At 46.0% G+C, this 144,179-nt stretch overlaps 6 protein-coding genes, 2 long non-coding RNA genes and 1 pseudogene across 14 annotated transcripts; 4 read left to right on the top strand and 5 right to left on the bottom strand.

Annotated features, from left to right (window-relative positions):
- Positions 1–753: 753 nt before the first annotated feature.
- LOC138801634 (zinc-binding protein A33-like) lies at positions 754–9,364 on the bottom strand. Its single transcript, XM_069984670.1, has 6 exons — positions 8,828–9,364; positions 8,113–8,208; positions 6,481–6,714; positions 6,137–6,159; positions 5,928–6,058; positions 754–1,495 (listed from the first exon to the last, which is right to left on the bottom strand). Exons 1-6 carry the CDS (start codon positions 9,176–9,178, stop codon positions 951–953), a joined length of 1,380 nt encoding a protein of 459 aa, XP_069840771.1. The 5' UTR covers positions 9,179–9,364; the 3' UTR covers positions 754–950.
- An 11,117-nt stretch (positions 9,365–20,481) lies between these two features.
- On the top strand, positions 20,482–30,665 carry MAPK7 (mitogen-activated protein kinase 7). 2 transcript variants are annotated; one of them, XM_069984669.1, is made up of 7 exons: positions 20,482–20,602; positions 20,800–21,016; positions 22,187–22,352; positions 22,698–23,884; positions 26,837–27,780; positions 27,957–28,084; positions 28,346–30,665. In XM_069984669.1, exons 2-7 carry the CDS (start codon positions 20,806–20,808, stop codon positions 28,497–28,499), a joined length of 2,790 nt encoding a protein of 929 aa, XP_069840770.1. In that variant the 5' UTR covers positions 20,482–20,602; positions 20,800–20,805; the 3' UTR covers positions 28,500–30,665. The 2 variants fall into 2 exon arrangements, with proteins under 2 accessions (XP_069840770.1, XP_069840769.1); XM_069984668.1 differs by lacking the exon at positions 20,482–20,602 and adding an exon at positions 20,610–20,687.
- Positions 30,666–31,435: 770 nt separating this feature from the next.
- Positions 31,436–35,949, top strand: LOC138800571 (vitamin K epoxide reductase complex subunit 1-like protein 1). The gene is made up of 3 exons (XM_069982340.1): positions 31,436–31,673; positions 34,617–34,726; positions 35,220–35,949. Exons 1-3 carry the CDS (start codon positions 31,486–31,488, stop codon positions 35,453–35,455), a joined length of 534 nt encoding a protein of 177 aa, XP_069838441.1. The 5' UTR covers positions 31,436–31,485; the 3' UTR covers positions 35,456–35,949.
- Positions 35,950–42,001: 6,052 nt separating this feature from the next.
- Positions 42,002–47,311, bottom strand: LOC138800570 (up-regulator of cell proliferation-like). The gene is made up of 2 exons (XM_069982339.1): positions 47,088–47,311; positions 42,002–46,814 (listed from the first exon to the last, which is right to left on the bottom strand). The coding sequence occupies exons 1-2, from the start codon at positions 47,296–47,298 to the stop codon at positions 42,112–42,114; spliced, it is 4,914 nt and encodes a 1,637-aa protein (XP_069838440.1). The 5' UTR covers positions 47,299–47,311; the 3' UTR covers positions 42,002–42,111.
- Positions 47,312–49,467: 2,156 nt separating this feature from the next.
- LOC138800569 (uncharacterized) lies at positions 49,468–50,743 on the top strand. Its single transcript, XR_011364481.1, has 2 exons — positions 49,468–50,007; positions 50,617–50,743. It is a non-coding gene; the product is annotated as an uncharacterized lncRNA (long non-coding RNA).
- A 24,626-nt stretch (positions 50,744–75,369) lies between these two features.
- On the bottom strand, positions 75,370–79,080 carry LOC138800568 (uncharacterized). Its single transcript, XR_011364480.1, has 4 exons — positions 76,715–79,080; positions 76,527–76,601; positions 76,170–76,217; positions 75,370–76,035 (listed from the first exon to the last, which is right to left on the bottom strand). It is a non-coding gene; the product is annotated as an uncharacterized lncRNA (long non-coding RNA).
- Positions 79,081–84,989: 5,909 nt separating this feature from the next.
- LOC138801632 (interferon-induced very large GTPase 1-like) lies at positions 84,990–102,530 on the top strand. Of its 3 annotated transcripts, none has more exons than XM_069984665.1 (13): positions 84,990–85,680; positions 86,793–86,876; positions 87,407–87,607; positions 88,327–88,416; positions 89,699–89,797; positions 92,086–92,220; positions 92,355–92,489; positions 93,178–93,312; positions 93,443–93,580; positions 94,042–94,158; positions 95,826–95,978; positions 96,813–96,860; positions 97,395–102,530. In XM_069984665.1, the coding sequence occupies exons 2-13, from the start codon at positions 86,813–86,815 to the stop codon at positions 101,870–101,872; spliced, it is 5,793 nt and encodes a 1,930-aa protein (XP_069840766.1). In that variant the 5' UTR covers positions 84,990–85,680; positions 86,793–86,812; the 3' UTR covers positions 101,873–102,530. The 3 variants fall into 3 exon arrangements, with proteins under 3 accessions (XP_069840766.1, XP_069840765.1, XP_069840768.1); XM_069984664.1 differs by having other exon boundaries at positions 94,039–94,158; XM_069984667.1 differs by lacking the exon at positions 93,178–93,312 and having other exon boundaries at positions 94,039–94,158.
- A 3,122-nt stretch (positions 102,531–105,652) lies between these two features.
- Positions 105,653–119,470, bottom strand: LOC138801875 (up-regulator of cell proliferation-like; annotated as a pseudogene).
- Positions 119,471–125,070: 5,600 nt separating this feature from the next.
- On the bottom strand, positions 125,071–140,041 carry LOC138801630 (up-regulator of cell proliferation-like). Of its 4 annotated transcripts, none has more exons than XM_069984662.1 (5): positions 139,642–140,041; positions 136,080–136,145; positions 134,806–134,908; positions 131,074–131,138; positions 125,071–130,511 (listed from the first exon to the last, which is right to left on the bottom strand). In XM_069984662.1, exons 4-5 carry the CDS (start codon positions 131,087–131,089, stop codon positions 125,824–125,826), a joined length of 4,704 nt encoding a protein of 1,567 aa, XP_069840763.1. In that variant the 5' UTR covers positions 131,090–131,138; positions 134,806–134,908; positions 136,080–136,145; positions 139,642–140,041; the 3' UTR covers positions 125,071–125,823. The 4 variants fall into 4 exon arrangements, with proteins under 4 accessions (XP_069840763.1, XP_069840762.1, XP_069840761.1 ...); XM_069984661.1 differs by lacking the exon at positions 139,642–140,041 and adding an exon at positions 136,921–136,982 and having other exon boundaries at positions 136,080–136,180; XM_069984660.1 differs by lacking the exon at positions 139,642–140,041 and adding an exon at positions 136,686–136,758 and having other exon boundaries at positions 136,080–136,180.
- Positions 140,042–144,179: the final 4,138 nt, after the last annotated feature.

The following is a 144,179-nucleotide window of genomic DNA, read 5'->3' as shown; positions in this document are numbered from 1 at the left end:
GTGCATCTATTTACATGCACACAAATTCTCACTACATACTGTGCATTCATACACTGGTATACTCACTACATTTATAGACATAGACACATGGATCCTCACTACATCCTGAGCATTCATACACTGGCATATTCACTAGATCTATATAAGTAGACACATGGATGCTCGCTACACAAAAACATTGGAAAACTGCCAGTTTGTATACTCATAAACACAGATGCTCAATGCGCACATATAGGCATGCTGACTATAAGTATGCAAACATATAAATGTTCCTTACTGCCAAATGTTTAGGTTTGTCTGAACCCCAGCGCTCGGCATTTGACTCCTGGTGGTTGGAGAGGTTGGGTAAAGCCATAGGTCATGGTCTGTATCCATGTTTTCCAGGTCTCCCTGGGGCGGCATTTAAGTTCTCCAGCCACCAGGAGTCAAAAGCTACAGTAAGAGCTTGTGCGCATTGACTATTTCGAGTGTGATTCCACATAGACTCCAACTGAATCCTACCTTGAAATCTTCATGAAGTCCAAGCCCCACTGAATAAGAAAATCTAAATAATTTTTTTACAATTTTTTTTGCATTTGAAATCTGCTCCAAGAATACACCGGAGTTCAAGGTGGATTTAGCGAGAATTTTCCCAATGGAATTTAATAGAGACAAAATCTCTGAAGTTCTTGTGGGTTCTTCTGCAGAAACTAATTTTTTTCCTTCCCCAACCATGACCTGCATCACATGCTGCCCATTAAAGAGATGTAATACTGTTGGTAATCGGAAAACATTTATTGGGATCGGTAAGGTAATGACATGGAGTAGATTTTTCTCCTCTGTACATTTACTATGCAGTAACTGAACATGGAATAAAGGGTACAACCTGGCGTTCATGTGCCAACACCCCCCCCGACGCCATCTAAGACATGGAAAAATAGTGGTCCACCAGCTGCGGGCTCTGCCGTGCTTCACGGTACATGGTGAAGGACCTTCAGCGGCCCTCCATTCTTTCCCGAGTCGTTGAGGCAGGGGCAGAAGTAAGGGTAGATGTTCTCAGAGAAGGAGGTCACAAAAGTGTAGATGTGAGACATATCATCAGCGTTGTAGAAGGAGAGCTGGCCACCTTCATAGTCGAGGTAAATCCCCACCCGCTGCGGTTTGTTCCTTAAGGTGAGTGTCCGATAAGGGACATCCAGGGCTTTGAACTCATGGCCGTTCCTCAGCCACAGTATCCAAAAGCCGTTTTCCGGGGACAGGGTGATCCCGCCCCTGCGGTTCACAGACTCTTTGGCCACACCCAGATTCCATTTTGTTTTGTTGCCGACGTCAATTACCCAGTAATGGCGGCCAGAACTAAAGCCCTCAGTGCCCAGGACACAGCAGCAATAGTCGAAGCGGCGAGGGTTTTCAGGCAAAGGTTGTTTGGTGTCGCTGTATCGGACGCTGGTCAGGTCTTCGGAGAGTACCAGATTGAGGTGCGCCGTGCTGGGGTCCATGATGATGTTTGGTAAGGCTGGAAAATATTAATGAGAGTTCAGTGCTGAAAGATGGAGGATTAGAGAGACAGGACTCATCGGGGGGTCTGCAATCATTTATTTCTAATGGGTGTGGCATGCTGCTTAGCAACAGAAGGTGTGGCCTGCTGAAGACAACCCCTGAGCTCCCACTTCTACTGCAGACCAAGAACTGTCCCTCACATACGGGCAGGGGTCGGTCCTCCGAGAAAGATGGCGGCCAGGACACTGTGGAGGAGGGGGCTCAGGATGAGGACAACAGAGCCCTGAGGATGAGGACAGCAGAGCCCTGAGGATGAGGACAGCAGAGCCCTGAGGATGAGGACAGGAGAGCCCTGAGGATGAGGACAGGAGAGCCCTGAGGATGAGGACAGAAGAGCCCTGAGGATGAGGACAGGAAAGCCCTGAGGATGAGGACAACAGAGCCCTGAGGACAGGAGAGCCCTGAGGATGAGGACAGCAGAGCCCTGAGGATGAGGACAACAGAGCCCTAAGCATGAGGACAACAGAGCCCTGAGGATGAGGACAACAGAGCCCTGAGGATGAGGACAGCAGAGCCCTGAGGATGAGGACAACAGAGCCCCGAGGATGAGGACAGGAGAGCACAACAGAGCCCTGAGGATGAGGACAGCAGAGCCCTGAGGATGAGGACAACAGAGCCCCGAGGATGAGGACAGGAGAGCACAACAGAGCCCTGAGGATGAGGACAGCAGAGCTCCAAGGATGAGGACAGCAGAGCCCTGAGGATGAGGACCGCAGAGCTCCAAGGATGAGGACAGCAGAGCCCTGAGGATGAGGACAAAAGAGCCCTGAGGATGAGGACAGCAGAGCCCCGAGGATGAGGACAGGAGAGCCCTGAGGATGAGGACAGGAGAGCCCTAAGGATGAGGACAGCAGAGCCCTAAGGATGAGGACAGCAGAGCCCTGAGGACAGGAGAGCCCTGAGGATGAGGACAGGAGAGCCCTGAGGATGAGGACAGGAGAGCCCTGAGGATGAGGACAGGAGAGCCCTGAGGATGAGGACAGGAGAGCCCTGAGGATGAGGACAGGAGAGCCCTGAGGATGAGGACAGCAGAGCCCTGAGGATGAGGACAGGAGAGCCCTGAGGATGAGGACAGCAGAGCCCTAAGGATGAGGACAGCAGAGCCCTGAGGACAGGAGAGCCCTGAGGATGAGGACAGGAGAGCCCTGAGGATGAGGACAGGAGAGCCCTGAGGATGAGGACAGGAGAGCCCTGAGGATGAGGACAGCAGAGCCCTGAGGATGAGGACAGGAGAGCCCTGAGGATGAGGACAGCAGAGCCCTGAGGATGAGGACAGCAGAGCCCTGAGGACAGGAGAGCCCTGAGGATGAGGACAGGAGAGCCCTGAGGATGACAGGAGAGCCCTGAGGATGAGGACAGCAGAAACCTGAGGAGGAGGAGGACAGGAGAGCCCTAAGGATGAGGACAACAGAGTATATACTATGCTGGGTGTGAGGGGACCCACATCTATATGTCTGTGGGCCCCTACATATATACATTATACTATATAGGTGGTATAAGGAGGGAAGTTGGTGCAGGAGTATTACCATATTACTTCAGAGATGGACCACAAAAATAGTGGATGGTCTAAAGCATAAAACCTTCAGGAAATAAGGAAAGATATGATGGAAACCTTTATATATGTTACAGGAGGAAGAAGGGAAAGGAGGGACATGATGGAGACCTTTATATATGTTACAGGAGGAAGAAGGGAAAGGAGGGACATGATGGAGACCTTTATATATGTTACAGGAGGAAGAAGGGAAAGGAGGGACATGATGGAGACCTTTATATATGTTACAGGAGGAAGAAGGGAAATGAGGGACATGATGGAAACCTTTATATATGTTACAGGAGGAAGAAGGGAAATGAGGGACATGATGGAAACCTTTATATATGTTACAGGAGGAAGAAGGGAAAGGGGGGACATGATGGAAACCTTTATATATGTTACAGGAGGAAGAAGGGAAAGGAGGGACATAATGGAAACCTTTATATATGTTACAGGAGGAAGAAGGGAAAGGGAGGACATGATGGAAACCTTTATATATGTTACAGGAGGAAGAAGGGAAAGGGAGGACATGATGGAAACCTTTATATATGTTACAGGAGGAAGAGGGGTAAGGAGGGACATGATGGAAACCTTTATATATGTTACAGGAGGAAGAAGGGAAAGGGACATGATGGAAACCTTTATATATGTTACAGGAGGAAGAAGGGAAAGGGAGGACATGATGGAAACCTTTATATATGTTACAGGAGGAAGAGGGGTAAGGAAGGACATGATGGAAACCTTTATATATGTTACAGGAGGAAGAAGGGAAAGGAGGGACATGATGGAAACCTTTATATATGTTACAGGAGGAAGAAGGGAATGGAGGGACATGATGGAAAACTTTATATATGTTACAGGGGGAAGAAGGGAAAGGAGGGACATGATGGAAACCTTTATATATGTTACAGGAGGAAGAGGGGTAAGGAGGGACATAATGGAAAACTTTATATATGTTACAGGAGGAAGAAGGGAAAGGGGGGACATGATGGAAACCTTTATATATGTTACAGGAGGAAGAAGGGAAAGGGAGGACATGATGGAAACCTTTATATATGTTAAAGAAGGAAGAAGGGAAAGGGAGGACATGATGGAAACCTTTATATATGTTAAAGAAGGAAGAGGGGAAAGGAGGGACATGATGGGAACCTTTATATATGTTACAGGAGGAAGAAGGGAAAGGGGGGGCATGATGGAAACCTTTATATATGTTACAGGAGGAAAAAGGGAAAGGGGGGGCATGATGGAAACCTTTATATATGTTAAAGAAGGAAGAAGGGAAAGGGGGGACATGATGGTGTTTTTAACCCTTTAAGGACGTGGCCCATTTTCGTTTTTACGTTTTCGGTTTTTCCTCCTTGTGTTTAAAATGTCATAGCACTTGCATTTTTCCACCTAGAAACCCACATGACCCCTTATTTTTTGCGTCACTAATTGTACTTTGCAATTACAGGCTGAATTTTTGCATAAAGTACACTGCGAAACCAGAAAAAAATTCAAAGTGTGGTGAAATTGAAAAAAAAAACGCATTTCTTTTATTTGGGGGAAATGTGTTTTTACGCCATTCGCCCTGGGGTAAAACTGACTTGTTATGCATGTTCCTCAAGTTGTTACGATTAAAACGATATATAACATGTATAACTTATATTGTATCTGATGGCCTGTAAAAAATTCGTTGTTAACCAATATACGTTCCTTAAAATCGCTCCATTCCCAGGCTTATAGCGCTTTTATCCTTTGGTCTATGGGGCTGTGCGAGGTGTAATTTTTTGCGCCATGATGTGATCTTTCTATCGGTACCTTGATTGCCCATATACGTCTTTTTGATCGCTTTTTATTACATTTTTTCTGGATTTGATGCGACCAAAAATGCGCAATTTTGCACTTTGGGATTTTTTTGCGCTGACGCCGTTTACCGTACGAGATCAGGAATGTGATTAATTAATAGTTCGGGCGATTACGCACGCGGCGATACCAAACATGTTTGTTTATTTGTTTATTTGTTTACTTTTATTTAAAACCTGGGAAAAGGGGGGTGATTCAGACTTTTATTAGGGGAGGGGGCTTTTTACTATAAACAACACTTTATTTTTATTTTTTACACATATACTAGAAGCCCCCTGGGGGACTTCTAGTATATACACTTGGATCTCTCATTGAGATCTCTGCAGCATAGATATGCTGCAGAGATCCATGAGATCGGCACTCGTTTGCTTTCGGCTGCTGCAGCCGAAAACGAACGAGTGCCGAGCCGAGGACGGCGCCATCTTGGACGCGTCCCCGGCCGGCATCAGTAACGGAGATCGCTCCTCCGGGACAAGGTCCCGGAGGAGCGATCTCCCCCACTAGACCCCAGGGAAACGTTGCCTCCGGTAATCGGAGGCAGCTGTCAACTTTGACAGCTGCCTCCGATTAGCTAATTAGCGGGCACGGCGATCAGACCGTGCCCGCTAATAGCGGCGGTCCCGGGCTACACGCGGCACCCGGGATCGCGGCACTTCAAAGCGGGGCCGCCGCGCGGCCCCGCTTTGAAGTGCAAGTGCGGACATATGATGTACCGGTACGTCATATGTCCTTAAGAGGTTAATAAGAGAAAACTGAACACAGGAACAGGAGGAGACAATATGACATTACTTGGGGGAAACATTAGAAACAACACAAGACAATACTACTATACTGAAAGAGTAGTAGATGATAAGAACAAACTTCCAGCTGATGTGGTTGGTAAATGTACAATAACTGAAAGTAAACCTGCCGGGTATATACATATATCTATCCTAGGATAATAAGGAAGGAAATAATATAACGGCTGACTAGGTGGAGCAGGGGGGGCTTTCTATGTTACACGTCTCCTCACCTGGACTGATATAAGACTTCATATCCTTCCAGGCCGTGTACTGGATCAGATCCTTCACTCCTCCGTAGCCAAAGTCTCTGGGAGTCACCACGTTCTGTGCCGGAAAACCGTCTCTGTATCCCCCGTAACATCTGATAACAGAGAGTGAGGTCAGACGGGGGCAGAGAAGAGGCGGCAGGGGACAGGGACAACACACGGAAGATACTCACATGTCCATACACGACTTTATATCCTGCAAGAGAAGGAGAGACGTGAGACCGCGGCAGATCCATGACCCTCAGTCCTGCACACCACTACACGCTACTACAGCATGCTGGGACTTGTAGTTCTGCAAGAGCCGGACAGTCAAAGTCTTTCTGGACCAGGTCACAGCTGAACATCTGGCTACTGATACACTGTAACAAATCCTCAGGACAGGGAAGTGCACTGCTGCTCAGCGTTAATAGCAGAAGACTGGCAAGGGTTCCAGCCATTGTGATTGGCCGCCAGCCAACAAAGCAGGACATGGTGCCCACTAGTGGATGCAGGGGGCAGTGCTGTGGGGGGCACTCACCGTGAGAAAGGTGACGGGGTCCTGTTCGTACAGCCGCGGCTGGGTGCTGCTGATGGTCTGCAGGATGCCCTGGCAGTTCTGCTTGATCTTGTTGAGACTTTCCTCCATCTCGGCCAGGATGACATCTCCCTCCTGCTGCAGCTCCCGCAGGAGACGCTCCTCCCGCTCCCGCAGGTACTGGTGCAGCTTCTCAAACTCCAGGCTGACATGGTGCTTGGTGCTCAGGAGGTTCCCCTGTCACAACAATCATCAGTCACATTACATTCAGGCTCTCTCTGCCCTGGAAAGCTGGGTGACAACCAACATAATAGTTCTACCTCTGCCTGGGACATCTGGGTGACAACTGATATGGCTGCATAGTTCTACCTCTGCCTGGGACATCTGGGTGACAACCAACATGGCTGCTTAGTTCTACCTCCAGTTGGAACAGCTGCGTGACAACCAACATGGCTGCATAGTTCTACCTCCAGTTGGGACAGCTGGGTGACAACCAACATGGCTGCTTAGCTCTACCTCCACCTGGGACATCTGGGTGACAACCAATATGGCTGTGTAGTTGTAGTTGTACCTCTGCCTGGGACAGCTGGGTGACAACCAATATGGCTGCATAGTTCTACCTCCAGTTGGGACAGCTGGGTGACAACCAACATGGCTGCTTAGCTCTACCTCCGCCTGGGACATCTGGGTGACAACCAATATGGCTGTGTAGTTGTAGTTGTACCTCTGCCTGGGACAGCTGGGTGACAACCAACATGGCTGCATAGTTCTACCTCCAGTTGGGACAGCTGGGTGACAACCAACATGGCTGCTTAGCTCTACCTCCACCTGGGACATCTGGGTGACAACCAATATGGCTGTGTAGTTGTAGTTGTACCTCTGCCTGGGACAGCTGGGTGACAACCAATATGGCTGCATAGTTCTACCTCCAGTTGGGACAGCTGCGTGACAACCAACATGGCTGCTTAGTTCTCTGTTGCTGGGAAGAGTGAACCCCTCTAAGCTGGCCTCTGCTGTAGGAGTAGTGATGGATGGTAGGCACATGTCAGGACTGATGAGTCCCTAAGGCACCACATTACAGGGCCAGCATATAATACAGTACATAGCAGTATATGGGCATTATGGGGGAGATTAGCAACCAATCAGATTCCACTTTACATTCCTCACAGACTCTTTGGAAAATGAAAGGTGGAATCTGATTGGTTGCTAGCGGCGACTGAGCCAGTTTCACTTTACACCATGTTTGATAAATCTCCCCCGATGTGTCCAGATAATACAGATCTATGTGGGCAGGACACTACAATTTGAGAGACAAAGAATTGGACATACTGGGATGTAACCGCACCCAATCCTTTGTTGTCAGAGGGGTATGGGGGGGGCACCGCATAACATGGCATCTATAAGGAGGGGTCAGTGGACGCTGGGGAGGCCACGTTCCATCTTCTGATGCAGCACCCAGAGTGCACCCACCAGTATAACTTCCCCCCACCCCCGTGAGTGGGTCCTTCCCTTCCTGCGGATCTGGGGGGCGCCAGGCAGAAACCAACCATACAGACAAGGTGGAGCCTACACAAGCCATGGCCTGCCGCTCCATCACAACACCCCAGTGCGGAGAGGGTGCCCTGTCAATCTTACTCTGTGCTGGGCGATCATCTGCTCCTGGGCGCACTGCATCTGCTGCAGCTCCTTCAGGCGAGCCTCCAGCGGAGCCATGGCCGACATCAGCTCATCCTGGAGGAAGGAGAAGAGACATTAGGGGTGCAAAACTAGCAACCGGGGGCCATCCTGTATACTGGGCACCATACCGTATACTGGGCACCATCCTGTATACTGGACACCATCCTGTATACTGGACACCATCCTGTATACTAGGCACCATCCTGTATACTGGACACCATCCTGTATACTGGACACCATCCTGTATACTAGGCACCATCCTGTATACTAGGCACCATCCTGTATACTGGACACCATCCTGTATACTGGAAACCATCCTGTATACTAGGCACCATCCTGTATACTGGGCACCATCCTGTATATTGGACACCATCCTGTATATACCGGGCACCGCCCGGTATACCGGACACCTTCCTGTATACTGGACACCATCCTGTATACTGGGCACCATCCTGTATACTGGGCACCATCCTGTATACTGGACACAGTCATGTATACTGGATACCATCCTGTATACTGGACACCATCATGTATACTGGACACCGTCCTGTATACTGGACACCATCCTGATTGTATGATGGGCATCAACCTGACTATGGCTGATGAGGCCCTCCATTATAAATGCCAACCCCCAGGATGTGCCCACCTCTCCATCTGCAGGGAGTGCGCTCACCTTGTAGCCCCCCACGGCCTCCTGTATGGGGATGAGAGAGTGAGGTGGTTGTGGTTCTGTGGCACCCCGGCAGCGCTGGCACAGGAGTCTTCCGTCCTGTGTGGAGTACAGGTGCATCTTCTCTCCATGCTCCGCACACAGACCCCTCTGCACACCGTCTGGGGTCTGCACCTGAGCAGGGCGGCATTTGGGACAGGTTGGATAGGCCTCTTGGCCCCTCCATGCACGCTCCAGGCATCCTCGGCAGAGGCAATGCCCACAAGACATGGTGACGGGTTCCCTTGGTACATCGCGGCACATGGCGCAGCTCAAAGATGGCAGTAGGGGCAATGGGGTAGGAGTGGTGGCCATGGCTGCACTACAGTCCCTATGGATGTGTATCCCTCCTGAATACTTATTACCTCTGACCCCACAATCCTTAGATGCTTTCCTGGATGTCTCTCTCCCTCTGACCCCACAATCCTCAGATGGTCCCCTGGCCGTCTCTCCCTCTGACCCCACAATCCTCAGATGCTCCCCTGGCCGTCTCTCCCCCTGACCCCACAATCCTCAGATGCTCCCCCTGGCCGTCTCTCTCTCTCTGACCCCACAATCCTCAGATGCTCCCCTGGCCGTCTCTCTCTCTGACCCCACAATCCTCAGATGCTCCCCCTGGCCGTCTCTCTCTCTGACCCCACAATCCTCAGATGCTCCCCCTGGCCGTCTCTCCCTCTGACCCCACAATCCTCAGATGCTCCCTCTGACCCCAAAGCCCTCAGATGCTCCCCCTGGCCCTGGCCGTCTCTCCCTCTGACCCCTATTCTCTTCCTGGGTGTCCCTTTCGCCCCTATTTCCTCCCTGCCTCATGCGTCTGAGCTGCGGGAGGGAGGAGGAGGAAGGGGGGGAAGAGGAGGGAGCAAGAGGGGGGCCTATAGAAAAACAGGGGGAATGAGGGAGGGGGAGGTGAGGGCGGGTGTGAGAGAGGGAGGGGGAGATGGAAACAAAGCAGAGGTGGGGGCAAAGCACAGAGCAGCACCAACGCTGACACTAGAGTGCAAGCTCCTCAGGCTTCAGCAGCCTCTCCCCCTGAACAGACTCACTGTTATGTGCTACACTGTGGAAGTTGTGCTGCTACATTGTGTCATTCAGTCACCAGCAGCTCCAGGGGTTAATGCTGGAGGAAGGAGGAGGAGAGAGGAGGGGAGCTGCAGCGTACAGCAAGGGGGAGGGGAGCGAGCGGGGGATTTCATGAAAGGATGATTGGAGCAGAGCTGCTGGAAGGATCACAGAGATGAGGAGGAGGGGAGGTGGGGAAGAGAAGGGGCAGGAGGAGGGGAGAGCAGGGCCAGGAGGAGGGAAGAGAAGGGGCAGGAGGAGTGAAGGGTGGGGAGAGCAGGGGCAAGATGAGGGTGGGGAGAGCAGGGCCAGGAGGACTGAAGAGAAGGGGCAGGAGGAGTGAAGGGTGGGGTGAGCAGGGGCAAGATGAGGGTGGGGAGAGAAGGGGCAAGAGGAGGGGAGGGTGGGGAGAGAAGGGGCAAGAGGAGGGAAGAGAAGGGGCAGGAGGAGTGGAGGGTGAGGAGAGTGGGGGCAAGAGGATGGTGGGGAGAGCAGGGCCAGAAGGAGGGAAGAGAAGGGGCAGGAGGAGTGAAGGGTGGGGAGAGTGGGGGCAAGAGGAGTGAATGGTGGGGAGAGCAGGGCCAGAAGGAAGGAAGAGAAGGGTGGGGAGAGCAGGGGCAAGAGGAGGGAATGGTGGGGAGAGTGGGGGCAAGAGGAGTGAATTATGGGGAGAGTGGTGGCAAGAGGAGGGGAGAGTGGAAGGGTGGGAAAAGAAGGGGCAGGAGGGTGGGGAGAACAGGGCCAGGAGGAGGGAAGAGAAGGGGCAGGAGGAGTGAAGGGTGGAGCACAACAGGGGCAAGAGGAAGGTGGTAGAGAAGGGGCAAGAGGAGGGAAGGATGGGGAGAGCAGGGGCAAGAGGATGGGAGAGAAGGGGCAAGAGGAGGGGAAGGTGTGGAGAGAAGGGGCAAGAGGAGTGAAGGGTGGGGAGAGTGGGTGCAAGAGGAGGGGAGGGTGGAAAGAGCAGGGGCAAGAGGAGGGAAGGGTGGAAAAAGAAGGGGCAAGAGGGTGGGAAGAGCAGGGCCAGGAGGAGGGAAGAGAAGAGGCAGGAGGAGGGAAGGGTGGGGGACAACAGGGGCAAGAGGAAGGTGGAGAGAGAAGGGGCAAGAGGAGGGAAGGGTGGGGAGAGTGGGGGCAAGAGGTGGGGAGAGCAGGGGCAAGAGGAGGGAATAGAAGAGGCAGGAGGAGTGAAGGGTGTGGAGAGCAGGGCAAGGAGGAGGAGAGGGGAGGGAGAAAAGGGCCAGGAGGAGGGTAGGTTGGGGAGAGCAGGGGCATTTAAGTGATAATTGGCTTGTGTAAACACAGCGAACGATCAAACCACAAGCGAGAAATCATTCATTGTGATCTTTCAGCATGTTCTCAAATCGTCGTTGGTCATTTGCTAAAAATTCGCAGATTGCTTCGTGTAAACAGTCTTTCAACGATTCACCCTACAGTTCTTGCCAAAAGTATTGGCACCCCTGCAATTCTGTTAAATAATACTCAATTTCTTCCAGAAAATCATTGCAATCACAAATGCTTTGGTATTAATCTCTTCATTTACTTTGTCTTCAATGGAAAACCCCAAAAAGAATTGCAAAAAGCCAAATTGGATATAATTCCACACCAAACATAAAAAAGGGGGTGGACAAAAGTATTGGCACCCTTAGAAAAATCATGTGAAGCTTCTCTAATTTGTGTAATTAACAGCACCTGTTACTTACCTGTGGCACACAACAGGTGGTGGCAATAACTAAAGGCCCTATTCCACGGAACGATTATCGTCAGCCGACATCGTTCATGTTGGCTGATCGTTGCAAAACAAGCAATTGATATTGCAGCGATCTGCTGCCATCGCTCCGTTGAATAGGAGCATCGGCAGCAGGCACTGCTATATCCTATGGGCTGCCCGGACGATCAGCGATTACCCGGGCAGCCCCCCTCGCAGCTCCCCGCCGCCCCCTCCCGCACTCACCCGCCGCCGCGTTGAATAGCGGCGGCAGCGAGCGGGGAACGAGGAGCAAACAAGCGCTGAGAGCGCTCGTTTGCTCCTCTTAACGACCAGTGTAATAGGCCCTTAAATCACACTTGCAGCCAGTTGAAATGGAGTAAAGTTGCCTCCACCTCTGTCCTGTGTTTTTGTGTGACCACAATGAGCATGGACAAAAGAAAGAAGACAAAAGAACTGTCTGAGGACTTGAGAAGCAAAATTGTGAGGAAGCATGAGCAATCTCAAGGCTACAAGTCCATCTCCAAAGTCCTGAATGTTCCTGTGTCTACTGTACGCAGTGTCATCAAGAAGTGTTAAGCCCATGGCACAGGGGCTAACCTCCCGAGATGTGGGCACTGGGGCTAACCTCCCTAGATGTGGGCACTGGGGCTAACCTCCCTAAATGTGGACCGAAAAGAAAAACTGACGAGAGATTTCAACGAAAGATTGTGCGGATAGTGGCTCCAACCTCGACTAACATCCAAACAAGTTCTAGCTGCCCTGCAGTCCAAGGGTACGACAGGGTCAACCTGTACTATCCGTCGGCACCTGAATGAAAAGGGACTCTATGGTAGGATACCCAGGAAGACCCCACTTCTGACCCAGAGACAGAAAAAAGGCTGGAGTTTGCCAAAACTTACCTGAGAAAGTAGAGCTTTTTGGGAAAAGGCATCAGGGTTTACAGGGAAAGAAAGAGGCCTTCAAAGAAAAGAACACGGTCCCTACAGTCAAACATGGTGGAGGTTCCCTGATGTTTTGTGGTTGCTTTGCTGCCTCTAGCACTGGACTGCTTGACCGTGTGCATGGCACAGTCTGAAGTCTGAAGACTACCAACAAATTTTACAATATAATATAGGGCCCAGTGTGAGAAAGCTGGGTCGCCCTCAAAGGTCAGGAGTCTTTCAGCAGGACAATGACCCAAAACACACTTCAAAAAGCACTAGAAAATGGTTTGGGAGAAAGCACTAGAGATTTCTAAAGTGGCAGCAATGAGTCCAGACCTGAATCCTATAGAACACCTGTGAAGAGATCTCATAATGGCCGTTTTGAGAAGGCGCCCTTCAAATCTCAGGGACCTGGAGCAATTTGCCAAAGAAGAATGGTCTAAAATCCCAGCAGAGCATTGTAAGAAACTCACTGATGGTTACCGGAAGCGGTTGTTCGCAGTTATTTTGTCGAAAGGTTGTGCTACCAAGTATTAGGCTAAGGGTGCAGCCCATTTTTGGAGAGTGTTGTGTAAAATGATCAATGATTGTACTTTTTTTTCCATTTTCTTTTGTGTTTTTTCATTGCAAGCAAAATAAATGAAGATATTATTACCAAAGCATTTGTGATTTCAATCATCTTCTGGAAGAAATTGAGAATTATCTGACAGAATTGCAGGGGTGCCGATAGTTTTGGCCAGCATTGTATGTGTGAGATAGGCTTAAGCAATCTTAAAATGATCGCAATAATGATTTTTCCAAACGATATATTGTTCTGTCTAAATCGTTAATCGTTCGATTGGGTAAATTATCGCTCCGTGTAAACGCGGCAATACTTTAAGGTATTGAACCGCATTAAAGTAAATGGTAAACTTAAGAATTTTCCAGGTGCCTCTTGCTTGGCAGAGGGGAGAGTGTCTAGTTCACCTGAAATTGATGGAAACAGAAAGGGAACAGCAGCGGAAGCACGAATGGATGCATCAAAGACTCCCAGGTCACTGAATTACGCCACTTTTACAGACTGACAATAATGTACAACCAACCCAAGAGAAAGTCCAATTTAAACTGGAAAAATGTTAGAAAACTCTATTCTTTACATTTACTTGTAGAGAAACCAAAAATGAAAAGACAAAAAAAAACCTGCTACACCACTTAAAAGCTGGCTCATCTCTCACCTTAGGGTCCTATTACAGAGAGTAATAATCTGATGAAACAGAACGTGTAACAAAGATAACGATCAGCCGAAGAACCAATCATCAGCTGATCATTGACTTTTAGAAAGTTTAAAAATGAACATCCGCTGGCCGAGCATCAGTACATGTAATTATGATGCGCAGCCAATTACAGTGTAGAAAAATAAACAAACATTATACAGTACTCAAAAGTTCCCATCCCCAGTTCTTAATCCCATGTATTGCCCCCTCTAACATCAATGACAGCTTGGAGTCTTTTGTGGTAGTTGTGGATGAGGCTCTTTATGTTCTCAGATGGTAAAGCCGCCCATTCTTCTTGGCACAAAGCCTCCAGTTCCTGTAAATTCCTGGGCTGTCTTGTATGAACTGTGCGCGTGAGATCTCCCAGAGTGGCTCAATGATACTGAGGTCAGGAGACTGCAATGGCCACTCCAGAACCTTTTCTTTGTTCTGCTGTAGCCAACGACAGGTCAACTTGGCCTTGTCTTTTGGATCATTGTCATGTTGAAATGTCCAAGTACGTTCCCATACGCAGCTTCTGGGCTGATGAGTGCACATTTGCCTCCAGTGTTTGCTGATAGCGGGCTGCATTCTTCTTTCCTTCAACTTAAACCAAATTTCCTTTTGTCAAACATCCTCAACACATCAACGATCCATCTCTGTGCTTTATAGTAGGAATTGTGTTCCTTCCATCATAGGCCTTGTTGGCAAAACGTTAAGTTTTGGTCCCAATGACTTTGTTCCAGAAGTTTTAAGGCTTGTCTCTGTTCTGTTTGGGTATTGTAGGTGTGATACTTTGTGGCATTTGTGCAGTAATGACTTTCTTCTGCCACGACTCCGCCATGAAGCCCATTTTTCTTTAAAGGGAACCAATCAGCCCAATTGGGCTGATATGGCTTCCAGGAGCGCTGTATAAAGCTCCTGCAGCGGCCGTGGCACTTATCGGCCACCACTGCTGCAGGAGCTTTATACCGGAGAAAAACGAGTTTAATCCCTTCGGAGGGGATGATTGACAGGCAGAGAGGCCAGCAATGAACCTCTCTGCCTGTTAATCATCCCCTCCGAGCGCGCTGACAGGCAGAGAGCGGTTACGAGCCTGTGGCGTGCTCAAGTGATTAAACTTGTTTTTCTCCAGTATAATGCTCCTGCAGAAGCAGGGACCAGTACATGCCGCGGCTGCTGCAGGAGCTTTATACAGCACTCCAGGGAACCATATCAGTCCAATAGGGCTTATTGGATCCCTTTAAGTGCCTCCTTATTGTGCATCTTGAAGCAGCCGCACCACTAGTCTTCAGAGTTCTGGATTTCAGCTGATGTTATTTGTAGGTTTTTCTTTGCACCTCAAACAATTTTCCTGGCAGCTGTGGGTGAAATTTTTGTTGGCCTCTACCTGACTGTGGTTTGTACAGAGCCCCAGATTTTCCATTTGTTACAGTTTGAACACTGCTGACTGGCATTATCAATTCCTTTGATATCTTTTTGTATCCTTTTCCTGTTTTATACAGTTCAGCTGAATCCGTTGACAATTCTTTTGCTTTCCCCATGACTCACCAGAAACATCAGTGGCCGGATGAAAGATGCGAGAGTCTGTCTGGATCCCAGAAACTCACTCAGCTTTTATGCGCACACGGATTACGAGCAAACAGGTCAGAGATGAACATGTCACCTTTAGTAGTCACTCCAACCCATTTGTATCAACATGTTATTAGGCCAAAATCACCAGGGTATGTGAAGTTTTGATCAGGGTCATTATGGTTGTCATTATGATTTAATAGAGAACACACAGCAGTGTAACAATAAATGGCTTCACCCGACCACTAACCATGAGTGGGGAAAACGTTTCTGTGTTATCTGTGTCATATTCTCTGAAAAAAGGACAAGAAAGCAAAAATTCTGCCAGAGTACAGTATGTAAATATTTAAGCAAAACTATACTTACCTGTCCACACTCCCCGGTGTCCTGCTGCCCTTTCCCTGCTCACCGCAGCTGAAGCTGTCCCTGAAGTGGCAGGCCGTGGTGCTGTCCAATCTGGGTAAGCAGTTCAGCACTCACTTACACCAAATGTCGGGCCCTGTAATATGGCCCTGAGTTCCTGTTATTTATGACAATCATAGACACCATAGCGACCAAAGGCGAGGGGGGAAACTAAGTTACACCTACCAGTAGCTGACACTGCATGTGTGGGACATGGTCAGACCTACTCTGTTTAGGCTCATAAAGCCAATGCACCAAAAAGGCAATTCCATACACCCTTTATTACACATAAAGAAGGGCTGCATGGACACCCTATAACAAAATCATGGGCAACAGCCTGGAGGTGACCTAATTTATAAGTGTGGGTAAGAGTCTGTTGGTGACCTTCTAAAAAAAAAGTCTGGTGTGACCCTCTTTCTAATTGTGGTCAATGCTGAGGTGGTGACCCTCTGAAAAATTGTGGGTAGGAGCCTGGTGTGACCCTGTGAAAAAATTGTTCTTTAAATTGAAACTGAATTTTAGGTAATAGACTTGTGAGTGTGAGCCTGGTGTGACCTCCCTAAAAATTGTAAGCAAGAGCCTGGTGTGACCCTCCTTATTGGTTGCGGAGCACGACCTTCATTCCTCCTAGACGGGTGCTTAGACGTACTGGCGCATGCAGGTGGTGGTCAGGCTAGTTGTGGCAGATCCCTGCTGATCTTGACACAGGATATGTTGCAGAGGACAATTTATCATCTGCACTTTCCTAAAAAAGATGCCAAACCAACAAAGACTTCCCCTGCATCTGCGAGGGGGTGCTCCAGGGAACAGTAATGAGATCACTTGGTATAGCCCCATTTTCCCTCTGGCCACCCCACTTCCTCTTTCAGCCTGTGGTGGTGCTGCTGATCCCTGCCCTCTGAACCGGTGTCCTGTCGGATCGCCAGCTATGCAGGTTGGGTCAGTCACCTCACCGTCCACCGTCTTGTCAAAATCCTCGATGTGGTCTTCCTCCTGACTTGCTGTCCAATGAACCTCAGTCACCAATAACCCTGTCTCATCATCATACATCTCTTCAGGCAGTTACTTGTCGGTCCCCAGCATCATCACCTGTGTGGGTCGAATCTGGGCATCAGGCGCACAAACTCCCCAGGTGCCTCCTGTGCATTACTTGTGAGTCAGGGGAGGGACCTGAGGGCAGTTCTAACCCTCATCCTGCCCCTCTTATAACTATTACCCCTCACCCTGCCCCTCTTATAACTATTACCCCTCACCCTGCCCCTCCTATAACTATTACCCCACACCCTGCCCCTCCTATAACTATTACCCCTCACCCTGCCCCTCCTATAACTATTACCCCTCATCCTGCTCCTCCTATAACTATTACCCCTCACCCTGCCCCTCCTATAACTATTACCCCTCACCCTGCCCCTCCTATAACTATTACCCCTCACCCTGCCCCTCCTATAACTATTACCCCACACCCTGCCCCTCCTATAACTATTACCCCTCACCCTGCCCCTCCTATAACTATTACCCCTCATCCTGCTCCTCCTATAACTATTACCCCTCATCCTGCCCCGCCTATAACTATTACCCCTCATCCTACCCCTCCTATAACTATAACCCCTCATCCTGCCCCGCCTATAACTATTACCCCTCATCCTGCCCTTACTATAACTATTACCCCTTATCCTGCTCCTCCTATAATTATTACCCCTTATCCTGCCCCACTCCTATAACTATCACCCCTCATGCCCCTGTCCTATGACTATTACCCCTCTATGACTATTACCCGTCATGCCCCTCTCCTATGACTATTACCCCTCATGCACCTCTCCTATGACTATTACCCCTCATGCCCCTCTCCTATGACTATTACCCCTCTATGACTATCGCCCCTCATGCCCCACTCCTATGACTATTACCCCTCATGCCCCTCCTATAACTATTACCCCTCATGCCCCACTCCTATGACTATTACCCCTCATGCCCCTCTCCTATGACTATTACCCCTCATGCCCCTCTCCTATGACTATTACCCCTCATGCCCCTCTCCTATGACTATTACCCCTCATGCCCCTCTCCTATGACTATTACCCATCATGCCCCTCTCCTATGACTATTACCCCTCATGCCCCTCCTATAACTATTACCCCTCATGCCCCTCTCCTATGACTATTACCCCTCTATGACTATTACCCTTCATGCCCCTCTCCCATAACTATCACCCCTCATGCCCCTGTCCTATGACTATTACCCCTCTATGACTATTACCCGTCATGCCCCTCTCCTATGACTATTACCCCTCATGCACCTCTCCTATGACTATTACCCCTCATGCCCCTCTCCTATGACTATTACCCCTCTATGACTATCGCCCCTCATGCCCCACTCCTATGACTATTACCCCTCATGCCCCTCCTATAACTATTACCCCTCATGCCCCACTCCTATGACTATTACCCCTCATGCCCCTCTCCTATGACTATTACCCCTCATGCCCCTCTCCTATGACTATTACCCCTCATGCCCCTCTCCTATGACTATTACCCCTCATGCCCCTCTCCTATGACTATTACCCATCATGCCCCTCTCCTATGACTATTACCCCTCATGCCCCTCCTATAACTATTACCCCTCATGCCCCTCTCCTATGACTATTACGCCTCATGCCCCTCTCCTATAACTATTACCCCTCATGCCCCTCTCCTATGACTATTACCCCTCATGCCCCTCTCCTATGACTATTACCCCTCATGCCCCTCTCCTATGACTATTACCCCTCATGCCCCTCTCCTATGACTATTACCCCTCATGCCCCTCTCCTATGACTATTACCCCTCATGCCCCTCCTATAACTATTACCCCTCATGCCCCTCTCCTATGACTATTACCCCTCATGCCCCTCTCCTATGACTATTACGCCTCATGCCCCTCTCCTATAACTATTACCCCTCATGCCCCTCTCCTATGACTATTACCCCTCATGCCCCTCTCCTATGACTATTACCCCTCATGCCCCTCTCCTATGACTATTACCCCTCATGCCCCTCTCCTATGACTATTACCCCTCATGCCCCTCTCCTATAACTATTACCCCTCATGCCCCTCTCCTATGACTATTACCCCTCATGCCCCTCTCCTATGACTATTACCCCTCATGCCCCTCTCCTATGACTATTACCCCTCATGCCCCTCTCCTATAACTATTACCCCTCATGCCCCTCTCCTATGACTATTACCCCTCATGCCCCTCTCCTATGACTATTACCCCTCATGCCCCTCTCCTATAACTATTACCCCTCATGCCCCACTCCTATGACTATTACCCCTCATGCCCCTCTTCTATGACTATTACCCCTCATGCCCCTCTCCTATAACTATTACACCTCATGCCCCTCTCCTATAACTATTACCCATCATGCCCCTCTCCTATGACTATTACCCCTCTTGCCCCTCCTATAACTATTACCCCTCATGCCCCACTCCTATGACTATTACCCCTCATGCCCCTCTTCTATGACTATTACCCCTCATGCCCCTCTCCTATAACTATTACACCTCATGCCCCTCTCCTATGACTATTACCCCTCTTGCCCCTCCTATGACTATTACCCCTCTATGACTATTACCCCTCATGCCCCTCTCCTATGACTATTACGCCTCATGCCCCTCTCCTATAACTATTACCCCTCATGCCCCTCTCCTATGACTATTACCCCTCATGCCCCTCTCCTATGACTATTACCCCTCATGCCCCTCTCCTATGACTATTACCCCTCATGCCCCTCTCCTATGACTATTACCCCTCATGCCCCTCTCCTATAACTATTACCCCTCATGCCCCTCTCCTATGACTATTACCCCTCATGCCCCTCTCCTATGACTATTACCCCTCATGCCCCTCTCCTATGACTATTACCCCTCATGCCCCTCTCCTATAACTATTACCCCTCATGCCCCTCTCCTATGACTATTACCCCTCATGCCCCTCTCCTATGACTATTACCCCTCATGCCCCTCTCCTATAACTATTACCCCTCATGCCCCACTCCTATGACTATTACCCCTCATGCCCCTCTTCTATGACTATTACCCCTCATGCCCCTCTCCTATAACTATTACACCTCATGCCCCTCTCCTATAACTATTACCCATCATGCCCCTCTCCTATGACTATTACCCCTCTTGCCCCTCCTATAACTATTACCCCTCATGCCCCACTCCTATGACTATTACCCCTCATGCCCCTCTTCTATGACTATTACCCCTCATGCCCCTCTCCTATAACTATTACCCCTCATGCCCCTCTCCTATGACTATTACCCCTCATGCCCCACTCCTATGACTATTACCCCTCATGCCCCTGTCCTATGACTATTACCCCTCTATGACTATTACCCCTCATGCCCCTCTCCTATGACTATTACCCCTCATGCCCCTCTCCTATGACTATTACCCCTCATGCCCCTCCTATGACTATTACCCCTCATGCCCCTCTCCTATGACTATTACCCCTCTTGCCCCTTCTCCTATGACTGGTAACCCCCGTCTCCCCCCTCCTATGACAGACGGTGTATCGGCCCGGCACTGGCTCCGCCCACTCCTCCCGGGTTCAGAGATTCTCGGCGGCAGTCACCTGATCGCTCTCGCGGCAGCTCGGTTGCTAGGCAGCGGGACACGCCCATGTAGCGCCTTTCCACGCTCTCAGTGGCTTGGAAGCTGTCACTCAAGAGAGGCCCCGCCCCCCCAGCCTTGGATTGGTGGAGCGGATTTGCTCCCCGGGGTGACTGGTCCTGTCTGGCCACGCCCTCAGGTCGCCGCTGAACTTCCGGGGACCTGTCTGCTGCTCGGCTGCCGGGTAACTTCTTCTTAAAGGAGCCGCAGCGCTCAGGACTTCCGGGTGTGGAGGGCGCAGGGGCGGCGGAGGACGGGAGGGGACGGGGGTATGTTTACCAGCTCGGCTCTGCTGGGAGGGGCCCTGACTGCCACTATAAAGTCACACTGTGTTATAATCTACAATGTGACGTCACTGTATGATATCACTGACTCTTACAGAGCACCATGGAGGGTAAGAAGCCTGAGGATGGGGATGGTGACGCCTCCAGGCTGCCGGCCGCCCGCTGCGCCTCCTCCACCACAGCCAAGAACCTCGCCATCCTCAAGGAGCGATCCTTCGACATCAACTTCGACGTCGGTGACGAGTACGAGATCATCGAGACCATTGGCACGGGCGCCTACGGAGTGGTGTCCTCCGCCCGGAGAAAGGGCACCGGTAAGGACTACAACTCCCAGCAGCTCCCAACACTGTAACTCCCAATCCTGACCCCCAGCAAGGGGGGTGATGTCATCCGGCAGATTGTGATGTCATCAGCCCGTACTGACCCCTGGTGTGTATACGGAGGTATGTCTGTGGGGGAATTGTGATGTCATCAGCCCGTACTGACCCCCGGTGTGTATACGGAGGTATGTCTGTGGGGGAATTGTGATGTCATCAAGCAGATTGTGATGTCATCATCCCATACTGACCCCCGGTGTGTATACGGAGGTATGTCTGTGGGGGAATTGTGATGTCATCAGCCCGTACTGACCCCCGGTGTGTATACGGAGGTAAGGCGAGGGACCTTGATGTCATCAGGCAGATTGTGATGTCATCAGCCTGTACTGACCCCCAGCAGGTATGAGGAAGTAGGGTGGGGGATTGTGATGTCATCAGGCAGATTGTGATGTCATCAGCCCTCACTGACCCCCAGGATGTATGAGGGAGGGGGCTTATGTCATCAGGCAGATTGTGATGTCATCAGCCCATACCGACCCCCCCAGCATGTATACAGAGGTATGGCAGGGGAATGTGATGTCATCAGGCAGATTGTGATGTCATCAGCCTGTACTGACCCCCGGTGTGTATGAGGAGGTAAGGCAAGGGACTGTGATGTCATCAGCCCATACTGACCCCCAGCAGGTATAAGGAGGAGGGGGGTGATGTCATCAGGCAGATTGTGATGTCATGAGCTCGTACTGGCCCCCAGCAGGTATGAGGAAGTAAGGCAGGGGATTGTGATGTCAGCCTCTACTGACCCCCGGTGTGTATACGGAGGTATGTCTGTGGGGGAATGTGATGTCATCAGGCAGATTGTGATGTCATCAGCTCGTACTTACTCCCCACGTGTATACGGAGGTGAGGAAATTGTGATGTCATCAGCCCTCACTGACCCCCAGCAGGTATGAGGAAGTAGGGCGGGGGATTGTGATGTCATCAGGCAGATTGTGATGTCACCAGCCCTCACTGACCCCCAGCAGGTATGGAGGGGGGGGGGGTGATGTCATCAGGCAGAATATGATGTCATCAGCCCGTACTGACCCCAACGTGTACACAGAGGTATGGGGGGGTGATTGTGATGTCATCAGCCCATACTCACCCTCAGCGCTGTTCTCCGCCCCTCAGGTCAGAAAGTCGCCATCAAGAAGATCCCCAACGCTTTTGACGTGGTGACGAACGCCAAGCGCACCCTGCGGGAGCTGAAGATCCTGAAACACTTCAAACACGACAACATCATCGCCATCAAAGACATCCTGAGGCCCGCCGTGCCCTACAGCGACTTCAGATCTGTGTAAGAGCAGCACAGAGGATTTCAGGAGGGGAGAGGGCAGATCAGGTGGTGCCCACAGCAGCACAGAGCATGTCAGGACTGTCAGGCTCTTATAAGACGTCACAGGCTGCACAGCAGCACAGAGCATGTCAGGAGAGGAGTGTGCTCATCCTGTGAGAGGTCACAGGTTAGGGATTAGGGTCTCCACAGCAGCACAGAGTATTTCAGGAGAGGAGTGTGCTGAACCTGTGAGAGGTCACAGGCTAGGGATTAAGGTCTCCACAGCAGCACAGAGTATTTTAGCAGCCCTTCCTCCTATTGTCTGGGTGCCTGCCCCTGTAACATGGTCGCCTCTGTGCTCCACAGGTACGTGGTGCTGGACCTCATGGAGAGCGACCTCCACCAGATCATCCACTCCTCGCAGCCGCTGACCTTGGAGCACGCCCGCTACTTCCTGTACCAGCTGCTGCGGGGGCTGAAGTACATCCACTCCGCCAACGTCCTGCATCGGGACCTGAAGCCGAGTAACCTCCTCATTAACGAGAACTGTGAGCTGAAGATCGGTGACTTTGGGATGGCGCGAGGGCTGTGCACCAAGCCCGACGAGTACAAGTACTTCATGACGGAGTATGTGGCCACCCGCTGGTACCGCGCCCCGGAGCTGATGCTGTCTCTGCACGAGTACACCCAGGCCATAGACATGTGGTCTGTCGGCTGCATATTCGCCGAAATGCTGGGGCGCAAACAGCTGTTCCCCGGGAAGAACTACATCCACCAGCTGCAGCTGATCATGACGGTGCTGGGGACGCCCTCCAGCCAGGTCATCCGAGCCATCGGGGCTGAGCGGGTTCGGGCCTACATCCAGAGCCTGCCCTCCCGCCAGCCCGTGCCCTGGTCAGACCTCTACCCTCATGGAGACCGCAAAGCCCTCGACCTCCTATCCAAAATGTTGCGGTTTGACCCGCGGGAACGGATCTCGGTGCGGGAAGCTCTGCGCCACCCTTTCCTCTCCAAATACCACGACCCGGACGATGAGCCGGAATGTGTGCCCGCCTTTGACTTCGGCTTTGATAAGAAGATCCTGACCAAAGAGCAGATTAAGGAGGCCATCGTGGCCGAGATTGACAGCTTCCACCGCAGACGGGAGGGCATCCGGCGGCAGATCAGCTTCAAACCCGCCCTAAAGCCCGCGGTGGAGGGGCCGGGGCCAGACGCCATGCTGAGAGAAGACAACTTCCACTCACCACCGCTTCCTCCACCCTCCGAGGGACTGGATGTGGACATGCCCAGTGCCAACTCCGCCAGAGAGAGGGCAGATTTTCCTATGGAGTCGCCAAAAGTTCCCGACAAACCGGAGACCATCGACCTGACGTCTCCTGTGGAGAGCGAAGACTCAGCACCGCAGGCGGTGAAAGAGGAGGCAAAGGAAGAGGCGCCAGTCATCAAAACTGATCCAGAGCCAGTGCCAAAGAGAGAGGGCGCCATATCTGACGATACTAAGGCGGCACTGAAGGCTGCACTACTGAAATCAGCCCTGAGGAATAAGTCCAAAGGTGAGATCCCATCACTTACCATACACAGGACTACCCCACACATAGGGGGCAGTATTATAGTAGTGATATTCTCATATATAGGAGCAGTATTATAGTAGTTTTATTCTCTTATATAGGAGCAGTATTATAGTAGTATATCCCTGTATATAGGAGCAGTATTATAGTAGTTATATTCTTGTATATAGGAGCAGTATTATAGTAGTTATATTCCTGTATATAGGAGCAGTATTATAGTAGTGATATTCTCATATATAGGAGCAGTATTATAGTAGTTTTATTCTCTTATATAGGAGCAGTATTATAGTAGTATATCCCTGTATATAGGAGCAGTATTATAGTAGTTATATTCTTGTATATAGGAGCAGTATTATAGTAGTTATATTCCTGTATATAGGAGCAGTATTATAGTAGTTATATTCCTGTATATAGGAGCAGTATTATAGTAGTGATATTCTCATATATAGGAGCAGTATTATATTAGTTTTATTCTCTTATATAGGAGCAGTATTATAGTAGTATATCCCTGTATATAGGAGCAGTATTATAGTAGTTATATTCCTGTATATAGGAGCAGTATTATAGTAGTATATCCCTGTATATAGGAGCAGTATTATAGTAGTTATATTCCTGTATATAGGAGCAGTATTATAGTAGTATATTCCTGTATATAGGAGCAGTATTAGGCTGGGTTCACACTACGTATATTTCAGTCAGTATTGTGGTCCTCATATTGCAACCAAAACCAGGAGTGGATTAAAAACACAGAAAGGCTCTGTTCACACAATGTTGAAATTAAGTGGATGGCCGCCATATAATGGCAAATATTTGCTGTTATTTTAAAACAACGGCTGTTATATTGAAATAATGGCCGTTATTTACTGTTATATGGCGGCCATCCACTCAATTTCAACATTGTGTGAACAGATCCTTTCTGTGTTTTTAATCCACTCCTGGTTTTGGTTGCAATATGAGGACCACAATACTGACTGAAATATACGTAGTGTGAACCCAGCCTTATAGTAGTTATATTCCTGTATATAGGGAGCAGCATTATAGTAGTTATATCCCTGTATATAGGAGCAGTATTATAGTAGTTATATTCCTTTATATAGGGGGCAGTATTATAGTAGTTATATCCCTGTATATAGGGGTCAGTATTATAGTAGTTATATCCCTGTATATAGGAGCAGTATTATAGTAGTTATATTCCTGTATATAGGAGCAGTATTATAGTAGTTATATTCCTGTATATAGGAGCAGTATTATAGTTGTTATATTCCTGTATATAGGAGCAGTATTATAGTAGTTATATTCCTGTATATAGGAGCAGTATTATAGTAGTTATATTCCTGTATATAGGGGCAGTATTATAGTAGTTATATTCTTGTATATAGGAGCAGTATTATAGTAGTTATATTCCTGTATATAGGAGCAGTATTATAGTAGTATATTCCTGTATATAGGAGCAGTATTATAGTAGTTATGCTTCAGGAAGATACAGGTGCCGGCACTGTCTGAATACTGCTCAATCAGTAGCTGTGCGCTGGAGTCGGATTAAGGGCTAATAAACTGCACTGGTAAGTAGCCGCGGTGCTCGAACAGAGACAAGGGCAGTACGGTGTATAAAATAGAAAATAAGTCCAAGCACTCACCGGATGAAGTGATCTCTTTGTGCGTTTATTCAAGACATCACAGGGAGGGAGCGGTGGCAAGGGTGCTGGAGCGTGTAGCAGACACGCTCCCTCCCTGTGATGTCTTGAATAAACGCACAAAGAGATCCCTTCATCCGGTGAGTGCTTGGACTTATTTTCTATTTTATACATTATAGTAGTTATATTCCTGTATATAGGGGGCAGTATTATAGTAGTTATATTCCTGTATATAGGAGCAGTATTATAGTAGTTATATTCCTGTATATAGGAGCAGTATTATAGTAGTTATATTCTTGTATATAGGAGCAGCATTATAGTAGTTATATTCTTGTATATAGGAGCAGTATTATAGTAGTTATATTCCTGTATATAGGGGGCAGTATTATAGTAGTTATATTCCTGTATATAGGGGGCAGTATTATAGTAGTTATATAGTAGTAGGCATACTCTCGGCTAGAAGAAAGGCCCCTAGTGGCCAGAAACGGCCGTCGCCATCTGAGTCACGCCGCGCACCCTCTCCCTCCCTGCTAATATCGCAAGATGGAATAAAGATACAAGCTGTTATACCTCTGATACCGGTGAGTGCTGGACTTTCTATCTACCTACATGCATTGTTTGATCTGCTCCATTCCTGCCCGTGCACCACCCGCATAGCTGTTTATTCCATGGAGATAGCCCCCTCCACCTACACCTGTATTCCATAATAACCAAGGTCCGGCTAGTCTACTACCCGGTTGTGCTGAGGACTCTCGCTCCACACATTTTATTATAGTAGTTATATTCCTGTATATAGGGGGCAGTATTATAGTAGTTATATTCCTGTATATAGGGGGCAGTATTATAGTAGTTATATTCCTGTATATAGGGGGCAGTATTATAGTAGTTATATTCCTCTATATAGGAGCAGTATTATATTAGTTATATTCTCGTATATAGGAGCAGTATTATAGTAGTTATATTCCTGTATATAGGAGCAGTATTATATTAGTTATGTTCTCGTATATAGGAGCAGTATTATAGTAGGTATATTCCTGTATATAGGAGCAGTATTATATTAGTTATATTCTCGTATATAGGAGCAGTATTATAGTAGTTATTTTCCTGTATATAGGAGTAGTATTATAGTAGTTATATTCCTGTATATAGGAGCAGTATTATAGTAGTTATATTCCTGTATATAGGAGCAGTATTATAGTAGACATGTGCACAGAGGTCTGTTGTGTGCTGTAGGATTCTGTAGGTTCTCTATTTCACATCAGTATTGTTATATATCCAGCTGCGTCTTCTTTCTTTTGTATAGATGCGCCATGTTCGATACCCGAGACTCCCGAAGTGAAGAAACCGATCACCGCCCAGGAACGTCAGCGGGAGCGGGAAGAGAAGAGGAGGAGGCGTCAGGAGCGTGCACGGGAGAAGGAGAAGAAGCAGAAGGAGAAGGAACGTCGTGACATAAAGAAAGCAGATGGAGGATTTGAGGGACTGGTTCTGAGTGAGAACGATAAGAACCTTCTGGAACGCTGGACCCGAATGATTGACCAAAACCATTTACAAGCCCCGCCTCCTACTTGCCAGAGTGTCCCGGCACCTAAACCAGCGTTGATGTGCCCAGATATCCGCCCTGTTGCCCAACCCCTTCCACCACAGACAGTATTTGCTGTGACCAATCCTAATGCTGTCCCTGAGGTCAGGACCCAGCAGAACGGCTCAGTCCCCACCCCGGCTATGGCTCCAAACGTCCAGTTCATGCCCCGCTGCCTAAACCCGTGTCCTGTATCCAACCTGCTCCACTATGTGCCTCCAGCCTCCACCGCCTTCCAGATCGGCCCAGTAGTGCTGGCGCCTCATGTCAAGCCTGGGACTCCTCCCGTCGCTGCGCAGGTTCCTCCAGAAGTGAAGTTTATTGGTGGAGGACCAGTCTGCTTCCCTGCTCCAGTGCGGCTCAACCCTGTGTGGAACAGAGGAGGACCTGAAGATGTCTGGCCAGCCTCCGACACCGGAGACGGGAAGAGCAGCTCTGTCACCGTGGATCCTGCATTGTTCCTGCGCAACCCTGCCGAGCTGGAGCACCCCCAACAGCAAGTTACTGGAGTGTCCTACCCTGGAGTTGTAGCAGATTGTCACATCTCTGAGGATAACAAGTCCCAGGACCTGCTGTCTCTTCCAGCCACCACCTTTAGCACAGCGGAGGCTGGATCGGTTACGCCAGATATCAACCTGGTGACGCAACAGCTGTCAAGGTCTCAGGTGAGATTGGAACTGGCCATCTCTGCTATAAGGGTTGTGCCGTGTGCCACCCCCACTCTGCCCCTCTTAACAATCCATGGGCCACCTAGTATAGTATTGGAATAACATAACAAAGCAGGTCTGCTGATCTTCCCCCACTGATTTCCATAAATATTACCTGTGTCTTCTGTTTTCAGGTGGAGGATGTGTTGCCCCCCGTCTTCTCTGTCACCCCCAAAGGAAGTGGTGCCGGATACGGGGTGGGCTTTGACTTAGAGGAATTTTTGAACCAGTCCTTTGAGATGACGGCAGAGAACCGAGAAAGGTTAGTGGATGGAAAAAAAGCTGAGCGCAGAGGGATCACGTTATGTGTCTGAGGATCAGGGCTTCGCTTTATGTGATATTGAACGTGCAGACTCCAGTTGGTCTAACATCCCGGGGCTTTTATTGTTGGTTGAGGGTCCGCACATGGACTTTTGTTGAGCTGGTGTTAGTGTTTGGTAGACCAATGATCCTCAGGACCTTGGATGGTATTCAGCTTTTATAGGACGTTTTGCCCTTTTAACGCTGGTGTTTTCCCTTCCAGTCTGGTGGACTCCACACCACTATCAGCCTCGCTTTTGGCCGACTGGTTGGACGTCCATCGTATGAACCCTGCAGACATGGCTTCACTCCAGGAGGATCTACAGCTGGGATCTCCCATGAGCTTGTCCGATATCCCCGACCTCCACGATGGTTGAGGGCTCAAAGGAGGGTGGATAATGGTGGGATGTTTTATTCACCAGGATATTATGACAAAGGGCTGTATTTATATACCGAGGTACCCTGCATGAGCGTATGCTGTGTCCGTAATGGGTCCTGGAGGAGGAGCGGTGAGCGTGCCCTGGACCATACTGGAGGTCAAGGGAAGAGACCATGTGCCAGGCCACTTAGTGATGATGATGGGATTGTGGTTGGTTCTTCTTCAGTGTTGTACATTTTTCACAGCCACCGACCTACACCAGTGACTGTGCCGTACATTATCTACAGCCACCAACCTACACCAGGGACTGTGCCATACATTATCCACAGCTACCGACCTACACCAGGGACTGTGCCATACATTATCTACAGCTACTGACCTACACCGGGGACTGTGCGGTACATTACCCACAGCTACACCGGGGACTGTGCCATACATTATCCACAGCCACCGACCTACACCGGGGATTGTGCCATACATTATCCACAGCCACCGACCTACACCGGGGACTGTACCATACATTATCCACAGCTACCCACAGCTATACCAGGGACTGTGCAGTACATTACCCACAGCTACACCGGGGACTGTGCCTTACATTAGCCACAGCCACCGACCTACACCAGGGACTGTGCCATACATTATCCACAGCTACCGACCTACATCGGGGACTGTGCCTTACATTAGCCACAGCTACCGACCTACACCAGGGACTGTGCCATACATTATCCACACCTACCAACCTACATCGGGGACTATGCCATACATTATCCACAGCTACCACCCTACACCGGGGATTGTGCCACACATTATCCACAGCTACATCGGGGACTGTGCCGTACATTATCCACAGCCACCGACCTACACCAGGGACTGTGCCATACATTATCCACAGCCACCGACCTACACCGGGGACTGTGCCATACATTTTCCACAGCCACCGACCTACACCGGGGATTGTGCCGTACATTATCCACAGCTACACCGGGGACTGCTCTACATTATCCACAGACACCGACCTACACCAGGCACTGTACTGTACATTATCCTGAGCTACATCGGGAACTGTGCCGTACATTATCCACTGCTACCGACCTACATCGGGGATTGTGCCATACATTATCCACAGCTACACCGGGGTCTGTGTTGTACATTACCCACAGCTACCCCGGGGACTGTGCCATACATTATCCACAGCTACCGACCTACATCGGGGATTGTGCCATACATTATCCACAGCTACCCACCTACCCCGGGGACTGTGCCATACATTATCCACAGCTACCCACCTACCCCGGGGACTGTGCCATACATTATCCACAGCTACCGACCTACATCGGGGATTGTGCCATACATTATCCACAGCTACCGACCTACCCCGGGGACTGTGCCATACATTATCCACAGCTACCGACCTACATCGGGGATTGTGCCATACATTATCCACAGCTACCGACCTGCACCGGGGATTGTGCCGTACATTATCCACAACTACACCGGGGACTGTGCCGTACATTATCCATAACTACACCGGGGACTGTGCCGTACATTATCCACAGCCACAACCTTCACCAGGCACTGTGCTGTACATTATCCTGAGCTACATCGGGGACTGTGCCGTACATTATCCTGAGCTACATCGGGGACTGTGCCGTACATTATCCTGAGATATATCGGGGACTGTGCTGTACAATATTCTGAGCTACATCGGGGACTGTGCCGTACATTATCCTGAGCTACATCGGGGACTGTGCTGTACATTATCCTGAGCTACATCGGGGACTGTGCCGTACATTATCCTGAGCTACATCGGGGACTGTGCTGTACATTATCCACAACTACACCGGGGACTGTGCCATACATTATCCACAACTACATCGGGGACTGTGCCGTACATTATCCTGAGCTACATCGCGGACTGTGCCGTACATTATCCTGAGCTACATCGGGGATTATGCTGTACGCACACTGAGCTCTGCCTTATCTGCGGCTTCCGCCTCGTAGCAGGTAGTGGAGCCGCCTGCCCTGTTGCTGGTCTCTTGCACTTTTTTTTACCCGCCATCTTGCCCATGTTGCCGATGCTGCAGACCTGATAATAACAGCTGCTCCTGTTCCTGATTTGTTACGATTTTTCATGAATTGTTAATAAAGTTTTATTTATTTACCGGGGTCTGATTAATACGTGGGCCATGCTACCTATATGATGTTGGCTCCAGGCTCAGTGATGGAGTGCCCAAGCATACACCAATGCCCATGTTATAAGCTACCATCACCTTGTGGGGCGACAAGAGCTACCATCGCACTGTGGTGGGAACAGCGGGGCCAGTAATAATGTGGGGATTCAGAGACTATGGGGGGGGGTCGCCTTAAGATGGATGGGTTCTGTGCAGAAAGGGAGGCATCAGTCCCAGGGAAAACGAAGAAAAGACCAATAGAAGAGGCCTCCTGTGGTCACTGAATGTAACTGCACTTTAGTCACTAGCAAGACGATTAGATGCTTCTTGTTGTCCCTAGCAACCAATCACAGCTCAGCTTTCAGTTTACCAGAATAAAATGAGAAATGAAAGCTGAGCTGTGATTGGTTGCTGTGGGAGGTGCGACTGGTTGCTAGGGACACCAATGCGAGTTTTCACAGGAGGCTCCACATGAAGGAACTCCAGGGCTGCGGGGTCCCCATATATCCCCGGTCGGCGGGGGACACTGCCGGTTGTAGAGATGACGGGCTCAGGATCTCACCCCCCGCCGTGTCTCCCAGGGTGCAGTGCGGTCGGTAGTGTAAGGGGCGGCGCTAGGACCCGGCCCCTCGGATACACTGTATCTCCCACACATCACGCTTTGTATCGCTTTCTCCTAGCGCCACGTTCTGAACCACACTTCCCGGCATCCCCCGCGCCGCAGGTCCCGCCCCTTCCGGCGCCGTGCTCCAGTCAGCGTGGTGAGCGGCGGTGAGTGGCACTTGTGGACACGTCAGCTGTACAGAGAGGATGGCGGCGGCTGTGATTGCGGCGGTGCCGGGCTGGGAGCGGGTGCTGAGGCTGCTGGTCTGCGCCCTGGGCATTGCCCTGTCTGTCTATGCCTACCATGTGGAGACCTCCCGGGAGAACGACGCCTCCTACCGGGCGCTGTGCGACATCAACCCGTCCATCAGCTGCTCCAAGGTGTTCACGTCCAGGTGAGAGAGGAGGGGGGCAAATACTTATATATTATACCCTGTGTGTGTATGAGGAGGGGGCACATACTTATATATTATACCCCCTGTGTATGTATGAGGAGGGGGGCACATACTTATATATTATACCCCCTGTGTGTGTGTGTATGAGGAGGGGGGCACATACTTATATATTATACCCTGTGTGTGTATGAGGAGGGGGGCACATACTTATATATTATACCCTGTGTATGAGGAGGGGGGCACATACTTATATATTATACCCTGTGTATGAGGAGGGGGCACATACTTATATATTATACCCCCCTGTGTGTGTATGAGGAGGGGGGCACATACTTATATATTATACCCTGTGTGTGTATGAGGAGGGGGCACATACTTATATATTATACCCTGTGTGTGTATGAGGAGGGGGCACATACTTATATATTATACCCCCTGTGTATGTATGAGGAGGGGGGCACATACTTATATATTATACCCCCTGTGTGTGTGTGTATGAGGAGGGGGGCACATACTTATATATTATACCCTGTGTATGAGGAGGGGGCACATACTTATATATTATACCCCCCTGTGTGTGTATGAGGAGGGGGGCACATACTTATATATTATACCCTGTGTGTGTATGAGGAGGGGGCACATACTTATATATTATACCCTGTGTGTGTATGAGGAGGGGGCACATACTTATATATTATACCCTGTGTGTGTATGAGGAGGGGGCACATACTTATATATTATACCCCCTGTGTATGAGGAGGGGGCACATACTTATATATTATACCCTGTGTATGAGGAGGGGGGCACTTACTTATATATTATACCCTGTGTGTGTATGAGGAGGGGGGCAAATACTTATATATTATACCCTGTGTATGAGGAGGGGGGCACATACTTATATATTATACCCTGTGTGTGTATGAGGAGGGGGCACATACTTATATATTATACCCTGTGTGTGTATGAGGAGGGGGGCACATACTTATATATTATACCCTGTGTGTGTATGAGGAGGGGGGCACATACTTATATATTATACCCTGTGTGTGTATGAGGAGGGGGCACATACTTATATATTATACCCCCTGTGTATGAGGAGGGGGCACATACTTATATATTATACCCCCTGTGTATGAGGAGGGGGCACATACTTATATATTATACCCTGTGTATGAGGAGGGGGGCACATACTTATATATTATATCCTGTGTGTGTATGAGGAGGGGGGCACATACTTATATATTATACCCTGTGTATGAGGAGGGGGGCACATACTTATATATTATACCCTGTGTGTGTATGAGGAGGAGGGGGGCACATACTTATATATTATACCCTGTGTGTGTATGAGGAGGGGGCACATACTTATATATTATACCCTGTGTGTGTGTATGAGGAGGGGGCAAATACTTATATATTATACCCTGTGTGTATGTATGAGGAGGGGGGCACATACTTATATATTATACCCCCTGTGTATGTATGAGGAGGGGGGCACATACTTATATATTATACCCTGTGTGTGTATGAGGAGGGGGGCACATACTTATATATATTATACCCCCTGTGTATGTATGAGGAGGGGGGCACATACTTATATATTATACCCTGTGTGTGTATGAGGAGGGGGGCACATACTTATATATTATACCCTGTGTATGTATGAGGAGGGGGGCACATACTTATATATTATACCCTGTGTGTGTGTGTATGAGGAGGGGGGCAAATACTTATATATTATACCCTGTGTGTGTATGTATGAGGAGGGGGGCACATACTTATATATTATACCCCCCTGTGTGTGTATGAGGAGGGGGCAAATACTTATATATTATACCCTGTGTATGTATGAGGAGGGGGGCAAATACTTAAATATTATACCCTGTGTGTGTATGAGGAGGGGGCACTTACTTATATATTATACCCCCTGTGTATGTATGAGGAGGGGGGCACATACTTATATATTATACCCTGTGTATGAGGAGGGGGGCACATACTTATATATTATACCCTGTGTATGAGGAGGGGGGCAAATACTTATATATTATACCCCCTGTGTGTGTATGAGGAGGGGCACATACTTATATATTATACCCTGTGTATGAGGAGGGGGGCACATACTTATATATTATACCCCCTGTGTGTGTATGAGGAGGGGGGCACATACTTATATATTATACCCTGTGTGTGTATGAGAAGGGGGGCAAATACTTATATATTATACCCTGTGTGTGTATGAGGAGGGGGGCACATACTTATATATTATACCCCCCTGTGTGTGTATGAGGAGGGGGGCACATACTTATATATTATACCCTGTGTGTGTATGAGGAGGGGGCACATACTTATATATTATACCCTGTGTATGTATGAGGAGGGGGCACATACTTATATATTATACCCCCCTGTGTGTGTGTGAGGAGGGGGGCACATAATTATATATTATACCCTGTGTATGTATGAGGAGGGGGCAAATACTTATATATTATACCCCCCTGTGTGTGTATGAGGAGGGGGGCACATACTTATATATTATACCCCCCTGTGTGTGTATGAGGAGGGGGCACATACTTATATATTATACCCCCCTGTGTGTGTATGAGGAGGGGGCACATACTTATATATTATACCCCCCTGTGTGTGTATGAGGAGGGGGCACATACTTATATATTATACCCTGTGTGTGTGTATGACGAGGGGGGCACATACTTATATATTATACCCTGTGTGTGTATGAGGAGGGGGCACATACTTATATATTATACCCTGTGTGTGTGTGTGTGTATGAGGAGGGGGGCACATACTTATATATTATATGTGCCCCATGATTCTATTTGTAGGGACACTCTTCTTCATTACCCCTCCCCCACTCTCTCTCTAATGCGTGATTGGGTCTCCTCGGCCTTCCCACTCTGATCATTGACCCCTCTCTCTCTGTTCCAGATGGGGCCGTGGATTTGGACTGGTGGAGAACATCCTCGGAGCGAAGAGTCTGCTGAATCAGCCCAACAGCGTGTTTGGGGTTCTGTTCTATGCACTGCAGATAGTGCTGGGTACGTAATGACTGATAGCAGAGACGGTGGTCACTCCTCCCCTGGGTGGTTGTACTCTGCAGTTAGTGCTGGGTACGTGATGACTGATAGCAGAGACTGTGGTCACTCTTCCCCTGGGTGGTTGTACTCTGCAGTTAGTGCTGGGTACATAATGACTGATAGCAGAGCCTGTGGTCACTCCTCCCCTGGGTGGTCCTCCTATACAGACTGCTGGGTACATGATGACTGGTAGCAGAGACTGTGGTCACTCTTCCCCTGGGTGGTTGTCCTCTGCAGTTAGTGCTGGGTACATAATGACTGGTCACCCCTCCTCTAGGTTGTCGTCATGTCCAGATAGTGCTGGATGATCGTCCTGGGCAGATGCTCTGTTTACTTGAAGGGACTGTCTGAAATTCGGAGGGGAACAGCGCCCCCCTGGCCATCATGGCATCTGGTATTGCACCTCGGTTCCTGGTGTCCCTTCCTTCACCATCCTCTCTCCTCTTCTTTTTAGGGTTTGTGGGATTGGTGGCGGCAGCGGTCACACTGTTGGCGACCTCGCTGTTGTCCATCGCCGGCTCCCTCTACCTGGCGTACATCCTCTTCTACATCCTGGAGGACTTCTGCGTCATCTGCATCACCACCTACGTCCTGAATTTCATCCTTCTCCTGCTCAACGTCAAGCGGCTGCGATGGCTGACGGCGAGCCCCTCGAAGAAGAGGAGGAAGAACAAGAAGAAGAAGAACTGATCACCAGGTGCCCATCGACATTTCCTGCGTTATATCACCGATAGGACACGGACCACGAGCGCTGCGACAACGCCGCACTCAGGGCGCCACACGGCAGTGTTACCTTTTTTACTTTATGATGAGGGTTTTTTATGATTTTAGCGAATTGGCGCCATTTTAAGCTCAGTTGTTACAGATCATGTGACTTTGATCGAGTATTGGGCGGGGAAGGGTGCCAAAAGAAAAAGCTGTGAAGTCCGTGAGCGAGGGATCGTGTGTGCCAAACCTCGACCAGAGGAAGTTCTCAGGGAATTAAACGCAAGTAGAATTATCGCAATATTTCCAACGAGAAATGGCGGCGAGAGTCACATGTCCAATCACATGACCAACGCTACAGGACGCGGCCATAAGAACAAGAGAAGACGATCGCTCCATCCCCCGGTGATCGCCATCTCCGGCTCCTCCATCATTCCAATTCCTATGGGATTTTATAATAAAGGGAATGTTTTTCAATAGTCCTGGATGCTGTCGTCTCCTTGGTGGTGGGGAGCCCGGGAAAGCTGGGTGACAACCCGTATGATTATAGCTATAGCCTCCATGGGGGTTGTCAGCAGTTCTACTTGTCCGGTGAGAGTTGTAGTTGGGCTCATATTGGTTGTCGCCTTCCTGGAAGCAGAAATAGTCCTGACCTGTACATGTAGGGCGGTAATAAAGAATAGCAGTATGGGAGGTAAATCTGAGGGCCCCCTCTAAATGTGTTGTCACTGGGGTGGGACTGAGCAAAGGTGAGCAGAGACAGGGAAAGGAGTGCAGAGTATTTAAGGAGGTAAGGTTGCTGATCCTGTTGGACATTGCAGATAGTGAGGAGCAGGGTCACAGCAGCACAGAGTGTTTCAAAAGAGGAATGCGCCAAAGTCCTCTATCCACATGCGCGGTAGATGTGGGTGAGTGTGCTTGTGTTCTGTACAGGGGGGGGGGGTAAGCTGTTAGTAGACTCTTTCGGCTGTTGGTTGACGCTTTTGGTCCCTTCCAGACTCCTCTGGCAGCAGCTTTTCAAATATTAAAATCTACCATACCCGATCCCTCACTGGCTGCCAGATCTGCCGTAGGATGGTTGGACATAGTCTAAATAGGTCTGAGAAACCTCCAGCCAATGTGGATGGCCATCTTTATAGTGGGGTGGAGCAGCGTCCCCAGCAGCACAGAGGGTTTCAGGACTGTCTGAAATCCTGAGGGACAAGGTTAATGTCTTCCTTAAAGGGAATCAACAGATTAGACAAATCTCTCCTGCTGATAGCTCCTTAGTGGACACAGGGCGCCGAGAAGGAAGGTATTTTTCTTAGTCATCCTCACCGCCGTCCCCATGCTGTTAGTTGTGCCCAGTAAGTTCTTAGGCTTAAGAGGAGGATGGGTAAGCGGTTAGGAGCACTGGGGGCGTGGCTACCACCTCTCCATTGAAAATCTTTAGAGAGGAGGAGCTAGCTGGGCGTCATAGCCCTGCCCACCATGCGGCATTCCGTGGGTAGCCACGCCCCCAGTGCTCCTAAAGGCTTACAGGGCACAACTAACAGCGCTGAGGATGACTGTAGCAGACAGGCTTTCATCCACAGTGCCCTTTGCCCACTAGGGAGCTGTCTGTAGGATATATTTGTCTAACCCGCTGATAGTTCCCCTTTAAGGCCGCCCATTAGCATGTGCAGTGTTCGGCCGTATGTTGCTGGAGTCACAACAGTTGTTTGGAGAACTCTCATGTCAGTCTGTGGCAAAAACCAGAAGTGGATCCAACAGGGAAGAGAAGTACACGTCCTCCCTTTATATTTGCCGTCCCTTTTGAATCCACTTCTGGCTTTGGCACAAAAACTGCCGGGTGTGACCCCAGTGTAATGGCCTCCGGCACCTCGGATATCGCTGGTTAGTGGTGACTTATTGTCTCCTGAGCAGTACCAGGGTCCCATGAGGAGGCAGCCAATTCCTCGCCCTCCAGCTCCTTATCCTTTATCTGTGTAGGGGTCAGGAACCTAGAGACTGACGGGATCTATGAAGTGAGGTCGGGTCTGTGGGTCACAGGTGGTCTCCCCCCCCCGGATTCAGCTACCAACCTGATCTTATTGATAGGGAGTCGGGCAAGAAATAAACGTTGTATGAAGGTCGTTCTTAATATAGAAGGGCAGATAGGATAAATCAGATTATACTTCACACCGACACGTGCACGGATTGCTCTGTCACAGCTTAATTCTCTGAGAACAAAAGGGTCAGGCAAATGAAATCCAACAAGTAGTGTTGCGTGGATTTGCTTAAATAGTTTGAATTTGGGAACGGTCTTAGAACGCTCGGCATTTGTCTCCCCGCGGCTGGAGAAGTTGGATACCGCCCTAGGGAGTCCTGGAAGTCATGGATACTGATTTAGGACCAGTTTGGCAAGTCCCCGCAACACTACCAACAAGCGGATCCTTCTCTGCCCTAAATCTGCTGGGAGTGGCAGGAGGTGAGCCCACTGAATCCCGGCTGGGTCGACATGTTTCATATATGGGCAACTTTTATAACTGAACGTCATGAGTTTTAGGGAGACTCCAGATACCCCAAATCAGCCTTGGATTTTGCTGACTTGGTCAGTTCTGTGAATTTCTGCTAGATCCATTTCTACCTAATTATTAGGGGTGTAATATAACTTTTTAAGGGGTACTCCAGCAAAAATCTTTTTCTTTCAAATCAATTGGTTTCAGAAAGTTTATATAGATTTGTAATTTCTATTTAAAAAGCTCCAGTCTTCCTATACTTATCAGCTGCTGTATGTCCTGCAGGAAGTGGTGTATTTTCTACAGTCTTCCAGTACTTATCAGCTGCTGTATGTCCTGTAGGAAGTGGTGTATTCTCTCCAGTCTGAAACAGTGCTCTCTGCTGCCACCTCTGTCCATGTCAGGAACTGTCCAGAGTAGTAGCAAATACCCATAGGAAACCTTTCCTGCTCTGGACAGTTCCTGACATGAACAGAGGTGGCAGCAAAGAGCACTGTGTCAGACTGGAGAGAATACACCACTGCAGGACATACAGCAGCTGATAAGTACTGGAAGACTGGAGATTTATAAATAGAAGTAAATTACAAATCTATATAACGTTTTGAAACCAGTTGATTTGAATTTAAAAGATTTTTGCTGGACCACCCCTTTTAACAAAGCATTATAGAGCCCAGGGTCACTGTTCTCACCAACCTCTGCGAAATTCTTCTCCCGTTTCAGGATTACCAATCCTTCTCTTAGTAGATGATTATCATCAAGGGTTTTTTTTTTTTACCATTTGTAGCATTAGAAAAAACAAAAAACATTGCAATCTTAAAAGTGGATTTATCTGTATTTGAGGAAATGCACAAAATAACTGAGAAGAAATAATGTATCGGCATTGGAATGTAGCGGAGTACTGAGCGAGCGTGCTGAACACTGAGCTGCCTGGAGACGTTGGATGCCGCCCTAGGGCTGCCAGGAAGATGGATACAGTATATGGGCTATGGCTGCATCCATGTGTTCCACCACTCCCTGGGGCGGCATCCATCTTCTCCAGGCAGCGGGGGTCAGATGCCGAGGGCTCTGGTCCGTCATGCTCGCTCAACACTAGTAGCAAATCAATTCAGCGAATTTGTTCAGAATTTCCCCCAAACTTTTGATTTTTTTCAAAACCTTTAGGATTTAAATTATTACACGTCATGAGAAATGAGCAGCCGGGCTGCACGGACAATCCTTGCATCATTTCTGCAGCCCTGGAAACTGACAGCACATACATATATTTTAGGCCCCTATAGTAATAGTAATGTAGTCATGTAATTTGGCAATCTGCTCTCCAGCTGCTGCTGTAACTTCAGGGCCCATCTCCTCCACCTGTCAATCATTCTTGAGGAGGCGGGGCCTGAAGATACAGCTGCGATCAGATGCCTGATCACAAGGTGCACTGATGGTAAGTATAGATTGCTAGTGATCTGGAAACTGACAGCACAGATATATACATATCCCAGGACCTGTGCTGTTAGTTTCCCTCTATCCTTATTGGCCACTTGTTACCCTGTTATGTGCAGCCAAAAAGAAGGTACATTTTGAAGTGTGCTCTAAATATTTGATCAACTGAGGTTCAGGTGTTTTTCTTATGCTCAGCTGATCACTTTTAAGAAAAAGTTTAAGAAAATAGGTTTTATTAGGCAAAAAAGCCTCTTTCTGCACTCAAAAGACCACACACAAACACTTTTTTTTTCTGTTCATTATCAGCCAAAGCCGTCTTTGTTACAGAGATGCAAAGTGGGGACAGGTTTGCTGAGTCCATTATAACCTATGCAGTGGGGAGGGGCCGAGGGGGAAGATTGAGAAGACAAGCAGCTTTACAGTTTAGAAACTGTCTAGGCACATAAATCGCTGTGTTCACAGGTCATAAAGGTCAATGCTGGTCTGAGAACTTTGTGAGAGAAAATTGCAGGATGTTGTTCTGTGCAGGGCTGCCTTTTCTCCTCTCTGTGCTCACTCATCCCCCTCGGCCCCTCCCCCCTCCATAGACCATAATGGGCACAGAAATCCTGCTTCTGTCAGGGGTGGGAGGAAAACCGCTTTGTGAGTACAGAAGGGGTAATGACTCTCCTTGAGGAGAGCTCGTCATAAAGACGTGTGGAGACTTACAGACCATCGCTGCTTCACTAAGAATTCTGAGAAGAAAGGATATGCAAAATGGCTCTCACTCCTCTTGAGCAAAGAGATTTCCCTTCAAGTCAAATCTCACTTTATCAAGGCGTTTTAGAACATTGACTGGGGATTTTATGCCAAAGCAAACAATCTCTCCAAAAGGAAGATATACCCATCTGCAGACGGCTGTTGCCCCTCATCAGTGCAGAGAAGGGTGGTGGCCGGCTAGGGAGAGGTCTATGGACGTGGGTTGATGGGAAATCTTTCCTTTAGGAGAGATTGTTTGGCTTGGCAGGAAATCCCCAGTAAATGATCGAAGACTCCTATATAGGGTAAAGGGAAATCTTTTTGCTCAAAAGGTGTGAGAGCCATTTTGCATCCCCTCTCTTCCCTCAGTACAGAAACTATAAGAGAGTTTCTTAAAATTGTTTGCACTATTGATACTTATAGATTTCTGAAAAGTGACATTTATATGACAGTTATGCTTAAAAAGAGGTTGGATACAGTCCTAGGAGAGCTCAGGGGGTCCCTGGTTTAATCTCTGCCATGGTGGCTGCCATTTTATTAAAGATCTTGAAAGGGGTTGGATATAATTCCAGGAGCTCCCATGTCATACTTGACTTTTCTGGGCAATCAGGGACTTCTGATTCTAAATTTAATCAGAATTAAATTACACCCCCCCCCCCCTTCATACCCTGACAATCTGCAGTCTTGCATATATTGAGCTTCCTCTAGGGTTACCAAGGTATCCTCAAACTCTGCATGTCATGTGACAAAGTCTGTGCGTGCTACCACAACCTGGCAACCCTGGAGCAAGCACAATACTTACATGACCAGAGAAGGAAGCACATGTTCTCTTTGTCCTATAATGCAGAGTGCCATCCGGAGGTCACAGGATCTACACCCGCCTCGTATGGGACTGTTCAGACAGTTGTTCCCATAAATCAGAACTGCCAGCATGCCTATTTCTCATGGGTAGAGATGAGCGAACCTGGAGCATGTTTGAGCCGATCCGAACCCGAACTTTCGGCATTTGATTAGCGGTGGCTGCTGAACTTAAAGGACAACTCCGGTGGGACCCCCAAAAAGAAACAAAAAACAGATACACACAGACACCATACTCACCATCCCTCCGGTGACGATCGCCACTCCATTCGCCCGCCGTCCGCCTCACCGTCACCTGCCTCCGCCGTCCAGCGATGTCTCTTGCTTCCGGGTCCATGAGAGAGAAAAGGCTGCCAGTGCGCTTGTGCACCGGCAGCCTTTCCATTGGCTGGAGCGCATCACATGGCTTCCAGCAAGCTCAGCCACTCAGGGCTGAGCAAGCTAGAAGCCATGTGATGCGCTCCAGCCAATGAAAAGGCTGCTGGTGCGCATGTGCACCAGCAGCCTTTTCTCTCCCATTCACTCTCAATGAAGACGCCGAAGAGGAAGAAGACCCGGACCGCCCCCCAGCTCTGACGTCACCCGTCACCAGATGCCGCCTGGGAGAAGAGGACCGTGACGACCGTAATAGGTAATGTATACATTCTTTAACTTCCCGGGTGGGGGGTCGGGAGTCGGAAAGTGGGGGAAGGGGGCCAGACCGGGTATTTAACCACATTACAAAGTTATATAACTTTGTAATGTGTGTTAAATAAGCCAAAAAAAATTTCGCCGGAGTTGTCCTTTAACTAAAGCCCTAAGGCTGTGTGGAAAACATGGATATAGTCATTGGCTGTATCCATGTTTTCCAGATTTATCCAAGTTCAGCAGCCACCAATAATCAAATGCCGAACGTTCGGGTTTGGATCGACCCGAACCCGGTTCGCTCATCTCTACTCATGTTTTTTTTTTTTTTGTAACATTTGAAGAACGCTGTTGTAGATGCTAAGTTGCTTGCATTAGAAAGATCCCTCCACCAAAGCGACTACTGAGGCTAGAGAACAGCGGGTCCCATGTACTGCAGCTGGAGAAGGAATAGATCCCGCCTGCTTTGTCTTGGATCTTGCGGGTGGAGATGTGGCGTCCACACTGGTGCGTTCACCTCATGTTGAAGGTGTCCTTTAGGCTTTGGAGTGCTTGTTCTTTGGTGATCAGAGACCATTCCTCGGGCAGCTCACCCGGCTTAGCATTATAATAATCTGAAAACTGTTTATTATACTTCATAAAGACAAATTTCCAGTAATCCGAGGCCCCAATGGTGGGGTCAGGCTGTATGCTCCAATCCGGGTAAAATTTGCGATATTCTTTGAAAAGACGAGGCTTCCATTCTGTGTCAGAGTTTAGGAAGGTTGTGTTACTCACCACATCGGTGGAACATATGGAATGGGACAGCACTTTAGATTCTATGGACCTGTACGTTCCTAACCCTTGGGGACGATGCACAGAGGCAAAGTGCTCTTTGTGACTGGCCGCTCCGGCCTCACACGGGACCTTACAGAATGGACATTGCTTTCCACATCCAAACACCTTCTTGAACAGCTCGTCTTGAGGCTTCACCAATGACTTGGAGAGGACATAGTCAACTGTGAAATGTTTGATTTCTGTAATTAGTTCTTTCTCCACCTCCCCAAGGAACGTTTCGATATCTGCTGTGAACTTGATGGGGCTTGCGTTATTCTGGAATGCAATGACCTTCATCTCGTTCTGTGCTATGACCAAGTCCTTCTTCAGCATGGCACAAAAGGTCTTTAAACACTGCGACACGCTAGCTGTTTCTGTCACTTTTGGGTGTTTGAGGACTTGTTTTATCTTTTTTGTGATGGAGACCAAGATATTTGATCTCAAGGACTCCAGAGAGGTGGACTCCTTGTATCTCTTAGTTATGTATTTTACTATCCAAGTCTTTACGAAAGTCTCATAATGATTGTTGTACTTTACGTATTGGGTGAAATCTGAGTTTTCTAAGAGCTCCTTGAGGAGGGTGTACTGGAAGAAGGTTCTGCTGCTGTACTGGATGGAGTCACCACTTGTTAATATGTCGTTAACAATTTCTCCCCCTAAGTTTTTATACATGTAGTCTGTTAGCGATGGCTTCAGGCAGACTTCACAGAACCGCTGAGCTCGGAGCAGAGATTCGTCCTTTTCTTGGTAAACATTTCTAAACATAGAGAAGTATTGAGGTTTCAGGTTATCCAGATAGAACCTCATGTTGTTCTCTTGGAAGAAAACATTGTGCTTGGTCTGGAACAAGGGGGCAGCTTGACCCAGGAGGTAAAGCTTCAGGTCTAGCTCGAAGAGTGGAGTGAGGTGGAGGCCTTTTATATCATTCTTGTTGAGTCTTTCATTTATGATGTTCAGCAGCTCTTGGCTGTATGTCTGGTGGTAATCCTTCATTGTGTTCACTTGCTCTGTTACATGAAGGCTGCACTGGTCTTTTAAGGAAGCCATGAGATCGCTCACCTTATTCCAGTATTTTGCAAGAGTAGTTTCTGGCATATTTTCATAGTAGCTGAGTTGAACATATTTCTTGTCCAGACTTAGACCATTCTGCCCATATCCATCCACACTTTGGATGTCATTGAGTTTCTCATTGATGTATCCAGCTTTGTGCCTCATGTCCTTCCTCAGTTGTTCTACCATCTCTCGGCTAACATTGTGTTTTTTCAAGCTGCTGAGTTGTAAACCTGAGACGGTCTCACTCCACATTTTTTCAAACTCAGACTCAAGTTCTTCATTACTCAGTTGACTTTTTATACTCTTGCAGGTGTCCAGCAGGCTGGTGGCCTTCTCTTCAATGATCTTCAAGTAGCTGCTCTGAACAAATTGTATCTGGTGCTTTCCTCTCTGTATGCGGATTGCTTCCTCACACTTCATTTCTAAATTATATTCAATTTCATTTCTGAGAGTCAACACACTTTTCATGAAGTCCTCCTTATACCTCTCTAACAGGTGCACATACTTGTTCCCACTCTCAAAATACTTCTCCATTTCTTCTAACATGCCTTTCTCTTCTTGCTGCAGTGCTTGTTGCATGTCGTCTTTAATCCCAGACCACGTTTCGGCCTCCAGTTCGGAAGCCGACTGGTTTGATATTTCATTCTCAGCCTCAATCATCCACCTGTACATTGCTTTACGGAATTTCCACTCTAGCTCTGAATATCTTACTGTGAGTTGGTTATAAGCCTCGGCCACAAGACTGTTCCTAAAGCTGAAGATGAAATTTTCATACTTTACGGCGTTCCACAAGCTTTTTATCCACTTTATGAAATCGGTTATCTTCTGGGAGCTTCTTGATCGTTGCTGCTTTCTCATAATTTCAAATAAGTGTCGTCTTAGTTCGAAGATATTCTCACTGTATCCTGTATTGACAGAAGCCATAGGAGGAACTCCGTGCCAAAGTCCAGGAACATACCAGCTGTGCTCCTCTGGTTCATAGTCCATGACGTCTGAGAATTTTTCAACATTTTTTTCTTCCATCCTTGATGCTACTTTTGTCATTTCATCTAATTGTTCTAGAAGTTTCTTCCTGTCTCTCATATTCTTGTCATGGGCGGACACATCACTCACGTTCTGGTGGACAAACTGACAATTGGGTTTCTTGCCAACTTCTTTCATTCTTAGAAATGCATGGACCACGATCTGCAAAATATCTTTCATTTCTGCTGTATTTTCCATAGCCATGTTGACTATGGTGATGTCACTCAACCCAACCACTAGTGTGGCCAATTCATTGTCATGTTCATAACCATCATCAAGTGAAGACAATTCCGGAGCTTTCAATCCTTCGGTGTCGATCACCAGAACAAATTCACAGCCAATATCATCCTGGAAGTTGTCTTTTACCTTAATTAGAGTCATGAAGGCTCCTCGTGTGCATCGTCCACTGGCCACTGGGAACTGTAGACCAAACATAGTGTTCAGGAGGGTGGACTTCCCAGTACTCTGCACTCCCAGCACAGTTATCACTCTCATCCCACATTGTCCTCCAGTCTTCCTATCCAGCTCAGTCAGGACATCTGTTATCCACTGTAAGGGAATGTTGGACACATCTCCATCAATCAGTTCCAATGGAGTGCCTTCCAAAAAAAGGTCGGCAGCTATTCCTGGGATTTGATATAATGAATTCTCGTACCCCATACAATTCTTTGCTGCAACACATTGAGCCTCGTAAATCTGTGCTACTTCTCTAATAAAATGTTCTACCCCCAATGAACTGTTTAATAGTATCTGGTCCAAGTCTTTTAACTTGTCGGCATTGGCACTCAAGTTATAGTAGTACTCCCTGTACTCTGTTTGTATAGAACTCATGTGTTTCCGAGAGATGGAGTCAAGGTAGAGCTTCATCCACCTCAAGAAGTAGCGTTTCTCACTATGGGTCAAGTCCATGATTGCGCTGAGGAACCTGACTATTCCCTGGGGGACACCAAGTTCTCTTTGTTGCTTTCTTAGTTCTGAACATTTCTTGGCCAGTTTTGTTTTGTAGTTCTCTGCATTCCCGCTGCCCAGTCCTTTCATCCTACAGATTTCCTTCTCAGTTTTGGCCAGCTGCCGCCATAGATCTCCTTGAAGCCTCATAGTTTCATTTTTATATTGAACAACATCCTTTATGTCTTTTGTAACTTCCAGAGCAAGTTTCCGAGTGTTCTGATGATCCTCTGAGCTCTCGTCCACAAGTATCCCAAGATCTTCCGCAATATGTGACATCTCCTCCAGAGTAAAATAGTAAGAAGAAGATTTGATCAGATCTGTAATAATTATCTGTATTTTTTTGACCAGTTCCGCATCGTTTACTGCACTGTTCTTTACCAAGATGTGTTTTCTGTTCATTTTTAGTGTTGGATACAACATCTTGACATATGTTTGGGTCTCCCCGCTTATACATCTAGATGATGGAGCGATGATAATGAAGTAGTTTGTGTTTGTTTCCTCTATGTTTGCTAACAAGTTGTACTGCTTCTCATCCATACTCTCAATGAAGATGAATACTGCTGTAGACACCCTGGTTAGCAAGCTAAACTGTTCCCAGTTGGACTCAAGGTCCCCTCGCAGGTTGGTCACTGCAATTGGATCTGGAAATATGTCCAGGTTTTCTTGGCCTCCAGGAAAGAACCAAGCAATCTCCACAAATCCATCAGATATTTCCCTTAAAATATTTGCACCGTCCATATTCTGATGGACAAAGAAATCGTGATGTCGTTGAGACGAACTTAGAACACAGTTTAGAATTCTCGACTTGGACAAATTGCTTTTTCCGAGCCTGACGAAAGAGAAGACTGGCATGGGAATGTTCACCAGGTTGTCTTCTCGGCATCCTTTGCTGTTCACCATGGAGTGAGGTCTCCATCGCTTCACAATATCCCTCATTACCCACAACATGAAGGTGCTGTCCGGGCCATCCACGGCTGGGAGAAGCAGAGGGAGGGCAAACTGACACATGGACATTTTGGTCACAATCTCTTGCTGCAAGAAGCTGTCGGAGCAATGAAGGAGAACACACAGGATGTCCAGGGGGTGGACAGAGCTTGGATTTTCCATCTCATCATCTATAAAATCCATATCCTCCTCCTGCTGTGAGCTTAGTTTTGTATTCCGAGATTGGTCAAATCTTTTGTTCCTTGCGCTGCTGTTTAGCGTCATGAGGTTCTGTAGGAAGCACCAAGGAACCTCTTCCATCCTCTGTGGTACAATCCTCTTTAGATCTTCTTGTCCGATCTTCAAGACGTCAGTGAGACTGAGCTTTGAAAATATGAAGCTTTCCATGTTTAGTTCCTTCAACTTTTTATCAAATGGCTTTGTGTTTGCTGTGGATAGAAAGAAAGAATTTAGTTATGTGTCATATAGTAATATACAAAGAGCCAGTGTACACATTCAGTACCTATAGCTATGATGCCAGGAAGTGACGTCCATTACATCTTCTGTTAGGGTTTTTCCCCTTTATCCTGCAATACAGAAGTCTATGGGGACCCCATTATAGCCCAAGGGCGGGATGAATCCTTTTACCGAGGATATAGGACTTTAACACTGATGCCGGATGAAGGAAATAATTTTTCTGCTATTTGTCACCTTATACTTACTGTCGCATGTAAATCCGGGCAGGTACGGCATCAGTATAATGTTAGAGATCATCTCCTCCAGGCTCTGGTCAGGCTTCTTATGGTCGGGGGCCCAGGCCTGTATAACCGCTGTTAGTGGACTGTCTTCATTTGGGGGATTGTTTTCCTTTTCTGCTTCTTCTGGCTCTAGGAACAGGCCACCGAAATAGGCGTCCTCCCCATCGAGATCCATGGCGCTTGTGAATAGTCCGTCAGCCTGAGAACAATAGACAATCATATGTATGAGTTATTATCAGACATCTTAGTGCACAGGCCCTGCTACTGTAACATTACAGAATACAGACTGCTGTATGGTTAATCTTGTGGGATATGGCTGATCGGGATGTATATACATTACACTGTATGTTGATCCTTGTGGGTCCTTGAGATGTATATATGTGGAGAAGTGGGGGGCTCTCCCTTGTTGGGGTAGGTTTGGCGGTGTTGTGGCTGCTCTTTGGGTTTAGGGGCACTTGGGCACTTGTCACGGTAGCCTAGAGTGGTGCTGGCACTCACCCCCGGTCAGACAGGCTCCACTTCCACAGGTTTGGATAACCCAAATGTAACCTGGTGTGTAGGTGCAGAATGGAAGAGTTCCATAGCTTAACCAGAATAACGTCCGTTTACTTGGTTTCTTCAGTGCAATACACAAAAATGAAACTTCAATAACTGCAGGTGCAGGCAAGAGGTAGAAGAGAAGAATATTAAAAAGAAGATTCTCGTACTCACATATAGATCTGTAGCTTGATCTGACCGCCTTATGGCCTACAGTGTCGGGGTACCCGTCCTGTGAGGGTAGTACGAGGTCCCAGGTCCCTGCGCTGGATGAAGCAGACTTTCTGAAACCTCTCAGAACAGCCATGCACTATGCAGTAGAATATGTAGGCTAAGTACAGGGTCAGTGCCTAACTGGATACGTGTCACCACCTTTTACCGTGTTGAGAGTATCCCTGACTTGGACAAGGTGATCCTTAGAGGACGTCCTTTCCTCCTGAGGGGTCTAGCACTGCATGCTAAGGGTGGTTACTTGCATAGAACACTCTGGGGGACATGTATCAAGCGGCGAATTGTGTATTTTCGGCGGAAAGTGCCCATTTGTGAATGATTTTATTTGCAAATGGCTGATTTGCGAATAAAATATTCGCAAATAGGCACTTTCCGCCGGGTATGCCAGGGGGGGGGGGGGGCGGGCGTAACGGGCTGCGCGGACTCAGAGTCCGTGAGATTCATCATTGTTTTCGCCCTAAGATACACAGAAAACCTACGCGACCTAAGGGCTGCCGTGCGTACCGGCGCGCATGGGATTTATGTAGAGGCAGTCCACCTCTACATAAATCTCCGTAGTGCTGGAGCTGCGGGAACATTTTCAAGTCCGGCGCAGAAAACGTTGCGCTTAACAAATGTCCCACTCTGTGTCTCTGTCTCTTTGGCTGGACTGACTAGAGAGGGCCCTGCCACCAGGAACTAGCTCCTACTTATAGGGTTCCCTTAGTCAGCTTGTGATTGGTGGGGCTGTGTGGTGTAAAAGAAAGAGAGAAGAAGATAGCATAGAAATAGACTAAAAACAGGCCTGCAGCTGTGATAGGAGGAAAACAAACATGGGACATAAACAGTTAATCCAGTAATTCCTTCAGCTATGCATAAAACAAGGCATACACAAACACAGCAGTGACACCTAGTGGGGGAAACACAGAATACACCTGGCTATATCCCACTGTGGGAACGAGTTACTTTACCCAGGTGCAATAAAAAGTTAGTGGCACACCTGTGCTGGGACACTACATATACATTACACTGTATGGTGAGCGGGATGTATATACATTGCACTGTATGGTGATGGGGATGTATATACATTACACTGTATGGTGAGCGGGATGTATATACATTACACTGTATGGTGAGTATTGTGAGTTATGGCTGATGGTCATGAATATACATTACACTGTATGGTGAGCGGGATGTATATACATTACACTGTATGGTGAGCGGGATGTATATACATTACACTGTATGGTGAGCGGGATGTATATACATTACACTGTATGGTGAGCGGGATGTATATACATTACACTGTATGGTGAGGGGGATGTATATACATTGCACTGTATGGTGAGCGGGATGTATATACATTACACTGTATGGTGAGGGGGATGTATATACATTACACTGTATGGTGAGCTGGATGTATATACATTGCACTGTATGGTGAGCGGGATGTATATACATTACACTGTATGGTGAGGGGGATGTATATACATTGCACTGTATGGTGAGCGGGATGTATATACATTGCAGTCACTCGTGGCCTCTAGGTGGTTACACAGTAAGAGGAGGGGGAGGAGTCTGATTGTTACCATGACAACCAGCGGCCTAACACAGATGTGCTCAGTAAAAACCATGTAAAGTAATATTATTATATATTTTATTATTAGGTACACATAATAGATGTCACTACCTGTATAATACGCCTGACATGATATATAAACTGCAAAAAAACAAAACAAAGCTGATTTAAAAAAAGAAAAAAAAAAAGCGGCTTTGTACAGACGCCTCAACGAAAAATATAAGAACTTATGGCGATTTAAGAAGGAATTATAATTCCTGTGGCCCCATATAGGCCCAGTGGGAAAGGGGCTGTATATAATGGATACCCCCTGTGATGTCACTGACTGATGATGTCACAGCCAATATCACAGGCAGCTCAGTCAGATCTGGGATCAGTCACCACCTGAGGATCCGGTCAGTGAGGATCTCCTGAGGATGTGTACCGGCAGATTCAGCCACCGATTCATGGCGAGAGGGAGAAGAAGCCGCTACAGCAGCTGCGGATCCGACTACAGATACAGATACAAGTCGTCTCCATCCAGCCGGAGACGGAGAAGACCGAGGAGACGCTGAGCAGGTGATGGAGGATATAAGGGGATGGAGGAGGAGGAGACGCTGAGTAGGGGATGGAGGATATAAGGGGATGGAGGAGGAGGAGACGCTGAGTAGGGGATGGAGGATATAAGGGGATGGAGGAGGAGGAGACGCTGAGCAGGTGATGGAGGATATAAGGGGATTGGTGGATATAAGGGGATGGAGGATATAAGGGGATGGAGGAGGAGGAGACGCTGACAGGTGATGGAGGATATAAGGGGATGGAGGAGGAGGAGACGCTGAGCAGGTGATGAAGGATATAAGGGGATGGAGGAGGAGGAGACGCTGACAGGTGATGGAGGATATAAGGGGATAGAGGAGGAGGAGGAGACGCTGAGCAGGTATGGAGCATATAAGGGGATGGAGGAGGAGACGCTGAGCAGGTGATGGAGGATATAAGGGGATACAGGACACTGATGGAGGATATAAGGGGATACAGGACACTGATGGAGGATATAAGGGGATACAGGACACTGATGGAGCGCCCCCTGTGGGTGTATCAGCTTCCCAATCCATACAGCTCCCCTAGTGAGACATCCATCACTCCATCTCATCCACCACCATCAGTAACTTTTACAATATCTTCTTCTAGGACTCGCCCATGGAGAAGACGCCGATAGTTTCGGTTAGGTCCCATGATGGCGCCACCTTCCTCCATCCAGTAGAAGATAATATGGACGTCTTCTCCAGTTACCCACAATAAATATGACGGCCGAGCATCCACGTCTTCAGTCATTTGTTGTATTGGTTCATGCACAGGACATGGGCGGTATCCATGGTAACCTGATCTCCTGGCAGCCGGAGTGACAGCCAGCGGATTGGGGATAGACCTGTATAACGACAGGTACAGCTACCAGCAGCCATAACTACAGTCTGCCATGGGCTATAGCAACCTTGTCCTCTAGGCAGATAGACATGGGGAGGATGCATTATGGGAAGAAGACAAGATGGCGGCGGGCAGTGTGATGGCCACCTCACACCATACAGGATCTGCTCCTGATACCACAGGGCTATGGGGTTCAGGGGGACGCATCACAGGGCTATGGGGTCCGGGCCTTGATGGGTTGAATATCAGAGGCCTCCATAGGGTTTAGGTCAGTGTAGAGCATGGGTGGAGCGCTCATAATAAATCTGCTGCAGGACGCCCCCCGCTGCAGGCCGTGTATGTGGTGATGCCACCGCGCTGCCTGTCCTGGGACGCTGCACCACCATCTATTACAACTCACTTCTAGCCTGCGGGCCTCACACTGGCTGGGGCGTAGATGTGAGTTGTAATAGAAGGTGGCATCATCACATACACGGCCTGCACCAGGGGCGTCCTGTGGGCGGAGGGTAATTAACTGCAGTGCTGGGGCAATTAACAACTGTATGGGGCACTACTGGGGGACTGATTACTACATGGGGCACTATTGAAGGGGCTGACTACTATATGGGGCACTATAGAAATGGGCTGACTACTATAGAGGGGGGCTGACTACTATATGGGGCACTATAGAATTGGGCTGACTACTATAGAGGGGGGCTGACTACTATATGGGGCACTATAGAATTGGGCTGACTACTATAGAGGGGGGCTGACTACTATATGGGGCACTATAGAGTTGGGCTGACTACTATAGAGGGGGGCTGACTACTATATGAGGCACTATAGAAATGGGCTGACTACAATATGGGGGGGCACTTGCTGCGTGGGGATGGGGTAACTACTGTGTGAGGGCAATTACTTTATGGGGCAGTATTGGGGGGGGGGGCTATTAAGGGGCATTAATAACATTGTGGGCACTAAGGATGGGGAGCTTGTATATCGGTGGGTAGGAGGTGCTATAAAAGTGCAGCCCAGTGAACTATAGATATGACCCAGGGACGGCCCGGTCCGTGCATCAGGGGCGGTGCATGCGGCAGTGATGTGGACGCATCAGTAAATATTAAGGTTGGCTGCAACTTTGTCCATTTTTTTCATCTTTTTTTTGAGTTTTTGACTGTTTTTTCATCTTTTTTTGAGTTTTTGACTGTTTTTGAGTTTGACTCCCCTGGTGTAGAGTGTGCAGGATGGCACTGGAGCTGTATACAGTATACAGGAGCGCACTGACTGCACGGTTCCCTATAGTACATGTAGTGTAGTATATAGGAAGTAGTATACTATGGCTGATGTCTCCCTCACCTCCGCAGGTGTCAGGATTTGGCAGGCCGCCCTGTGTATTAGCATCCTGGCTGACAGCTGACGCTTGCTGAGATTTATCACTTCAGATAGACGCCATTTTTTGTACTTTTTAATATCGCACTTTTTCACATAATATATTGCAAAGAAAAAAAAAAAAAGAAGGAATTCTATAATTTCTGAGTGGGTGAAGTTCTGCTTTTCTGATACTGAGCTCCAAACCCCTCCAGCGTGTGTGTGTCTATCTATCTCCTATCTATCTCCTATCTATCTATCTATCTATCTATCTATCTATCTATCTATCTATCTATCTATCTCCTATCTATCTATCTATCTATCTATCTCCTATCTATCTCCTATCTATCTATCTATCTATCTATCTATCTATCTATCTATCTATCTATCTCCTATCTATCTATCTATCTATCTATCTATCTATCTATCTATCTCCTATCTATCTCCTATCTATCTATCTATCTATCTCCTATCTATCTATCTATCTCCTATCTATCTATCTCCTATCTCTCTCCTATCTCTCTCCTATCTATCTATCTATCTATCTATCTATCTATCTATCTCCTATCTATCTATCTATCTATCTATCTATCTATCTATCTATCTATCTATCTCCTATCTATCTATCTATCTATCTATCTATCTATCTATCTATCTCCTATCTATCTCCTATCTATCTATCTATCTATCTATCTATCTCCTATCTATCTATCTATCTATCTCCTATCTATCTATCTATCTATCTATCTATCTATCTATCTATCTATCTATCTATCTTCTATCTATCTATCTCCTATCTCCTATCTATCTCCTATCTATCTATCTATCTATCTATCTATCTATCTATCTATCTATCTATCTATCTATCTATCATCTATCTATCTATCTATCTATCTCCTATCTATCTATCTATCTATCTCCTATCTATCTCCTAATCTATCTATCTATCTATCTATCTATCTATCTATCTATCTATCTCCTATCTATCTATCTCCTATCTATCTATCTCCTATCTATCTATCTATCTATCTATCTATCTATCTATCTATCTCCTATCTATCTATCTATCTATCTATCTCCTATCTATCTATCTAGCTATCTATCTATCTATCTATCTCATATCTATCTCCTATCTATCTATCTATCTATCTCCTATCTATGTATCTATCTATCTATCTATCTATCTCCTATCTATCTATCTATCTATGTATCTATCTATCTATCTATCTATCTATCTATCTATCTATCTCCTATCTATCTCCTATCTATCTATCTATCTATCTATCTATCTATCTCCTATCTATCTATCTATCTATCTATCTCCTATCTATCTATCTATGTATCTATCTATCTATCTATCTATCTATCTATCTATCTATCTCCTATCTATCTATCTATCTATCTATCTATCTATCTATCTCCTATCTATCTCCTATCTATCTATCTATCTATCTATCTCCTATCTATCTATCTATCTATCTATATACACAGTGGGGGAGATTTATCAAACATGGTGTAAAGTGAGACTGGCTCAGTTGCCCCTGGCAACCAATCAGATTCCACCTTTCATTTCTCACAGACTCTTTGGAAAATGAAAGGTGGAATCTGATTGGTTGCCGGGGGCAACTGAGCCAATTCTGCTTTACACCACTTTGATAAATCTCCCCCAGTATATCTATCACTGCCTGCAGCCACCACTAGGGGGAGCTCACTGCCCATGGATCTGCCATTGCATTCAGGGGGGGCTGTATAGATCTGTGGCTCATGTGACTGGTGTAGTAACCTTGGATTTGTCTTGGTTATACCGCTTATTTCTCTGGCCCCCAGGTTGGTGCTCTTAGTGGCGCCCTCTACAGGGACATTACTAGAAAAGCAAGGGCCCCATAGCAAAGTCTGTGATAATAGAGACAGAAGAAGAACAACCTCCATCTTATAACTCTGGTCGTCCAGCTGCTGGAAAACTACAACTCTCAGCATGCCCAGCAGCTGTTACAGGGTGGAGCACTGCTCTACATGATGAGCATCTATAGAAGCGTCACATATGACAAGTTCTGCAGACAGCACCTGGTTAGCTGCACCTGGGTGGTCTCCTCTGCCCCAGGGCCCCCTGGGGCCCCAGCAGCTGCTTCCTCCTCACATACATTACACATTGTGGCCACTTGGCTGCGCTCTAGAGCCCAGAGCCAATGAATTCCTTACGCTGCATTCTCCACTTTGGCCTCTAGAGGTCAGCAGAGGACCACACTCACACTCTTCAAGCAGATACAAAGTTTCTGATCAGTTCTGAACTTATTAACCCCTTAAGGACCTGAACTTTTTTTTATCATTGTTCCATTTATAAAATCGGACACGATGGCGGCTGGGCGGTCGCTGCCTCTGCTGACGTCTCATCTATAATAACGGACATGATGGCGGCTTGGCGGTCGTTGCCTCTGCTGACGTCCCATCTATAATAACGGACACGATGGCGGCTGGGCGGTCGCTGCCTCTGCTGACATCTCATCTATAATAACGGACACAATGGCGGCTGGGCGGTCGCTGCCTCTGCTGACATCCCATCTATAATAACGGACACAATGGCGGCTGGGCGGTCGCTGCCTCTGCTGACATCCCATCTATAATAACGGACATGATGGCGGCTTGGCGGTCGTTGCCTCTGCTGACGTCCCATCTATAATAACGGACACGATGGCAGCTGGGCGGTCGCTGTCTCTGCTGAAGTCTCATCTATAATAACGGACACGATGGCAGCTGGGCAGTTGCTGTCTCTGCTGAAGTCTCATCTATAATAACGGACACGATGGCAGCTGGGCAATCGCTGTCTCTGCTGACGTCTCATCTATAATAACGGACACAATGGCAGCTGGGCGGTTGCTGCCTCTGCTGACATCCCATCTATAATAACGGACACGATGGCGGCTGGGCGGTCGCTGCCTCTGCTGACGTCTCATCTATAATAACGGACACAATGGCGGCTGGGCGGTCGCTGCCTCTGCTGAAATCTCATCTATAATAACGGACACAATGGCAGCTGGGCGGTCGCTGTCTCTGCTGAAGTCTCATCTATAATAACGGACACGATGGCAGCTGGGCGGTCGCTGCCTCTGCTGACATCTCATCTATAATAACGGACACGATGGCGGCCGGGTGGTCCATTATTAATTTTTTTACAGCTTTTGCGCCTCCCCTAAATGGGGACGTGGCTAATATATTGTATAATGCGTCAAATTTGATAATACCGCACACCATGTTTTTGGGGGCAAAATATTGATGTAAAGTCGCCACATCCCCGAGGTGACAGTAGAGAATTGCGCTATGTCCCTCCAGTGCCCCATATACCCCCCCCGGGGTGACAGCGTCTCCACCCATCAGACCCCCCAGTATAATCCCATAACCTACCTCACCTCCTGGGGGCGATCCTCATGTCCTGCAGGCTGCCGGAGGACCCCAGGTCAGGAAGGGGGGGGGTCTTCCTCCAAGATGTGAGAATCGACCTGAGCGTCTGAATATCTATTACTGTACAATATAGAGAGATCCCCCCTCCCCCATAAGCCATCATCATCATCATCATCTCCCTCATTTACATACGGCTTATCATGAAGGAGCCTGTGGTGATAGCGTGTCCTGTGCCTGAACATGTCCGACCGACGACCCCGTGCAGATAGATAGACGTACACTATAGATATTAGCATATATATATATATGTGTCTGTGTGTGTGTATATATATATATTTATATATATATATTGCAGTCAGTATATATGTGTATACCTGTGGTGATAGCGTGTCCTGTGCCTGAACATGTTTGACCGGTGACCATGTGCAGCTATAGATATATATATATGTGTGTGTGTGTGTATATATATATATATGCAGGGTCGGCTCCAGGTTTTTGTGGGCCCTTGGGCGAGAGAGCCTCAGCGGGCCCCTTTGTATAGCATACCTCGGGGCACACCTACCAAATAAAGTTTGACAAAATATTGAAAAAAAACGTAATCCAGTAACTCACAGGTGACGTCTTCTTTGATCTGAGGCGATCGCTCTCCGTTTCCTCTCCATCTGGCCCAGACCTTCATGATGATTTCTTCCAGCTACAATTCATCTCTTCGGGACCTGTCAGACAAACATGTTAGGCTCCGCACTTTTCCAGCAACTTCCTTCCCTTTTTCCCACCCATAGGCTCCTATACAGTAGTAACTCCACTGTTTGGTGTCATGTGCAGTAAAGTAAGGAGGTTTGTGGGTCCCGTGCTGTGCCCTCCATATAGTAATAATGCCCTCTGTCCCCATAGTAATGCCCCCTGCTCTGTCTCCATAGTAATGCCCCCTGCTCTGTCCCCATAGTAATGCCCCCTGCTCTGTCCCCATAGTAATGCCTCCTGCTCTGTCCCCATAGTAATGCCCCCTGCTCTGTCCCCATAGTAATGCCCCCTGCTCTGTCCCCATAGTAATGCCCCCTGCTCTGTCCCCATAGTAATGCCCCCTGCTCTGTCCCCATAGTAATGCCCCCTGCTCTGTCCCCATAGTAATGCCCCCTGCTCTGCCCCATAGAAATGCCCCCTGATCTCCCTCAGCACAAGAAAATAAAAAAATAAAACATACTCACTAATCCGGGGGACGGGTCCTCTTCTCCCTTGTGTGCACCTTGTGGATCCACCAGCAGACGTGATGATGTCATCGCTCTGCGCCTGTTGGTGAGAGCGCATCCATGCTAGAATGGACTAGAATGGAGGTGCTAGAAGGAGGTCGCCCCCCTGGAGTCTGTGTTCTGGCTTCTTCACCATAGAGCAGGCTAGAATGGAGTTACAATAAGAGACATTACATGAGGTATACCAGGGGGAACTACATCTCCCAGCATGTCCAGCCTGTTATTATGGGATATCAGAGGACATTACAGGAGGAGATATAATAGGACTACAACTCCCAGCATGGACAGCCTGTTATTATGGGATATCAAAGGACATTACAGGAGGAGATTTAAGAGGAGTACTACAACTCCCAGCATGGACAGCCTCTTATTATGGGAGATCAGAGGCCATTACAGGAGGAGATATAAGAGGACTACAACTCCCAGCATGGACAGCCTCTTATTATGGGAGATCAGAGGCCATTACAGGAGGAGATATGAGGAGAACTACAACTCCCAGCATGGCCAACCTGTTATTATGGGAGATCAGAGGCCATTACAGTAGTAGATATAAGAGAAGGACTAAAACTCACAGTATACAGAGGGAAGGTATTAGTGAGCCCCGCCTCCTCATGTCACATGACAATGATCACAGGTCCTTCATCCATATACAGCCTCTCCCGTTCTCAGCCCCGCCCCTTATGACGTCACCACAGGTCCTTCATCCATATACAGCCTCTCCCGTTCTCAGCCCGCCCCTTATGACGTCACCACAGGTCCTTCATCCATATACAGCCTCTCCCGTTCTCAGCCCCGCCCCTTATGACGTCACCACAGGTCCTTCATCCATATGCAGCCTCTCCCGTTCTCAGTCCCGCCCCCTTATGACGTCACCACAGGTCCTTCCCCAGTGCAGGAAACACGGCAGGTCCTTCCCCAGCCCCTCCAGCCCCCCCCCGGACTTGGGGTCGGCAGCACCCGCTCCCCCGGGGGTCGGTGATGTGGCGGGCGTCTGTCTCACTGTTTGGTGTCGGGGGCCCCTTAGGCGGCCGTGGGCCGCGGCACTTGCCCGAGTATGCCAGGTGCTGACGCCGGCCCTGTATATATGTACTGTACAGTCAGTATATATATATATGTATACCTGTGTGTATTTAATGTACATACACCTGTATATTCCTGCAAGTACAGGTGTGACGTGTATGTATACATGTCTACCCCCTCCCTCTGTATAGATTTATATGCAGTGAGCTCCCTCTAGTGGGGGTCACCGACTATAAACCACTGAGACCCCTCTAGACCCCCAGGGATGTAACCATCACTAACCTGCAGCCCACCATGGAAATCTGCTGATACCCCCGGGTTATAGGAAACTGATACAGGAGCTCCTCATAGCTGCTCTTCTCCTTGACAGACTTGAAAGGGGTGGGAAGGGGTGAAGGGGTGGGGCTTAGATAAATGAGTGGTGCATGGGTGAAGGGTGGGGCTTAGATAAATGAGTGGTGCATGGGTGAAGGGGTGGGGCTTAGATAAATGAGTGGTGCATGGGTGAAGGGGTGGGGCTTAGATAAATGAGTGGTGCATGGGTGAAGGGGTGGGGCTTAGATAAATGAGTGGTGCATGGGTGAAGGGTGGGGCTTAGATAAATGAGTGGTGCATGGGTGAAGGGGTGGGGCTTAGATAAATGAGTGGTGCTTAGATAAATGAGTGGTGCATGGGTGAAGGGGTGGGGCTTAGATAAATGAGTGGTGCATGGGTGAAGGGGTGGGGCTTAGATAAATGAGTAGTGCATGGGTGAAGGGGTGGGGCTTAGATAAATGAGTGGTGCATGGGTGAAGGGGTGGAGCTTAGATAAATGAGTGATGCATGGGTGAGAGGGGTGGGGCTTAGATAAATGAGTGGTGCATGGGTGAAGGGGTGGGGCTTATATTAATGATTGGTGCATCGGTGAGAGTTGTGGGGCTTATGTTAAGGAGTGGTGCATGGGTGAGAGGGGTGGGGCTTAGATAAATGAGTAATGCATGGGTGAGAGGGGCGGGGCTTAGATAAATGAGTGGTGCATAGGTGAGAGGGGTGGAGCTTACAAAAATGAGAGGTGCATGGAAGAGAGGGGTGGGGCTTAGATAAATAAGTGGTGCATGGATGATAGGGGCGGGGCTTAGATAAATGAGAGTTGCATGGGTGAAGGGGTGGGGCTTAGATAAAGGAGTGGAGCATGGGTGAAGGGGTGGGGCTTAGATAAAGGAGTGGTGCATGGGTGAAGGGGAGGGGCTAAGTTAAGGGTGTGGGGGTTTACATTTTCTAAAATATAATTACAGAGAGAACTGTTAAGGTCATGAACGAAGCCCCGCCCCCATCTTAAACATATTGCTTCATGGGCTCTAGCACTGGAGGGGGTACAGGAAGGTGGAGTCAAAATAGAAAACTTATACTCTGAAAATAACATCTAGTGGAGGTTTTACTGAACTTTTAAATGTAAGGCCTCCACCTAGCAAAGTTCTTGTTTGGAAGCCTGTGCGCCAAACAGAACACCAAGGCAACACCATCCATTGCCGAGCAGCTGCATGCAGGACATGAAGACAGTCCCCTGCTGCCAGATGTACAGCTGCACGCGGCCTTCCATTATCGCCTGGCACCATACCGTACGCTGTCCCTGCTGCGCTGTACAAGTGTGCAGATTGAGTCAATGACATCATCACCACCATCTTCCTCATTGTATATGTGATTGTGGTGAGGGGTGCAGAGTGGATCTGACTCCATGGACATCCTCCTCCTCCTCCTCGTTGTATATGTGATAGTGATACGGTATAGATGATGCAGTAGGGTGAGGGGTGACGTGTTGGGGCGTGCAGAGCACAGGACGGTTATGTTCCCCAGGTGGAGGCGTCACTCGCTGACTCAGCAGATCTCGGTGTCTGCAGATAATGATCAGCACTGAGCGCTGCTACTGACTGTGGGAAACATCTCCAGAATCGGTAGAAATCCACAGTCTGTGTCCAGGATGAGAAAGGATTTCCCGTATCCTCCACCAGAGCGAGCGTCTATCTCTATATACTGATCACACAGCGCCCATCTCTATATACTGATCACACAGCGCCCATCTCTATATACTGATCACACAGCGCCCATCACTATATACTGATCACACAGCGCCCATCTCTATATACTGATCACACAGCGCCCATCACTATATACTGATCACACAGCGCCCATCTCTATATACTGATCACACAGCGCCCATCACTATATACTGATCACACAGCGCCCATCTCTATATACTGATCACACAGCGCCCATCTCTATATACTGATCACACAGCGTCCATCACTATATACTGATCACATAGCGCCCATCACTATATACTGATCACATAGCGCCCATCACTATATACTGATCACACAGCGCCCATCTCTATATACTGATCACACAGCGCCCATCTCTATATACTGATCACACAGCGCCCATCACTATATACTGATCACACAGCGCCCATCTCTATATACTGATCACACAGCGCCCATCACTATATACTGATCACACAGCGCCCATCTCTATATACTGATCACAGCGCCCATCTCTATATACTGATCACACAGCGCCCATCACTATATACTGATCACAGCGCCCATCTCTATATACTGATCACACAGCGCCCATCACTATATACTGATCACACAGCGCACATCTCTATATACTGATCACACAGCGCCCATCACTATATACTGATCACACAGCGTCTATCTCTATATACTGATCACACAGCGCCCATCTCTATATACTGATCACACAGCGCCCATCTCTATATACTGATCACACAGCGCCCATCACTATATACTGATCACACAGCGCCCATCTCTATATACTGATCACACAGCGCCCATCTCTATATACTGATCACACAGCGCCCATCTCTATATACTGATCACACAGCGCCCATCACTATATACTGATCACACAGCGCCCATCTCTATATACTGATCACACAGCGCCCATCTCTATATACTGATCACACAGCGTCCATCACTATATACTGATCACATAGCGCCCATCACTATATACTGATCACATAGCGCCCATCACTATATACTGATCACACAGCGCCCATCTCTATATACTGATCACACAGCGCCCATCTCTATATACTGATCACACAGCGCCCATCACTATATACTGATCACACAGCGCCCATCTCTATATACTGATCACACAGCGCCCATCACTATATACTGATCACACAGCGCCCATCTCTATATACTGATCACAGCGCCCATCTCTATATACTGATCACACAGCGCCCATCACTATATACTGATCACAGCGCCCATCTCTATATACTGATCACACAGCGCCCATCACTATATACTGATCACACAGCGCACATCTCTATATACTGATCACACAGCGCCCATCACTATATACTGATCACACAGCGTCTATCTCTATATACTGATCACACAGCGCCCATCTCTATATACTGATCACACAGCGCCCATCTCTATATACTGATCACACAGCGCCCATCACTATATACTGATCACACAGCGCCCATCTCTATATACTGATCACACAGCGCCCATCTCTATATACTGATCACACAGCGCCCATCTCTATATACTGATCACACAGCGCCCATCACTATATACTGATCACACAGCGTCTATCTCTATATACTGATCACACAGCGCCCATCTCTATATACTGATCACACAGCGCCCATCACTATATACTGATCACACAGCGCCCATCACTATATACTGATTACACAGCGCCCATCACTATATACTGATCACACAGCGCCCATCACTATATACTGATCACACAGCGTCTATCTCTATATACTTATCATACAGCGCCCATCACTATATACTGATCACACAGCGTCTATCTCTATATACTGATCACACAGCGCCCATCACTATATACTGATCACACAGCGCCCATCTCTATATACTGATCACACAGCGCCCATCTCTATATACTGATCACACAGCGCCCATCTCTATATACTGATCACACAGCGCCCATCTCTATATACTGATCACACAGCGCCCATCTCTATATACTGATCACACAGCGCCCATCACTATATACTGATCACACAGCGCCCATCTCTATATACTGATCACACAGCGTCTGTCTCTATATACTGATCACACAGCGTCCATCACTATATACTGATCACACAGCGCCCATCTCTATATACTGATCACACAGCGCCCATCTCTATATACTGATCACACAGCGCCCATCACTATATACTGATCACAGCGCCCATCTCTATATACTGATCACAGCGCCCATCACTATATACTGATCACACAAGCGCCCATCACTATATACTGATCACACAGCGCCCATCACTATATACTGATCACACAGCGCCCATCACTATATACTGATCACACAGCGTCCATCACTATATACTGATCACACAGCGCCCATCACTATATACTGATCACAGCGTCCATCACTATATACTGATCACACAGCGCCCATCACTATATACTGATCACACAGCGTCTGTCTCTATATACTGATCACACAGCGTCTATCTCTTTATACTGATCACACAGCGTCCATCTCTATATACTGATCACACAGCGTCTGTCTCTATATACTGATCACACAGCGTCCATCACTATATACTGATCACACAGCGTCTGTCTCTATATACTGATCACACAGCGTCTATCTCTTTATACTGATCACACAGCGCCCATCTCTATATACTGATCACACAGCGCCCATCTCTATATACTGATCACACAGCGCCCATCACTATATACTGATCACACAGCGTCTGTCTCTATATACTGATCACACAGCGTCCATCACTATATACTGATCACACAGCGCCCATCTCTATATACTGATCACAGCTCCCATCACTATATACTGATCACACAGCGCCCATCTCTATATACTGATCACACAGCGCCCATCACTATATACTGATCACACAGCGCCCATCTCTATATACTGATCACACAGCGCCCATCTCTTTATACTGATCACACAGCGCCCATCACTATATACTGATCACACAGCCCCCATCTCTATATACTGATCACACAGCGCCCATCACTATATACTGATCACACAGCGCCCATCTCTATATACTGATCACAGCGCCCATCTCTATATACTGATCACACAGCGCCCATCACTATATACTGATCACAGCGCCCATCTCTATATACTGATCACACAGCGCCCATCACTATATACTGATCACACAGCGCACATCTCTATATACTGATCACACAGCGCCCATCACTATATACTGATCACACAGCGTCTATCTCTATATACTGATCACACAGCGCCCATCTCTATATACTGATCACACAGCGCCCATCTCTATATACTGATCACACAGCGCCCATCACTATATACTGATCACACAGCGCCCATCTCTATATACTGATCACACAGCGCCCATCTCTATATACTGATCACACAGCGCCCATCTCTATATACTGATCACACAGCGCCCATCACTATATACTGATCACACAGCGTCTATCTCTATATACTGATCACACAGCGCCCATCTCTATATACTGATCACACAGCGCCCATCACTATATACTGATCACACAGCGCCCATCACTATATACTGATTACACAGCGCCCATCACTATATACTGATCACACAGCGCCCATCACTATATACTGATCACACAGCGTCTATCTCTATATACTTATCATACAGCGCCCATCACTATATACTGATCACACAGCGTCTATCTCTATATACTGATCACACAGCGCCCATCACTATATACTGATCACACAGCGCCCATCTCTATATACTGATCACACAGCGCCCATCTCTATATACTGATCACACAGCGCCCATCTCTATATACTGATCACACAGCGCCCATCTCTATATACTGATCACACAGCGCCCATCTCTATATACTGATCACACAGCGCCCATCACTATATACTGATCACACAGCGCCCATCTCTATATACTGATCACACAGCGTCTGTCTCTATATACTGATCACACAGCGTCCATCACTATATACTGATCACACAGCGCCCATCTCTATATACTGATCACACAGCGCCCATCTCTATATACTGATCACACAGCGCCCATCACTATATACTGATCACAGCGCCCATCTCTATATACTGATCACAGCGCCCATCACTATATACTGATCACACAGCGCCCATCACTATATACTGATCACACAGCGCCCATCACTATATACTGATCACACAGCGCCCATCACTATATACTGATCACACAGCGTCCATCACTATATACTGATCACACAGCGCCCATCACTATATACTGATCACAGCGTCCATCACTATATACTGATCACACAGCGCCCATCACTATATACTGATCACACAGCGTCTGTCTCTATATACTGATCACACAGCGTCTATCTCTTTATACTGATCACACAGCGTCCATCTCTATATACTGATCACACAGCGTCTGTCTCTATATACTGATCACACAGCGTCCATCACTATATACTGATCACACAGCGTCTGTCTCTATATACTGATCACACAGCGTCTATCTCTTTATACTGATCACACAGCGCCCATCTCTATATACTGATCACACAGCGCCCATCTCTATATACTGATCACACAGCGCCCATCACTATATACTGATCACACAGCGTCTGTCTCTATATACTGATCACACAGCGTCCATCACTATATACTGATCACACAGCGCCCATCTCTATATACTGATCACACAGCGCCCATCACTATATACTGATCACACAGCGCCCATCTCTATATACTGATCACACAGCGCCCATCACTATATACTGATCACACAGCGCCCATCTCTATATACTGATCACACAGCGCCCATCTCTTTATACTGATCACACAGCGCCCATCACTATATACTGATCACACAGCCCCCATCTCTATATACTGATCACACAGCGCCCATCACTATATACTGATCACACAGCGCCCATCTCTATATACTGATCACACAGCGCCCATCTCTATATACTGATCACACAGCGCCCATCACTATATACTGATCACAGCGCCCATCTCTATATACTGATCACAGCGCCCATCACTATATACTGATCACCCAGCGCCCATCACTATATACTGATCACACAGCGCCCATCACTATATACTGATCACACAGCGCCCATCTCTATATACTGATCACACAGCGCCCATCTCTTTATACTGATCACACAGCGCCCATCACTATATACTGATCACACAGCCCCCATCTCTATATACTGATCACAGCGCCCATCACTATATACTGATCACACAGCGCCCATCACTATATACTGATCACACAGCGCCCATCTCTATATACTGATCACACAGCGCCCATCACTATATACTGATCACACAGCGCCCATCACTATATACTGATCACACAGCGTCTATCTCTATATACTGATCACACAGCGCCCATCACTATATACTGATCACACAGCGCCCATCACTATATACTAATCACACAGCGCCCATCACTATATACTGATCACACAGCGCCCATCTCTATATACTAATCACACAGCGCCCATCACTATATACTGATCACACAGCGCCCATCTCTATATACTGATCACACAGCGCCCATCTCTATATACTGATCACACAGCGCCCATCTCTATATACTGATCACACAGCGCCCATCACTATATACTGATCACACAGCGCCCATCACTATATACTGATCACACAGCGCCCATCTCTATATACTAATCACACAGCGCCCATCACTATATACTGATCACACAGCGCCCATCTCTATATACTAATCACACAGCGCCCATCTCTATATACTGATCACACAGCGCCCATCACTATATACTGATCACACAGCGCCCATCTCTATATACTGATCACACAGCGCCCATCACTATATACTAATCACACAGCGCCCATCACCATATACTGATCACACAGCGCCCATCACTATATACTGATCACACAGCGCCCATCTCTATATACTAATCACACAGCGCCCATCACTATATACTGATCACACAGCGCCCATCACTATATACTGATCACAGCGTCCATCACTATATACTGATCACACAGCGCCCATCTCTATATACTGATCACACAGCGCCCATCACTATATACTGATCACACAGCGCCCATCACTATATACTGATCACACAGCGCCCATCACTATATACTGATCACACAGCGCCCATCACTATATACTGATCACACAGCGCCCATCACTATATACTGATCACACAGCGCCTTTCACTATATACTAATCACACAGCGCCCATCACTATATACTGATCACACAGCGCCCATCACTATATACTGATCACAGCGTCCATCACTATATACTGATCACACAGCGCCCATCACTATATACTGATCACACAGCGTCCATCTCTATATACTGATCACACAGCGCCCATCACTATATACTGATCACACAGCGCCCATCTCTATATACTGATCACACAGCGCCCATCTCTATATACTGATCACACAGCGCCCATCACTATATACTGATCACACAGCGTCTATCTCTATATACTGATCACACAGCGCCCATCTCTATATACTGATCACACAGCGCCCATCACTATATACTGATCACACAGCGCCCATCTCTATATACTGATCACAGCGTCCATCACTATATACTGATCACACAGCGCCCATCTCTATATACTGATCACACAGCGCCCATCTCTATATACTGATCACACAGCGCCCATCACTATATACTGATCACACAGCGCCCATCACTATATACTGATCACATAGCGCCCATCACTATATACTGATCACACAGCGCCCATCTCTATATACTGATCACACAGCGCCCATCTCTATATACTGATCACACAGCGCCCATCACTATATACTAATCACACAGCGCCCATCACTATATACTGATCACACAGCGCCCATCACTATATACTGATCACAGCGTCCATCACTATATACTGATCACACAGCGCCCATCACTATATACTGATCACACAGCGTCCATCTCTATATACTGATCACACAGCGCCCATCACTATATACTGATCACACAGCGCCCATCACTATATACTGATCACACAGCGCCCATCACTATATACTGATCACACAGCGCCCTTCACTATATACTGATCACACAGCGCCCATCTCTATATACTGATCACACAGCGCCCATCTCTATATACTGATCACACAGCGCCCATCTCTATATACTGATCACACAGCGCCCATCTCTATATACTGATCACACAGCGCCCATCACTATATACTGATCACACAGCGCCCATCACTATATACTGATCACACAGCGCCCATCACTATATACTGATCACACAGCGCCCATCTCTATATACTGATCACACAGCGCCCATCACTATATACTGACCACACAGCGCCCATCACTATATACTGATCACACAGCGCCCATCACTATATACTGATCACACAGCGCCCATCACTATATACTGATCACACAGCGCCCATCACTATATACTGATCACACAGCGCCCATCTCTATATACTGATCACAACACAGCGTCCATCACTATATACTGATCACACAGCATCTATCTCTATATACTGATCACACAGCGCCCATCACTATATACTGACCACACAGCACCCATCCCAGGGGCGTAGCTAGGGGTTCAGCCTAGGGGGGTTAGTGAGTCTGAGTGGGCCCCCAACCGGTTATGTTACCCATAGGGACCCTCAGTAGATGACGATGCTTTCTGAATAATAAAGGGAATATTCTACTACATTATTTATAGTGAGCAGGGACTGAGAACAGTGGAAAAGACTTTCTACATCTCACATATATAACCATGTAAAAACTAAAGGGGTTATCCAGCATTGCAAATACATAGCTGCCTTTTTCCAGGAACAGCGCCCCTCTCCTCCAAAGCTTGGATGTGGTAGTGCAGCTCAGTACCATTAATAGAGAAAGGAACCAAGTTGTAATACCACAAACAACATTGAGGAAGCTGTGGCGCTGTTTCTGTTTTCTGATTATCCATCCATCCTTCTATCTCTTTATCTCATATCTGTCTGATATCTATTGGGCAGCATGAGGACTACACCATAGCTGATGGTCAGTGACCAAATAGGCAACACCAGAAGGGTATACCCGCAGATCAAGGCAAATGTACTAAATAACCTACATACAAAAAGCCAAAGTACTGCGACATAACTAAATGGAATAATTACTTTACTAATTCATAGAAACAATACATTATATATGTAGGAGAAGTCAGCCCGGATAACCATGGTGTACAGGGGATATGGGAGCAGCCAATTTATGCCTCCATGTAGGATTTAGGTTTTAGCCTCATATAGAACACAGGATCCCTCTATGCTCTCATATAGTAAAAAGGCCACCACCTACACCCTAACATAGTAGATTATCCCCCCCCCCCTTGTTCCTCCATGTAGAAGATAGACCCTCCCTGTGCACCCCATATAGTAGTCAGGCCCCTCTGTACCTTCATATTGAAATTCAGCTTCTCTGTGCATCTGTGGTGTCCCACCATGGGTGTTTCTCGTAGTTACACCCTTCGCAAAAGCCTTTACTTATTGTAAGTAAGTGGTGATGAAGTAGTGCTAAAGTTTCGCCTAACTTTATCAAACACAGGCACAAGTGTTCTCTCTCTCTCTCTTCTCAGGTATTCTTCTACCTCATCCTCCAACATCCCGGCAGAGCACAGTACTACTTGGGCTGGGACTCTCACTCATCCTCCCAGTAGCGGATTATAATAGGTCAGTTTCGGGCGGTAGCCGGGGCCCTGAGCTCCTGGGGGGCCCATGGCAACCCAAAAAGACTTATACTTTCAGTGGTGTACTGTCTCCTGACTACACTTCCGCCATGATTTCTCACCCCGCACCAACACAGCACATGAACATTCCTTGGGTTATCTCCCCTTTCTGTGGGTGGCAGTGCCAATAGTCCAGGTGGGTCATTACTCCACTCCGGACCACAGTGACTACAACCCAAGGGACCCCACAACAGCCCGGCAAGTCACCGTCCACAGGGGAACAAGGTGTTATCGGCCCTCTAAAATAAAAGCAGGCGTGAATCCATACCTGTGTGCCCAACCGGCACTGGCGTCACAACACAACATCATTGGGTCCAGCTATATCTCTGCCAACCACCATAGAACTGGCGTCACACCTTACCATCTGGCAAGTGACCGGCCACACTGGAGGGCATACCACACATCCATATAGTAGTTAGGCCTTCTGCGCCCCAATATAGTTATTATTTCCCTCTGTTTCCATGTAGTTGTAGTTAGGGCCCTCTGTGCATCTATATAGTATTTAGACTTCTCTATGCAGGCAATCCTCCCCCCCAAAAAAAAAAAAATAAATAACGTATTACACCTCCACCACCATCACCACTGTGAGTAGACTGTACCTCCAAATTAGGTGCCCCCTTTTCAGTTAGCCAGTACACCCCATACCCCAACCCCCATAGATAACATCCTTCCCAGGAGTTAGCCCCACCCACCCCCATAGATAACATCCTTCCCAGGAGTTAGCCCCACCCACCCCCATAGATAACATCCTTCCCAGGAGTTAGCCCCACCCACCCACATAGATAACATCCTTCCCAGGAGTTAGCCCCACCCACCCACATAGATAACATCCTTCCCAGGAGTTAGCCCCACCCATCCCCATACTTACCTGCTAAGCCATACTTACCTGCTGTGCGGTTGCAGTACTGCAGTCTTCTCATGTCAACTCTCTCCCTGCTCTGTGAGCGCATGAGTGACATCACTCATGTCCCACAGCTCTAAGGGTATGTACACACTGAGGATTACCGACGGAACCTCCGTCACGTAGTCCTCAGTGGGCGCGTGTCTCCGCCCGTGTCATGTGTGGGCCCGGGAGCGGCCGCCCCCTCTGCCCCCACCAAATTACACTACTGCATCACTATGATACTGGTCACTTAGATTCCTCTTATATAGGACTAACAGCGATGTGACACAATGGTCTGGATCAGTAGGACCGTGTGCAGCTCCTGATCCTGCCGGGATGCATCACCTCCATGGTCACCTATACACAGTGCGCTGGCTCCTTATATCTCTATGAGGAGACACTTCCATCTGTCTGCAGCCACCGCTGCTGTATACTCATATACATATATATATACACATCACACAGCACAGTATAGCAGCACAGCATGCAGGGAGCTCCCCCTAGTGGTGTCATGTATCTCTGCAGGGGGTTTGGAGCTTTGTATCAGTAAATCAGAATACATATAATGTGGACAGTCAGAATATGCTCAGTGGCTATTACAAATGGGATTTCCTGGTGATGGGGGTATCCTGTTGGGGCATCCTGTACTCTTCGTGCTGATCACACGTCCTCCTCGTGTCATTGTGACTCATCTACCTTCTAAGCCGGAGATCACAGCGCGTTCCTGTGATGATGCAGGCCGCTGGTGGTGTTGATGCCATGGCCCGGCTGCGGAGATGGCGCAGCAATAACTATACAGACACAGTCCATTGCTGGCACACCTTACTCAGATGAGGCACTTCAGGCTTAATAGTTACAGTAAACATATACACCCAATCTCAGTGACTGACTGTGTACACTAGAATAAATCATGTAGAAAAGCGGAAATCACTATCAAAATCAGCGCTTATTTCTTAATTCTCAGTCAGCCAGAGGAGAAACGTTCCCGGCCCATGGACATTTCATGTTTGCGTTTTCTCAAGGCCTTATGGGTAAATCCTCCCGCTGCCTGTGACATGTGACCCCCATATTAAATACATTTACATCTTTACAAAACTACAATAATAATAAGCAGAAGAATATAACAATAATGGTAGTAGTAGTAGTAGTAGTAGTAGTAGTAATAATAATAATAATAATAATAATATTATTAATAATAATATTAATAATACTAATAATAGTAAGTCATAATATAAATAATTAGTAATAATATAACAATAATGATATTAATATAATATAAAATAATAATATAACAATAATAATAATAATAATAATAATAATAATAATATAACAATAATGATGATAATAATAATAATAATAATAATAATAATAATAATAATAATAATATAACAATAATGATAATAATAATAATAATATAACAACAATAATAATAATAATAATAATAATAATAATAATATAACAATAATGATAATAATAATAATAAGAAGAAGAAGAAGAAGAAGAATATAATAATGATAATAATATTAATAATATAACAATAATGATAATAATAATAATATAAACAACAATAATAATAATAATAATAATATAACAATAATGATAATAATAATAATAATAATAATAACAGGAAGAAGAAGAAGAAGAAGAATATAATAATGATAATAATATTAATAATATAACAATAATGATAATAATAATAATATAAACAACAATAATAATAATCATGTCTATCATTCAGTCCTGATTAGTGTTGCGCGGAGAGGCCCAAGTGGCCGGGTCCAGCAACGTTCTCCAAACCAGAACACTCAGCATTTGAGCACCGGCGTCTGGAGAAGGTGGATGCTGCCTTAGATTATAGAATCCCCGTAAATCATTCTTTAAAAACCATCTATCTTCCACAATCTGGTTAAACAAGTCTGGGATAAGAGGTAGCGGGTGTTGATTCTTAACCGTGATCTTGTTTAGTTCTCTATAGTCTATACAGGGCCGAAGCCCACCATCTTTTTTGCCCACAAAAAAGAATCCCGCCCCCAAGGGAGAGAAGGAGGGGCGAATCTGGCCCTTACGCAGACTATCCCTTATATATTCCCGCATGGCCTCCCTCTCAGGACAGGACAAGTTGAATATACGTCCCCTGGGATATTTGACATCAGGAATTAAATCAATCAAGCAGTCATATGGTCTGTGAGGCGGTAATCCATCCACCGCCCTTTCATCAAATACATCTGTATAATCAGATAAAAATTCTGGAATCTCCCCAGGGGAACATTCTGGAAGAGACACAGCAATACAGTGGGAAGCACACCTAGGCCCCCATCGCAGTCGTTCCAAGTGGAAGGGCCGCTCCACTGCCTAAATTCTGAGCAGTAGTCCTCCACCGGACGCTTGCCCTGTCTTAATGTTGTCGGCTTACGCTCGGCATTGGCTGCACTGTTAGGGTCGTCATAAAGCAACCACAAAGCTGAGAAGAACTGGTCAACCGTCAGGAGAGTCAGGGGGCAAGGAGAAGGCCCATTCCTGCGGCGGCCCCTGGACATGACAATGCCCACCCTCTGAGCCTCATCTCCAGAGGAGCCAGGACGTAACCTAAAAAACAACTTAAATCCCTCCCGGAAGGCACAAAAGCTTCTCCTGTCACCCATAAATTTTTCTGGGAGCTGGGCGGGCGGCTCAGGAGGTGCCCGGGAGGTCATAGTAAATTGTTGGGGGGCCGTCTCCTGTTCCTGGACCCTTACAGCCAGCTCCTGCACCATGGTGTTGAGACGCTGCATCTGGTCCACTATATTGGTCATGGCGTTCCTGTTGTCCATGAGGCAAATGACAGTCAGGCTGGCAAGGACTGGAAGGTACGGACAGGACAAGACAGTGGGCCCTAGGTCTGAACCCACCCACTGTCCCTACCTGCTTGCCTTAGTCCGCCCTAGGCAGCCACGGACAACCATGATGGTGTGCCCTATACTGAGTATGTGAAACACAGAACGAGACAGACAGACAAACACAATATCGGATAGTACACAAGCCAAGTCAGAACCTAACAGGCAACGAAGTACAAAGTCAGCAAACAATCGGATAGTCAAAAGGTCAGGCGGGAGGTCGGATAACAAGTCGAGCAAGCAGAGGGAGTTAGGACGGGGATCACAGGAATAGACAGGGGAGCTGGAAACAGGGTATTAACCTAATAGCCAGCGATCAGGAAATGACCTGATCAGGAAATGACTGCTGGCTCTTTAAATACAGGACCAGGAGCCCGGACCAGAATGTGATTGGTCCGGACTCCTGAGTCCTGATCACAAACACATGTAAAGGCTGCAAGCTGGGTGGCAGGAACCTATGCCTGAGCCTAACTCTGCTCAGCTGAGCGGCCGCACGTCACTGGAGCCCGCAGCTCCACTGGTAACCAGAGACGCCATCGGGTCCCTGTGACGTCATGCGGCCCCGGCCAGGTAGACAGTTTATTTAGGATCTATGGTCAGAAAACACCAGATCCTAAATAAACTGCCCAGAGTTTATGATGTTTGGACAAGCTAAGGTATAGTGGGTGGTATACACAGAACACCTATAATATGTCTGTACACCCTCATCAATAGGGACAGGGCTCTCCATATTCATCACAAGGGCTATGTGCACTCCTGCCCCAATCACCCCCAACTCCCCCAGTCTGACCTAGTCACCCTCAGTAACCCCCAGTTTTGGCATTTCTGGGGCCCCAAGCGAAGTTATGTCTGGGCCCCCCCCCCTAGTCAAGCGTTCCAAAACAATATACCGCTGTGTGTTGCCCCCAGTAGTATATACCCCTTGTGCACTACCACCAGTAATATATACTCCTTGTGTGCTGCCCCAATAGTATATACTCCTTGTGTCCTGCCCCCAATAGTATATACCCCTTGTGTCCTGCCCCCAATAGTATATACCCCTTGTTTGCTTCCCCCAGTAGTATATAGACCCCTGTGTGTTCCCCCAGTTATATATAGCCCCCCGTGTTCTCCCCCAAAAGTATATAGACCCCCTGTGTGCTGCCCCAGTTGTAAATAGACCCCCTGTGTGCTGCCCCCAGTTGTATATACCCCCTGTGTGCTCCCCCACTAGTATATAGGCCCCCTGTGTGCTCCCTCAGGGGTATTAGCCCCCCTGTGTGCTCCCCCACTTGGATATAGACCTCCTGTGTGCTCCCCCACTTGGATATAGACACCTGTGTGCTCCTCCAGTAGTATATAAACCCCCTGTGTGGTTCCCCCAGTAGTATATAGACCCCCTGTGTGCCCCACCAGTATTATATAGAGCCCTTGTGTGCTGCCCCAGTAGTATACAGACCCCTGTGTGCTCCCCCAGTTATATATAGACCACCTGTGTGCCTCACAAGTAGTATATAGCCCCCCTGTATGTTCCCCCAGTAGTATATAGACCCCCTGTGTGCCCTACCATTAGTATATTGACCCCTGTGTGCTCCCCCAATAGTATATAGCCCCCCTGTATGCTCCCCCACTTGGATATAGACCTCCTGTGTGCTCTCCAAGTTGTATATAGACCCCATTCTGCTGCCCCAAGTAGTATATAGACCCCCTGTGTGCTGCCCCCAGTAGTATATAGACCCCTCTGTGAAGCCCCAGTAGTCTATAGCACCCCTGTGTGCTCCCCCTGTTATATAGCCCCCCTGTGTGCTCCCCCATTTATATAGACCCCTGATGTGCGCTCCCCCAGTTAAACAGACCCCTGTGTGCTCCCCTTCCCGGAGGGATATCTGGCAAGTCCAGTGTTTTGAGACTCTTCAATGAGGCTCCACGGACTCCTCATTTGCATATAATATATAACACAATAAAACAAACACTTATACTCACCTGGGTCCGGGCGTCTCCTCTTCCCTTCACTCTTGTGGCCGCAGGAAGGGTTTTCCCTGCGATCACAAGGGGCCGCACTCCTTGTCCTGGCGCCGATGCTCCGGTGATGTCACTGGAGCGCCGGCACCACAAGGACAAAGCTGCCACTTGTGACCGCAGGGAAACCCCTTCCTTTGGCCACAGGAGTGACTGACAGGAAGGGAGCCAATGTCTCCCGCCCTGTCAGTGCTGCTGCATGTAACTATGAGCGCTCATTACGAGTGCTCATAGTTACAGTTCAGATGGCAGCAGCGAGCGGGGCAGCGGCCCTGTCCAGCGGTCTTGAGCACAAGAGCGGGGCGTGAGGGGCCCCCCTGGATGTTGGGGGCCCCAAGCGATCGCTTGGTTTGCTTGGTGCCAAAGACCGCCACTGCATATATGGGGCTGCTCCCATCATCTGTGTGGTCAGTGTATACTGTGATTACCGGTAGGATATCCAAGTATAATGGTCTGAATGGCAGCTACTAGTCACCCCGTTTGGTCTATTTTCCACCAATGATTCTGTCTCAGTATGAGACCCCAACAGTACAGAAGACCCCACTGCTGCGTCCTGCAGGAAAAGAGATGGGAAATAGATGAAACTTTGTAGCCTCCATGTAGTTTCCTCATCTGGATGGTTTTAGCAGGGTACACTGCAGTATATAGAGGCCGTATACTGCAGTATATAGAGGCCTAGCATATGGCAGATAGGACACAATGTATAGAAGGAAACCACTGACACCTGCTGATATAGCAGGTAATAAGTGTCAGAGCTGGTGCCACATACAGCGCCCATCATGTATAGAAGCCAAAGACACAGCTCTGCCCGTCCAGGTATGATGGGAGCCGTACTATTGTACCAGCTGGGGGGCCGCAGGTTCCCCCTCCATGTCCTGGACATATCCTATAGCTTCTTAGTAATGATGGCCATCTTCAGATTTACTGTTTCCCCTATACAGCTCTTCACATCACACACTGACACATCTATCATTTTGGATATTTTTTTATTACTATGGTGACTATGGTCTGGTTGGTCTTACTCCTCCCCTTGCTCCACACCAGAGACGGCTCAGGGCTGTTAGGATGTGTCTGGCGATGTGGTGGGCAGGTGACCGGTTGGCTGGTGGGGTCTGATGGACCATTTCTATGTCCTGTTGGGGTGGTAAATCATACTCAGACATGTGGTTCGGGACAAACTCTTTCTCCCGATGGGCTGTGGAGCTTCGAGCCTTCTGCTTCTTGTAATTCGGTGGTATGGGGCGGAAATGCACCTTCTAGTTGAACTTCACCTTCTTGAATGAGGTTGGTAGGTGCGGTGGGGACCGGAGGATGCCCTTCATCCTGGATGATTCCGGTGCGGCTGCTGCTGAGGTTTCTGCCGGCACATTCAGGCCCTCAGTGTTTGGTTCAGATGTTGTTGGTGTATCCGGCTGCGGTTCAGCCTCCACCGGGTCCTCATTGAGCTGCACCTGAGCTGCGTCACTATCGGCACAAGAGGAATATTCCCATTCGCTGTATTCCTTCTCATGGGCCAGCCAGGCGGCCAGGGCCACTAGTGCGAATAGCATGGATATTATTAATGTGAATACGACTCCACTGATAACCTGACTGCGGAGGGTCACCATACAGCCGGGGGCATCCTTTCTGGGGGTCACGGGTGGTGGGGGCTCCTGGAATAGAAAGAAACAGAGTGACTATGAAGCCATGAGAGCAGCTCCAGCGTTCATTGTCCGTCCTGCAGCAGAACAGGAGGGGGTCATGTGACTGCAGATCGCTCCCTATAATACAAGATGGCGGCACTTACCCCAAGTGTCAGCTTCTCCCGGGGGGCAATGGATGGCGATGGGTTATTCTGTAAAATGAAAAAATAAAAACTAATACAAAGGTTCAAAGAGAATATAATAATTTACATAGAAAGTATAGTAAGGAGAATCCAAGGCGTCTGCAATAACATAGGGGGAGATTTATCAAACATGGTATAAAGTGAAACTGGCTCAGTTGCCCCTAGGAACCAATCAGATTCCACCTTTCATTTTCCAAAGAGTCTGTGAGGGATGAAAGGTGGAATCTGATTGGTTGCTAGGGGCAACTGAGCCAGTGTCACTTTACACCATGTCTGATAAATCTCCCCCATGGAATATACAGTCTGAGCTCCACTTACTCCAATGCATTGCTCCCGCGTTTGTCTGTGGCCGGGTGCAGCGTACGGATCACCAACCGGGTCTGCTAAAAATTCCTGCAAGAAAATAACCTCTGTTATAGGGGCGGTGGACCCCCGGGATCAGGCAGTGTGAGCGCTGTATGTGGTGTAGGCCGATCATAATATAATATACAGCAACTATAACGCACCCCAAAGAGCTGGGATATAATCCTGATGTGGGGAACGACGTCCTCCGACTGGAAGTCCTGAAAGACAATGAAAAATATGAAAGAAATCGTCCCGGCCTGATCTCATCATGGAGGGAATACTAATAATTCTGTATCCCATGGATGGTCCTTGGTACTCGCTTCATACTTCCAGGGTCTCGGGTGGGTGGTCGGGTAAAAATAAGACAAGATGGTGTCAATCCAGCGTAAGAATTCCTGAAAGACAAGAAATAATGATATTATATAATAACCATAGCGATGATGGATTGCAGGGATAGTACTGGGAGACTTACCTCATACATATTGGGAGGAGGGAGGGGGGTTCTCCATTGGCCGTTCATCAGGCAGGATGCTATATATAGCCATGATGAGACGTCCTGGTATATACTAGGTATATGGCTCTGTGTAGATGGGTGGATCAGATGCAGAAACGCTAGTAGCACAATCACCCTCATTGTCTCCAAGAGGGGTGTCTCCTATCACCACGAATGGCAAAACAGAGACAAGCTATAGGTGGCCGGAGGCCCCTTTTATACTCTCCGGTGGTCACATGGAAACATTCAGAAGTCCATGTGACATCATTAGGACGTGATGACATCATCAGCTCCCCCAGCAGCATCTATACTGTACCGCTTCTTCCTGACACTACAGATAACACACATATAGCAGTTGTCTAGGTTGCTATGGTAACAGTATCGGTTGTATTGCCGATGTTTGTTGTTCCCGATATGTAACTACAATGGTTTGTATACCGGCCATTGTTCTGTCAGATTCCTCCAGTGATGAATGGAGCCTTTATGGCCATAGAACAGGGCACGGCCTATAGGATTATTAGGGTATGTGACTCCTTACCCCACCACTAGATGGCAGGATGACTGTGCTGACTGTACATGATATTGCACTGTTCTGATGAAGTGGGAATTATTGACCTCCTGAAACGCGTAAACTCTGTGCTTTGCTAATAAATTACATATGTAAAGTTTCTCATGGTGCACATTTGGATTCTTTTTGGGACAGCGCTGTATCTAGTACCATTTTTTTCTTGTTTTTTGCTGTTACCTTGTGGGCCCTGTTGCTGGGAGTATCCCGTCCTCGCTATTTTCGGCTTTGCATTCCCGGATCCTAGCCACCTGCCTACCGCTATATCCTCACGGATTTACAGCTACCCCAGAGGGGTGATATGCCTACAGCCCAAGGGGCACAAAGGTGAGTGGAATCACCCACTCCCCCTATTCTAGTGTCATCTCGGTAAGACACGAGGCGCTGGTGCCCTTGTTTTTTTCTTTTTCTATTTGCAGGAGGAGCAGATGAGACAGACAGCTCCCCCCCTGATGGAATGGCGGCTATTGTCACAGATGCAGCGGCCTGTGGGACGGGGAACCGATCACTGAATAGATCCCAGTGCCATCTCTATATTGTACCAATTATTATGGCAATTTTCCATCACAAGTGGCGATCGCCCAATGGAATTCCAGATGTAAAGAATAAAGCGAATAAAAACTTAAGTGTAACATAAGAATCCGTAGACCCTGCCATCTAAACCATCAAATCTGCTGCAGATCCTGTACATGTGAACGCGCCCTAAGGCTATGTTCACACTGCGTATATGTCCGGCCGCATATTTTCGCGGCCGGACATATACGTGGTAAACTCCGGCTGGGGATATACGCTACTTGCGGCCGGCTACGTACGGAGCGCTAACTTACGCCCGCAGTCTGCTTACGCTTCCCGAGCGCCCTATGTAGCGATCTGACAGCGGTCTTTTACTTGGAAATCTTCGCCTAGCCCCGGACACCCCACAGAACCTTTGGGATCGGCACAAAAAGCTAGAAAAATGAAGAAATCACCACTACGTACGGGACCGCATGTTACGCTACGGGCGTAAGTTACGGCATTTTCGTCCTCAAACAATGGCCGCGTACGATCCTCGCGTAAGTTCTTACGTAGTGTGAACTGTGCCGCCGTATATCGTATACTTTCCATTCTACGCAAACTACGTAAGTCTCCGGCCGCTTATTCACGGAACGCGCTACGTCCGGAGACTTACGTAGTGTGAACATAGCCTAAAAGATTATATAACGAAAAGCTAACTTTTCCCTTATCCAAAGGAGGTTGTAAATTCGATTTTCACAAAAAAATTCATTGCTGTCAGCTGCAGGGCGGGCGGGTGGTCCGGAGCGATACGCGCTGGCGGCCTCCAGCCGCTTGACAGAGCAGGCTGACCTGCCCCCCGCCCCTTACTCATGACGTCCCGCTCCCCTCCCAGGACGCCATGCTGGTCCCCGGTCTCTGGAGGACGCCGCAGGGACTGTAGAATAAGCTGATAGCGTCATTACGGGTACACTGCACCCCCTGATCTGGCTGTACAGGTCCAGGACCCGCAGCAACGCTATCACTTTATTCTACAGTCCCTGCGGCCTCCTCCAGAGACTGGGGACCTGCATGTCTGGCCGGGAGGGGAATGTGTGTGCGGCGGGGAAGAGAGGAGGAGGGCTACAGTACTGCATTATAATGGGTCCTTTTCGGGCGGTAGCCCGGGGCCCTGAGCTCCTGGGGGGCCCAGAATTATACTTTCGGTGGAGTATTGTCTCTAGATACAGTTCTGCCATGATTAGCAAAAAATGTATGCTTTTTTACCACAATTTTGCACAGATCTGGGCATCATGATATTGTCTATCTTGTATTATGAGCACCATGCTCGTGCTGCCATATGTACAGTGGGGTGGGGGTGGGGGCAGGATTGGTGAACAGCCTGGGGCCTATGGTAGACTCCCAGTGAGCCCCCAGCTTCCCCAGTCCCCCTCAGTCCCCCCAGTCCCCCTCAGTCTGCCCCAGTGACCCCCCAGCTTCCCCAGTCCCCCTCAGTCTTCCCCAGTCCCCCTCAGTCTTCCCCAGTCCCCCTCAGTCTGCCCCAGTAACCCCCAGCTGCCCAAGTCCCCCTTAGTCACCCTCAGTCTGCCCCAGTCCCCCTAGGTAAACCCCAGCGCAGGTACAGATGAGGGGTGTAGTAGTAGTAGTACAGGTATAGATGAGGGGCGTAGTAGTGGCAGTACAGGTATGAATGAGGGGTGTAGTAGTAGTATAGGTATAGATGAGAGGTGTAGTAGTATAGGTATAGATCAGGGGTGTAGTAGTAGTACAGTTATATATGAGGGGTGTAGTAGTAGTAGTAGTAGTAGTACTACAGTTATATATGAGGGGTGTAGTAGTAGTAGTAGTAGTACAGTTATATATGAGGGGTGTAGTAGTAGTAGTAGTAGTAGTAGTACAGTTATATATGAGGGGTGTAGTAGTAGTAGTAGTAGTAGTACAGTTATATATGAGGGGTGTAGTAGTAGTATAGGTATAGATGAGGGGTGTAGTAGTAGTACAGTTATATATGAGGGGTGTAGTAGTACAGTTATAAATGAGGGGTGTAGTAGTAGTACAGGTATAGATGAGGGATGTAGTAGTAGTATAGGTATAGATGAGGGGTGTAGTAGTAGTACAGTTATATATGAGGGGTGTAGTAGTACAGTTATAAATGAGGGGTGTAGTAGTAGTACAGGTATAGATGAGGGGTGTAGTAGTAGTACAGTTATATATGAGGGGTGTAGTAGTAGTACAGGTATAGATGAGGGGTGTAGTAGTACAGGTATAGATGAGGGGTGTAGTAGTAGTACAGTTATATATGAGGGGTGTAGTAGTAGTACAGTTATATATGAGGGGTGTAGTATTACAGGTATAGATGAGGGGTGTAGTAGTAGTAGTACAGTTATAAATGAGGGGTGTAGTAGTAGTACAGGTATAGATGAGGGGTGTAGTAGTAGTACAGTTATATATGAGGGGTGTAATAGTAGTACAGTTATATATGAGGGATGTAGTAGTAGTACAGGTATAGATGAGGGGTGTAGTAGTACAGGTATAGATGAGGGGTGTAGTAGTAGTAGTTATATATGAGGGGTGTAGTAGTAGTAGTACAGGTATAGATGAGGGGTGTAGTAGTAGTACAGTTATATATGAGGGGTGTAGTAGTACAGTTATAAATGAGGGGTGTAGTAGTAGTACAGGTATAGATGAGGGATGTAGTAGTAGTAGTAGTAGTACAGTTATAAATGAGGGGTGTAGTAGTAGTACAGGTATAGATGAGGGGTGTAGTAGTAGTACAGGTATAGATGAGGGGTGTAGTAGTAGTAGTAGTAGTAGTAGTAGTACAGATATATATGAGGGGTGACTGGGGCAACATCATAAACTCTGGGCAGTTTATTTAGGATCTCTGGTCAGTAACAACAGGCCTAGTGTTTCCTGACCCTAAATAAACTTCCCAAAGTTTATGATGTTTGGACAAGCTAAGGTATAGTGAGTGGCAACACAGAACAGTCTGTAGTGTTTCAGTAAGTGAAACACTTTCATAACCACATATAATATAACTACACACAATAGGGACAGGGCTGTCCATATTCATTACAACTGCATAACCCTGATAACACCTATAATATGTCTGTACACACTCATCCATATTCATCACAGCAGTTACTATACATTATACTCCACATGCTGATTGCTATACTGTACAGTAACTTATATATCACATATCCAGCTGCTGCTGTGTTATCAGGGTTATACAGTTACTATACATTATACACCACATGCTGCTATACTATACAGTAACTTATATATCACATATCCAGCTGCTGTGTTATCAGGGTTATACAGTTACTATACATTATACACCACATGCTGCTATACTGTACAGTAACTTATATATCACATATCCAGCTGCTGCTGTGTTATCAGGGTTATACAGTTACTATACATTATATACCACATGCTGCTATACTGTACAGTAACTTATATATCACATATCCAGCTGCTGTGTTATCAGGGTTATACAGTTACTATACATTATATACCACATGCTGCTATACTGTACAGTAACTTATATATCACATATCCAGCTGCTGCAGTGTTATCAGGGTTATACAGTTACTATACATTATACACCACATGCTGATTGCTATACTGTACAGTAACTTATATATCACATATCCAGCTGCTGTGTTATCAGGGTTATACAGTTACTATACATTATATACCACATGCTGCTATACTGTACAGTAACTTATATATCACATATCCAGCTGCTGCTGTGTTATCAGGGTTATACAGTTACTATACATTATATACCACATGCTGCTATACTGTACAGTAACTTATATATCACATATCCAGCTGCTGTGTTATCAGGGTTATACAGTTACTATACATTATACACCACATGCTGATTACTATACTGTACAGTAACTTATATATCACATATCCAGCTGCTGCTGTGTTATCAGGGTTATACAGTTACTATACATTATACGCCACATGCTGCTATACTGTACAATAACTTATATATCACATATCCAGCTGCTGCAGTGTTATCAGGGTTCTACAGTTACTATACATTATACACCACATGCTGCTATACTGTACGGTAACTTATATATCACATATCCAGCTGCTGTGTTATCAGGGTTATATAGTTACTATACATTATACACCACATGCTTCTATGCTGTACAGTAACTTATATATCACATATCCAGCTGCTGCTGTGTTATCAGGGTTATACAGTTACTATACATTATACTCCACATGCTAATTGTTATACTGTACAGTAACTTATATATTACATATCCAGCTGCTGTGTTATCAGGGTTATACAGTTACTATACATTATATACCACATGCTGATTGCTATACTGTACAGTAACTTATATATTACATATCCAGCTGCTGCTGTGTTATCAGGGTTATACAGTTACTATACATTATACACCACATGCTGCTATACTGTACAGTAACTTATATATCACATATCCAGCTGCTGTGTTATCAGGGTTATACAGTTACTATACATTATACACCACATGCTGCTATACTGTACAGTAACTTATATATCACATATCCAGCTGCTGTGTTATCAGGGTTATACAGTTACTATACATTATACACCACATGCTGATTGCTATACTGTACCGTAACATATCACATATCCAGCTGCTGTGTTATCAGGGTTATACAGTTACTATACATTATACACCACATGCTGCTATACTGTACAGTAACTTATATATCACATATCCAGCTGCTGTGTTATCAGGGTTATACAGTTACTATACATTATACACCACATGCTGCTATACTGTACAGTAACTTATATATCACATATCCGGCTGCTATGTTATCAGGGTTATACAGTTACTATACATTATATACCACATGCTGCTATACTGTACAGTAACTTATATATCACATATCCAGCTGCTGTGTTATCAGGGTTATACAGTTACTATACATTAAATACCACATACTGATTGCTATACTGTACAGTAACTTATATATCACATATCCAGCTGCTGCTGTGTTATCAGGGTTATACAGTTACTATACATTATACCCCACATGCTGCTATACTGTACAATAACTTATATATCACATATCCAGCTGCTGTGTTATCAGGGTCATACAGTTACTATACATTATATACCACATGCTGCTATACTGTACAGTAACTTATATATCACATATCCAGCTGCTGTGTTATCAGGGTTATACAGTTACTATACATTATATACCACATACTGATTGCTATACTGTACAGTAACTTATATATCACATATCCAGCTGCTGCTGTGTTATCAGGGTTATACAGTTACTATACATTATACCCCACATGCTGATTGCTATACTGTACAGTAACTTATATATCACATATCCAGCTGCTGCTGTGTTATCAGGGTTATACAGTTACTATACATTATACACCACATGCTGCTATACTGTACAGTAACTTATATATCACATATCCAGCTGCTGTGTTATCAGGGTTATACAGTTACTATACATTATGTACCACATGCTGCTATACTGTACAGTAACTTATATATCACATATCCAGCTGCTGTGTTATCAGGGTTATACAGTTACTATACATTATATACCACATGCTGCTATACTGTACAGTAACTTATATATCACATATCCAGCTGCTGTGTTATCAGGGTTATACTGTTACTATACATTATATACCACATGCTGATATACTGTACAGTAACTTATATATCACATATCCAGCTGCTGTGTTATCAGGGTTATATAGTTACTATACATTATACACCACATGCTGATTGCTATACTGTACAGTAACTTATATATCACATATCCAGCTGCTGTGTTATCAGGGTTATACAGTTACTATACATTATATACCACATGCTGCTATACTGTACAGTAACTTATATATCACATATCCAGCTGCTGCTGTGTTATCAGGGTTATACAGTTACTATACATTATACACCACATGCTGCTATACTTTACAGTAACTTATATATCACATATCCAGATGCAGTGTTATCAGGGTTATACAGTTACTATACATTATACACCACATGTTGCTATACTGTACAGTAACTTATATATCACATATCCAGCTGCTGTGTTATCAGGGTTATACAGTTACTATACATTATACACCACATGCTGCTATACTGTACAGTAACTTATATATCACATATCCAGCTGCTGCTGTGTTATCAGGGTTATACAGTTACTATACATTATACACCACATGCTGCTATACTGTACAGTAACTTATATATCACATATCCAGTTGCTGCTGTGTTATCAGGGTTATACAGTTACTATACATTATACACCACATGCTGATTGCTATATTGTACAGTAACTTATATATCACATATCCAGCTGCTGCTGTGTTATCAGGGTTATACAGTTACTATACATTATACACCACATGCTGCTATACTGTACAGTAACTTATAATATCACAGATTCAGCTGTTTCTCATTGTTTCATTTGTTTTACATGGTATTCAGAATAATAAATCATTATATTTGGGGTGTGGAACCAATTGTCTGCATTTTAGTGATTTCTTATAGGAAAATTTGCTCTGGTGTAAGAGTGGATTTAGAATACAAGCGCCGTCCCGGAATGGATTATACTCGTAATCCAAGGCACCACTGTACTATGTGTTTCTGTTTCTCTGTTGGTAAATCTGGTCAGGACCCTCATAGCTCGTGTGCTCTGATATCGCTCACAGTGCTGGTGAAGGTCGCCTCCAGGACTCTGGTTTAGCATTTGTTTTATCTGTCATTGTCTCTGGTTCAGAAGCTCAGAGGGCGGAACGAGGAAGTAACCGAAGTGAAAGCGAAGCTGGTCCGTCTTATCAAAGTGAAAGTAAATATCAGCCATGCAGGAGCTGACGGAAAGGGTGTGAACTAGGAGACGTTCAACAGCATTCACACAGGCCAGGGCTGGCACCTTTAGAGAGTCCAGGGTGGACAAAATTCAAATAAACCAGGATCAGCACCATTCACAGACACCAGGATCAGCACCATTCACAGACACCAGGATCAGCACCATTCACAGACACCAGGATCAGCACCATTCACAGACACCAGTACTAGCACCATCCGCAGTTACCAGTACTAGCACCATCCGCAGTTACCAGGACTAGCACCATCCGCAGTTACCAGGACTAGCACCATCCGCGGTCACCAGGACTAGCACCATCCACAGTCACCAGGATTAGCAGCATCCACGCTCACCAGGACTAGCACCGTCCGCAGTCACCATCATTATCACCATTCGCAGTCACCAGTACTAGCACCATCAGCGGTCACCAGTACTAGCACCCTCCGCGGTCACCAGGATTAGCACCATCCACAGTCACCAGGATTAGCACCATTCGCAGTCACCAGTACTAGCACCATCAGCGGTCACCAGTACTAGCACCATCCGCAGTCACCAGGATTAGCACCATCCGCAGTCACCAGGATTAGCACCATCCGCAGTCACCAGGATTAGCACCATCCGCAGTCACCAGGGTCGGTACTCAGTCATTAGTCCTTGCGGCCAGTTTTCCACCCACAAAGCTTCCCGGACAGTAATAGAAGGTGAGTGCACCCATGATCTGGATTCTGTCTCCTCCTTTGTTCACGATGATAAAGAGAAGGACACTCCGGATATATCCGATCACAGTGGAGGAAACATTTTATGTTATCGCACTGGTGGGAGCGGGAAAATCCTTTTTTGTGCTCAGTTATAAAGCTACATGACCCCATATACTGAACGGGGGTTCGGATCACGACAAGATGTAAAGCCCTTATTACACGGGGCGATTCAGAGGAGCAAGTGAGCGCCAACCTGTCAGGTCAGTGCTCTCTTGCTCCTAGTTCCCCAATCGCTGCCGGCGTTGTTATATGTGCAGGGTAATTGGGCGCCTGCCCAGGTGGTCTCGCCCTCATCTCTTTACCATCTCTTCCTCATCTCTCCATCAACTCTTTCTCATCTCTCCCTCATCTCTCCACAACTCTCCCTCATCTCTATACCATCTCTCCACCATCTCTTCACCATCTCTCCACAACTCTCCCTCATCTCTATACCATCTCTCCACCATCTCTCCCTCATCTCTCCACAACTCTCCCTCATCTCTATACCATCTCTCCACCATCTCTTCACCATCTCTCCACAACTCTCCCTCATCTCTATACCATCTCTCCACCATCTCTCCCTCATCTCTCCACAACTCTCCCTCATCTCTATACCATCTCTCCACCATCTCTTCACCATCTCTCCACAACTCTCCCTCATCTCTATACCATCTCTCCACCATCTCTTCACAACTCTCCACCATCTCTCCACATTTCTCCATCATCTCTCCCTCATCTCTCCACATCCCTCCCTCATCTTTCCACCATCTCTCCACCATCTCTCCCTCATCTTTATACCATCTCTCCCTCATCTCTCCACCATCTCTCCCTCATCTTTCCCCCATCTCCCCATCATCTCTCCACCATCTCTCCCTCATCTACCCACCATCTCCCCATCATCTCTCCACCATCTCTCTGACATCTCTTCACCATCTATTTCTCGTCTCTCCACCATCTGTCCACCCTCTCTCCCTCATCTCTCCACCATCTCTCCACCATCCCGCCACATCTCTCCACATCTCTCCACAACTCTCCACCATCTCTCCCTCATCTCTCCACATTTCTTCTCCTTATAGCTTTGCTTCAATATTCAAAGATGAGAGAAATCTGCATGAGCCTCCTCATTGTCCTGTGTATGGTGTCCAGAGTCCACACTCAAGGTGAGTCAATATGTGTTTGTTATGTGTCTATCCAGGGCCGGTCTGGGAATAAACAGCCTATGTCTTATATTCAAAAGAAGAGCCTGTGGAGCATAATTTTAGAGCCTCAAAACACAGGATTAGCCAGATATCCCTCCGTGAAGGACCCAACCAAGGGGTGGCTCCTGTAAGGAAACCACCAAAACCACCATATTAAGTGGCCTTATAAGTCAATGTAATGAAAAGGGAAAAAACTCCCACCTAGCCAGAATCCTACTCCACACTGATGAGGGGCAACACCCCGAAACAGCTGTCTGTGGATGAACACCTGGCACTGGTTTCCCTCCAGGAGCCACCTCTTGGCTGGGCCCTTCCCGGAGGGATATCTGGCTAGTCCTGTGTTTATGGGCCCCGTCAGAGCTGCAACCACTGTGACCCCTATAGCTATGTCACCGTGCCTGACCGTGTCTCACCATACACACCAAGCTTTGCGGAGGCTACCAGACCTTCTGATAACTGAAAAACATTCATCAATTTGCTTTTTCTCACAGACAATCAACAATCTAAGGAGATCGCCAGGAACCTAGACAACCAGATGTCAGATCTCCCCAAGGAACAAGATGTGATCCTCAAAGCAGAACGTCATTCTCCTGATGAGGAACGTCTTAAAGAGACAGAACCAGGAAACAGTCAACTATCAAGTGACAACACCTCTCCGGGAGGGAAGCTAAGGAAAGTGCGGGAGTTATCAGGTGAGGGATCTCGTCTCCCGGTGCCGGCTTTCTGTATAGAGTTCTCCTTTATCACATGACATAGTGAGCGTGGAGTAATGACAGGACCCGTCTCACAAGGTGACTCCAACCTTAAAAGTGAGAAAAGTCAATAATTTCGGTGCAAAATTAACCTTAAGGCTATGTTCACAATGGCTGTTGTTTTGAAATACGGCTATTGTTTTTACATAGTGTGAACATAGCCTTAAGAAAAAATGTAAACTTTTGTACTCCAGAAAATCCGTGAGATTTCTATATCTATTCCCAGCTATATATTCCCAGCTTGTGGCCGAGGTATGGATGATATAGTAGTCAATAACAGTTATTGCCATGTATATGGAACGTAAGGAACACTGGGCGTCATCTAGAGTTTCTGAAAGGTTACCATCCTGATCCCAACTCTTGGGGAAAAAAAACCTTTCACTAGAGAATAAATTGCTGATGTGTGATAAGTGCGGAGTATTCCCGTCATTAAGGTCACTGATCTTCATACAATGGTTACGTATGTCCTCTAGACAGTCCTGGATTGGCCGGTGGACTGAGGCTCCATGGGACCACCTGTTCTGGTTATTCCCTGCATTGGTGATTTGCAGTAAATGGTGGAGATACCGTGACTCCTGGGAGAGCTCAAGGTTCTCCATCTCTCCCATATCCCGACATCTCCAGTCTGACCCTTGTGTCCTTCTTTGTTCTATCTGCAGGGTCTACGCACAGTAGGGATCGGATCCGCTGGTTCCTCCTGGTCAGTCCGCTGCTGATCGTCCTGCTGGTCGTGATCTTCTGCACAGCAGGTAAGAGGTTACCTGGTCAGTCAAGGCCTTAACGTCCAGATGATTCTGTAATGCTGAGTATGATGACCCCCACCATACAGGGCTCAGATACAACCTGGTATGTAGAGGTAGAGAGAATTTTACGTATTAATGGGCGACTACTATAACATAGAAATTCTGCAGACGCATATGCAGGATATAGCATTGATTACCCATCTGAAACCACCACGGATCCATTTGTTTCTCTCTACTTCCTGATTGAGCAGTTGCTCAGTACGAAAATTCCCAGAATGCATTGGGTTCCCTCAGCTGGTCTTCCCAGCCCTCCCATCCTGCTTACTCCCCTCCCACAGCACTTCTGCCAGTTCCCCACCCAGAACTGCAGCAGAACATTGTATGAGAACATGAGAACGGTCTTGCTGCTCATTCCCCTTCTGCTCCTCTGCCCAGAGGCGTAGCTAGGATTCATGGGGCCCCACAGCAAGAAACTGCTGCATGAATCCTGCAGCTCCCTCCCGCCTTACTCACATGACACAACACAGTCCTGCAGCATTCAGTTTTTCCAGATCCCCGGCACCCTAGTGATGGGTCTAGGGAAAAGGAACGCAGAGGGACTGTGCCGGGTCATGTGAGTATGTGCATCAGGGGAGGTGTGTGGGGGTGTCTCTTGCTGATGAAGGTGAAGTGATGCTGGACACAAGAGAGACTGGCAAGGCAGCAAGCCCTGCCAGTGGGTGCTATGTTCTGTACCTATCATGGAGGCAGACAACGTTTCGCCAGGGGAGGCCCAGGCCCCCCTGCTGCACGGGCCCTGTAGCAGTTGTGTGGTCTGCCTCCATGGATGCTACGCCACTGCCTCTGCCTGTGGTATTGTTCAGCACACGGCTGTAAACACTCCTCATTCTTCCCTAAATGTCCCAATACAGAAATAAATGTCTATGAGAGTGAGATGGGGATGCAGGCTGTAGGGGCTTGGCAAAGGTGGTAACATCACTTAGTGGGTGGGGCTTAAACTCAGAGACAAGATCCAGCCACGCCTCCTGAGAAAGCAGAGGATGATGCAGCATCTCGGTAAAAAGCAAAGAGATCAGCTGGAGACAACACCACAGTGAAAATGAAAGGGCTACACAACTTCCTGTCAGGGGTAAACCAAGTGAAAACACACAGAGGCCAGACGGTAAAATTAGGGATAACACTATATTAGTTATGTATTTCTTGGCGTGATAGTGATGGTTTCATTAAAATACAATTTTCTGATATCGGAGAACCCCTTTAAGTGATTCTGTGCTGTATATTTTCTCAGGTAAAAATATGCTATGGAAAAAAAGACAAGGGGACCAAAACCAAGGATACATATCCATCAAGAGAGGACCAGGTTCCTGTGGAATCCACCATGAAGAAGGTGAGACTGTGTGTATACATGTGTATATGTAGCCATCCCTGAGGAGAGCGCGCTGCAGATTTATCCATGGTTATAATGGGAGCTGTATATGCCTGTCTACACTGAGCTCCCCCTAGTGGTGGATTCAGTCCATAAAAAATTCTAACATATTTATATATTTATACAGGATATTGTATGTGTGATCCGGCCAAAGGCATAGCTCTACAGTTGTGAAACATTAAGAAACGTCAAACAGAAAAATAAATCTCTGTCGGGAAGAAAATGACTAAATATATATATGTATGTGTGTGTGTGTGTGTGTGTGTATAATAGTAGGTGTATAATGGTGTGTTTATAATGCTGTGTGTGTGTGTATAATAGTAAGTGTATAATGGTGTGTTTATAATGCTGTGTGTGTATAATAGTGTGTGTATAATGGTGTGTGTATAATAGTGTGTGTATGATGGTGTATAATAGTGTGTGTATAATAGTGTGTGTATGATGGTGTATAATAGTGTGTGTATGATGGTGTGTGTATAATAGTGTGTGTATGATGGTGTATAATAGTGTGTGTATAATGGTGTGTGTATAATAGTGTGTGTATGATGGTGTATAATAGTGTGTGTATAATGGTGTGTGTATGATGGTGTGTGTATGATGGTGTGTGTATAATAGTGTGTGTATGATGGTTTGTGTATAATGGTGTGTGTATGATGATGTGTGTAGAAAACAAGTCCAGCACCAGATCAGCAGATAGTAGCAAAATGATTCTCCTTTATTAATAAATCTTCACATAGCAGGAACAGTACATGCAGCTAGTTGATGCGTTTCGGCGTATCTCAGGTGAGCTGCATGTACTGTTCCTGCTATGTGAAGATTTATTAATAAAGGAGAATCATTTTGCTACTATCTGCTGATCTGGTGCTGGACTTGTTTTCTACACACACCATCATACACACACCATTATACACACACTATTATACACACACTATTATACACACACCATCATACACACACTATTATACACACACTATTATACACACACCATTATACACACACTATTATACACCATCATACACACACTATTATACACACACCATTATACACACACCATTATACACAAACCATCATACACACACTATTATACACACACCATCATACACACACTATTATACACACACTATTATACACACACCATTATACACACACTATTATACACCATCATACACACACTATTATACACACACCATTATACACACACTATTATACACCATCATACACACACTATTATACACACACCATTATACACACACTATTATACACCATCATACACACACTATTATACACACACCATTATACACACACTATTATACACCATCATACACACACTATTATACACACACCATCATACACACACCATCATACACACACTATTATACACACACCATTATACACACACCATCATACACACACTATTATACACACACCATTATACACACACTATTATACACCATCATACACACACTATTATACACACACCATTATACACACACTATTATACACCATCATACACACACTATTATACACACACCATTATACACACACTATTATACACCATCATACACACACTATTATACACACACCATTATACACACACTATTATACACCATCATACACACACTATTATACACACACCATTATACACACACTATTATACACCATCATACACACACTATTATACACACACCATCATACACACACCATCATACACACACTATTATACACACACCATCATACACACACTATTATACACACACCATTATACACACACTATTATACACCATCATACACACACTATTATACACACACCATTATACACACACTATTATACACCATCATACACACACTATTATACACACACCATTATAAACACACACACACAGCATTATAAACACACCATTATACACACACACACACACCATTATAAACACACCATTATACACCTACTATTATACATGCACACACTATCATACACACTAGGGATGGTCCGAACCTGCCAAGCATTACTCTCGGCAATGATTCCCGCTGTCTGCCCGCTCCATGGAGAGGGCGCTATCTGTACATTTTATAGACTGGAATCTTCAGGGTCCTATAACCACCTGGATCTGCAAGAGGCAAAATATTCAAGAGAATGATGGAGGCTTCCTATCCTGTGAGAAGAGGCCGTTATTATTATAGATTACTGGGGAATATAATATACTCTGTGTATATGTGCAGAAGACAAATAGACCAATTTTATCGTTACATAGAAGAAATACAAACCCCGAGTCAGGAGAAAGGTCACCGCTCCTCACCAAAGGATCCTGCAACCGAGGAAGAGGAAGAGCAATCGGGGAGGAGAGGAAGCTCCATGGAGATGGCTGCTATAAGAGTCTCAGATCCAGGTAACATAGAGCCAGGATAAGAGTCCACACCACCCAGGGACATCTGTAGGGGGAGATGACACCGAGAGAGATGAGGAGGGCAAGGTGCTCCTCCATGTCTACAAGATGAATAGACTGGTTTTATCTTTACATAGAAGAAATACAAAATGCAAATCAGGAGGAAAGTCGACATTCTCCCCCGAAGGATCCTGAAACCATCTCAGAGGAAGAACGACTGATGAGGAAGGGGAACTCCATGAAGACGACTTGTAGAAGAATCTCAGATCCAGGTAATATAGAGACATACTATAGAATCCACACTACACTGGGACATCTGTAGGGGGAGATGACCCCGACACCATTGCTGCCCCCCCCCCCCCGTTACAGTCACAGAAGGGTTCTTCCTGTTCTCCCAGTGTGGAGGGGGCACCCCCACTAACCGGACATGGCATTATTTAGCTGGGGGCATTGTCGGCTGTTCAGAGGTACAGAGTTGCCTTCAGCCTTTAGTTATCCCTTCCAGCTTCCTCATACACGGGCGGACGTTCATGTCTTCCCCACGGGGAGGGGTTGTCTGCAGCATCACTGGGGGCATTGATGGATGTTCTTAGGAGGCAGTCAGTATGGTTGCTCATACATTTTCAGTAACTGTTCATGCAATGTGTCTTCAGCCGACAACCGAACCTCCTCATACACATAATCCCAATGTTACTGGGCATGCTCTGTGACCTTTGAAGAGGTCATTCCATGATGGGGCTTTATCTATTGTCTTTTTCTATGTCACCTGCCAGTCACTACTTGTCAGAGGTAGGGGAAGATGTAAAACATTCATGTAACTTGGAGAAGGTGATGGAGAACATGCTTCATACAAGGCATGAGGGTTCCTGTCATGTGAGAGGAGATGGATTGTCACTGTATATATAATATACTACATCTATATGTGTAGAAGATTAATAGACTGGTTCTATCTTTATATAGAAGAAATACAAAGAGTGAATCAGGAGGAAAGTCGCCATTTGTCACTGAAGGATCCTGCAACCATCTCAGGGGAAGAACAATCGGGGAGAAGAGGAAGCTCCATGGAGATGGCTGCTATAAGAGTCTCAGATCCAGGTAACATAGAGACGGGATAAGAGTCCACACCACACAGGGACATCTATAGGGGGAGATGACACCGACAAAGATGAGAGTGCAAGGTGGTCCTCCATGTGTAGATGAATAGACTGGTTTTATCTTTATACAGAAGAAATACAAAGTGTGAATCAGGAGGAAAGTCGTCATTCTCCACCGAAGGATCTTGGAACCATCTCAGAGGAAGAAGAACAACTGGTAAGGAGAGGAAGCTCCATGAAGACGACTTGTAGAAGAATCTCAGATCCAGGTAATATAGAGACAGACTATACTGTAGAATCCACACTACACTGGGACATCTGTAGGGGGAGATGACCCCGACACCTTTGCTGCCCACCATTACAGTCACAGAAGGGTTCTTCCTGTTCCCCCAGCATGGAGGGGGCAGCCCATCAACCAAACATTACATCAATAACCATTAACCATAATAAGGCATTGGCCGTTGTTCTTAGGAGGTAGTCAGTAAGGTTGCCCATATATTATCGGTAACTAGTCATGCAATGTGAATTCAGCCAACAGACGAACCTCCCCATACACATAATCCCAATGTTACTGGGCATGCTCTGTGACCTTTGACGAGTTCATTCCATGAGGGGGCTTTATCTATTGTCTTTTTCTATGTCACCTGTCAGTCATTACTTGTCAGAGGTCGTAGATGAAGATGTTGTAAAACATTCACGTAACTTGACTGGTTTTATCTTTGTATAGAAGAAATACAAAGTGTGAATCCGGAGGAAAGTCGCCATTCTCCACCGAAGGATCCTGAAAATGTCTCAGAGGAAGAGCAATTCTCCATGGAGATGACTGCTAAAAGAGTCTCAGTCCCAGGTAATATAGAGACAGAATAAGAGTCCACACGACACAGGGACATCAGTATGGGGGAGATGAGCAGAGAGAGAAGTGCCCCCCCCCCCACCTTCTATAGTCACTCCCAGCATGGGGGGGCATCGCGTCCATTCAGACATAAAATAAGTTAGTTGGGTGCATAAACGGCTGTATGGTAAAGGCGGCCATACTTCCAATAAGTGTCGGCCAAATGTGGGTCCAGCTGACGGTTATCTTCCCTGACAGCTGAACGTTCATACGTCCTTCCCAGAAGAAAAGCTGCCGGTGACATCATCTGCTGGAGGAGTCAGGAGCCCCCCATACCCCTAACATAGTCTGACACCAGGTTATACCTCCCAGAACAAATGTGTCATGTGGTGAAAATCCAACATGGCCGACGCATTCCTCCCCCCACATCATCTGCTGAGGGAGAATCAGTAATAAAGGTAAACAAGAGCATAGAGCTATGGAGGAAGCCGGGGCTGTTTGCTGTCACATTACTTCAGCGTTAGTAATGACAGGGGTGGTAACACTCTCCTTACCCATCCTCCACCTCTCCCGACCCTTTGCGTTCCGGCTCCCCCCACTGGTCTCCACTTCCTGGTTCCTCTCCACACAGTCAGGTGACCTCTGCAGCCAATCACTGTGTGTATATAGCGCAGTATAATATACTGACTTGTGTGTAGAAGTATAATATATATAATGGAAGGTAGAAGATAAAGAATTCAGCGCTCACCACATGTTTTCAATTTATTGCAGACATTGGGTAACAGGGAAGGGGGAAGATGGAAGCGGGCACATCTCAGGAGGCGAACAATTCACACGGTCTGCACGAATCGGTCACCTCCTGAGACGTTCCTGCTTCCATCTTCCCCCTTCCCTGTTACCCAATGTCTGCAATAAATTGAAGACTGCTGTCTACATGCGGTGAGTGCTGGATTCTTTATCTTCTACCTTCCATTGGATTGCTTCTTGTACCTCTGACATTGTGTCTTTTGACACCGGGTTTGAATTTTCTACATCCATTAAAGTGCCAGTATAGTCCTATATTCACACCGGTGCCGGCTATACATCTCCTTGCTACATAATATATGTATATACTGTTTCCTTGTCGATATGTCTCCGTCATATATATGCTGTATACACAGTTACTACTGATCACTGGTATCTAGTGATGCGTATGGAAGCCTTGGGATGTGTATTGCTTTGAAAGTGGAGTGAGAGCTGATGGGTATATATATATAGACAGTGAATGCGGACAGCGAGTGATCTTACGTTGTGAGGCTTCATACTGGGAAAACCTATGCAGTCTCGTATAGCGTGGTGTATTTGTCGCCAGTTTCTTGACTCTGAAGGACTGAACAGAGTCTACTAGGGATTATGGTCAGTCTGTCTCCCAAAAGTAAAAAGTATACTGAGTATAGATTGGAAAGTATAGACTGGTCGATTAAAGTGGGGTCATCCCAAGTATGCTCTTATATAAGAGTCGTCCTCCATTACTGGGGTCTTGGTTGCTCTTCATCAGTGTCGGTCTTCTCTTTAGACGCCATTTAGCAGTGAAGAGTAAACCTCACCATCGTCCTCAGTTACGTTGGGTTCTCAATCAGTGTAGACCTCGATGTCCACCATTGTTCCCGGAGAACAATTATTATTATTATTATTCTTTATAGAGAGAAAGAAAGAAGAGTTTGAAGAAGATGTGAGAACACTTTCAGAAGCAGAAAATACAATGAGCTCTGATGATCAGCAACACACGGCTGTGGAAACAGGACGACCCATGAATCCAACATCAGCAGACGTCAGAGTCAGTGGATCACATCCAGGTGGGACACCCATCTCTGTATTTGAAGGCTTTGTCATTTGGAAACCTGTAGTTTATTTGATTTCCTTTATGCAGACACTGAAACTGGAACAGTCTCGGAACTCAATCAGTCGGGTTTTATAACAGTTCTTAAACTTGACAGTAGACGTCCTTTCTTATGGGCCGATTATCAGCAAATGAGCCATGTAATCGGGCCGATGATCAGCTGATGAATGAGAAAATACCTGTTCCTCGGCTGATTGTATCTTTATTCCTCAGTCACAGTGGGACATTTATTAGGAGCGGCGTACAACCTCATACCTCCTCCCCTCCTTGCCGTGTCCCCGGCCCACCCATCAGGCGAGCTGGCCTTATGCCATGGAAAAGTGCAGCCCTTTGTGCAGAGATCTGCACCTCTTCCATGGCATGCACCGGGGCACATATAATAAATTTGCCCCCATGTGTATACAGGGGATGTATAGGCAACAGTGATGAAGTGGGGGACCTCACAACTGATGGAGCCTTTTAAAGGTTCAGATCGGTGCTCGTGATCTGCAGCCTCTCGGGCCATGTGGAAGAGCTCTGAGGGCATTTTTACATGGCCCAATACGTCAAATCGCCAATCAGAGACTCTCAGTGTATCGTTTACGCCGCCATTAACATTCATTGCTATGGGCCGATATCTGCCACTTTTATATGGCCCGATTATTGGCCAAATGAGCTTTTCTAGGAGCCCTCATTGCTGATAATCGGCCCGTGTAAAAGGTCCTCATCTCTGTGATATTTGCTCATATCCCTGATGGATCATTGTTGTGGTTGGATTAATAATGATGAATTCATCTTTTCTTATTCACAGAAAATGAATCAACTTCGGTAAAAGAAGAAGACGAACGATCACCAGAAGGTAAAGGTTGTAGGACAAAGACCAATATTAGTCAGTGTCTACACATATACAGTCAGAACTGACACTATTCAGTCCAGGCAAGATGTAGCTATTTATATGAATGGAGAGTTATAGCAACATAGAATGTGCATGACAACACTACAGCTGCCAGTACGGTGCATGTCAACAAGATATATCAGTAGTGTAGCACCAGACTTGGGGCATGTAACATCGGGCCAGACAGTATGTAGATATCGATGTGGATGGAGAGTTATAGCATCATAGAAGCTCCATGACGACATTACGGCTGACAGTTGGGTGGATGTTGTCCACGGGATAGCTCAGTCGAGCTGCCTCAGACTTAGGACACACAACATGAAGTAGTCAGATTTCAGCAGAGAAGGAAAAGAATAAGGGCCTGTTCTTACATGCATCAGGTAGTGATCACATTTTGTACACCCACATTTTAGAAATAATACATTTGATTTGGGGGTATTTTGATGAATATTGTATTCTCTTTTCTACAATTCAACATCTTCATTTTTTTCCCCCAAGAATCATTACAAAAGATGTTTCTTCAGAAGCTGATGGCTCTGGATATCTCAGCCAGGAACACTGTTCAAGACGGGGAGTTGGAGGAAACATCTTGGGATTTAGATGATGATGAAGAAGAGGAAGAGGAAGAAAGATGTGGCACAAAGTCAACAAAACCCTCTAATCCTCTTGATGTTCTGTGTGGTCTCCTGAATTGTTCAGACATGATCAGACAACAACAGATTGTATATAAAATGTCCATGTGCCAATTTGCTGTCCCCTTTCTTCTTCCTTCTCTTGACAGACGAGACTTCACCTTCATGCTGTGGTCAATGAGAGATATTGTGAAGAGATGGAGGCCACACTCTATGATCAATAGTAAAGACTATAATGAAGACAGTATAGTAAATGTCCCCATGCCCGTATTCTCCTTTGTTAGACTTGGTTCCTGTAACATTTCCAAATCTCGATATCTGAACCAAGTCTTAAGTCCACCTCAGCAGAACCATAACTTCTTTGTGCATGGCGATATGCCTGGTGGGAATATTCCTAGGAAACTCTCTGAAGGACTTGTGGAAATATGTTGGTATCTTCCAACTGGAAATGGACAGTCAGATGTTTTTCCTGAGCCCATTGCTGTTACGAATCTACGAGGAGACCTTAAGTCCAATAAGGAACAGTTCAGCTTCCTGAGAAGTCTATCATCAGGGATGTTCATATTTATTGAGGACATCACTGAGCATCATCGCAGTCTGGTATCAAGTTTACAGGAGGAAGCAAATGTTTTCTTCATTCTAAATGTAAAAGATGGAGATGTGAATACTGAGAACCTGAAATCCCTCATTGAAGTGCTCCCGAGAAACAATCTTCTAGTTAAGAATAAACGAGTCAATGACTCTCAGGTGGTGAAGAAAATTCGGTCAGCAATGAGGAGAATGTTTCCAGAGGCCAAAGACACACGTAGTCTGGAGGAAATATCAAAGGAAGTCACTGAACCCAATATCCATATTGATGAGAATTCTCGAAAATGTCAGGAAATAAAAGGGAAAGCCAAGGAAATTACAGATGAAATAAATGATATAAATCAGTATAAGAAGGAAACAATGAAGCTCCAGGGAGAGTTCTGGAAACAAATGTCTAGAACAGAAAAGGAAATGTGTAGAATGAGAGAATTAGGTGACCGAGATGCAGAAGAATATAAGTCTGAGCTCCGGGCAAAGATAGAACAACTCCAAGAAGTGCAAAGACAGCAGAGTCTGACATACGGCATGGAGAGATTCCGGGAAGCCATAACGATGTATTCTGTATCAGACAGGAAGTTATTTCTAAAATGGCTGAAAATCTTTCTTGACTCAAAAGGAAGAAATAATCTAAGAAATTTTCAAAATGAATATAAGCAAAAATATACACGATTATCAACAACCGAGCAAGATCTTCAAGAAATTGATCAGAGAATAGCAGATGGCTCATTGGGTGTAGAACATTATATACGTGAACTGGGGCAGTTTTATGAAATACAATCCAAATCTAAAAATAAGTTAATTGATTTGCCAAGAAAAGCTGCCGACCTCCTGTTAGATGGATTCCCATTGGAGCTGATTGATGGAGATGCGTCCAACATTCCCCTACAGTGGATAACTGATGTCCTGACTGAGCTGGATGAGAAGACTGGAGGACAATGTAGGATAAGAGTGATAACTGTACTGGGAGTGCAGAGTACGGGGAAGTCCACCCTCCTGAACACCATGTTTGGTCTACAGTTCCCTGTGGCCAGTGGACGATGCACACGAGGAGCCTTCATGACTCTTATTGATGCAAAGAACTTTCAGGAAGAACTAAATTGTGACTACATTCTGGTCATTGACACTGAAGGACTGAAATCCTTGGAACTTGTTTCTCTGGAGAACAGTTATGAACATGACAATGAGTTGGCCACAGTTGTAGTTGGGTTAAGTGACATCACCATAGTCAACATGGCCATGGAAAATGCAGAAGAAATGAAAGATATCCTACAGATTGTGGTCCATGCATTTCTTAGAATGAAAGAAATAGGCAAGAAATCCAGCTGTCACTTTGTTCACCAGAATGTGAGTGATGTGTCCGCTCATGTAAAGAACAGAAACGCTAGACAGAAATTTCTGGAGCAGTTGAGTGAAATGGCAAAAGTGGCAGCTAGAATGGAGAAAAGAAGCGGAATCAATCATTTCTCAGACATTATCTACTGCGATATTGACAAAGATTCCTGGTACGTTCCTGGGTTATGGTATGGGATACCACCTATGGCCTCTGTAAACACTGGGTACAGTGAAATGGTTAGTGACCTGAGACAATCAATTCTCAGATCCCTTCAATCAATGGCTGGAAAACCTCAGAATATTCGAGAATTTACAGAATGGATAAAAAGTTTATGGAATGCAGTAAAACATGAGAAATTTGTTTTCAGCTTTAGGAACCGCTTGGTCACTGAGGCTTATAACCAGCTGTGTATTCAGTATGCCGATTGGGAATGGACATTTCAGAAAAATGTTCACAGATGGTTGATAGAGACAGAAACTTTCATCTACAACTTAACGTATGAGAAAATAAGTGCAGATTTATGGAACAAGCTCAAAAATGATATAAATCAGATACTGGACAAGGAGGAGAGAGCCATGAATCTGAGTCTAGAGGAGTATTTCGAGAGTGATATTGAGAATGCTCATCTCCTGGAAATGTTTCGGGGAGACTTTATCAGAAGTGTGAAATATCTCAGGAAACAACTTGAAAATGTTCTTTATGATAAGTGTGAGAAGACCATTTGTATCCAGAGAGATAAATCCCAGATCCAAGCCATACAGGCCCAATACATTGACATCATGGAAGAAAAAATAGCAAAAATGATGGAAAGAAGGAGAAATGACGAATACATGGGAAACAATGATGCTCTGAAGGTAGAATTTGAGACAATGTGGGAAAAGACTGTCTCTACTTTAATATTAAGCGAAATAGAAAGACGCCATGTTGGCCATGAAATCCTTCTACACTTAAAAAAGGACATAGATAGTGATGACAGAGAGATTATGGAGTGGTTCAATAAACTCGATTTATATAAGGAGAACAGGTTTGATCCTGAAAACAAGCATCTCTCCAGCTATTCTCCAGATAATGCCAAGCGTTTACGTGATCTTACCACCTCCTTAATTGATAAATGTAACAGATATGTTGAAGACGTTACTAGTAAGAAGGAGGACTTTAATGCCCTGTATTCTCAGGAGCTGCTATCATTGATCAATAAAGAGTTGAGGGGTCGAGACTTCCAAGATCTTCACATTAACAAACTCTTTGAGTTAGATCTTAAACTTCACATCTTAGGAAGAGCAACCATAAGATTCCAGAAAATGCATGAAGACTTTGTACAAAGAAATGACCCAAGGAGCTGCCTGGAAAGGCTGAAGCCTCAATACTTCTCCATCTTTAGAAGCATGTATGAACAAAGGGACGACTGTCGAAGGAAAGCAGAACAATTCTGTAAATTCTGTCTGCAGCCGGCCATCACTGATCATATCAACAAGCATCTTGGTAAGGAGATGATGGATGACATCCTACACACCAGTGGCCCAGAAGAATTCAAGAGTCGCAAACGTTTACAATTAGTGATTCTCGAGAAGTTGCTAAAGGACAAGTCATGGGAACAGTATGTAGAGTACATCAATGACTATGAGAGTTTTCTCAAAAGATGGATCTCCACGTACATTGGTGAACATTACAAAGAACGTATCAGAGTGCTCCAAGAGAAGATTTTCCATTCTGTAATGGCCAAAGTACAACAAACCCTCCACCGTCCAGGACTTATCTCTTCTGGAAACCTCAATGAGTTTTTAGAGAAGTTTTGTGACATTTTAGACAAAGAACTTGTCATTTCCAAAACTGACATGAAAGCTGTCCTGTTCCAGAGTAAGGTGAATGTTAAACAATTTGTCAAGGATGTCGACTTGCATCTCGGTTATTTACAAAATGAAATCCAGCAGCAGATGAACTCAATGAGTATAGAGTCAATACTTTCACGGCTGACATTGAAGCCTCAGGAGGAGCTCTTTAAGAAGGCCATCGGATGTGGGAAGCGGTGTCCTTTCTGTAAAGCCCCCTGTGAGGCTGGAGGAGCCGACCACAAGGAGCATTTCACTTCTCTTCACCGACCCAGAGGACTAGGACAACATGAAGATGAACAGACCAATGTTCTTGAACATTCTATATGTTCTACTAATGTCATCTCTAACAAAAGATTTACTAATGAAGACACCACATGGAAGCCTCATCCTTACAAAGATTACAGGACCTATTACCCTGACTGGGCCATCTATCCCGACATGGCTGCCAATGCCTCAGACTACTGGAAGTTTGTCTTGAAAGAGTTTAATGCTTTATTTGCTAAGCTTTATGGAACAAATCCAGCAAAAATCCCTGAAGACTGGAAGAGAATAACTCATCATCAAGCTCTTACCAACCTGAGGATAGTGTAACAACGATCAAGTCACTTACAGCAATGGTACATAGAAATATCTGTACTAAAAACACTGCTTGCACTATATATAAAGCTCAGTGATAAGAGCCACCTCCCTGACAGAGACATCTGTGGTCACCAGGATGAAATATGGCCTCCAAGTCATGTGTATTCTATTTGATGATGATGATGTAGGGTAACAAATGTACCTTTTATAATGAAACGTTCTTTCTCTTCTTAATTATCTCTGTCTGTCTATTGTTAAGTATTGTTAAAGTGTTATGCAGAATCTTATTTTTACATTTAGAGGTGCTCGAGGAGGTATAAGAACATAAAGCACCCCTCTGCCTCCTGATACCCCAACATACGATTACGATACTGTAGTGCTAGACCCGCTGATCAGAGCTTTGTTGTCCCCATGCTGACACACAGGAAGTGCCCATTCAGCCAATCACTGCCTACTGTGTAAAACAGGAAGCTCCGAGCGGTGGGACCAGCACTAGTGGAACGGCACCTGCAGAGAATCAGCACTTTTTATATTTTGCCTCCACCAAATGGAAAAAAAAAATCTTTAGAATAACAGTGAAGAATTACGACCATTGTACTGTACCTTTTCCTTTACAACCAGATTACACACGATGAATTACATGTGTGAACTGTGAATAAAATAAAGTTCATCTGGGTGAACGCTCTGTGTCCACTTGTGGTCTTCTCCTTCGTGTTCTCCTGGAAACCGCCACACATCCTGACTTTCAATGTGTGAAGACAAATCTGGACGATGTTCCTATCACCACCTGGTCTCCAGCACGGTTCAGGCTGGATATTCATGAATTGTGGAGAAACAAATTCAGTCCTACATTAATGACTATTATAATTACTTTCTCTTTAGTAAAACTTCACAGAAAGCAAAGCCTTAGCCTTGTCCTCTAAAAATTTATAAGAAAATGGTTTACAAATGAGAGGACAAACATTTCCTTATCCTGAATAGGGATATTTCAATGAGGCATTTAAGGCTGCATTCACACATGTGTAGATTTTGCGGACCTACGGATGGTGAATGCATGCAATGGATATTTTCCCCGCCCGGTATGATGTGTCAATATCATGGCTGGTGGGGAAACAACCCATTGCATGCAATCACTGTACTGCAGAAGGGGATTAGGACAGGTGAGTAGAGATTGTTTTTAGTTTAGTTTTTGTTTTTTTACCTTGTAGGACTGGAATACTTCTTTAAAGCATTAACAATTTTCATTTTTGCAGTTTAGTTTTTTCCTCCTCATGTTTAAAAGGCCATAGCACTAGTATTTGTTCACCTACAGACCCACACAAGCCCTTATTTTTTGCACCACTAATTGTACTTTGCAATGACAGACTTACTTTTTGCATAAAATATGTTGTGTAACAAGAAAAAAAATATATGTGCGCTGAAATTGACAACTGACATGTTACCTATGTTCCTCAAGTTGGTACAATAACAATGATATGTAATTTATATAACTTTTATTTGATGGCTTTTAAAATTTTTTACTCTTTTTTTTTTTAAAAATGAAATGTTCCTTAAAATGTCTCTATTCCCATCCTTATAACGCTTTTATCCTTTGGTCTATGGGGCTGTGTGAGGGGTGACTTTTTGTGCCATGATCTGTATTTTCCGTCGGTACCTTGTTTGCGCATACACGACTTTTTGATCACTTTTTTTTTACAATTTTTCTGGATTTGATGCAACCAAAAATGCACAATTTTGCACTTTGGAATTTTAGCGCTTACGCTGTTTACTGTGTGAGATCAGGACTGTGATAATTTAATAGTTTGGGTGATTTGGGTGACTTCTAATACAACTACACTGATCTCTCATAGAGATTAGTGTAGTATACTTAATACAGCACTGATCCATTAGATCGGTGCTGTATTGCTCTGGTCTACAGCAGACCAGATACATGAATTGCCGAGGCGGCGTCAGTCCAAGGCTGAGTCCCGGCCGGATCAGAAGATGTGATCACAGAGGGGGGATCTCGCCACTAGACACCAGGGAGAGGGGCACACAGGACATTTAAATGCAGCTGTCATGTCATGTTAAATGTCTTTATTAGCTAATAGCTGTAGTCCGGGGCTGCAAAAGGCAGTGGGGATCGTGGCGGCTCAGAGGGCGGTCGCGGCGCGGCCCTTCTCTGAACCCCCCTAACGGCGCCATGACGTATGAGGTACGTCATGGGTCGTTAAGGGGTTAAAGGGAACCAATCACCTCAAAAATGCATATAAAGCTAAGTACATGTGCTGTTAGACCACACAGCACACTTCCCACACATGTATTCATAGCCTCCTTGCCTCCCCCGTGTAAGCCACAAAGTCACTTTATAAAACTGGCGCCCTGTATGCAAATTACCTGAGGTAGTCATCGGGGCGGTGTGCGGATAGCAGGTAGTCACGATCTGCTGGGCGTCTCCTATCGTCCTGGGCGTTCTTCCGCTTTAATCACGCCTTTGAGGGCGTGATTCAAATTTCACAGTAGCTGTGACGTCACTCGGGAGCGTCGCTGTGACGCCGCCGCGCATGGGCAGTACCGCCACTTCCATTCCGGCAGTATTGCGCCTGTGCAGAATAGCCTCGAACTCCGGCTCACACTGAGTTCGAGGCTATTCTGCACAGGCGCAGTACCGCCGGAATAGAAGCGGCTGTACTGCGCATGCGCGGCGACGTCACAGCGTAAGTGTGCCGACGTCGGGCATGGAGCGCTCCCGAGTGACGTCACAGCTACTGGGCGATTTGAGTCACGCCCATAGGGGCGTGATTAAAGCGGAAGAACGCCCAGGACGATAGGAGACGCCCAGAAGATCGTGACTACCTGCTATCCGCACACCACCCCGATGACTACCTCAGGTAATTTGCATACAGGGCGCCAGTTTTATAAAGTGACTTTGTGGCTTACACGGGGGAGGCAAGGAGGCTATGAATACATGTGTGGGAAGTGTGCTGTGTGGTCTAACAGCACATGTACTTAGCTTTATATGCATTTTTGAGGTGATTGGTTCCCTTTAAAGGAGAAGTCCACCAAAGTCTAAAATTGCAGGCAGGGGGGTGCTGGAAAATAACAAACACCTTTCCTTGTGCCTCGTGGCATTGCTCCGGGGTCCCATTCACGGCAGCCGGTAACCTGCAGCTCTACAAGCTGCAACTTCATGTACCCAGCTGAGCACCCGGTTTCCAGCTGTAGATGACAGCAGGCGGCTGGGACACGAGATTGTCGCAGCGGAGGCATGAGGACGGGTTCAAGTTCACTTGTTTGTTATTTTCTCACCATCAGAGTGATTCGACCAAAAGCTTGCTCAAGACCTAGTCTAAGCACAATGTCGATTAAAAGGCCAGGACTCTCTGTATGTGTCATTAATATATATAATAACAAGACAGGGCCATGAGCCCAAAACACATCAGAGTGGGTTTCCTCAATATAAAATATAACTTATATTGGTCAATATATAGCCAATAAAAGTTATATTTTATATTGAGGAAACCCACTCTGATGTGTTTTGGGCTCATGGCCCTGTCTTGGTAATATATGTTATATCCATCAGAATGGGTTCCTTTTAGGCACATTTTGGGTTAGTTATTGCTTCATTATTTATGTGTCTCCAGATGGGAATCAGATACTTAGCTGCATCTACCTTGTGGTCGGAGACTTCTACTGTATAGGTTGCATTTTTGCGCAGTTAATATCGTTTTTTAACTTGATATTTCTGGTAAACATTTGGGGGTCATGTTGCCAAAATTTCTTCTTTAAACACACACAATATCTCCAGAGAATTTTTATGCAAATCATTTTAATGAAGCCGGAGAAATAATTAAAGAAGGGTTACAGTTCATATCGTTGTTTTCTGTTCCATGTATAGCTGGAGACAACAGGAAGAACAAAATTACAAAGAATATACAATATTAGTAAATCCTAATACTACAGCACAGGATACCTTGGAGAAGCTTGACACGGTCGATGAGATTTGTAGGTTCTTTAAACTGTCCATAAGCTGCAAATATAATATTTCTTACAATTACACATATTATGGTTTAGAAGTTAAATCTTTCTCCAGATGCCGATCATGTGATCATCCTTTGTGTATTATGACTGTGTCTGATCTTTCATATCAGTCTATAAGAAGTAAAGATGAGAAAGCTTATAATGGGTAGTATGGAGGGGTGGGAGTCCTACGGTCACTACTATAGGACTTTATGTCCCATTATTGGTTTATGGACTTTGCACTGCTTGTTTCTTTGTTATTTTATACCAGTCTACTGGTAATTTTGCTTCTTTTGCTTTGTATTTTTCTGCAAACTGCTTATTAAACTCCTTGAAGATATACTTCCAGTACACAGAGGCCTCGATGCTTGGATCAGGCTGGATTTTCCAGTCTGGGTAAATTTGTCTGTATTCTTTGTAAGGGTGAAGTTTCCATTTTGTGTCCAGGCACTTGAATGGTATTTTATTCGTTACCAGTGTTGTACAAACCTCGTGAGAAAGAACGTGTGTTTCGATATGTCTGTACCCCGCCAGTCCCTGCATAGAAGCAAAGTGCTCTTTGTGGTCAGCACCTCCGGCCTCACAGGGGACCTTACAGAATGGACACTGCTTCCCACATCCAAACACCTTTGTAAACAATTCTTCTTGAGGCTTTAATGTGACCCTGGAGAGTAACTCTTCAATACTTAGAGAATGAAACTCTTCTTTCATCTTTTCTTCAACTTCACTTAAGATGGACAGAAGATACTGGAAGAACTGTTTTCCGCCAGAGGAGTTCTCAAATGTGACCACACTCATGTTGTTCTGTGAGATCACTAAGTCTTTCCTCAGGATCTCACAGAACGTCTTCAGGCTTTGTCCTAATTCTGCTTTCTGGAGAAATGACTGGTCTTCAAGAACTTGTCTTACTTTCTTTGTTATTCTGGTTACAGCTGCTGTGATCAGGGGATCTAGACGCCCCCGGTCCTGGTAGCAGGCGGTTATGTACTCTGTTATCCAATTAATAGTAAAGACCTCATACTGAAGACAGTACTGTACATAATCAGAAAACTTCTTCTCTTTAAGCAGATTGTTCAGCAAAGTTGATTGAAAGAAAGTTCTGCTCCCATATGTGATTGAGCCATCACCTGTCAGGATCTCATCAACAATGTATTTTCCGAGGCTGGAAATGACATAATCACACAGCGCTGGCTGCAGACACAGATCACTGAACCTCTGAGCCCTGGTTTTGGCTTCATCCTACTCTACATAGACTTGTTTGAAGGTGTTTAAGTAATCGACTTTCAGTCCCTCAAGACAACTTCTTGGGTCATTTTTGTGGATGAAGTCTTCATGCATCTTCTGGAACAAGGGAGCCGCCTTCCCTAACGCAAGTAATTTTATTTCCAGTTCAAATAATGGTTTGAGTTCATATTTTTCCACAGCTTTATCCCTGAGACCTTCATTGATGATGTCCAGTATTTGCTGACAGAACATTTTATGGTAATCCTGTTTTGTGAATAGCTTCTTGTTGATGTATCTATAACACCGATCTAGAATTGTTTCTGCTACAGCAATTGCTTCATCCCAGAATTCAGGTGAAAATCTCCTTAGACTGACAGTGAAATTTGTCCCTTCTAGAAACTTAATTTTCATTACAAATCTCTTGTCCTGGTATTTATCTAGATCCTTCAGGTTAATGAGCTTCTCGTTGATGTAGCCCGGTTTATTCTTCATGTCGATCCTCAGATGTTCCAGCATCATTTAACCAACGTTCTTCTTCTCGATCGTCCCTATATTAATCCCTTGTAATGTTTCCTGCCACATGGCCTCAAACTCGGACTCCAGCTCTACGGTGCTCAGTTTAGATTGATCACCTTTGTGTTTTTTCAAGAGTTTACTGACTTGCTCCTCAATCATTTTCTGGCTATTTCCTTGATTGCTTTTTTCTTTTTCAATTTGATTAACTTCCCTACATTTGACTTGTAGGAAAAACTGAAGCTCACATTTTAGCTGAGAAACACAGTTCTGGAATTCTCCTTTGAAATCATTTAACAGCCTTACGTGCTTTCCCCCACTTTCAAAATATTCTTCTATACAGTTTTCCATTTTCTTTGCTTCTAGATCGCGAATCTGTTGTATGTCATTCTCCAGTCTTGTTTTTATGTCACCTTCTTGTTGGGCGGCTAAGTGGTTCTTTATCTCATTCTCGGCTTCCGTCATCCAGCTGTGTGCAGCCTTACGGCATTCCCACTCTTGGTCTGAGTACATTATACACAACTGGTTACATGCATCAGCCACTAAACTAAAGAGGAATTTTTCATGCTTCACAGCGTTCCACAAACTCTTTATCCATTCTATAAATTCTTTAATGTTACAACAGTCAGAAATAGTTTTTTGTTTTAAAAATTCCAACAAATATGTCTTAAGTTTATGAATGTTTTCGCTGTATCCTAGACTAACTGGAGCCATCGGGGGTAGTCCGTGCCACAAGCCTGGAATGTACCAATTGTGTCCCTGAGGATCATAGTCAATAATTTCACAAAATGTTGTGACACCAGAATTACTTTCCATTCTTCCTGCAACTTTGGTCATTTCATCCAGTTGGTCCAAAAATAATCTTTTTCCTTTTATATTTTGTTCCTGGGCGGACACATCACTCACATTCTGATGGACAAACTGACAATTGGGTCTCTTCCCAACATGTCTCATTCTTAGAAATGCATGGACCACAATTTGTAATATATCTTTCATCTCGGTGGTGTTCTCCATGGCCATATTGACTATGGTGATGTCCCTCAACCCAACCACTAATGTGGCCAATTCATTGTCATGTTCATAACTATCATCAAGAGAAGCCAATTCAGGAGCTTTCAACCCTTCCGTATCAATCACCAGAATAAATTCACAGCCAATCTCCTCCTGGATGTTCTCCTGCACTTTAATAAGAGTCATGAAGGCTCCTCGTGTGCATCGCCCACTGGCCACAGGGAAATGTAGACCAAACATGGTGTTCAGAAGGACTTCCCCGTACTCTGTACTCCTAGCACAGTTATCACTCTCATCCTACATCGTCCTCCAGTCTTCTTATCTAGCTCAGTCAGGACATCAGTTATCCACTGTAAGGGTACTATTCCACCTAACGATTATCGTTCGCATAATCGCTAACGATTAACGATCTCAAACGACCGCTATTGCGAAAGACCTGAAAACGTTCACTCATTTCCATGGAACGATAATCGTTACTTATGATCATAATTGCGATCGTTTTTCCTTCGCTATTTATTCGCAATTGCGTTCGTATCTATTGCGAACGACCGAACGAAGTCTTATTCAATGCGAACGATTTGCGAACGTTTTGCGAACGAGCAACGATAAAAATAGGTCCAGGTCTTATAAAACGATCAGCGATTTCTCGTTCGGTTGTTAATCGTTAACTGCATTTCAACCGAACGATTATCGTTCAGATTCGAACGATTTAACGATAATCTGAACAATAATTGTTCGGTGGAATAGGGCCCTAAGGGAATGTTGGAGGCATCTCCATCAATCAGCTCCAGTGGGAACCCATCCAACAGGAGGTCGGCAGCTATTCCTGGAAGGTTATTAAACTTCTTCTCAGTTATCTGACTTTCTTTATTTTTTACCATTGAGCATTCAGCCTCATAATATTGTCCCAGTTCACGCAGAAAATGTTCAATTCCTAAACTACTGTCGGATAAGACTTGACCATGGCTATTACCATAAGATGTTAAAATGTTTTTGGATTCTGAATCAAGATAAAAACGCATCCAATTTAAAAAGTAAATTTTTTCCTCCGGAGAGAGATTCATGAGAGCTTCTAAAAATATCCGGAAATTGTTGGGCATTGTCTCTCGATATTGTTTCCTGCGCAGATCTAGATTTTCTGTAAATAAATGTGACCTGTATTCTTCTCCAGATCTGTTGCCTTGATCCTTCATTCGGCACAATTCCTTCTCATTTCTTGATAATCGGGACCAGAGATCTCCTTGAAGCTTCATGTTTGTCTTCTTATAATCTTTCACACCTTTGATATATGTAGTGATCTCTTGGGCGAGTCGCTTTGTCCTCACACATACTTCTGAGTTCTCATCCACTGTTATTCCAATATCAGAGGCAACTCGTAAACTATCATCTTAAGGACTGCACCTCTTTTCTTTGGCTAGGCTATCTCTTATATACTTTCGTAAGGATTTTACCATCTTTCGGTCTTGAGATGTCTTTGGATTCAACATTATGAATCTTTTTTCCACATTTTGATCAGGAAAGAACTTTGTTAGATATTCCTGTATCTGTTTTCCTTTACTTGTTGCCGTGAACAAATAGTTACTGTGATTGACACTTGATAGCTTCTCCAGGAATCTTTTATGTTTCCCTGTAATATCATTAGACGTTATGTTGATAATAAAAAATATTTTGTCACTGGAGATGTCAACCTCTGATAATACGTTGTCCGCTTGATCCAAATTCCCAATGAATATATAGACTGTCGCTGAGATCTTAGTCAGGAAGCTGACTTGCTTTCGGTGATGTAGAAGGTCTCCGCGTAGGTTGGCGATGGTTAGAGGATCAGGAAACAGATCAGTCACCACCAGCAGGAAAGTACCAGGAGATTTCCACCAATCCATCCACCAATGATTCTTTTGACGTTTCCACCACTCATGTTCCCGTGCACAAAATAATCATGAAGCTGTCCTTCTGCACTTAGGATCTGGTTCAGGATATTGGATTTTGATCAACTATATTCTCCTACCCGGACAAAAGAGAATATTGGCATGGAAATATTGACCACATAGTCTTCTACAGCCCCTTTACTTTCCCTCATACTCTGTGGTCTCCAGCTCTTCACAATATCCTTCATTGCCCAGAGCAGATGGGTGCAGTCAGATCCATCACCAGAAGGAAGAAGAAGGGGCACAGCAAACTGGCACATGGACATCTTTAATAAGATGTGTCTCTGCAGGAGGTGATCAGAACAATGCAGGAGAGCGCACACAACGTCCAGGGGGTTCAGAGAACTTGTTGGACTTTCTTCTTCATCTTCATCATCCTCTTGTATATAGCAAGCAGTTCCATTCAGTGCAATGAGTTTTTGTAAGAAATACCAGGGAGCGTTGTTCAATGGACGAACTTTAATCTTCTTACATGTTTCTGATCCAATACTCAGGAGACTGGAAAGTGTGAGCTTTGTGGTTTTATAAGTCTCTAGTCCAAGGATTACCAGAAGGTCATCAAGAGAACATGTAGCACCTGAACAAAAAGACACAATATTGTATTGCTGTTTAAAAAAAGTTGGATTATACATTTTTAATCTAATTTATATGAAAATAACTGAAATAGTCAGAAAACACATAAATGATCCTTGGTCACAAGACATCATCCTACTTGTTAAGATGTTTTTCTAAGAAGACTAGTGGGCATCTGTACTCACCTGATATAGTGATCGGGCTCTGGTGGAGATAATATATACCTGCTTAGCTAATGAACTAAAATACCATATACATATGTGTGTACTCTGTGTGCCACCATAGACTTGTACAGTCTGCCATCTTTGTTAGCACAATCTCAGACTGCTGCTTACTCCATATTACCACTGGTGGGATGTTAGATCTATTTAACAGACAGATGTCATCATGATTTTCAGAAATATAAGTAATCCTTTAAGACAAAACATTTAGGCTATGTTCATACACAGTAAAAAAAAAAATACTGCTGTAAATTTGAGTGAAAATAAAACAATGTGTCCCCTGCCAAGTAGGAGGCGCCTGAAAAAATTCCCGAGTCTCCCATCGACTTGGGGTTTGTTATTCGAATCCAGCACTCAAGTATCAGAAAACAGTCGACTCGAGTAATGAGCATTCCAGGGTTTCAGTACTCGTTCAATTCTAGTGATAAATAATAAGCATGTTCATTATTTGGATGTATCCCAATCAATTACAGTCGGTAGTCTAAATGGTGTTTGCATCGCTGTCCAATTCTCTTTTGACTTCAATGGAGTGCATTGTTACACTGAAAATACGGACTTTTTTTTACCTCAAAATTACAACCATGTTTTACCATTATTTTACAGTGTGTGAACATAGCCTTAACTCTGCCCTTGCAGTAGGTGCTAGGTGACTGCTCACGTGTGCAGTCCTCTATAATTTAGAAGGAACATGAGAGGACAGCCAGCACCCCCCCAGTGTCTCAAACCAGAGGACAGCAAGCACCCCCTCAAACAGCACCTCACACTAGAGGACAGCCAGCACCCCCCCAGTGCCTCACACCAGAGGACAGCCAGCACCCCCTCCCCCCAGTGCCTCACACCAGAGGACAGCCAGTATCCACCCCAGTGCCTCACACCAGAGGACAGCCAGTATCCACCCCAATGCCTCACACCAGAGGACAGCCAGTATCCACCCCAATGCCTCACACCAGAGGACAGCCAGCATCCACCCCAGTGCCTCACACCAGAGGACAGCCAGCATCCACCCCAGTGCCTCACACCAGAGGACAGCCAGCACCCCCCCCCCCCCACAGACAGCGCCTCACACTCGGGGACAGCCAGCACCCCCTCACACACACACACACACACACACAGGGCTTCACGATATATAGGTGTACACTTGAGGATGGTAACGTGAGGTGACCGAAACGTCGTGTCTTATTTTGGAGTGCTGTATGTAATAAATCACCGATTTTTCACCGTTAAACTTGTGAGTGCCGTGGACTTTCCATTTGCTATTTAAACAACAATCTATGGTCAAGATCCAGGACCGCTGGCACCCGAAAGTTCTTTGTGTGCAGTGCTGTTTATATTTTCTGTCGTATATAGATAGATAGATAGATAGATAGATAGATAGATAGATAGATAGGAGATGTCCATCGTACACTATATCTACCAATTGATCACTGCTTTTAGAGCAGAGTGGTGGTCCGTAACCTAGAAACAACGAGCTGTCAACAATGGGAGGGGAAGAGCAGCCTATTAGGAGAAGGAGGATAGTTTGGTAAATGAATCTATATACAAAAAAAAGTGTTTACCTAGACAATCCCTACAAGTATAAGTATGAGAGGGGACTTCCCTTTTAATAGAGGGCCGACCGGTTACACCCAGTTATAATGGATACGGCTGGCTGTCTTACCTCGCCCTTCCTCCATACTGGCAGCGACTGGGAAATCTCTTGCAGTTCTCACCCGGAAATAGTAAAGCAAAGTTGTCAAGTTGTTAGAGATTTATACAAGAACTAGAGGCTAAAGCCGTGGGATGGTGGAACTGTGGTAGAGAAACCCGCTCCCATTGCCTCCTAGCATCTCCAGCCTCACTAATACCCCCTGCTCTGTCAGATAGCTACATGGTCCTCTTATTAGTCATGGGAAATCTGGTTCATTTTGGGGATTTGTTCACTATGATCTAGTTCATTTAAAGGAGTAGTTCAGAAGATTTGTTCATTAAGTTCAGTCATGTCATACTCTGGCCTGTGGGGCCATTATTTTTGGCCCGCCAGGCAATTTACAGATTGAATTGCATCCTTCACCCCGACATTGCATTAGATTATAATATGGGTGGTCCGGACAGTCTCTCGGACCGCCCATATTATAATCTTGTAGTCCATCAGGCAGTTTTTAGCCTGCGGCCTAGGAGTATGTGTCCTGGCACCGGCAGCGCAGTGACGTCACAGAGGGCAGCTGTATCTCTGCAGCGGGACCGGCATCAGGATGGGACCACCAGGATGGGGTAAGTATGGGGGGCTGTATCCAGGGGTAGGGTGGGTTCAGGGGGCCGTCCACAGGTGACAGGTTCCCTTTAACTACTGTTCTAGGGGCTGGCTACTATATAAGAGTCTTTTGGGGATGGCTGGCTACTATATAAGAGACTATGGGGCAGGGCTGGCTACTATATAAGAGACTATGGGAGAGGGCTGGCTACTATATAAGAGAATATGGGGCAGGGCTGGCTACTATATAAGAGACTATGGGGAGGGCTGGCTACTATATAAGAGACTATGGGGAGGGCTGGCTAATATATGAGACTACTGGGGAGGGCTGTATACTATATAAGAGACTATGGAGGAGGGCTGGATGCTATATAAGTGACTATGGGGGAGGGCTGGCTACTATATAAGAGACTACTGGGGAGGGCTGGATACTATAAAAGAGACTATGGGGAGGGCTGGCTACTATATAACAGACTATGGGGCAGGGCTGGCTAATATATGAGCCTATTGGGAAGGGCTGGATACTATATAAGAGAATATGGGGCAGGGCTGGCTACTATATAAGAGACTATGGGGAGGGCTGGATACTATATAAGAGAATATGGGGCAGGGCTGGCTACTATATAAGAGACTATGGGGAGGGCTGGCTAATATATGAGACTACTGGGGAGGGCTGGATACTATATAAGAGACTATGGGGGAGGGCTGGATGCTATATAAGAGACTACTGGGGAGGGCTGGCTACTATATAAGAGACTATGGAGAGGGCTGGATACTATAAAAGAGACTATGGGGAGGGCTGGCTATCATAAAAGAGACAATGGGGGAGGGCTGGCTACTATTTGGACACTATTGGGAGGGCTGGCTAATATGTGGGGCAATTTTGGTTGGGTTGGCTACTACATGGGGCAATATTGGGGGGGTTGGCTGTTACATGGGATAAGGTTTAATAATATCATAGCAATTTATCATAGTGCACAGTGCTGGGAGACGCACACCACTGACAGTGCCAGGAGCGCCGCACACTGCTCTGACAATTCCAGGACCACTGCATGCGCTTTTCAATAATTTTCTCAATGATTTAGTTCATTATATCATTGTATCTAGAAGTCACTAGAAGCAGACCTTCTCTATTACATTCGGAGCCCTCAGCACCGGCTGTCGGGATGAGAGATTATTGGGGTAAAATGATATGTGCTATGTAATATACAGGGGACTTACTGCTTTAGCTCAGGGATAGTTTTCCAGGATAATTCCGGCTCTATAGGCGGCAAAATGTTAGAAAACCATTGCTAAAAGATTGTAAGAAGAGGAAGATACCTGGTGGAGAGAAGCACACCTCCCAACTGTCCCGGATTCCGCGGGACAGTCCCGTTTTTTGGGGTGCTGTCCCGCGGTCCTAGAACGGCCCCCCGTGTCCCGCATTATATGTGGCCCCACCAAAAAAACAATAAACCAGTAACTCACCAGTCCGCTGGTCCCAGCAGCTCCTCTCCCGGCAGAGCGCGCACTCCCGTCATCCTCCGGGGCGGGCAGCGGGGTATAGGTAGTCACTGACTGTGCCGGAAGTGACCTGCAGCCTCTGTCATGAATCACTTCCGGCACAGTCAGTGTCTGTATACCCCGCTGCCCGCCCCGGAGGATGACGGGCTGTGTATAGTGCAGGGTCATAGTTTTTATTTTTTTTATTAGTATTTTCTAGGACGTTCTGTGTTTTATTAATTTCATTTTCCAGCATGGGGGACCTAAAAGCAGATGGCAGTGTGACAGTGATAGAGCTGGAGCTGCTGGGCTGGTCTCTCTGTCGCCCCCCGGCTGCTGGGCTGGACTCTCTGTCGCCCTCTGGCTGCTGTGCTGGACTCTCTGTCGCCCTCTGGCTGCTGTGCTGGACTCTCTGTCGCCCCCTGGCTGCTGTGCTGGACTCTCTGTCGCCCTCTGGCTGCTGTGCTGGACTCTCTGTCGCCCTCTGGCTGCTGTGCTGGACTCTCTGTCGCCCTCTGGCTGCTGTGCTGGACTCTCTGTCGCCCTCTGGCTGCTGGGCTGGACTCTCTGTCGCCCTCTGGCTGCTGGGCTGGACTCTCTGTCGCCCTCTGGCTGCTGTGCTGGACTCTCTGTCGCCCTCTGGCTGCTGTGCTGGACTCTCTGTCGCCCCCCGGCTGCTGGGCTGGTCTCTCTGTCGCCCCCCGGCTGCTGGGCTGGTCTCTCTGTCGCCCCCCGGCTGCTGGGCTGGACTCTCTGTTGCCCCCCGGCTGCTGGGCTGGACTCTCTGTCGCCCCCCGGCTGCTGGGCTGGACTCTCTGTCACCCCCTGGCTGCTGTGCTGGTCTCTCTGTCACCCCCTGGCTGCTGTGCTGGTCTCTCTGTCACCCCCTGGCTGCTGGGCTGGACTCTCTGTCGCCCCCCGGCTGCTGGGCTGGACTCTCTGTCGCCCTCTGGCTGCTGGGCTGGTCTCTCTGTCACCCCCTGGCTGCTGGGCTGGTCTTTCTGTCGCCCTCTGGCTGCTGTGCTGGACTCTCTGTCGCCCCCCGGCTGCTGCGCTGGACCCTCTGTCACATCGAAGCCTCCCTCCCCCCCCCTCCCTGCTGGGCTGGACTCTTTGCCCCCCCACACAATAAATCATAACGTGACCTGTGACCTACAGGAGAACCAGTTCTCTCACAGAGCTATGAATTATATGAACCACAAGATCAGGAGAGTCTCTCTCTCTCTCTCTCTCTCTCTCTCAGTATTACATGTGCTGTACTATATGTATTGTACTGTGTGTTCTTACTATATGTGCTGTACTATATGTATTGTACTGTGTGTTCTTTACTATATGTGCTGTACTATATGTATTGTACTGTGTGTTCTTACTATATGTGCTGTACTATATGTATTGTACTGTGTGTTCTTACTATATGTGCTGTACTATATGTATTGTACTGTGTGTTCTTACTATATGTGCTGTACTATATGTATTGTACTGTGTGTTCTTACTATATGTGCTGTACTATATGTATTGTACTGTGTGTTCTTACTATATGTGCTGTACTATATGTATTGTACTGTGTGTTCTTACTATATGTGCTGTACTATATGTATTGTACTGTGTGTTCTTACTATATGTGCTGTACTATATGTATTGTACTGTGTGTTCTTACTATATGTGCTGTACTATATGTATTATTCTTTACTATATGTGCTGTACTATATGTATTATTCTTTACTATATGTGCTGTACTATATGTATTGTACTGTGTGTTCTTACTATATGTGCTGTACTATATGTATTGTACTGTGTGTTCTTTACTATATGTGCTGTACTATATGTATTGTACTGTGTGTTCTTACTATATGTGCTGTACTATATGTATTGTACTGTGTGTTCTGTATTATATGTGCTGTACTATATGTATTGTACTGTGTGTTCTTACTATATGTGCTGTACTATATGTATTGTACTGTGTGTTCTTTACTATATGTGCTGTACTATATGTATTGTACTGTGTGTTCTTACTATATGTGCTGTACTATATGTATTGTACTGTGTGTTCTTACTATATGTGCTGTACTATATGTATTGTACTGTGTGTTCTTACTATATGTGCTGTACTATATGTATTGTACTGTGTGTTCTTACTATATGTGCTGTACTATATGTATTGTACTGTGTGTTCTTACTATATGTGCTGTACTATATGTATTGTACTGTGTGTTCTTACTATATGTGCTGTACTATAACAGTGTGTTCTTACTATATGTGCTGTACTATATGTATTGTACTGTGTGTTCTTACTATATGTGCTGTACTATATGTATTGTACTGTGTGTTCTTACTATATGTGCTGTACTATATGTATTGTACTGTGTGTTCTTACTATATGTGCTGTACTATATGTATTGTACTGTGTGTTCTTTACTATATGTGCTGTACTATATGTATTGTACTGTGTGTTCTTACTATATGTGCTGTACTATATGTATTGTACTGTGTGTTCTTACTATATGTGCTGTACTATATGTATTGTTCTTACTATATGTGCTGTACTATATGTATTGTACTGTGTGTTCTTACTATATGTGCTGTACTATATGTATTGTACTGTGTGTTCTTACTATATGTGCTGTACTATATGTATTGTACTGTGTGTTCTTACTATATGTGCTGTACTATATGTATTGTACTGTGTGTTCTTACTATATGTGCTGTACTATATGTATTGTACTGTGTGTTCTTACTATATGTGCTGTACTATATGTATTGTACTGTGTGTTCTTACTATATGTGCTGTACTATATGTATTGTACTGTGTGTTCTTACTATATGTGCTGTACTATATGTATTGTACTGTGTGTTCTGTATTATATGTGCTGCAGGGTGACATTCATCAGCTGGTGAGGCCTTAGCATTACCCTGGGTATATAAATCCTGAGTAGCCCTTGTCTACAATATTCTTTTCAGTTCTCTTGGACATGAGAACTACAATACTTCATTATAATAACACAAAAAATTAATAAATAAAAGTAATCACTAGCAAAATGGAGAAAAAGATAAATCTCTGGATGTGCGGCTGCAGATTAATCAGTAACTATCAATGTCCCAATGCTTTATACCCAGCCAGGACTGATGGACGGTGATAGGACGTTCAAGGATGATCCCCCTCTGCAATACTCTCTAAGCAAATACCAGGGGAGATGTGGACATGTTCTGTACACTTAGATGATGATAACACAATGTAACACAGAACAGACATATAACTAATAGTATACGATATGTAAGAGAACCAAACCGTATGGATGTAACTCAGAGCTCCGAGAGACATCATCCATGGAAGGGTCTAACAACAAATCTCAGAGGGTTCCTGTCCCCGAAAATCTCCAGGCTTGCAGTACTTATCAGCTGCTGCATGTCCTGCAGGAGGTGGTGTATTCTCTCCAGTCTGACACAGTGCTCTCTGCTGCTGCCACCTCTGTCCATGTCAGGAACTGTCCAGAGCAGCAGCAAATCCCCATAGAAAACCTCTCCTGCTCTGGACAGTTCCTGACATGGACAGAGGTGGCAGCAGAGAGCACTGTGGCAGACTGGAGAGAATACACCACTTCCTGCAGGACATACAGCAGCTGATAAGTACTGGAAGACTGGAGATTTTTAAATAGAAGTAAATTACAAATCTTTATAACTTTCTGACACCAATTTCTGACATTTTGCCGGAGTACCCCTTTAATGTACTCGTATTAAAGGGGTTCAGTTGAATAGAAAAATCTGTACTTACCCCCTCGTCCCACTGCCACCGCCTCTACCTCGGTGTCGTTCTCTGCTGGACTACTTCTTTGTGTTGCTGTTTAGTTAATCAATATGTGAGGTAGGACATCGCTGCAGTCACTGGCTGAACGGGAAAGTCCATGGGCCAAGACTGACACACAGATGCGGAGGGGGGGGGGGGGTGATTGAGGAGGGGCAGTGTAGGGCTTTTTTGTATTCAGTTGCACCTTGTACAGCACGCCCTTTAACCCATTTTTACATTTTTGCGCTTTCATTTTGTCCTCCTTGTGTATATAAGGCCATAGTACTTACATTTTTTCACCTACAGACCCACATGAGTCCTTATCTTTGCCAAGTCATTTGTACTTTGCGATGACAGACTTAAAGGACAACTCCGGCCTCCCCCCCCCCCCCCGCGCCCCCTTAACTAACACACATTACGAAGTTCTATAACTTTGTAATGTGTGTAAGTCATCTGCCTGGAGCCGTTCCGCCTCTTTTACCCTTAACCCCCCCTCCCTCTGGAAGTTAAAAAAAAATCTATACTTACACATTTACTGTCGTCCCCGTCCTCTTCTACCGCCGCCATTTTGTGACAATGTCGTCCCACAAGCGTGGGGCGGGGCTGGTCTTCCTCTTCTTTAGCTTCTTCCTTTAGTATAAATGGAAGCATGCACATTGGCAGCCTTTTCATTGGCTGGAATGCATCACATGGCTTTCAGCTTGCTCATCTCTGATTGGCTGAGCAAGCTGGAAGCCATGTGATGCGATCCAGCAAATGAAAAGGCTGCCGGTGCGCACGCGCATCAGCAGCCTTTTCGCTCTCATTCATGCCATGGCCCGGAAGTTAAGAAGATCTGACGACGCAGACGGCGGTAATTTCGAATGGCGATCGGATGGTGAGTATAGAATCTGTGTCTAATAGTGTTCATTGTTTTTTTTTTTCCTTTGTCCTTTAAAAATATGCTGCAGAACTGGAAACACATTAGCTGGAAACAAATTAACTGGATATTCTATTTATTTTGCAAGGTTTCGTGTTTACGCTGTTCGCCCTATGGTAAAACTGCCATGTTATCTATGTTACTCAAGTCAGTACGATTACAACAATATGTAATTTGTATAACTTTTATTTCATGTAGTTTAAAAAAAATGAAAACTTTTTTGAAAACACTAAGGGGGAGATTTATCAAACATGGTGTAAAGTGAAACTGGCTCAGTCGCCCCCGGCAACCAATCAGATTCCACCTTTCATTCCTCACAGACTCTTTGGAAATGAAAGGTGGAATCTGATTGGTTGCCGGGGGCGACTGAGCCAGTTTCACTTTACACCATGTTTGATAAATCTTCCCCCAAATGTTCTTCAAATTGCTCTATACCCATGCTTATAGCGCTTTTATCCTTTGGTCTATGGTCCATGGGGTCTATGGTCTTTTGCGCCATGATCTGTACTTTCTATTGGTACCTAGATTGGGTATATGCGACTTTTTGATCACTTTTTATTACAATTTTTCTGGATTTCATGCGACCAAAAATCCGCAATTTTGCACTTTGGTGGGTTTTTGCGCTTACACTGTTTACCGTGTGAGATTAGAATTGTGATAATTTAATAGTTTGGGCAATAAAATAGGAAATGGTAGGGAAGGGGATTTTTTATTATTAAAATAACTTTTTTTTTACATACATTAAAGGCGAAAGTCGAAAGGCGAACATTTTTATTAAAGTATTGTAATGCCCCCCAAAAGTCTAATACAACTGCACTGATCTATCATAGAGATCAGTGCTGTATTGCTTTGGGCTGCTGCAGCCCACATCTATAGATTACCGAGCCGGGATCAGCGTGGTTTTTCTGCCTGCTTTTTATTGGAGGCCTGAAAAATGCCAGACAAAAACCATGCTGATTCCGACTTGGTAATCTATAGATGTGGGCTGCAGCAGCCCAAAGCAATACAGCACTGATTTCCAATGCGTTGGATGATGTTTTTTCATGCATTTGCATTTTTTTCTGATGTGTGTTCTTGTGTTTTTGACTTTTTTTTTGTTGTTTAAGCGTTACTGTGTGCTGAACTTTTTTTCCCCCTGCCATCACATGACCTTGCTGCTGGACCATAAAAGGTGACAAAAACACCAGGAAACAACTAGAACAATCCCATTGAAGTCTGTGGGAAAAAAATGCCACCCTCTCAACGTGTTGCATTTTGGAAAAACTGCCACAGAGCCTCAAAAACGTCACAAAGTAGAGAAAAACGCCACCCCAAAAACATGATGGGGGAGATTTATCAAACATGTGTATAGTGAAACTGGCTCAGTCGCCCCTGGCAACCAATCAGATTCCTCCTTTCATTTTCCAAAGAGTCTGTGAGGAATGAAAGGTGGAATCTGGTTGCCGGGGCGACTGAGCCAGTGTCACTTTACAGCATGTTTGATAAATCTCCCCTTATATGTGTAAGGCCGATCAGCTGACCTCCATCTGGCTGCTGGTGGTTTTATTGGCTTTTTGTCAAGATGCTATACAGAGGAGGGCCCCACCCCACCATGTACTGTATATTTTATATTGTTGGGCAGCATAACAACTGTGCCGCCCCTTACTGCTGTGTGGAAGTGAGTATGCTTGTAAAAAATTATACGTTACAAAGAGCTATAACTTTATTAACCCCTTCATTTCGCAGACCAAAAAGACCTGAATGACCCGGCATTAATTTTCTGTTTTGCATCTTCGCTTTTCCCTCCTCACCTTCTTAGAGCTATAGCGCTGTTATTTCTCCACCTATATGGCCATGGGAAGGTTTGTTTTTTTGTTTTTTTTTGGGGGGGGGGCAGGTGTTTTTTGTATTGGTGCCTTTCCAGTGTAGCATAAAATGTATGTATGACAGACCTCTAAAATATTATGTATGGGGTAAAATTTAAAAAAAATGCAATTTTGTACCTTTTGGGGGTTTCCATGTCTACGTAATGCAGTTTATGGTAGGACTGACAGGATATCATTACTCTATAGGTCAGTCTAAATACAGCGATATGCAGTTAACCCCTTAATGCGGAGCCTATTTTCGTTTTTGTGTTTTTTCCTCCACGTGTTTAAAAGACCATAGCACAATTTTTTCACCTACAGACCCACATGAGCCCTTATTTTTTGCCCTGTGTGAGGTGTCATTTTGTGCGCCATGATCTTTATTTTTTATCGTTACCTTGATTGCGTATATGCAGCTTTTTAATCGCTTTTTATTACCATATTTCTGGATTCTGATGAGCCCAAAAATGTGCAGTTTTACACTTTGACGGGTTTTGTGCTTATACCGTTTACCGTGTGAGATCAGGAATATGATAATTTAATAGTTCGGGCGATTTGCACGCGGCGATACCAAATATATTTATTTATTTATTTTTATTTATAAAATAGGAAAAGAGGGGTGATTCAGACTTTTATTAGGGAAGGGTTTTATTGATAAAAAAAAAAAAAAAAAAAAAAAAAAAAAACTTGTACATTAATTAGAAGTCCCCCTGCAGGGCTTCTAATATAGCTACACTGATCCCTCATAGGGATCAGTATAGTTTGATTTAGGGCCCTATTCCACCGGACGATTATCGTTTGCATAATCGTTAACGATTAACGATCTCAAACGACCGCTATTGAGAAAGACCTGAAAACAATCACTCATTTCAATGGAACGATAATCGTTACTTATGATCGTAATTGCGATCGTTTTTTCTTCGCTATTTATTCGCTATTGCGTTCGTATATATTGTGAACGTTTTCCGAACGAGCAACGATAAAAATAGGTCCAGGTCTTATAAAGCGATCAGCGATTTCTCGCTCGGTCGTTAATCGTTAACTGCATTTCACCCGAACGATTATCGTTTAGATTCGAACGATTTAACGATAATCTGAACGATAATCGTCCGGTGGAATAGGGCCCTTATACAGCACCGATCAATGAGATCGGTGCTCTATTGGTCTGCTCTGCTGCAGACTACATAAATAGAATATTGAGCCGGGATCAGCATCATTCCGACGCTGAGGCCCGGGCTGGTAAGATAAAGGGATCCCCCCACTAGACCACCAATGATGTGCTATGGAGGACTTTTAAATGCAGCTGTCATGTTTGAAAGCTGCATTTAACGGTCTTAATTAGCAGGAGCGGCGATCGGCCGCGCCCAATAATAGCCGCAGTCCCGGGCTGCAGATAGCAGTCGGGATTGCGGCATTTCAGAGTGGGGTCGTGGCGCGGTCCCCTTCTGAACCCCCTTAGTGACGAGATGGTGTAAATGTACGACATCAATCGTAAAGGGGTAATATAGCTTTTCTTATGTTTTACAGTTTTTTTACAGTAACACTTTTTTTGCAAATAGGTGTCATTACAATAGCCCTACGGACCCTACTTATATAATAGAAAAGAGGGGTGACTTTAACTTTTCGGAGAGGGGCTTTGGCATATTTTTAAAAACTTTTTTATTGTTTACGCTTTTTAAAACTCCCTAGTGGAGTCAGTGTTATCGGTGATCGTCATATAGGGTCTGCTGATCGGTAAGGGGCTGCTTTTTTCACTTACACATAAACGCCAAGATCAATGTGCTTAAGGGATTAATGACAGGCGCTGATCCTAACCCGCTATGAAGCGAGCTTAGCTGTAGGGCCGTGGCGTACGGATACAGCATGGGTCATCTGGGCACAGGCACGGTACAGCATTGGTCGGCTAGGGGGTAAAGCAATATATTAGCAAAGAAAAAAAATTCTTTGCTTAGTCTCCGAAGTACACTTTTAGGCTATGTTCACACTACGTACCAATCCGTACGCATTTCGTACGGCGCCGTACATGTGCGGCTGAAACTACGGGCGTGCGAATATTCGATGTGCGGGTGGATGCGTACGCAGTGTGTATGCAATGCGTACGCATTGCGAACGTACGCCCGTGGTCTACTTACGCTTCCCGAGCGCAGTACGTAGCGATCTGACAGCAGTCTTTTACTTGGAAATCCTCGCCTAGCCCCGGACACCCCACAGAACCTTTTGGATCGGCATAAAAGAGCGGAAAAATGAAGAAATCACCACTTCGTACGGAGCCGCGCGATACGCTACGGGCGTAAGTTACAGCCTTCCGGCTGGAAACAATGGTCTGGTTCATTTCTTACGGCGCCGTATACGATCCCGGCGTACATTCGTACGAAGTGTGAACTGTGCGGCCGGGATTGTATACTTTGCATTGTACGCTAACTACGTAAGTTTCCGGCCGCATATTCACGGAGCGCACTAAGGCCAGAAGCTTACGTAGTGTGAACATAGCCTCAGGCTATGTTCCCAAAACTTACTATTTTTTAAAAGAACGGCCACCGGTTTCCATCAAAATAATTTTCACACAATGTATTGAACAGCGGCTGTTGTGATTGCCAAACAATAGCACTCACTGCATGTTGTGAAAACAACGGCCTTTGTTCCATTGATTCCAATACACATCATTGCAGTCTGAAAGGAACCAGCAGCCGTTCTTTTCAAAAATAGTATGTTGTGTGATCATAGCCTTAAAGTGTCACTGTTGTATTTTTTTTTTTTTGCAGAAATCAACAGCACAGGCGACTTTAAGGAACTTTGTAATTAGGTTTATTAGGCAAATATGCCATTATCTGCATTCAAAAAGACTTTCCCCAGGTCCCCCCTCCCTCTCTCATACACTGCTCATTAGCAGGAAATCTCGACTCTTTTACATGAGTCGGGCCCTGTGTAACCTATGGAGGGGGGAAGAGGAAGATTAGTCGGCAGCAGAGAACAAAGGATTACGCAGTGGGAGCTACGTGAAAGCCAGTATTCAGAGGTCAGGGAGGTTATCCAGGAAGTGACATCACCATGTTATTAAGGAAGTGACATCACCATGTTATCCAGGAAGTGACATCACCATGTTATCCAGGAAATGAAGCCTTTATGCAGTGGTAAATGAAGGGAAAAAAGCACTTTATAAGCATTTCCCATAATAAGTGTACATTGGTGATTTGTATAACTTTTGGGGGGCACTACAATACTTTAATAAAAATTTTCACTGGACTTCTCCTTTAACATGCACTTGTAGTCACTGATCCTAACTGATTCAAACTCTTGATCTGTTTCTACAAGTCTTTTGTAAAGTGACAGTACTCACTTTTTTTTTTTTTTTTACTTTTTGCTTTTGCATTTAACCATCAAAAAAAATATAAAATCCCTTAGTATGTTCAGTAATGATCACATTGAGTTCAGTCCAGCAATGTCTTACCACAATAGCTTACACTGAAAAAGAAATGTATTGAAGGAACTTCTTGTGATAAGTTTTTAATTCGATTACACAGTGTACAATCTTACATCTAATCACCTGTAAAAATATTTGGATCATGTCACATGGTCTATTCTGATTTACATAAAGATTACTTATGCAGATGAAGACCCAGCAGTAAAGTGACACAGGTTAAAAGCACCTGGCACGTCATACCAAATCATCAATCATGTTTATTCTCAATATAATTGACATCTCTCGTGACATTGGCCCAGATTTACAGTTGTGTCTTTGCCTTTTGTCTTTTGGCTGAAAAAGGGGCGTACGGAACTTTTCTCCACATTTATTAAGCATTATTTTTAAACACTTTTCCGCCTGGTACAAAAAAGCGGTTTAGTGTATGCAAAAAGGGGTGTAGTGTATGTAAAAAGGGGTGTAGTGTATGTAAAAAGGGGTGTAGTGTATGTAAAAATGGGTGTAATGTATGCAAAACGGGGGGGGGGGGGGTAGTATATGTAAAAAGGGGTTTGGTGTATATAAAAGGGGTGTAGTGTATAAAAAATGGGTGTAATATATGCTTAAAGGGGTGTATTGTATGCAAAACAGGTTGTAGTGTATGCAAAAAGGGGTGTAGTGTATACAAAAAGGAGTGTATTGTATACAAAAAGGGGTGTAGTGTAAACTTTGTAACCAAAAATTAGACAGTCTTTTCAGAAATTTACAACATGGGGAGTTGTTGTATGGTTGTGGCCATATAATTCCCGCAGGGGCTCTCACCCATCATCTGACCTGGCTGTTAGTTTAGATTAAATGTTTTCTTTAGGCTGGAGAGAGCTTGTTCTTTAGTGATTAGGTACCAGTCATCGGGCAGGTCAGCTGGTTGGAGTCTATATTCTTCAGCAAATCTTTCATTAAACTGGGCAAAAATGTATTTCCAGTAATCTGAGGACTGGATGCTGGGGTCGGGTTGGATGGCCCAGTCTGGATAGTAGGTGCGATACTCTTTATATGGGTGAGGTTCCCAACCAGTGTATAAATTTTCAAATGTAGCCTCAGATGTAACATTGGTGCTACATATGTTCGTGAAGAGTTTTTTATTATAAAAAAAGTGGTATCGTCCAAACCCTTGGGGTCTGTGAACAGATGCAAAGTGTTCCTTATGATCAGCCCCTCCGGCCTCACAGGGGACGCAACAGAATGGACACTGATGTCCACATCCAATCACCTTCCTGAACAACTCGTCCTGAGGACTCAATGTCAACTTGGAAAGCACATCCTCAATAGTCATGGTCTTCAGCTCTGATAAGATTTGTGTTTCGGTGTCTTTGAGGAATTGTTGAATATCAGCAGATAACTGCTCAACGTTCACCAAGTTATGGAACGTGATCACATTCATCTCCTTCTGTGGAATGACCAGTTCTGCTTTCAGCATCTCACAGAACTGGTGTAATAAACCTTGAGCAGTGTTGGACTTCAGACACCGGTCATCATTGAGTGCACGTCTGATTACCTTGTCAATGCACGAAAGAAGGTTTTTTTCTAAAGTCTGTAAATTTAACGGATTCCTGTATTTTTTGGTGATGTAATTTAAGATCCATGCTTTGGAAAACATTTCATATGAATTTATATATTCAACATATTGTTTGAATGAGTTTTCTTTGAGGAGTTTCTCCAAGACAGTGCACTGGAAGAAACTTCGGCTACTAAAGGTTAAACTATCAGAACTTCCCAATATATCATCCACAATTTTTGTCCCGAGATGTTTGAAGATATATTGGGTTATGGCCGGTCTGAGGCAGAGATCACAGAAGTGTCTGGCTCTGTTCTGACATTCATCTTTCTTCTGGAATATGCTGAGAAACGTGGAGAAGTATTGAGGTTTTAGTCTCTCCAGGCAGAGTTCTGGGTCATTCTGATGAATAAATCCATCATGTAATGCCTGAAACGCTCCAGAAGCTTTTCCAAAAATGAAAAGCTTGATGTCCAACACAAACTGGGATGTGAAGTGAAGCTTTTTCACAGGTTTGCTCTGAAGTCTTGAATTTATAATATGCAGTAGTTCCCTACAATACACATCAGCATAATCCTCCGATGTCTTCACCTTTTCTTTGATGTATTCCTCACATGTATTAATCAATGAAGATGCAAGATCACCGACCTTATCATAAAGTTCTTGCCGGACATAGAGGGGATTTCTAGAAAATGATGTCCATGAGAGATCAACGTAGCTTTTGTCAACCTTAAAGTTCCTATCCGGACTTGTTGACAAATGTGTCACTTTGATTAAGCTTTCATTGATGTGAGGACCTTTCGAGCTCATGTCTTTCTTCAGTTGTTGTAGCATGACTTGTCCAACATCGCGCCTCTTCAATGGTGAAAACTGGAAATCCGACAAGGTTTTTTTCCACATAGCTTCAAACTCTTGTTTGATTTCTTGGCCACTTAGTTCCCGTTTCTTCTCTCTGCATATTTCTAGGAGTTTGGTTATTTCCTCCTCAATAAATTTCTGACCTTTATTCTGAATATTTTGAATTTCCAACTTTCCTTTCTGAATGAACACGGCCTCATCATATTTATTTAGCGAATTTCTTTCAAGTTCTTTTCTCAGCTGTTTTATGTCTCCTCTGAACTCTTCTCTGTATCTTTCAATGAGATTAACGTTTTTAGAATTATCATAATATCTTTCTAATGATGCGATCATTTTGTTTTCCTCCTCTAGTAGAATATCCTGAAGCTCATTCTTATTCCCATAAGATACTGCTGTAGACTGGTTTTTTACTTGGTTTTCCATCTTGATTGACCAGTCATGAATTCTTTTAATAAATTCCCACTCCCAGTTAGAGAACTCTATGCACAATCTATTGTAAGCTTTGGCCACCAGACTGTTCCTAAAGCTGTAGATGAATTTGTCATATTTCACAGCTTTCCATAAGTTTTCTATCCAAGAGATGAATTCAGAAATATTTAATGGCATTTGAAGGGATTTCTGGGTTTTCATAAATTCAAATAAATATTTTTTAAGCTCAAAGATGTTTGCACTGTAGCCAAGATTTACTGGAGCCATTGGTGGGTCCCCCTGCCATAGCCCGGGAATGTACCAGTTGTGTTTCTCAAGATCATAGTCCATCACATCACTGAAGGTTTTGATGCCATTTTTTTTCTCCATTTTTGCCGCAGTTTTTGTTATTTCATTTAATTGTTCCAGATGTTTCTTCCTGTCTGTCATATTCTTCCCATGAGCGGACACATCACTCACATTCTGATGGACAAACTGACAGCTCGGCTTCTTACCAACATCCTTCATCCTTAGAAATGCATGGACTGCAATCTGTAAAATATCTTTAATCTCCGTGGTGTTCTCCATGGCCATGTTGACTATAGTGATATCACTCAACCCAACCACTAGTGTCGCTAATTCATTGTCATGTTCATAACTTTCATCAAGAGAAGCCAATTCAGGAGCTTTCAACCCTTCAGTGTCAACCACTAGAACATAATCACAGCCCAGCTCTTTTTGGAAAGCTTCTTCTATTTTAATAAGAGTCATGAAGGCTCCTCGTGTGCATCGTCCACTGGCCACCGGGAACTGTAGACCAAACATGGTGTTCAGAAGGGTGGACTTCCCCGTACTCTGCACTCCCAGCACAGTTATCACCCTCATCCTACATTGTCCTCCAGTCTTCTTATCCAGCTCAGTCAGGACATCAGTTATCCACTGTAACGGAATGTTGGAGGCATCTCCATCAATCAGCTCCAGTGGGAACCCATCCAACAGGAGGTCGGCAGCTATTCCTGGAAGATTAGAACATTTCTTCTGGTGATGTTGAATTAGATTTTGTTTCACCATAGAACATTCGGCCTCATAAAACTGCCCCAGCTCACGTAAGAAGTGCTCAATACCAAGAGAGCTATCAGAAATCTTTTGATCTAGTTCCTTCAGTTCCTTTAAGCTATATGATTTAGTGTTTATTTTCTCCATGTACTCGGATTGTAGAGTAGACAGATTGTTTCTAGCAATGGCATCAAGCTTAAATTTCATCCACCTCAGGAAATAGTGTTTTTCTTGTTGTGACCTATTAGTAATGGCCTTACTAAACAGTTTTATACCTTTGGGTATTTGTTGCTCATACTGCTCTTTGCGGATTGCATTTTGTCTTGCCACCAGGTCTGACTGATATTTTTGTGCATCTTTGTCTCCTTGGTTTTTCATTCTGCAGCATTCTTTCTCTAATTTAGACAATTCCTTCCAAGGATCTCTCTGTAGTCTCATTGTTCTCTTCTTATAATCTGCTACGTCCTGGATTTCTCTGATGATCTTCTCTGCATCCTCATTTGCTTTCTGACATTCGGCTACATTTTCATCTGTAACAAATGGATGTCCTGAGATCTTTTGGGAAATGTCCCCCAATTTAACCCTTCGGTGATGATTTTTTAATACATGTTTAATCTTCATTTGGATTTTTTTGGTCATCGAAGCCTTGTTGTCACCTTTATTCTTCACTATTACACATGTGTTATCGCTGTTCAGCAAAGGTAAAAGATCCTTTAGAAATTTTGCAGTCTCTCTGCTGACATCTTTGCCAGTTCCTGGGGTAACAATGAAGTAAAATTTAGTATCTATGTTCCCACAGTTTGATAGAAGTCTGAATTCTCTTTCATCAATATTCTCCATAAAGATGAACACAGCCGAGGAGATGTGACCCAAGAACAAAAATTCTTCCCAGCCGGATTCTAAGTCTCCTCGTAGATTGGTCACGGCAATGGGCTCAGGAAAAATATCAGATTTACCAGAAGGAAAATACCAAGATATTTCGACAAGCCTGTCAGATATTCTTCTCTCTAGGTTTCCTCCCTCCACATTGTCATGTATGAAGAAGCTGTAATGTTGTTCTTCTGGATTCAGAATGTGGTTAAGAGTTTTAGATTTTGATAGTTTGTTTTTCCCAAGTCTGACAAAGGAGAAGACCGGCATCTCAATATTCACCACGTTGTCTTCCATGAAGCCCTTACTGTCTGCTAATGACTCAGGTCTCCATTTCTTCACAATGTCTCTCATTGCCCAAAGCATGAAGGTGCCATCAGGACCATCTCCTGGGGGCAGCAGCAGAGGAACCGAAAACTGACACATGGACATCTTTGTTATGATCTCTTGTTGTAGAAACCGATCAGAGCAATAAAGAAGAACACAGATAACATCAAGTGGGTGGATGGATTGGGACTTTGCCGTCTCTAGCATGCTTAACATATGGAATAGATCATTTTCTTCATTGGCCTCCAAATCATCAAGCAATGAGTTCCTGGCAGTGATGTTGAGAGACATGATCTTCCTCAGGGCACACCAGATGATGTCTGCTATCCTTTGAGGCTTACAGTCTGTTAGAGCCTCTGGTCCAATACTCAGAATATCCCGTAATGTCAGTTTAGAAAGTACAAAGTTTTCCATGTTCAGCTCTCGCACCAGGTCACTAAAAGCCTTTCTTCTCTCTAAAGAAAGAAAGAAAGATCATCAGTAATACAGAGGTCAAGAAGTAAGCCTGATCTACAGATAGTTACTGTTAATGTTATGGAGATTTACTTGCTGTCAGTGTTTCCTCATTAATAATTATAACTTTCTAATAGTTTAGTCTGGGCTGAGGGGCTGGGGGCGACGGCTAGTTGTTATGTGGATGTCGTCTGGAGGGGAGGAAGGCTGTAGGATTAAGTATGTGTGTGGGGTAGATGTTTGTATGGCTGGGGTCGGGGAGTTGTCTGTATGGCGGGGAGGGGGGTCGGGTCGTAGGCGGTGGATGCCGTCTGCAGGGGAGGGAAGCTGTAGGATTTAGTGTGTGTGTGTGTGTGTGTGTGTGTGTGTGTGTGTAGTGGTTGAAAACCAGGGAGTTCACTTAACTGCAAACGCCCCCTGATTTCCTAATACTGCGTACAACCCTAAATACTAAGATCCCCTCTACCACATACATAGAAGTGTTAGATTGTTATGTATCATCTATGACTGCAGCAAAGAGGTGAGAGAAATCTAAAAGCTCTGTACCCCTCACAAGCGTCCTACCTTGGCTGCCGGCCATGGTGATGCGGTAAAGCTTTCCAGCTGGCGCTCTGGTTCTCAGGGACGACCTGAAGAAAATGTATCACAAAACAATCAGTAACTTATGTAATTCACCGATCCAGCATTTTCAAACTCTCAAGACCAATACATAGAGAATTATTCTACAAAAAAGCTACATCATAAGTTAAAAACTTCCATTAAAAAAAAATAAAACAAAAAGACACATTGAAAGTTTTGATCACTCAAACCACGACCGATCAGGAGAACGAGCCAGAAGAAGTCTGCGACTAGCACAACTACTCTCAGCTCTCACTTGACCTGGACGGACTTGTAATGCAAGTCTATGGCACCTAACCTATCACCTACAGTCCATGGCTGCACTCTGTCGGCTGCCTTGATGTCGCCTTTGATTCTGCTTTGTCATTCAAACCGCACATTCAGCCCCATGACAAACAAGACCATCCACAATCAGTCCCCTCTATACATCTTTGACCTCAGCTCCCAATATCATCCCTTGCACATCCTACAATCCCCACATGTGCGCAACAAGATTTCTCCCAAGCTCCACTATACTCTGGAACACTCTACCCCAACACATCCGGCTCTCATCCACCATTACAGCCTTCAAAAGCATCAGAAAATCCATCTCTATACACTAGGCTACAACCTACAATAGCTCTGCACTACATTGCACTTCATCTCTCACCTACTGTCCCTCCCCCCTTGCCTTGTAGAGTGAAAGCCCTCATGGGCAGGCTCCTCTCTCCCTATGTAAGCCCTGGGGGGCAGTGTCCTCTCTCCCTATGTAAGCCCTGGCGGGCAGGGTCCTCTCTCCCTATGTAAGCCCTGGTGGGCAGGCTCCTCTCTCCCTATGTAAGCCCTGGCGGGCAGCCTCCTCTCTCCCTATGTAAGCCCTGGGGGGCAGGGTCCCCTCTCCCTTTGTAAGCCCTTGCGGGCATGGTCCTCTCTCCTTATGTAAGTCCTCGCGGGCAGGCTCCTCTCTCCCTATGTAAGCCCTCGCGGGCAGGGTCCTCTCTCCCTATGTAATACCTGGCGGGCAGGGTCCTCTCTCCCTATGTAAGCCCTGGGGGGCAGGGTCCCCTCTCCCTTTGTAAGCCCTTGCGGGCATGGTCCTCTCTCCTTATGTAAGCCCTTGCGGGCATGGTCCTCTCTCCTTATGTAAGTCCTCGCGGGCAGGCTCCTCTCTCCCTATGTAAGCCCTCGATGGCAGGGTCCTCTCTCCCTATGTAAGCCCTCGATGGCAGGGTCCTCTCTCCCTATGTAAGCCCTAGTGAGAGCAGAAGCGGATTATAATGGGTCCGTTTCGGGCGGTAGCCCGGGGCCCTGAGCTCCTGGGGGGCCCATGGCCACCCAAAAAGACTTATACTTTCAGTAGTGTATTGTCTCCTTGCCACAGTTCTGCCGTGATTTGCAAAAAAAAACCCCAAAAACTGCTTTTTTTACCACAATTTTGCACAAATCAGGGCATTCATGACATTATCTATTCTGTACTATGAACACCACACTAGTGCTGCCAAAGTACAGTGGGGGGGTGGGGGGGGACAGGCTTGGTCAACAGCCCGGGGCCTATGGTAAAGTTAATCAGCCCCTGAGTGAGAGGTCTATCGAAGTGGATCAAAGAGATACTAATTCTCAATGGAGCGCTGGAGTCCTAAGTTCAAATCCCACCAAGGGCAACATCTGCAAAGAGTTTGTATGTTCTCTCCGTGTTTGCGTGGGTTTTCTCCGGGTACTCTGGTTTCTTCCCACACCCAAAGAAAACTTACAGATCTCATCCCATCTCATTCCTGGACCCCAGCATGGCTCCCATCTCATTCCTAGTCCCCAGCATGGCTCTCCATCTCACTCCTAGTCCCCAGCAGTGCTCCTCATCTCGTTCCTAGTCCTCAGTATGGCTCCCATCTCATTCCTGGACCCCAGCATGGCTCCCATCTCATTCCTGGACCCCAGCATGGCTCCCATCTCATTCCTAGTCCCCAGCATGGCTCCCCATCTCATTCCTAGTCCCCAGTATGACTGCCATCTCATTCCTAGTCCCCAGCATGGCTCCCCATCTCATTCTTAGTCCCCAGCATGGCTCCCATCTCATTCCTAGTCCCCAGCATGACTCCCCATCTCATTCCTAGTCCCCAGCATGGCTCCGATCTCATTCCTAGTCCCCAGCATGGCTCCCATCTCCTTCCCTGTCCCCAGCATGGCTCCCATCTCATTCCTAGTCCCCAGCATGGCTCCCATCTCATTCCTAGTCCCCAGCATGGCTCTCCCTCTCACTCCTAGTCCCCAGCATGGCTCTCCCTCTCACTCCTAGTCCCCAGCAGTGTTCCTCATCTTGTTCCTAGTCCTCAGCATGGCTCCCCATTTCATTCCCAGTCCCCAGTATGGCTTCCATCTCATTCCTAGTCCCCAACATGACTCCCATCTCATTCCTACTCCCCAGCATGGCTCCCATCTCATTCCTAGTCCCCAGCATGGCTCCCCATCTCATCCCTAGTCCCCAGCATGGCTCCCATCTCATCCCTAGTTCCCAGCATGACTCCCATCTCATTCCTAGTCCCCAGCATGGCTCCCCATCTCATTCCTAGTCCCCAGCATGGCTCCCCATCTCATTTCTAGTCCCCAGCATGGATCCCCATCTCATTCCTAGTCCCCAGCATGGCTCCCCATCTCATTCCTAGTCCCCAGCATGGCTCCCATCTCATTTCTGGTCCCCAGCATGGCTTCCATCTCATTCCTAGTCCCCAGCATGGCTCCCATCTCATTCCTAGTCCCCAGTATGACTCCCATCTCATTCCTAGTCCCCATCATGATTCCCATCTCATCCCTAGTCCCCAGCATGGCTCTCCATCTCATTCCTATTCCCAGCATGGCTCCCATTTCATTTCTGGACCCCAGCATGGCTCCCATCTCATTCCTAGTCCCCAGCAGGCTCCCATCTCATTCCTGCTCCCCAGCATGGCTCCCATCTCATTCCTGCTCCCCAGCATGGCTCCCATCTCATTCCTAGTCCCCAGCATGACTCCCATCTCATTTCTAGTCTCCAGCATGACTCCCATCTCATTCCTGCTCCCTAGCATCACTCCCATCTCATTCCTAGTCCCCATCATGACTCCCATCTCATTTCTAGTCTCCAGCATGACTTCCATCTCATTTCTAGTCCCCAGCATGGCTCTCCATCTCACTCCTAGTCCCCAGCATGGCTCCCATCTCATTCCTGGACCCCAGCATGACTCCCATCTCATTCCTGGACCCCAGCATGGCTCCCATCTTTTTCCTAGTCCCCAGCATGACTCCCATCTCATTCCTAGTCCTCAGAAGTGCTCCTCATCTCGTTCCTAGTCCTCAGCCTGGCTCCCCATCTCATTCCTAGTCTCCAGCATTGCTCCCATCTCATTCCTACTCCCCAGCATAGCTCCCATCTCATTCCTACTCCCCAGCATGGCTCCCATCTCATTCCTACTCCCCAGCATAGCTCCCATCTCATTCCTAGTCCCCAGCATGGCTCCCCATCTCATTCCTGCTCCCCAGCATGGCTCCCATCTCATTCTTAGTCCCCAGCATGGCTCCCATGTCATTCCTGCTCCCCAGCATGGCTCCCATCTCATTCCTAGTCCCCAGCATGGCTCCCCGTCTTATTCCAACTCCCAATGTGGCAAAACAGTACAAAAGCAGTTAAACTACAAATTGTCTAGAAATCAGTCATTTAGAGGCTCCTACCTTCTCCCTGTGAGATGTGCAGAGAAGTTGTTCACTTCATCTTCAGTGTAGCTGTCTCATTGCATCCTATATACATCTTATATATAAGGAATTAGGTGAACATCTAGTAGACAAAGCAATAAGGAAAACATCATAGTGAAAAACAATGCAATAATGTGAACTTCCTTACAGTGTCCTACTAGCCAGCATGGCTCCTCATATCATTCCTAGTCCCCAGCATGGCTCCTCATATCATTCCTAGTCCCCAGCATGGCTCCTCATATCATTCCTAGTCCCCAGCATGGCTCCCCATCTCATTCCTAGTCCCCAGTATGGCTCCTCATATCATTCCTAGTCCCCAGCATGGCTCCTCATATCATTCCTAGTCCCCAGCATGGCTCCCCATCTCATTCCTAGTCCCCAGTATGGCTCCTCATATCATTCCTAGTCCCCAGCATGGCTCCTCATATCATTCCTAGTCCCCAGTATGGCTCCTCATATCATTCCTAGTCCCCAGCATGGCTCCTCATATCATTCCTAGTCCCCAGCATGGCTCCCCATCTCATTCCTAGTCCCCAGCATGGCTCCTCATCTCATTCCTAGTCCCCAACATGGTTCCTGTCTCATTCTTAGTCCCCAGCATGGCTCCCTATATCACTTCTAGTCTCCAGAATGGCTCCCCATGTCATTCATAGTCCCCAGCATGGCTCCTCATCTCACTTCTAGTCCCCAGCATGGCTCCCCATGTCACTTCTAGTCTCCAGCATGGCTCCCCATCTTATTCCTACTCCTCAGCATGGCTCCCCATGCCATCTCTAGTCTCCAGCATTGCTCCCTATCTCATTCCTACTCCCCAGCATGGCTCCCCATCTTATACCTACTCCTCAGCATGGCTCCCTATCTCATTCCTACTCCCCAGCATGGCTCCCCATCTTATACCTACTCTTCAGCATGGCTCCCATCTCATTTCTGGTTCCCAGTATGGCTCCCCATCTCATTCCTAGTCTCCAGCATGGCTCCTCATCTCATTCCTAGTCTCCAGCATGGCTCCTCATCTCATTCCTAGTCTCCAGCATGGCTCCCCATCTCATTCCTAGTCTCCAGCATGGCTCCTCATCTCATTCCTAGTCTCCAGCATGGCTCCTCATCTCATTCCTAGTCTCCAGCATGGCTCCCCATCTCATTCCTAGTCTCCAGCATTGCTCCCCATCTCATTCCAATTCTCAATGCAGCAAAACAGTACAAAGTAGTTAAATTACAAGTCGTCTACAAATCAGTCATTCAGAGCCTCCTACCTTCTCCCTGTCAGGTGTGCAGTGGAGTCATACACTTCATCTTCTGTATATCTGTCTCATTGCATCCTAAATACATCATATATAAGGAATCAGGTAAACGTCTAATGGACAAAGCAATAAGGAAAACATCATAGTGAAAAACAATGCAATAAAATTAACTTCCTTATAGTGTGATCTATAGACTGTTATTACAGGGTCCATCCTGGAGTGTATATAGATACCTGTACTGATACTTTGCTCCAAGCAAGATAAGATAAACTGTTACTAAATCACAGACACACACAGTACACACCTCGTATGTACCCCCATATATATATATATATATATATATATATATATACCCTTATATTTACACTAATATATACAGTCATCTATACCCTCATCTACACACTCATATAAACCATCATATATACACTCACTAACAAACCCTAACTCAACAACAAATAAAAGTGTAATTATGATGTATGTGTGATGTAATGATGTACAATACTAGAGCAAAAGAAGAAGTTTATTGGGGAAAATGGTACAACAGGGTTCTAGGACCCTGTTAATGCCTCTAGCCTGGATACAAGATGAGATACGGTTGGGCACCTCTAGCCTGGATACAAGACGAGATACGACTGGACATGGAGGATACAAGATGAGATACGGTTGGGCACCTCTAGCCTGGATACAAGATGAGATACGACTGGACATGGAGGATACAAGATGAGATACAGTTGGGCACCTCTAGCCTGGATACAAGATGAGATACGACTGGACATGGAGGATACAAGATGAGATACGGTTGGGCACCTCTAGCCTGGATACAAGATGAGATACGACTGGACATGGAAGATACAAGATTAGATACGGTTGGGCACCTCTAGCCTGGATACAAGATGAGATATGACTGGACATGGAGGATACAGGACGAGATACGGTTGGGCACCTCTAGCCTGGATACAAGATGAGATACGACTGGACATGGAGGATACAAGATGAGATACGGTTGGGCACCTCTAGCCTGGATACAAGATGAGATACGACTGGACATGGAGGATACAAGATGAGATACGGTTGGGCACCTCTAGGCTGGATACAAGATGAGATACGACTGGACATGGAGGATACAAGATGAGATACGGTTGGGCACCTCTAGCCTGGATACAAGATGAGATACGACTGGACATGGAGGATACAAGATTAGATACGGTTGGGCACCTCTAGCCTGGATACAAGATGAGATATGACTGGACATGGAGGATACAGGACGAGATACGGTTGGGCACCTCTAGCCTGGATACAAGATGAGATACGACTGGACATGGAGGATACAAGATGAGATACGGTTGGGCACCTCTAGCCTGGAGATACAGTTGGGCCCCCGGAGCCTGTTCACCATGGTGATGTCCTCATGTAACCAGTCACCACTACTCTCAGCAGCTTGGTCATAGTATCCTGGATGGCGGCAATTCCTGAACCATCCTGCTTCTCTCAGTCCGGTGACGTCTCCTCATAGACTGTCCGCTGGGCTATATGTCTATCAGTGTGTCACTCGGGCATGTCTATTGGTCACTGGTCTTCCACAAAGTGGTACACTATCCAAAAATAGCCTCTTTTTTATATAGGACGGTACGAGAAGCACTTTTACGTCCTCTTGTGGCGCAGGATGAACAAAAACTCTGAAAAAAATGGAAATGTGTGCAGCATTTTTTTATTTTTTTTTTTTATTATTTCTTTGCAACATATAAAAGCCGTAAAACTATTACTTAGTCTCCCTGGCTGGGAGTACAAGGTAAGAGGTCTGCGTTGTTCCATCTGCTTCTCCTTGTTATTTATGGTGTTGGTTTCCATTTTGGTGGCAATTGCTGTGGCGGCACTGTGTCTGTGGGTGATGTGGCCCAGAGCCCAGGGGGGCAATGTCTGGCAGCGCTGGTGATGCTCCCTCCTGTGGCGCAGTTGCTGTTGTGGTGGTGGTCGCCTTGTGGGGATGCATCACAGTTTATCAGGAACCTTGACGTGGTGTCTGCGCTTATGCCTTTTGATCAAAATGTGACTTACTCTTGGTTGTTAGTAGTAAATGGTGGTAAGAAGCAGACGGTCTTAAAGGCATTGTGGACGTGCGGCCATGTCTAATTCTTCTCTCCGTTGAGTATATTAAGTTAGACCCTTCTGTCAGTGATGAAATAAAGGGTGACAGCCAGTTTCTTAAAATTACCCATCTGGTGTAGAATAAACACTTATTTAGTAATGGTTTAGAGAGGATGTACCACCAGGTACATCCTCTTGAATTTAACATACCGAAAGAACAGCACCGTCATGGGGAAGCCGGTGCCGCGGTCCGTTTTTCGAGCTGCGGCCCAGTTCCCGTGTACGGCGCCATTCTATCCAGTGGTACCGGGCCGTGCTGAAGCACTGGAGGTCGGCCGGCCCGCCTTCAGTGGGAGGGAATTCCCTCCCCTCTATGACCCGGATCCATTGATTCTGATGGAGCCGCGTCATACAGGGGAGGGCCGGCCGACCTCCAGTGCTTCAGCACCGACCCGGTACCGCTGGTTAGAACGGCGCCGTACACGGGAACTGGGCCACGGTTAGAAAAACAGACCGCGGCACCGGCTTCCCCATGACGGAACACACCGTTCTATTGGTGTGTTAAATTCAAGAGGATGTACCTGGTGGTACATCCTCTTTAAGGTTGTCCTCCATTACTCCTTCCGCTCCGCTGTCTTTTATCGTCTTCCTACAGAGAAGCTGGGGTGAACAATGGCTTATGTGGAGGATTCTAAATTGGATGAAGTTATGTCCCTCTGCTAGTGATACATTATTACTAAATTTTTTAGAATATTACGCCACAGCTCCTGCCCCCACGGCCCCAATCTCTCTTCCACCTGGATCGGGTATTTGACCCCAGACGTTTATAAATAAACATATTTGTCTGTGCCCATACCTTTGAAGGGTTAGCATCACTTTATTTTGACTATAGTAAAACATACAAGAGTTTTTAGTATTATTCGCTGCACGCTTTAACTGAAAAAACTAAACAAAAGAAAACATATGTTTCCTATCTATTGCAAATTCCTCTCACAATTCACAAAATTTGCGAATCCTTCCATTATAAAACAATTGCACCACCCATACCATACCTCGAGAAACTGCTTATTGACCAATTTTCCAAACTCGGAGCTATTGACGTTATCCCAGAGAGTAGAACAACCTAAGTGCCCCCCTACTTTATACCTACACCCTACTTCTTTCCAAATTCTATCCCTCATGTGCAAAATTGTACAACCAGCGTTTGCTACACCTAAGTCCTAGGACCATGATTTTCTTTAGCCAGTTATGCCCAATCCACACAGGAGCTGAACCGCCATCTCAATTATCGCCAACCGCTCGGCCATTCCAATAGGTAGTTGTTTCCATTTAGCAGCCCTGCTGCTAAGTGTATGTACAGTATATAGGGCAGTGCTAACTTTTATTCCAGGTCTCAAAGGGGTTTAAAGTGAATGTGCCATCAGTACATTCCCTTTAAAAACCATTTCCCCATATTTCTCTTCCTTTCCCCAGCATATACATTACTCACATAGGGAGGCTTCATCTCTTCTGTTGGTTTCAGCCACTTTTCTCCTCTTAGCTGCTGCCCAGGAAGTTCTGTAGTTTCTGTCTTATCTATTACTGGTGACCCCTCTTATCTCTATAGCTACTGCCATTTTATGCCCCCTCTTATCTCTATAGCTACTGCCATTTTATGCCCCCTCTTATCTCTAGCTGCCACTATCTTGTGTCCCCCCTTATCTCCAGCTGCCGCCATTTTGTGTCAGCCTGTCAGTGTGCAGCCATTTTGTGTCAGCCTGTCAGTGTGCAGCCATTTTGTGTCAGCCTGTCAGAGTGCCGCCATTTTGTGTCAGCCTGTCAGTGTGCAGCCATTTTGTGTCAGCCTGTCAGTGTGCAGCCATTTTGTGTCAGCCTGTCAGAGTGCCGCCATTTTGTGTCAGCCTGTCAGTTTGCAGCCATTTTGTGTCAGGCTGTCAGAGTGCCGCCATTTTGTGTCAGCCTGTCAGTGTGCAGCCATTTTGTGTCGGCCTGTCAGTGTGCAGCCATTTTGTGTCGGCCTGTCAGTGTGCAGCCATTTTGTGTCAGCCTGTCAGTGTGTAGTCACTGCTCTGGCCTGGGGATTCTCTGTCCTGGCTTGTAAACCATCCCCCTTCCTCATGGCTAATTTGCATCAGTTGTCCTGTCACTTCTGATTGGCCTGTTAGTCACATGGTGCTTGCTGACCAATAAGCAGGCAGGCTGGGATACTGATCACATGATCATGCTGAGGGAATCTCTATTATATGGATGTCAGTAATGGCCGTGCACCTTCCCAGCTACAATATACGGCTGTTTCCTCACACAGGCAGGTACTTTACTATATGGGATTACCTCACATATATCTGTCTATTACTGACTGTTATATACAACTCTGCTACCCGGGAAAGCTGGGTGCTTGTATGTGTGACTGAGACTGACGGGCAGAAGTGTATATGTTATTCCTGCACAGAGGGGGAGGTATACAGAGATAGCAGGAGAGACAGAGAAGGGGGAGATATACAGAGATAGCAGGAGAGACAGAGAAGGGGGGAGATATACAGAGATAGCAGGAGAGACAGAGAAGGGGGAGATATACAGAGATAGCAGGAGAGACAGAGAAGGGGGGATATACAGAGATAGCAGGAGAGACAGAGAAGGGGGGATATACAGAGATAGCAGGAGAGACAGAGAAGGGGAGATATACAGAGATAGCAGGAAATGGAGAGACAGAGAAGGGGGAGATATACAGAGATAGCAGGAGAGACAGAGAAGGGGGGAGATATACAGAGATAGCAGGAGAGACAGAGAAGGGGAAGATATACAGAGATAGCAGGAGAGAGAGAAAATGGGGAGATATACAGAGATAGCAGGAGAGACAGAGAAGGGGGAGATATACAGAGATAGCAGGAGAGACAGAGAAGGGGGGAGATATACAGAGATAGCAGGAGAGACAGAGAAGGGGAGATATACAGAGATAGCAGGAAATGGAGAGACAGAGAAGGGGGAGATATACAGAGATAGCAGGAGAGACAGAGAAGGGGAAGATATACAGAGATAGCAGGAGAGACAGAGAAGGGGAAGATATACAGAGATAGCAGGAGAGAGAGAAAATGGGGAGATATACAGAGATAGCAGGAGAGACAGAGAAGGGGAAGATATACAGAGATAGCAGGAGAGAGAGAAAATGGGGAGATATACAGAGATAGCAGGAGAGACAGAGAAGGGGGGATATACAGAGATAGCAGGAGAGACAGAGAAGAGGGGATATACAGAGATAGCAGGAGAGACAGAGAAGGGGGAGATATACAGAGATAGCAGGAGAGACAGAGAAGGGGGGATATACAGAGATAGCAGGAGAGACAGAGAAGGGGAGATATACAGAGATAGCAGGAAATGGAGAGACAGAGAAGGGGGAGATATACAGAGATAGCAGGAGAGACAGAGAAGGGGAAGATATACAGAGATAGCAGGAGAGACAGAGAAGGGGAAGATATACAGAGATAGCAGGAGAGAGAGAAAATGGGGAGATATACAGAGATAGCAGGAGAGACAGAGAAGGGGAAGATATACAGAGATAGCAGGAGAGAGAGAAAATGGGGAGATATACAGAGATAGCAGGAGAGACAGAGAAGGGGGAGATATACAGAGATAGCAGGAGAGACAGAGAAGGGGGGAGATATACAGAGATAGCAGGAGAGACAGAGAAGGGGAAGATATACAGAGATAGCAGGAGAGAGAGAAAATGGGGAGATATACAGAGATAGCAGGAGAGACAGAGAAGGGGGAGATATACAGAGATAGCAGGAGAGACAGAGAAGGGGGGAGATATACAGAGATAGCAGGAGAGACAGAGAAGGGGAGATATACAGAGATAGCAGGAAATGGAGAGACAGAGAAGGGGGAGATATACAGAGATAGCAGGAGAGACAGAGAAGGGGAAGATATACAGAGATAGCAGGAGAGACAGAGAAGGGGAAGATATACAGAGATAGCAGGAGAGAGAGAAAATGGGGAGATATACAGAGATAGCAGGAGAGACAGAGAAGGGGAAGATATACAGAGATAGCAGGAGAGAGAGAAAATGGGGAGATATACAGAGATAGCAGGAGAGACAGAGAAGGGGGAGATATACAGAGATAGCAGGAGAGACAGAGAAGGGGGGATATACAGAGATAGCAGGAGAGACAGAGAAGGGGAGATATACAGAGATAGCAGGAAATGGAGAGACAGAGAAGGGGGAGATATACAGAGATAGCAGGAGAGACAGAGAAGGGGAAGATATACAGAGATAGCAGGAGAGACAGAGAAGGGGAAGATATACAGAGATAGCAGGAGAGAGAGAAAATGGGGAGATATACAGAGATAGCAGGAGAGACAGAGAAGGGGAAGATATACAGAGATAGCAGGAGAGAGAGAAAATGGGGAGATATACAGAGATAGCAGGAGAGACAGAGAAGGGGGAGATATACAGAGATAGCAGGAGAGACAGAAGGGGGAGATATACAGAGATAGCAGGAGAGACAGAGAAGGGAAGATATACAGAGATAGCAGGAGAGACAGAGAAGGGGGAGATATACAGAGATAGCAGGAGAGACAGAGAAGGGGGGAGATATACAGAGATAGCAGGAGAGACAGAGAAGGGGGATATACAGAGATAGCAGGAGAGACAGAGTAGGGGGAGATATACAGAGATAGCAGGAGAGACAGAGAAGGGGAGAGATATACAGAGATAGCAGGAGAGACAGAGGAGGGGGAGATATACAGAGATAGCGGGAGATGGAGACAGAGAAGGGGGGAGATATACAGAGATAGCAGGAAATGGAGAGACAGAGAAGGGGGAGATATACAGAGGTAGCAGAAGAGACAGCGAAGGGGGAGATATACAGAGATAGCGGGAGATGGAGACAGAGGAGGGGGGAGATATACAGAGATAGTGGGAGATGGAGACAGAGAAGGGGGGAGATATACAGAGATAGCAGGAAATGGAGAGACAGAGAAGGGGGAGATATACAGAGGTAGCAGAAGAGACAGCGAAGGGGGAGATACAGAGATAGCGGGAGATGGAGACAGAGGAGGGGGGAGATATACAGAGATAGCGGGAGATGGAGACAGAGGAGGGGGGAGATATACAGAGATAGCGGGAGATGGAGACAGAGGAGGGGGGAGATATACAGAGATAGCGGGAGATGGAGACAGAGGAGGGGGGAGATATACAGAGATAGCGGGAGATGGAGACAGAGAAGGGGGGAGATATACAGAGATAGCGGGAGATGGAGACAGAGAAGGGGGGAGATATACAGAGATAGCGGGAGATGGAGACAGAGAAGGGGGGAGATATACAGAGATAGCAGGAAATGGAGAGACAGAGAGGGGGGGGGGGGGAGAAAGAGGGTAAGAGACTCCCCAGAAAATTATTCACACATTTCTACTGGTGGTAAAGAGATGTATATTAAGGAACTGGATGAAGTAATATGAAACTACATCTGTCAAAGAAAACAGCTGTAAAAAGACCCCAAGAAAAACCTGTTGTGTGGCTGTGGCCATTAAGTGCATCTTACCTTCTAGGTTTGTGCTGAAGTAATTTACTCCTTCTTCAGTGATACTGTCTGATTGCATCTTATACAGATCATATATATATATATATATATATATATATTTCTATTCGTCCTACGGCAGCACAGGAAAACAATTGGGTTAACATGAGTTTCATCCTACTAGGCAGAAGAAACAAACAATTAGAGCTTGAACAGGTGACCATACCTAGCCCTAATTGCCCTGCTATAAGAAGATCCCAGAAAGGACACCACACAAGTTTTTTGTTTCTTCTGCAAGGCAGAAGGTGGTTTTTTTCTTAAATCTAATATTTATTTCCTTTCTTTACAGGTACATCTGGGGCTCTGTTCATGCTTTGCATGTTCTATTCCCAATTATTTATATGTATATTATAAGAAGCTCTGCCCTTGGTAAGTCCAGGTCATCTTCTTTATGGGGTAAAGCTCTGGCCCTCTTGGGGGGGACATCTTTATTATACTAGCAGGTGGCTCTGTA

The sequence above is a fragment of the Dendropsophus ebraccatus genome, chromosome 9 (assembly GCF_027789765.1).
Source record: "Dendropsophus ebraccatus isolate aDenEbr1 chromosome 9, aDenEbr1.pat, whole genome shotgun sequence".
Taxonomy (NCBI): domain Eukaryota; kingdom Metazoa; phylum Chordata; class Amphibia; order Anura; family Hylidae; genus Dendropsophus; species Dendropsophus ebraccatus.
The sequence above is the reverse complement of the archived record's forward strand: the minus strand, read 5'-3'. Positions and strand labels throughout refer to the sequence as shown.

Bases quoted from the DNA above. Each gene is read 5' to 3' on its own strand.
- LOC138801634 (XM_069984670.1), bottom strand. From the start codon at position 9,178: ATGGCCACCACTCCTACCCCATTGCCCCTACTGCCATCTTTGAGCTGC. The intron at 8,209-8,827 runs GTGAGCGCACTC...TCCTTCCTCCAG, and splicing joins AGGCCGTGGGGGGCTACAAG to GATGAGCTGATGTCGGCCAT. The intron at 6,059-6,136 runs GTGAGTATCTTC...CTCTGTTATCAG, and splicing joins ATAAAGTCGTGTATGGACAT to ATGTTACGGGGGATACAGAG.
- MAPK7 (XM_069984669.1), top strand. From the start codon at position 20,806: ATGGAGGGTAAGAAGCCTGAGGATGGGGATGGTGACGCCTCCAGGCTG. The intron at 23,885-26,836 runs GTGAGATCCCAT...TCTTTTGTATAG, and splicing joins CCTGAGGAATAAGTCCAAAG to ATGCGCCATGTTCGATACCC. The intron at 27,781-27,956 runs GTGAGATTGGAA...TTCTGTTTTCAG, and splicing joins AACAGCTGTCAAGGTCTCAG to GTGGAGGATGTGTTGCCCCC.
- LOC138800571 (XM_069982340.1), top strand. From the start codon at position 31,486: ATGGCGGCGGCTGTGATTGCGGCGGTGCCGGGCTGGGAGCGGGTGCTG. The intron at 31,674-34,616 runs GTGAGAGAGGAG...TCTCTGTTCCAG, and splicing joins TCCAAGGTGTTCACGTCCAG to ATGGGGCCGTGGATTTGGAC. The intron at 34,727-35,219 runs GTACGTAATGAC...TCTTCTTTTTAG, and splicing joins TGCACTGCAGATAGTGCTGG to GGTTTGTGGGATTGGTGGCG.
- LOC138800570 (XM_069982339.1), bottom strand. From the start codon at position 47,298: ATGGATCTCGATGGGGAGGACGCCTATTTCGGTGGCCTGTTCCTAGAG. The intron at 46,815-47,087 runs GTAAGTATAAGG...TTCTATCCACAG, and splicing joins GCCCGGATTTACATGCGACA to CAAACACAAAGCCATTTGAT.
- LOC138801632 (XM_069984664.1), top strand. From the start codon at position 86,813: ATGAGAGAAATCTGCATGAGCCTCCTCATTGTCCTGTGTATGGTGTCC. The intron at 87,608-88,326 runs GTGAGGGATCTC...TTCTATCTGCAG, and splicing joins GAAAGTGCGGGAGTTATCAG to GGTCTACGCACAGTAGGGAT. The intron at 88,417-89,698 runs GTAAGAGGTTAC...ATATTTTCTCAG, and splicing joins CGTGATCTTCTGCACAGCAG to GTAAAAATATGCTATGGAAA.